The sequence below is a fragment of the Acartia tonsa genome, chromosome 1, assembly GCF_053477335.1.
Source record: "Acartia tonsa isolate MP-2025a chromosome 1, ASM5347733v1, whole genome shotgun sequence".
Lineage (NCBI taxonomy): Eukaryota > Metazoa > Arthropoda > Copepoda > Calanoida > Acartiidae > Acartia > Acartia tonsa.
In genome coordinates, this window is record NC_137260.1 from 13,895,259 (window position 1) to 14,011,570 (window position 116,312).

General features: G+C 32.3%; 5 protein-coding genes across 8 annotated transcripts; 2 read left to right on the forward strand and 3 right to left on the reverse strand.

Annotated features, from left to right (window-relative positions):
- Positions 1-1,470: 1,470 nt before the first annotated feature.
- On the reverse strand, positions 1,471-11,882 carry bor (ATPase family AAA domain containing bor). Its single transcript, XM_080172466.1, has 13 exons — positions 11,762-11,882; positions 11,055-11,137; positions 10,353-10,491; positions 9,857-9,946; positions 9,338-9,433; positions 8,156-8,334; positions 7,881-7,983; positions 7,025-7,091; positions 6,336-6,415; positions 5,971-6,101; positions 4,967-5,570; positions 4,472-4,599; positions 1,471-2,180 (listed from the first exon to the last, which is right to left on the reverse strand). The coding sequence occupies exons 1-13, from the start codon at positions 11,813-11,815 to the stop codon at positions 2,069-2,071; spliced, it is 1,866 nt and encodes a 621-aa protein (XP_080028592.1). The 5' UTR covers positions 11,816-11,882; the 3' UTR covers positions 1,471-2,068.
- A 1,837-nt stretch (positions 11,883-13,719) lies between these two features.
- On the reverse strand, positions 13,720-25,929 carry LOC145328665 (solute carrier family 53 member 1). 2 transcript variants are annotated; one of them, XM_080172458.1, is made up of 18 exons: positions 25,776-25,929; positions 24,899-24,978; positions 24,106-24,256; positions 23,361-23,515; positions 22,877-22,968; positions 22,390-22,478; positions 22,066-22,199; positions 21,089-21,245; positions 20,689-20,858; positions 19,789-19,941; positions 19,234-19,326; positions 18,458-18,580; positions 17,079-17,237; positions 16,607-16,759; positions 15,777-15,932; positions 14,887-14,950; positions 14,199-14,306; positions 13,800-13,938 (listed from the first exon to the last, which is right to left on the reverse strand). In XM_080172458.1, the coding sequence occupies exons 1-17, from the start codon at positions 25,851-25,853 to the stop codon at positions 14,232-14,234; spliced, it is 2,082 nt and encodes a 693-aa protein (XP_080028584.1). In that variant the 5' UTR covers positions 25,854-25,929; the 3' UTR covers positions 13,800-13,938; positions 14,199-14,231. The 2 variants fall into 2 exon arrangements, with proteins under 2 accessions (XP_080028576.1, XP_080028584.1); XM_080172450.1 differs by having other exon boundaries at positions 13,720-14,306.
- On the reverse strand, positions 25,873-33,852 carry mEFTu1 (mitochondrial translation elongation factor Tu 1). The gene is made up of 2 exons (XM_080172479.1): positions 32,541-33,852; positions 25,873-27,071 (listed from the first exon to the last, which is right to left on the reverse strand). Exons 1-2 carry the CDS (start codon positions 33,814-33,816, stop codon positions 26,968-26,970), a joined length of 1,380 nt encoding a protein of 459 aa, XP_080028605.1. The 5' UTR covers positions 33,817-33,852; the 3' UTR covers positions 25,873-26,967.
- Positions 33,853-36,118: 2,266 nt separating this feature from the next.
- On the forward strand, positions 36,119-58,761 carry LOC145328694 (uncharacterized). Of its 3 annotated transcripts, none has more exons than XM_080172492.1 (26): positions 36,119-36,400; positions 36,636-36,718; positions 37,160-37,246; positions 37,543-37,823; positions 38,099-38,198; positions 38,365-38,473; positions 39,430-39,528; positions 40,614-40,750; positions 41,844-42,579; positions 42,767-42,989; positions 44,030-44,089; positions 44,477-44,872; positions 45,272-45,434; positions 45,628-46,090; positions 46,288-46,592; positions 49,008-49,088; positions 49,831-49,955; positions 50,303-50,428; positions 50,737-50,873; positions 51,301-51,446; positions 51,994-52,122; positions 52,456-53,010; positions 53,727-57,030; positions 57,346-57,540; positions 57,930-58,047; positions 58,539-58,761. In XM_080172492.1, the coding sequence occupies exons 2-26, from the start codon at positions 36,638-36,640 to the stop codon at positions 58,618-58,620; spliced, it is 8,238 nt and encodes a 2,745-aa protein (XP_080028618.1). In that variant the 5' UTR covers positions 36,119-36,400; positions 36,636-36,637; the 3' UTR covers positions 58,621-58,761. The 3 variants fall into 3 exon arrangements, with proteins under 3 accessions (XP_080028618.1, XP_080028627.1, XP_080028634.1); XM_080172501.1 differs by having other exon boundaries at positions 50,737-50,867; XM_080172508.1 differs by having other exon boundaries at positions 45,281-45,434.
- Positions 58,762-70,299: 11,538 nt separating this feature from the next.
- On the forward strand, positions 70,300-102,001 carry LOC145328714 (trehalose transporter 1-like protein). The gene is made up of 16 exons (XM_080172516.1): positions 70,300-70,381; positions 81,532-81,664; positions 82,268-82,387; positions 85,732-85,867; positions 87,009-87,120; positions 87,528-87,634; positions 91,247-91,351; positions 93,760-93,838; positions 94,201-94,296; positions 94,614-94,656; positions 97,656-97,762; positions 98,193-98,248; positions 98,421-98,528; positions 98,980-99,055; positions 100,691-100,864; positions 101,257-102,001. Exons 1-16 carry the CDS (start codon positions 70,328-70,330, stop codon positions 101,359-101,361), a joined length of 1,611 nt encoding a protein of 536 aa, XP_080028642.1. The 5' UTR covers positions 70,300-70,327; the 3' UTR covers positions 101,362-102,001.
- Positions 102,002-116,312: the final 14,311 nt, after the last annotated feature.

Below are 116,312 nucleotides of genomic sequence, written 5' to 3' on the forward strand. Positions count from 1 at the left end.
TATATAGTGCCCAAGTGGTTTTAGGCTATTTTGCTCCCAGCAAACTAGATTATAGGGGAGCAGCAACTAGTAAAATGTAATAATTATAAAAACATGTAGGCTTTATCCAAAATCAAAATAAAATGAAGTTAAAAACAAGTCGCAATAACCTTTTATAGACCTTTCAAACCTTAAATTTAAATTAAATACCAATTCTTAGGAAATAACAATATAACCTTTAAATAAGTTTATATGCTATCCAATATCTAGATAAAAACTAGCAAACTCTCCAAGATTTGTTCCACAAGAAACAAAAACAAATATATATATATAGACAAAACTAGCTCAAGGCTAAGTAAACCCCAATACTACTGTTAGATAATTGAATTTGAAATTTGTGCAAAAACCAGAACATTTAATGGAAAATCCTGGAAGGGGGGGGGGGGGGGGAATACGAAGAGTGAAGGCAGGATATATCCAGCCGTCCTCTTTTCTCTCACTCTCTCAATCTCAAGGAGACTTTTTACTTCCTGGTATTCTGCTAAAAGTTTCTTACACACTTTGTTTACTCTTGCAGATGAAAGCCGCTGTTTGGTATATAGAGAGGGTCTGCTTGTTGTGTATATAAGAGGCAAATCATATGTTAATCACGCAACCTCGAGATAGATTTTTTTAATACAAAGGCGCCTCTGTAAGTTTCTAAATTCGTCCCAAACCGACTGACTAAATGCCTATACAATACTTCTTTCTAGATTTAAAGGGATAGTTTCACGAAATGCATTAGAACTTAATTTAGTGAACCGCATATTTTTTCCTAGTTAATGGGTTTAACTACATTTATATACCATATATTTGAAATAAATTCAATTTTAAAAACTTCGTGGTAGAAAATTTAAATTCTTTCAAATGTATGCCATATAAATGTAGTTTTACCATTTGACCAGGATAAGATATGCGGTTCACTAAATTAAGTTCAAATGCATTTCGTGAAACTACCCCTTTCTAGTAATAATGTTAATTTTATTTCAATGGATATTCCCTCAAATAACTATCAAGCACTGAACCCACCCTCCCCCTCCCAACTTAAAAAGGTTGAAAACTAGGGGAAAATGGTAGATTTTTCGCTATGTTCAGTGGGCCTCAAAGAGAAAAAAAAACCTTTTCCCTTGTGGTGGGCCTACGACTGCGCTACCTTAATCCTGAGGCCCGTGGGGCTACTCAATGCCCAATATAGCCTAACTAAAGTATCAAAAATCCGAAAAGTCCAACCCCCCATGTTATTTCCAATTTATTTTAAATTATGGAGGGTTTCTGTGCTCCACTTGGTACTTACAGGAAACCACAGTTAACATAAATTAATTTGCTTTTAAAACTGAAGCTTAAACTAGTTCCTCTCCTTTTGAATACAGAGCCACTAGAAACTAAGGGTGCAGTCACTAGCATATTTAAAAATTAACGGTAGATTAAAAACTGAATGATTATAAAACAAAATTTATTTTCAACAATTTATTGAAATTTTTGTTCTTTCACAATCCCGTATGAAAATATATGAACCGACGAGGTGTCCAATACAGAGAAATCATGACAAATTCCTCAAATAAATTCAATTATTTTCATTAACCGGACAGTGAAAGATTTAAGGAATAAACAGAATGCCGTAACAGAAAATAAAAATTTAACAGCCTTCGTTCTTATACTCTTATGGTTTTTTGGGTGGTAAAAGTTATAAATTTCAAAGAAGTTTCATAAAAATGCACTAAAATGTAGAAAATTTGTAGTAATATGGCAGCTTTCCCACCCCCCAAAGAACCATAAAAATATTGTGTATACAAGTAAATTGAATAATGAGAAATGCTCAGGGAGTCCGTAACAACAAATCTGGATGAATGATAACAAACAAAATGACCCTGATGACATATTAATATCAGGTCAAGCTCTCTATATACTATGATTTGTACCCAGGTAGTAACAATCACCACTTTGATTTTGTGTGTCAGCTAATAATCAGCAGCATCAACAGCTTATGGAAGAAAATCCGCGAAAAACAGAGACTAGAGATGAATTATTGAGGATTGGTGGTGGTTTTTTATTACATTGTAAACTTGGAAAAGTCTCTTGCCGTGAATCCTAACTCTTTGATGGCGGTGCTGGGTTTAGTTCCCGGGGGGATTATCACGCCAGGTTTATGGTACGTTGCTTGTCTGAAATAATAGATACGAATATTATAAATGGAATATTTATAACAAGCGGCTGCGCCCCTAGCATCTAGAGGCTCTATTCTAAAGGATAAATAAGGGCAGAAAAATAGCTTAACACCATACCCAGACTTTATCTGTAAAATAAAATAGCCTAAAACTACCTCAGGACCTATAGGAAGCTTCAATGTAAAGGAGAACCATATCGGGTCAGTGATTAGCAAGATCCTTCGCTACAGACAAAAAAAACTTATTACCTTATATAAAACTAGCGGCTTCGCCCCTAGCCTCTAGGGGCTTTGCCCCAAGAGGTGATAAAAAAAATAATATTTATTGTTTTTAGTGAGAGAATGGTGGTATTCTTTCATTCAAAATAAATGCTGGAATAAAAAATAAGGGGGTGATTGTTTTGTTTTTGGGGGGGTTAGGGGTGTCCCACCCCCCAAGAAAATAGCTTAAAACCACCACAGGACCAATAGGTATATACCCTCAAGAGTAGAATCCGATCGGTTCAGTGGTTACCGAGATCTTAAGCTTCAGACGGACGGACGGACGGACGGACGGACAGACACACAGTGAGCCCAGGAATCTAACTTTGTGGAAAAAATTATTTATGCCCAAAATCTAACTTTAGAAAATCAATTATTTTAAAAGTCCATGTTAAAATTCATCATATTAGAGGAGGTTTGCCATTTTAAATTAATGAAAAATTAAAAAAACTAAAGTTTTTATGGCCTTCTGAAGTTGTTACCCTGGAATTCACGAAATTTAGATACAAAAATCTCCCAAAAAAAATATTTTTAAATTTTTTTTTGTTTTACTTGCCATTTAATCAAATATTAACTTAGGACGTAATGTAATAACATTTTAGAAAGGTTGTGCAATTATCTAACGCTGGATAACAAGAAACTAAATAGTTTTGTATAAAAAAACCTCTTGAATCCATATTAAAGAAAGTTGGTGAAAATGCAAAAAAAAGCACGTTGAATATTTTTTTAAGCTCTGATTCAAATACCTTGATCTTTTTAGCAACGAGGTGAAAATTTTTAGGATGAAGTTCTAGCATTAATTAGGCAATATATAAGAGGATCCCATTGGTCTTATCAACTTTCACTTAGTTGCTTAACCTCTATAGATATTTTGTAAAGGTCGTTTTAAGCTATTTTTAGTGTATAATCCTTATATAATTTGTTGCCGGATTTCATTATAGAGAAAAATCCTTTTACAGGGTAAAAATCTGGCAAAATGCCTTTCCGAAAAATCATGGCATAAAATTCTCCCACCAGTGGTGGAAAAGTTAGTGCACCTCAAAATAAAATTTTACTATGCCCTTGTGTATTGGACCCTAAGGGCCTCCTGGAGGGGCTACCAGAAATATAAAGGTATCTTTAGAACCACAATGGCCGGCTCTAACTGCACTCAGAAGAAGTCAGAGATAATTGCCGGCCGCCTTCCGTCCTTTAATTGGCGGCAAAGTTAGCACACCAAAAAAATGACAATTTTTTGTTGTGTTTTTTGCACACAGGGCAGCGTGTGTTTGTGACGCAGCCACGTGTATTACCACTTTTTTGTAGGTCATTCCAAGCCAGATTGGCGGGTGTGCGGCCAGAGGTGGTCTGACCGGCCGTTTGGCCAACAGCCGCAGTTAAAGGTCACAAAAATTGTCAAAAATTGAAGTTTTTGAGGATTTTTGGCATGCCAGTGCAGCCAGACTGCTTTGCTGACAGGCCTGGGACACATGTCACCTGACACACTGGGCCATTGCCCATCTTTGCTATTTTGCACAATTTTTTTCCCATCACTTCCCTGGCCGTGATGGCCATTCATAGTGGCCTGGGTCAAAATCGACCAAAAACCAATTTTTGGGGGTGATATTTTGACCCCCCAATCATCTAGAGAGGGAGGAAGGGATAATCTTGTTAATTCTGTAAAAGGTACTATAAAAACCTTTTAATTAAAAAAAAATTGTTTGATTTGGTTGAAAAATAAGAAAGTTATTAATTTTTTCCACAAAATTGGATTCCTGGGCTCACTGTGAGACAGACAGACAGACATCGTACTACTTTGTATTATTGAAGATAAAAACAAAAATATAGGTAAATGTCAAACACTTCCAGACGGGAGAAAAAAATTAGGAAATTATAACAGGGGAAATATTTCGTCAATTTAGCTTGCTAGTATGGACCTCGTTTATTGGTATTTGATTTTATTAGAAAACATAAAAATCTGGCATAAGATCCAAGTATATATCCTTTAGGTACTAGTCTTTAGTTAATACAAATGCGCAAAAAGGACACCTGTTTTCTCTATTTTCTTCATCAGACAACCAGGTCATTTTCTTGTTGTGTTGTTTGACCGCATCCTCCACCTTCTCCATGATCATGGCACGTGTGATGGTACCGTCCTCGCTGGCGTAACCAGCAGCCTACATAATTAAGGAACATTATAATCTCTAATACTTTTTAGTTTTCTAATAGTTCCAACTTAAGCCCTTGGGGGAGGTTTCTTTCACAATTTAATTTTATTAAAATAAAAAAGGTTGCGAATTAAAACCTTTTTTTGTATTTTTTAAATAACAACATATTTTTAGCGTATGATAACTAATCTGCAGAAAATTTTTAATTTGACACTTAAAAATAACTTTCTACTCAGCATGCCTTTATTTTTAAAAGAAATTTTTACATTTATGCAATAGGTAAAGTTTTTGCTTTGATAAAATATTATATATCTATATTGATTTTAATATTTATGTATTCTGTTTGCAAAACGAGAAAAAGCTAAAATAGTCTAACCTGCCAAGAGACACCAAGCTTAGCAATTTCTCTACCAGACATACCATCAGTCTCGCCAGCAATCTCGCTACACAATGATCCATAATCCATCTCTTCAATCTTCAACCGTCTGCCCTTGCTACCCTCGACTGTGGGCAATAGGACGTACTTTTCAAAGTATAATCTCACCAGTCGTTCTCGTTCATCCTTGCCGGGCAGTGCAAACTCAACAACTTCGTCCAATCTGTCATTGATGGCCCAATCAAGCTGTTCGGGTGTGTTAGAGGCGAGCACCATCATAAACTTGTCGCTCTGGTCACCTGTCCTGTACAGGAAGGCGTTCAGTGTGGCACGGAGATCCTCAGAAATAGTTTCGCTGCTACGCTTACGCAGGAAAGCGTCGGCCTCGTCGACAAACAGTATCAAGCCCTTCTTGGAGGTCTGTGCCCAGTCGAAAAGTTTGTGTACGGCGGTGACACCGTCTCTGCCCATGGGCGCCACGTCACCGCCGGTCAGGATAGCGTAGTCCATCTCGCTGTGCATGGCGAGCTTCTTGGCGAACATGGTTTTACCGGTACCGGGTGGCCCGTAGAATAACAAGTTTCTGTACATACCACGGTTAAGCCTAAAATATTTAGGTTGTTAAAAATTTTTCCTGTTTGACATTTCAAACACGAAAGCATTATTATTATTATTCTGTATTGATAATAATTATAGTATGTTATTTACAGGGGCTGCTATTCAGCCAATTAATTCCATTTGAAATTGCCGAAAATTAAATATTTCGTTGGCGCAAAAATTGTTTTTTGATGTAACTGAAGGGAGTTGGGAAGAAGGGGGGGGGGGATAAGGGAAGGGTATTGTGGAAAAATTTTCACTTATAATTGTTTGTCGGAATCACATCTTTTTTCCCTGGTTATTTATTATTTATAGAAAACAACATTTGGATCAAATAAGTTTTCTTCAAGTTTATTTTTGATAACAAGTTTATTTGGTATTTATTGTTAATTTTCTACACAACTTACTTTGTATTTTTAGTTGCCAAGGCAACGTCTCTTAGCCTGGCCTCCAGAGCAGGATCCAGAACAATACCTGACAGGGCATTTTGGGGCTTGGCTAACATTTTCTTCACGCTTTCCACAGGGTGCTTAGCAACCTAATATAAAGGATCTTACTTATAAGTTTTACAACGAGTATTAGATAACAAAACAGAAAAAAGTCAACAAAAATTATTTAGATTTTTTTATTATTATTTTCAGAGAAAGTTTTTCAATCTTTAAAATGGCTTAAGGCTATTTTCACGATACTTTTCAACCCCTTCCTTTGAGGCTAAAGGTGAGTATCTAGAGGTTTAGAAGGACATTTGATCTGTAATTTTGAGATTTTTAACCTGGAAAACTGTGAGTCTGGATGTATCTCTGACTAGCGAAGGTTTTCCTAATCTAGCTTGTATATAGTTTGCAGTTACACCTTAAAATATTAAATCTATGTTACTTAATATCACTAACTGTAAACAGGACTGGTTAATGGATATAGTAACACCTCCAATAAATTAATATTTATCAATAAAAACGGGTTAAGTGCAGTTCACAGTAAAATGTTCCTGGTGACGATTATTTACAAAAATCTATGAATAGGCTTCTAACGGCAAAACGGTAAAACCGGAACGTATAGATTATGCTCGCTAAAAATGTTTACCGACATAAGATGGCCTACAAATAATCTGGAATAGTTATTAATCAATAATTCACGAATCACAGTTATGTCGCAGTGCACAAAATGGGAAAAAAATAACTTATTTTACACGTATTTTCATCAGTGAGGCTTTCCCTGTGCACCATTACACTGCCTTCTTATGCCGCTTAAAACGGTGTGCGGGCATGATATGTTCGTTCATCCGTTTGGAAGCTAGCAGCGTTAAAAATTTAAAGATTTTTGGAGATAATCGTTACCAGGAATATTTTACCGTGAACTGCACTTTGTATAATGTATATCCATAAAATCTTAGTTTTTACTACCAAGAATTTGTTAGTAAACAACTAGAAATTATTTTGACAAACAAATGTAATATTTAGTAACCTGTTGCCCGCTTTGCAGAGAAGTATCCAAGGTACAAAAGAGAAGCACCAGCGGCTGCAGCCACAACCTACATGCAAATATAATTTTCATTGAAATAAGGATGATGTGATTATTACCATGGATCTAAAGGGATAAGATAATGACCGATAAATTGATATACATCCAGGGATGTATATTCTGAACAAGATTCATTGTTTTCCTTTGATGCAAATTTTTTTATTTCATTTCCAGCAAGGAAGGGGAAAATGGAAAAATATTTTTGGAACTCTATATTTATTCATTTTATCTTCTCTCGAATATTTTTTTTTTCACCAAGGAGGGGGGGGGGAAATAAAAAAATGTTTTCAGTTCTCTTAATTTTTAACTCCCCCCCCCCCCCCCAACCACATATTTTTTATTCTCCCCCCTTTAGCAGGGTCAATTTTGCAAAATATACACCCCTGTATACTGTCATTTATTTATTATGTGTTTTATTAATGATAATTTGTTTGTTTTAGTTATGTGTGCCTTGAAGAAGATTATTTATTTATATATTTATCATGCTAATAAATACTATTGAATGTTGTTATGTTTTGTATTTATTCGCTATCGTTTAATATGAGCTTAGACGTCCTTTATTACTTACAGATTATCATCTCTAGTGTAGAACCATTCAGGGTTAAGATTATTTGCTTTAATATTGTTCTGTTTATTTACAGATTCATAATGATTAGCTGAGGTTAGACAAGGTGTCAGATTAATTATATGTCAAGGTAATTACATGTCAATATCATATACATCCCCAATGAGTGTAAACCAAATCCCCCCCACTCCCTTCATCTTTCCCTGAGAAAACCTACAAAAATGTAATTGTTACCTGATCCCAGTTGTTAAGGAAGGCCTGTACACCGGAGCCAATAACACCGCCAGCGGTTGAAATACCTTCCATCACGGTTCCTCTGTGTTCCTTGGCCTTCAACCTTGATAGATAATACTTGATTATTTTTTTAAGTGAAGCTACTCTGTAAGGGATCATCATCATGTCTGCCCTACCTTTTGTCTGCCAGTCTATCGTTCATTCTCCCCCCCCCCCCCCCAACATCACCCTCCATATTCATATTAATAGTAAAGCTTCTTTATAATTAATGTTACCTAATCTGTTCGAGGTACAAGTCTTGGTTCTCTCTCTCGACCTTGGCCCTAGCAGCTGTCTCGGCCTCGATACGCTTCATGTCAGCCTTGGCTCTCAACTCCATCTCGTGTTCTAGAGTAGCTTTGCGCATAGCCTCCTGCTTTGCAACACTCTCTTCTTGTTTCCGCAAGTTGTCTTCCTGGATTTAAGAAAAAATCTTTGAAACTTGTTTCTTAATGTTTAAAAGAGAAAAAATTCGCAGTTATCAGAAATACACGAAACGTTGTGAATATTTGTCAATGTCATTTTAAATGAAAAAGGATAGGTATCATAATTTTATTAACTTTTTTACTTTGAAAAGGAAGGGGGCGAAAGTAACACTTTTTGAAACCAAAACTAAAAGTCAAAGGAACTAAACCTAATAAAGAGTTACAGCTCTTATATTTAGCATGGCAGTTGCTTTAAAGAGGTACAATATGGAACTATGAAGAATCGGCGGCGAAACTGCCGCTCCCGCCAAAAACCGCCCTTTCCTGCCAAACTTTTTTTGCCTTTCTCGCCAAATTAGCCAATTTTTAACCATCGGAGATAAATTTTTTTTCATAAAAATTTCCCTTATATTTTCACACTTGCAATATTTCAAATATGTCATTGTCAATATTTAAAAAATCGCAAGTGTCAAGTGCAAATATATTAAACGGCATCATACTTCTAGTAAAACCATACTGGCTGGAAACGGTGGTTTTCGGCGGGAGCTGCGATTCCGTCTCCATTTCTTCATAGTTCCATATTGTTACATTGTACCTCTTTAAAGCAACTGCCATGTCAAATATTAGAGCTGTAACTCTTTATTCAGTTGAGTTCCTTTGACTTTCAGTTTTGGTTTTAAAAAGTGTCACTTCCGCCCCCCCCCCCCTTTTTCTGTAATGTGAGTAAATATGCATAAAAACATAACATAAAAATTATCAGGGATAAAACAATCGACGCAATTTTTTATGCATATCTCTAATTATGGAAAAATAACTATCCTGTAGACTTAAATTGTTACAAAGCTATTTTTTTCTCTCAAAACAATCAAGATTTAATACCCAACAGATTTATCCTTGTCAAAAAATGAGATTATTTGTTATAAAAATTTAGGCCCCCGTGAAATTTATTGTCCATAGTCCCTTCCCTATCTTAGAAATATTGAGGTAGCATACCTGCATTCTTTGTTGCTGTACCAGCTGATCTTCATACCTCCGCCTGGCCAACTGATCCTGGTATTCACTTTTTAACTTAGCCTGCTTTCCCTCTTCCTAATTGATAAGAATGGTTATATTTGATTATTTTAATAGCATTAAAAACAGGTAGAGTAAAACCTTGATAAAACTCTTTTTGTTTATTTGTGAAAATAGATTAAAACCTGATAAGGACCTATAATCTTCCCCCAAAAAAACAGAGAAACCAATCGATTCAATCGTAAGCTAGATCTTAACTTTAAATAAAAGGATTGTAATGTACATTTACGAAAGAAAAAAAAGGTCTGCATAATTTAAAATTTTTTTAAAGCAGAATTGAATTATTGAAATGTGAACCAATATAGGTATTAGGTATTGCTTCCTATGAAGAGATATTGGGATGCTTTATTGATATACATGTCGGAATTTTATTTATGATCCTTGAATTGCCACAATCAGTCTTTAGAAACAACTGAATTTTGTAGATTAAAATAAACTTACTTCCAGATACTTTCTTCTTTGATCTCCTTCAACTTTTTTCTGTTCTATTTTCATATTCTCAATTGTTGCCTCGTACTCCTTGATCTTAACCTACAGGAAAAAAAAATATAAAGTAATAGCTCACCGTTGCGAAGGTATGGGTTCGAATCTCGGCCAAAACAGTGTCATAACTAAGGGCGTTAAAAGTTTCACCTACTAAGTCTGCTATGTCAGATACGAGACATTAATAGTAAGAGTATGGAGAGATGCAGGTGCAACTCATCACCATGCATAAAGGCAAAGGTCGTGCAATCAAAGTGTTGGTTGTCTGTAATAGTTTGGATGTTAGTGCTTTCGAACCTACTATGTAAAAGGAGCTTGATTTTAAAATTCTTAAAATGTTCCCTTGTTTATTTTCATTTTGTTAATATACATAATTTTGTGTTTTACTTTTAAGTGCATAAAAGCTACAATCCAAACCCCAACTGATTCATTTGCAGTGGTTTATTGACAATACCTGCTGTTCATTCTGTCTGGTGATCTCCTGTTGTTGGGACAGAGCCAGCGCCTCCTTGGCAAACTTTGACTTCTCAAGATCCTTAGCGGCTTTAGCAGCGCGTTCCAGGGCAGTAGAGTCAAAGCTGTAGGCTTCTGATCTATAAATAATAAATATATATATGATATATACGTGGATATATTGACAGGGGAAAATGTGTCATCAATATAGCTTGCTAATATAGAACTCATTTATTGGCCAGATCGTTCATCCAGAAGGAAGGGTAAAGGATGTTATTTTATTGGGAGTATTACTTTATCAAAAAAACATAAAATGCTGGTGCAACATCCATGTAATAATATATTGATTGATCTGTCAATAATATTGTTGGTATTCAATTATGAGATTTCTCTCTCTCATAAATTTAAACTAATTAGAAAAATACAAACTTTTGGACATTTTTTTTTGAAATCTTTGATATATGAATTAACAAAAATCCATTAGAAACATTAATGATTTGCCTAGAGATAACAAAAAAAATAAAAGTTAGTAAGAAAATTAATTTGATATGTTATCTAACACAACCAAGAAACAAATAAGGTTTTAACTGGTTTATTTATCAAATCCAAGTTAGGGTTACAAATTCATTTAATGTATCTCACGAATATTGTCCTACAGAACTTTACATCTGCCACCACTGTCTATGTTAAAAAAAAACTGTACCTGTAACCATCTGCTCCCACATCCCCAACAGGTTGAACACCACCCTCGCCACCTTCTCCCCCTTCACCACCCATGACGGGCACCTAGTAAATACAAATAATATCATTTAGATGATATTTGAACAAATTGTGGATTAACTCATGGAATAAAAATATATCGAACTTTTTGACATTTATTGATTGTGTAATAGCACTTTATAAACAAAATTAATCAAAAGACTACCTAACTAATGTTGAATTAGTTAGCGAGCTTAATTATTACCTACACATTTTTTTTACATTGTATTTCTGCTTAAATTAAATCCTTATTAAATGACTAATCGATTTATTTCCTTACGCAACTAAGACATAAACATTCTTAAGGATCAACAAAAATATCTTGTCAAATTGAAAATAATGGTGCCGTAAGTTTTTCTTTTATTTTATTATTTCATTGAGGTCAGGCTATGTTATATTGGGTAAGGTGTATGTACACCCGCAGGAGTTATGCATTCCTAAAACCTCCTTATTCATAATCTTTTTTAAAAATAAGGTGGGTGGCTCAGTGCTCGATAGGAACTATATGAGGAAAGCACCACAACTTGGTGTGCCTAAAATTCCTACATCTAATGGCATGAGAAAATTAGCTGTGTCTAATTAACTTTAAAGGTCCTAAGAAAAAGAGGTTTACTTTATGTTGCAAAACTATTCTACAACTGGGGGCTCTACCTGAGGGGCATCAGGCAACGGCTGATTCTTGTTCATTCCAAACAACCAAGACATATTGCTGTGATTTTAGTTCTTTCAATATACTCAATAGGTTGACATTCAAGTTTCTGAAAATATATTTATTTGTATAGAATTAGATTTTATGATAGACGAGCATTTGTTTAGAAGTGTAAATTTTGTTAATATACAATGTAATTTTAATAATGGCTTTTAATAGAGAAAGTTAAATGCATTAATAGATATAATAATGGTCATAATAAAATTAAGTTTCAAAATATTTTAACTAAAAATTAATTTATAAGGGTTATTTTAATCACATTTGTATTATGATTTGTTAGTAAGTATTACAATAAGACTGACAAATATTTACACTAGAACTAAGTTTTTTTATTCGACAGTGGATTTGATTTATTTCTACAAATAATTTAAGGACATGTAACACCTTAAATAAACTATTTCCGCCAATTTTTTATAACAAAAATTTGATTAATACCTAAAACTATTTGCAAAAACATTTTTGGTCTCAAGATTTTTTTCGTTGTTTATTTGGCAAAAAAAATAATTGGAAGCAAAATCGTTTAGTTTTAACTTTTTAAGTGTCATATGCCTTTTATTTTATATACAGCATTTCTTTGAATTTTAAGTTCGATGGGTTTATTGGATATATATTTTAGAGAAATTTTAAGATTCTAAGCTCATTTGAGTTAATCATATTGTAAGCTCAATTATTTTTTGGATAGTTTATTATGAAAATGAGTCTTAATGTTTATCTATGTTTTTTTATTTTACATTTTGTGGCAAGTTTAATATTAGTTACTTTACATTATTGTTTATTTTTTTAAGGTTCTGAATCTGCACAATAATCATTTAATCTCATACTGATTTTAATTCTTCACAGCTGAAAAATCGTTTAATCACTCTACATCCTATTATTATGAGCTACTAAAGGCAGAATTGGATGGGGGAGGGGATGTTAAATGTAGACAATTGTTTTCTCCTCTTTAGGTTTATATTGGTTAAAGTTAAAACAGGGGTGTATAGTCTGCAAAATTGACCCTGCTGAGGGGGAGGGTAAAAAAAGGAGGGTAAACATGTTGTTGGGGGGAAAAAATTAAGAGAAATAAAAACATTTTTCTCTTATCCTTGGTAAAAAAAATTAAATAATGTGTGAGAGGGGGAATAATATAAATAAAATAAAGAGTTTTGATTTTTTTTTCAATTTTAGGAGGGAAAAAATAAAAAATTTTGCAGCAGGGGAAAAAATGAATCTTGCGAAGAATAACACACCTGTTTTAAAATGAAATTATTATTATAATTAAAACGACATTAAAATGCAATTACATTAACATTCAAATGGCACAATTTACTATTTAATTTAAATATGTTTTTATTTACTATAAAATAGACGACTATTAGTTCATGTTTTTCTTCTAACTACAAAAGATAAATCACATTCTGGTAGAATATTTTGTAAGGTCACGTGTTTACAAGGGCGTCTGTAAGGGGTTCAATTAAGCTTAGGAATTTCATTAAGGAGGGGAGAAAAAGGGTAGTTTATTTCACTAGTCCCCAAAGTTTTAGATCCTAGGATTTTATTTGTATATATATTTGGGCAATCTACAATCCTGGTTATTATTAAACAATACACAATAACAAAAATTAAAAAAATATAATTAGATTCTGTAACTCTGTTTCGAAAATAAAACAGTCAAATATTTCATTATTAAGGTCAAATTGTAATTATAATATAAACATTTTAATTAAAGATACAGAAAATACATATTATGTTATGTTCAGCTAAGGGAATGTATAGATTAATAAACATTTCAAAATCAATGATTTCTTTACTGAAACTTTTAACAAGTAATCTACTTATTTACGTTTAGAGTTAAAGAGCAGCTACGAATTTTTTCTATTGGATCAGTGATTATTAATATTTAAAATATATAAATCTGAACATTCCCTTATACTAAATACGTGTCACAACAAATTATGTTATATTAGTATAAAATAAATCATTTTATATAAGAATTAAGTTTTAGGAAACTAGGATTATAACAAATAATCGAATATATTTTTGTGTAAATTTCAGATCATTTTGAATATACAATTTGAGTATGTATTGGAATGGATATGTAGTGGACAAATGTTTATTACAGGAATATTTTTCATGTAGGGGATGTTCCATTAATACGCTCATGACTTAAAAATTCTATTAAAGGCTAAAAATACAGGGTTAGATATTTTTTCTCTCTCAGATAAATCGGATGAAAATAGCAAATTTCGAAGTACAATAAAAAAATGGCGGATTAATCCGAAAAGGATTTTGATTGGAAACCCTAATTTGAAAATCCTATTCCCTGGTGTTTTGATTTTTTTCAACAAATATACAGATTTTTTTAAAGATAATTTACATAAGCTTATTATTGGAACAACCCCTAAGTGTTATTTACAACAAACCATGGACTAACTATTTTTTCTTTCCCTTCCCTGAAGGAGAAAAGTTGATGGTCAAAGGTTCATTTAACTCCTGGTCATCAGTATCCTGAACAAAATAGTCATTTACTTCCAGCAGGAATCTTAAGGGATAAGACAATGGACGAAAAATTGACATAAATCTCCAATGATGACGGAAAAAACCTCTTTTATATATATAAAAAAAAATATGGATTAAAAAGATCAGACATGCCAGTTTGGAACTAACCAACAAAAATTCAATAAAAGTACCCAAAGTTTTAAGATAACGAATAATATAATGTGGCTATAAAACTTTGGGTACTAGAATCTAGATATTTGGGGGAGGGGATTAATGTGGAGATGTAAGTAAGGTAACACCCAACAGAACTAAACTCTTTAAATTCACGACCTTTGTTTAGAAGTCCTGTGCAGCATGGTAAAGAGTTGCGCCTGTTTTTGGGCCCAGGCATTCCCCATGCTCTAAATATTAATGTCTCGCATCTGACATAGCATCAGTAGGAACCATTTTTAACGTCTAAAGTTTTGATCCGAGGCTCGATCCCATCACCTACCCGACGACGAGCGGATGCGCTATGTGTTAGGCCACATATGTGGGTCAAACCCTACTTATATAATATGCTATCTGTACTAGTAGAAAATATTCTCACCTCTAATAGAGGAGATTCCACTATTTTCTTATAACTTGGCTTTTTTCCAACCTTCTTTCTGTTTCTATACAAAAAGTGTCACATATGAGTAATGGCGTAAAATGAATTTGCATTTAAATATGTAGATATTGATAAATACTCCAAGAAACAAGGATGACAACATCCATAAGCAGCGAAGGTAAAAAAATATGGATGGATGGATATCCGGAAAAAATATACTGTAGAGCAGGTTCATAAAAAATCGATCTAGCACTCCAATTAATTGACGAATCTTACTGAAACTTAATGAAAATAGGATGAATGTTAACATATTTTATTCTTAAAATTTCAGCCCTCTATCTTTTATATGAGACGAGAAAATTAAAATTTCAGCCCTCTATCTTTTATAGGAGACGAGAAAATCACGTTTCCCTCATTTCGTCTCTAACAGACGGGCTGACATTTCGAATAATAGAGTAGCTTCGCTACTAAAAATAACAGTATTTGTATTCTAATGATTATTTGCACGATTGGGTAGTAGTTTTTCTTGACAAGTTAAATATTAAAGGCGCCGTTACTATCATGCATTTTGCCTTTTTTATGCAATTTTTTTTTATAATGAGGGTCGGTTCTTGAAATAATTCAAATACTTCAGTAGGTAGTACTCTTTAAATCATTTATTTTACTCAAAAAATGGATGTAGATTGTAGAATATATGTGGATTTTATGATAGTAGAAAAATTTTCGTCAATTTAGGTTACTAACATGGACATCATTTATTGGTCAGTTCGTTCATCTTGTATGGGGGAAGGAGTAAAGGGGGTTTATTGGAGGAGATCGTTATTTTTGCCAGCTTCAAGTACATGATAATCTGGTGTGAGATTCAAGTAATAATAAATCCATTACTCTACCTGAACAAATCCCTTGGGTTGGGATCATCCATGAGTTTAATAATCTGAGCCTGGTCGGAGGCATCTATGGGAGCCACAGAAATATCTCTGACGGCTCGGAATTTACCACAGTTGTTCAGGTGCTCGTTCTCAAGACGGAAAAAGTTCCAGATAAACCTAAAATAATGGATTTAGAAAATACTTGGATAAGAAAAAAAAATTGTCAATTTAGATTGCAATTTCCTTTGTCATTATGATTTATGGTCAGTTAGTTCAACCAGTTGGAGGGGAGGATATGGGGTAAATTGGGTGGGAGGGAAGAATCTTTATTTTTACCAGCTTCGTGTTTTACTTTTTTCAGAAAACATGAAAATCTGGTTAAAAAACAAAGTAATAATATATCCATTCATAAAATAGTCATTTTTTATATTCTCTTATATAAAGAAGCAAGGTTTTTATGTGTCCTAAGACCTCGCAAAGAGAACCGATTGAGTTCTTCTGCATTTTTGGTAAGCTTCATAAAGGTCCTTGAATGTGCATCCTTTCTCTCCCCTAAGGCCCCTAATTGCTAGGGACGCAACAGCTATTTAATAGCATAAAAAGCTTTTTAAGTACCTGTTAAATAAAACTAAATATTTTCTATTTTATTTCACTTTTATTAAATCTGTTTTAAATCCTACTAGCCAACTAATAAAATATAAAAATTCTTACTTAGTCGATCATGTAGCCCAAATGTATTAGTACATAAGTAAAACTTGCTAGATTTTTTTTTTAAATACATTTAGCTAGGTATGCTATTTTCCTATGGTTAATCTGCATATTTGTTCATTGATTTATGTAATCTATCTTACCTTCTCATGACTTCCAGGCAGGCGAAGAAAGTAACAATAATCTCTATAGGTATATGATATTCGTATTCGTCAAGGTAGGATCTGATAACTAGCAGGTACACCCAGGAGAACCGGATCACTAGGTCCTCCACAATGGCAAAATAATAGTAATTCCTGGAAATAGAACAATTTCAAGTCTTTCTAACAGGTATCCCTATATACATATGCATGTATCCCTAAATATTATAATATATGATTCAGTTTTAAGAATCCTTCGGATAAATAAACTAGATTAGATCACAGAGATCTTATAAAACATACTTTTTTTTTCATCATTGTTGAGCGGAAATGAATATGATTTCCCCAAATAGAATATTAAGGGGAGGGGCCACTTTTTGGAGGAATTCAACCAATATAACAATGGGTTATGGCATGGCAGTTGCTGTCAAGAGGTACAATGTGGAACTGTAAAGAATTAATGACAAACACTTACTTGGAAGAGTAAACCACTTCCTCTCTGAGAAACCTATTTTCTCCCGCATTTTTAGCGAAGAATCCCCAATCCATCTTGATGTCCCAGATGTAGCCGTAGATAGACGACGTAGTTTGAGCTATCAGGTACAGGTAGTAGAACACGTTTTCGTCTGAGTCACTAAAAAGAAACATTTGATATCTAATTTGTTTTATAAGCTTCTAGAGGCAAAATGTGTTACTGTTACACTTCATCATTATAATACCTAATGATTATATTAAGACAAGTATAGGAAATTTTAACTGTCTGTGTTTAAAAGAAACGAAACTATTTTTAGTAGCGATGCTTCTCTATAATTCGAAATGTCCGTCCGTCCGTCTGAGACAGAATAAGGGAAACGTGTTTTCCTCGGTTCCTATAAAAGATAGAATGTTGAAATTTTTTGACAACATTCCCAATAGAAAGTAGCACAATTAACTATAAAACATCAATGGCGGTCGGACCGCTTTATAGCAGGTTTTAGGCTATATTTGTATTTTTCACATTTTTCTCCATATATTTGGTGTTTATGGTCAGATTTCCAAAAATTTTTCAGTTAGGTATAGATATCAAAATTAAATTTCCTGTCGTTTAAAGAAAACACCCATGACGGTCAGACTGCCTTTTGGCAGGTTTTTGGCTATTTTTAAATTTTTCTCTTATTTTTCTATATCTCAGACTCTGATGTATATAGTTGAAATTTCCAAATTTTTTAAGTTAAGGATATAAAAATTAAATTTCCTGTCGTTTTAAGGATACAACCATGGCAGTCAGACTGCCTTTTCACAGGTTTTTGGCTATTTTTATATGTTTTAATAAAATATTTCCCCATATCTTTGGTGTTTTCGGTCCAATTTTAAAACTTTTTTTTGTTATGAGCATCTTTTATGTAAATTGCTTTGACCGTCATCATTATACAAAATATGCGTTTATTTTCATCAATAAATCTATTCTTGATTTTAATAAATACACTTTAAATCCTCTTGTACGTATTCGTATCCATATTTTTTGTGCTTCTCTATTTATGGATGTTGTCATCCTTGTTTCATACCAATATAGTTTTAATCGCAGAAAATATATTCTATTTAAAGTGTAGCTGAGCTCTGAGAGGAAGGGAATAATGGACTGAAAAAAAACAAGAGTTCCCAAAGTTTTAAAAAATGTTATCAAATTCGTTGGCCCAAAATATTGAATTTTGATTGGTTGTTTCCAAACTAGTATTATCAACCATTAGTTTCAATATATAGAATGAGTTTATTTTGTTTATCATCATTGGGGATGTTGCAGTGCATTAATTTATCGTAGATTGTCTTGATCGTCTTTTCCCTTAAGATCCTGATCTGCAGTACAAAAATACTCACTCATAATTGTGTCGCAAGCAGGAGAAAGTGCCAGCTATAATGGTGGTTGAATATTTGCCCATGTTGGCCACATGGGGAAATGCTTCCCTTGTATCGCGGTATCTTCTTACGCATTGGGCAAATCTAAACATATTAAATATATGGATTTGATTACTTCAGAAAGAAATAAATAAAAGATCAATGGATACTATAACAATATTTTCCTTTCATCAAACGGTTAATACTAATATCTACACATGTGAAACAAAATTCAACTGTTTGTTGTTCAGAAATGAACTTTATACTGGTCAGGTAGTCCATGGAACTTTTAAATATAAAATATATGTACTTTGTAACCTTGAATACAATACTTTAAGCGGCGTAAGGGGGGGGGGGGGGGGGTGGATAAAAAATATGAGGGGAAAAATAAAGAGTACTAAAAACATTTTTTTGCGGAAAAAATATTATGCAGCAGGGGAAAAAGAAGACATGAATAGATTTCTGGTAGAATCCGTAAGTGTGTGTTTTAAGGCTAAAAATTGTAGTAAAACAATAATATTCACTAAAGTAAATATGTGTATTTCTTATTGAAAATAACTATAGACAATTTTTTTTTAAGTTAACATAAATTTTTATCGTTCTACTACTGTTTTTAACTTATAGCACATAACATTTACGGATTTTACCAGAAATCTACCCCTCTCTATAATCTAGTGCAGAATATAATTATACACATCAGTATACATCTTCATAAAAATGACAAAACATGTTTATAAAATCTAAAAATACTAATTTACCTAAACCAGGCAGGTAGCATACCAACAACGGCCACAAGCCAGAACCCAGAAAATGAGCAGGTCTCTGCGGTACTTCCAGAAAATACTCCATCACTGTAATAAAAATAAAATTATGTTCCCTCAGCCAAAAATGTTAAAATAAGTTCAGTGATTTTTTTTTTATTTTAATCGGTACTGACATTCTGGAAAGGTAGCAACATTCCTTAAAATACCGACTATCACCTGAATTGAATTTTTAATGGGAAATATAACCTTCTTGCCTTCAGTTTCCTGTTAAATACGTGATTTTCTGCATGTAATTATGTATGATATTATCATTTTATTGTCAATAAGATGTCCTAATAGTATATAGAGTAGCTTCGCTACTAAAAAAAGTATAAATTCTTTATTGGTAGATGGAATATTAATAAAACATACTAATTCAATGATGTAAATTTTAAAAGAAGTCCTGATTATACATATTTCCAAAAAAAAGAACCGACAATTTTTGAACTAAATACAATTTTAAACCTTAACTTCATACAGATTTTTTTCTACTTGTGCAAATATACTTACTATAAATATGAGATGTAGTAGCAAATCAAGAACTGGAAATCCTTCATGGCCTGTGCCAACGAGTTCATCTGATCCGCCAGCCAAAAGTCAGCGAAGCCGACATAGAAGAATGGGGCCAGAAATATTCTTGTGATAACTTTTAAACTCCAAAACCTAAATATATTATATAACAAGTTGGATAAAAAAGGAAGTTTCATTTTGAGGGAATGGGAATGGTTGTTATTTAAGAGATAGGATAAAACAACCAATGAATATAGAGTATACGTGGATATTATGACAGGGAAAGAATCGTCGTCGTCATTAGTTTACTAACATGGACATCATTTATTTTCTAGTTCGTTCATCAAGTAGGCGGGGAGTTGATGGGATAAAGGGGGTGGATGAAGAAGATCGTTATTTTAGCAAGATATAAGTTTCACTTTGTTAAGAGTACATGATAAGATCCAAGTAATAATAAATCCATTGAACTACCCTATCACAACTTTAACTATGACCACTCAAAAAATAAATAATAAAAATTGCCTAGAAACACAAAGTACTATTTTGATACAAAAAAATACTTTAATTATGCACACACACATTTTTCTATAAAGTATTGTTGGCTTAGGACAAAGAATACCTATTGACCTTTCCAAATAATTTTGGGTTCAAAATTATGTAATAAATATCGAAATATTTCTTTCCAGATGGCTTCGAAACCGATTGATATCCGCTGGATTAGAAACAGTTCTCAGCCATACTGAAAAATTATGTATAGGATCTTATTAGAGACAATTTTACAAGAATGTTAAAATAAAAATAAAATTAAAACCAGTTTTGCTATCCCGGGCCTTCGGCTAAAACCAAAACTGGTTTACACTTTATAATTTTTCATATCAAAATTTGCTTTGGATAACATACCTGGCATCATGTTTCAGCGTCCTAGTTGGATTCAGCATGAAAAGCAGCATAATTCCCACCAGAAAGACCGGCATCACAAAAGGTTCCACACCCAGGTCTTTAGCGTACAGGAAGCACAATATGGACATGGTCCATAGCACACCAAAGATGGTGGCTAACTCAAACAGATCCTGTAATATTTAGAGATGTCACTTTAAAGTAAAGCAATTTAATAATGATTTTTGACTAATGGAAATGTTGAAGAGTAACAAAATTCCTAAATCTATTCCATAGTAAGACAATTTTTAAGGGAAAAAAATAATACCATCCTCTCTTCAATTTCAAAATAAGAAGTGGGGTTCTGTGGTTGAAAAGGCACTTCGCGGGGAAAGGTCGATCTTACTGAACAAATACCACTTACCTGTTCAGATAAATGATTTCTAGGATCCAGTTCAAAGATGAGAACATGATTGACACCGGATGACCGCCAGCCATACACGTTGATGCCCAGCAGAAACAGGAAGAGTATGAACAGCAGGGGACCTCGGTACAGCTTTACTATCACATTGAATTCATCACTAAAATTGTAAAGAAAAGTTATATAATTGCAGAATATTTTATTTATAATACAGGGGTGTATATTCTGCACAAGATTCATTTTTTTCCCTGCTGCAAAATTTTTTTTTTCCCTCCTAGTTTTTTCCAGCAAGGAAGGAAATAAAATGGAAAAATATTTTCAAAACTCTTTATATTATTCATAGGTATTCTTTTAGTTTTTTTCACCAAAAAGGTGAGAAAAATGGAAAAAGTTCTCTTAATTTTTACATTTTTTTCCCTCCAACCACATACTTTTTATTTTTTTAACCCCCCCCCCCCCCTAAGCCGGGTCAAATTTGAAAATATACACCCTTTTTAAAATATGGTCAATATGCTAATATAATATGATACCTATAAATGTTAAATATGAGCTTTGATAAAATATTTTATATGAAAAAAAACATTGAAATGTTAGGCATTTTTTGGCTAAATATCAAATGTATTGTTGAGTTCAAATTGTTGTGATATAAAAGTAAACTTTTTTAATGAAAAATGTTAATTTAGAAAAAAAAAGGATGGTAACTTGTAATATTGTAAACTGTTTTATTAGTATACTTTCGTAATTTACAGAATTTGATTATATTTTGGCGTGTTATTTTATTTGAACCTTTGAACTCAACAAAATATTTGATGACATTTGATATTAAAAAATGCTCAACATTTGAAAGTTATATTCATATAAAACCATGGTTAAACTTATTTGTCAAATTGCTTTACAGATATTAAACATAACCCTAAAATATTCACCAATAAAAATTCTCAACTATGAAATTACATCTATAAAAGTTAAACTAAACTTACGCATTAATTGTATCTGCTAGACTATTTGTATTTGCTGGACTATTAATTGTATTTTCTGGGCGTTGTTTATGGAACACAGCTGATAAAATGACAGCAATAAACAGGACTAAAAATGCACCAGCAAACAAACCAACCTGAAAAAAAAGCAAATATCATAATGAGTTTGGGTCAGGTCATACAATTTTTTTTAGATGAACTTTCCATTTCGTTGAAAAACAAGTTACATTTTCTCGATATTAATATTCAGACTTGCTAAAAAGATGTAGCAATATTTTTCTTTCTTAAATGACAAAAACTCTGTTACAATAAAAAAACTATACTTACTTTAAAAGTTGTCCACGGGGAGTGTTTGTCCCCCAAAGGTGGTACTCTCAGTCTTTTCATGGCTTTCTGCCTGTCACCTCCCTCCAAATCTTTTCAGATTTATATTCATACAATACTGCTAAATAATATTTGTTCGCCAATCAAAGCAGCGGCTTTGTTCAAATAATTCAATTCACCTAGAAATTACCCAAAAATTGAATGTAAACTTGGCTTTTGGGTGATATATATTAATAAAAAAAATAATGAAGTACTATTACGTGTCGATAAGAGTAGGAGAATGCCTTGCCATACAAACAGGTGCAACTTACTTTCAAATCTTAGACATTAGTTCATCTTTGGCCTTAGTAAATCGCATCAAAAATACTATTCCTTTCCTTTATCCTAAACAGGCGAAGACGGTCATTTAAATATAGACAATGCATGGACGGGCATTTAACCCAAGTTTGGAGTAGATTTACTATTTGTTTGAGCAGTGCGGTATGAATTCCTGTGGTGACAGTAGCTTCAGTGTCTGATATAAGCTTGTCAATATCCTTGTTTGTATGGAAATGTGAGCTCTCCACAAATTCTTCCCTCCATCTAAAAAAGCAAAAAAATTATGTCTTGTAATAAGAATAATTTTGTTTCCAGTATGACTTCGAAACCGATTAATATCCGTTGGATTAGAACCAGTTCTCAGACATACTGAAAAATACGATGCTATAAATAAACATAGTTTCCATTTATGATTAATCTAATAAAAAAATACAAGTCAAAGAGGAAATATTTATTTGCATGGGTTAGTGCACTTGGAATGAAGCCATTTCTTTCTTCTAAATCATTTATATAGAGTAGAGAGGAATTAAAATGAAAAGAAACACATACCCTAATTGAAATCAAAGTAACAAATATGTTAGTTAATTATTTTCAATTATCTTGTATTATGTTTGCATACTAAATAATGAAGCTTGTGCCAAATTAAATTTGCCTACCTGGCACCAGTATTATTTCTTAACAATTTGTCATGTTTCTTCAAAATTTTTCTAAATCCAGTAAAGTTTAGGTTCTGATAGTTCTGTAGGAGGATTAAGCTGAGATAGAACTCTGAGAAGGCCAGCTTCAGATCCATCAACTTCCGTCTGTGCACCTGATACAAATATGTAGTTATTAAGATTTTCCCTGCTTTCCTCTAGAATGCCTTTTGAACATTGACCCCCCCCCCCTCATTTTTTTCTGAGGGTAGTTTTATCCCTATGCCTTGCCTTACCCATTCGAAGGGAGGGGCTAACCTACTGAACATGGATTTTAAAGGGAGGAGGGGTCAGGGGATTGGTTCGTAATTTAAAAATCACAGCCACTTTCACCTACTGCAAAGATATTCATTTTTAAACCCATTGTATATTGTTTACCAATAACAACTTTTTTCAATTCAGGAATATTTAAGCTCTTGAATCCCTATTATGTTTTCTTTTTTTATGCATTCCCTTTCCAAGGAATCTTTTCGTCTATTAAATTATTTTTTCTGCAACTTGGCTTTATTAATATTCCAGACACTATTGGTTGATTTAAAAATATCCAATTGAGAGTCGGCACAAGGTCCTTGGGATGGGGGACATACAGTTATTTAACCCCTTCCTCATCTAGTTTTTTACTCTAAAGCATTAATAATCAAAAATTCCACAGGATAAAAGGCCTTCTTCGTGGTTTATTTAACTCAACTAAAATTGCAATACTAACTTTTTTCTTGGCTACCGAACTTTTTTCCGATTCTTCCATTTCGCTTTTCAGGGTAGCAAACTTCCTGGTTGCCTCAGCAAGCTTTTCAGCGTAGAATGTGTTTATCTTGGTCAACTCTTTATCACAGAAGGTGAAAAATTTCTCATCAAAGCTGAAAAAATAGTACAATCAAATAAGATTTTTAACTATTTTCCGTTCCAAGCTACACCTGAGAAGTAGAATATCAAAGATATCTAAAAAGCTAAGACAATGGCCGATATTCAATGAACTATGCAATGAAATTTCAATAAAAATTCCCCTAGGTTCTTTAGTCAACGAATTAGAGAACTTTGGGGTATGTCCAATATTCCCCTCCCCCCTTTCTCCCTGGGCACATCCTATAATAGTTATTTCTCGCATCGTATTATAAACGGCTTTCCGCGGATATAGAAAGTACAATTATGAGATTAAAACTAGTTTTTTTAACCCCGAGGTGCCGAAGGCACCAGCTAAAAAAACTGGTTTTAATCTTATGATAGTATATTTCTATATTCGTAGAAAGCTGGATATAATACGATGCTAGACATAGTTTTTTCGTATGGATGAGAACCGATTCCTATCCACCGGATTCGAATGAATACGAGAAAATGGTTTAAATTTATTTTTACATGTAAACAAAGGTCTTTATTTCTTCTCTTTCATAAATAAATGGATCTTTTTAGGGTTTATATTTTATCATTTTGTTAGTAAAACTTTAAGATATGCGACGATGGCACAAAAAGTACATTACAGCCATGAAGACGGACAAACTTACCTTGCAAAATATCTTTGAGAGACTTCCTCTTCTACAACTTCTTGCGACGGAGCTTGTTCCATTGCCGCATAAAGCATGGCCTAGAAAAAAAACGAACTTATTTTGATTTAATTTTATAAATAACTATGAAAAACCTTAAGTTTGAAGGGTAAAAAATATAAACTCATGGCTACAATTTGCATAATTAAGCCATTTTAACATATTTAGATAAACAATCAAAGTACTGATCTTTATCTATAAATTACTTATTTAAATCTAGCTAATTAATAAACATAAATGGTATCTAAAAGGCGTACACTGCAATGATGTATGTATAACAGACATTAAAAATATATCAAGAATAACAAAAAAAAGCTATATAAACAGATTTCAAGATTACTTAATGAAATTAGTTTGAGAAAAACAAGGTTTGAATCACGGACTGTTTAAATGTTAAATTGTAAGTGTAGGAGTATGTCAACTTTTTATGTAGACTTTTATAAACCTGTTTTACAATGAATAATGATAATTAAATTAAAATATTAAAAACATTGGAACTAAATGATGATACTAGCTGCTTTGCCCCTAAAGCCCTTCAGGGGCACTTCAGAATGGGGAAAAGTAAGGTGCCCTCCACCCCCATGGTTATAATTTTAATTTTAAAACGAAAAAAAATATTATGGGCATTTATTCTAAAGGCTATTTCTCTTTGGAGGGTTGTTTTAAACCCTTTTCCAAAATAGTTATAAACCTTGCCATGGCCTATGAGAAGCTATATTGTAAAGGAGAACCATTTCAGTTCAGTGTTAAGCAAGATTCTTCGGTACAGAAAAACACACACATGCATCCTGTTACTTTTGTATATAGCAGACGAAATTAATTCAAAACTAAAAGTGACCTTCATATCCTCGTATTGAATGTATTGTTTCCTCCATTCCGGGGTGATGTGAGCCCCCAGGTGCTCTGCAAATTTCATTTTCAAATCTTCAATTCACCTGAAATTTTCATAAATATTCAACATTGTGTAATAATATGTTATTGTTATAAATTCATGCTTCTTAAACATTGACCTTTTTTACGAGTGAGGGATATTTATTTCGACAAAAAAAACTTAGAATAAAACTTTTCTACTAGGAAAATTCAACTAGACTTTAAAATTGCTAACGTTTCTTTGTAGATCACAAAATGCAGAAAAATACTTTGTCTTAAATATTCTCTTTTCACTAGCGGAAAAGTTAAAGGTTAAGCAGTTTTTTCTGTTATAATATACCTTCCTATCTTCTCATTTGCGTGTAGATGTAGACTAACCACCTATTTTCTCATTATGTTAATATATTCAGATACTCAAATGGATTACAATGTTTTAGTGGCACTTATAAAGTATTAACAAATATGTATATGTTTAACATAACTGCAAAATTAAAACAAGATCCTTGCCTTAACATTGCTTAAAACTGAAATCTTTCAATGGCTTTGGTAAATTAGCCCACCAATACAACGTCATCCATTCGTGAACCCAACTAATAGGGTAATTATAGATAAAAGCAAATGACAAGTTTGACAAGAATAGAAATGTCTTGTTTTTATAAATTGTGAAATCTTTTATATATAAAAATACATTGGTTAGTTGTTTTTGCGATGTAACAAAAATATTTCTTTATATATAATAATTTAATATTAAACTTATATGTTCAACATTTAAAAAAACATATAAGGATTTTTGGTGTATTTAAGATTTGCTTTTACAGAACTTATTTTTACAGTTTCGAAGAAACACTTTTATACTTGAACTATTAGGGAGTCCAATAAAAAGTTATGTACATACAAAACTGTACAAAAATGATGTATGTAATATTATGGATTGATTCTAGATTCATACAAAGGTAACAACAACAACAAAAAGCATGAATTCATAACAAAATAAATAAAATAACCAGCTTAATTCATCTTGTTTTTTAATAAGGACAAACGATCAAAAGTCCTTAATATTGTAAGTTCAGAGACTCAAAACAAATTCACTGCAGTAAAGTTTCACCGTGCTTTATAGAGCAAATGTTTGTATTTTTGGTTGGTTGACTGTTAATATGGCTTTAGTTTTCCTGTTTTGCCAGCCTCTTGGCCCTCTTGTCTTTGCCCAACAACATCCACTCTTTCTCTTCACTTGTCATGTTAGGGTTAACCTTCGTTACTTTGCCTGAAAAATATTATTAAATATCAAAACATTGTCTACAGAGACGAAAATAAAACGTGTACCTAGAGGCTTAATGTCGCTTTTTAGTATATACAGAAACAAACAGGGATTTAACTTAAAATATTTCATTATCATATCAGCGGATAACTTTCTATAAACTCAGAAAATGAAAGGTTCAGCATCTACATTCTACATTTAAATTTTGATATAAAAAAGAAGATATATAGGCTAAAACCTTAAACTTTCCCAAAAATTGTGGAATAAACAGTCCAGTCGTTTACAAGATCTTAGCTAACATACATATTACATACAGATATCCTGTTATTTATTATACAAGTTTGTGTTTCTTGCTGAATAGTCAGAACATTATCTTTCCATTCCAACTTTGAATAACATTTTTTGCTGTGGAATAATTTTCGTGGCTTAAAGGGAAGGGGTGAAAGTGACACTTTTATAAACCAAAACTTAAAGTCAATGGAATTCAACTCAATAAACGAGTTACAGCTCTTAGAGGGGGAGGGGGGCGGATGTGTCACTCTTGGAAACCAAAAGTAAAACGTGCATGATCTCAGCCCATAAAAGAGTTACAACTCTAAAATTCGGCACAGCAGTTGCTTTTGTGGAAAAACTGAAGAAACGGCGGCGGAACCGTTTTCTGCCGAATTTTTCTTTTGCATTTTCTCGCCATGACTCGTGCCACGACATACCGTCAATTTTATTTTGAGTGCTACTCCCTTAGTTTTAGAGATAATTGGGTAAAATCTTTTGGGCTGGGTCACTAGTTACCCCAAGTTTTGGTATCGTTTTAAAAAAATGGTGGTAGGCCGCCGCTCCCGCCGTTCACCGCCATTTTCCGCCGCCGCTAAAAGAAAATTTTATATTGCATTTCTCGCCGAATTAGGCAATTTGGAATCATTTGAGACCATGTTATTTTTTCAAAAAATTTTCCCCTTATAACCAACCCTGCGGGGGGACTTTTTGAACGAGAATTTGAAAAAAATGACTAAGTTCTCCAGGGTTGGTTTGAAAGATATTGAAACAAAATCTTTTGATGTAGGTCTGTTAAAAATATTTGAATAAAAAATGGCGGCGGTACCGCCGCTACCGCCTTCTACACACGATTTCCGCCGCCGCCAAAAAAAATTTTTTATTGCATTTCTCGCCGAATTAGGCAATTGAATTTGGAATCATTTGAGACCATGTTATTTTTTTTTTAATTTTCCCCTTATAACCAACCCTGGGGGAACTTTTTCAAATTCTCGTTTATCCAGATATATCTTAAATTCAGTGCTTCTCCTGTGCTTTTAAAGATATTGAAACAAAATCTTTTGAGGTAGATCAGTAAAAAATGTTTGAATAAAAAATAGCGGCGGTACCGCCGCTCCCGCCATCCACCGCCGTTTGGCTTGTAAGGGGAAAAAAAGAAGTCCCCCCGCAGGGTTGGTTATAAGGGGAAAAATTTTTGAAAAAAATAACATGGTCTCAAATGATTCCAAATTGTATAATTCGGCGAGAAATGCAATAAAAAAAATTTTTTGCGGCGGCGGAAAATGCCGGTGAACGGCGGGAGCGGCGGTCCCGCCACCGTTTTTTTAAAAAGATACCAAAACTTGGGGTAATTAGTGACCCAGCCCAAAAGATTTTACCCAATTATCTCTAAAACTAAGGGAGTATCACTCAAAATAAAATTGGCAGATAAACTTTTTTTCATAAAAATTTCCCTAAAATTTTTTACAAAAAGGATAACGCCGAAAATTGTCTAATTTGGCGAGAAAAGGCAAAAAATACCTAAATTCGTCGGGAAACGGCGGTTTTTGTCGGGAGCGGCGGTTCCGCCGCCGTTTCTCACTGTTCCATATTGTACCTCTTTATCGCAACTGCCATGCCAAATATCAGAGCTGTAACTCTTTATTTAGTTGAGTTCCTTTGACTTATAGTTTTGGTTTCAAAAAGTGTCACTTCTGCCCCTCCCTTTGTAATCAAGACATTTACAAACTTATTTATAATATTAAAATTAAAAATTATAAAATTAAAACCGGTTTAGTTGCTAGCCCTGAGGGGCAGAAGTCCACAAAGCTGGAATTTTATAATTTTTATTTTACTCTTCGTGAAAAATTTTCTGTAATACGATGTCACACATGATTTTCAGTAATGCTGATGACCGGTTCTAATCCAGCGGATATTAATTGATTTGAAGCCCTACTGAAAATATCTTTCCTTGCATGGGGACATATCATAAAATACTAATATTTAAAATAATAAAACAATAGAAAATAATAAATAAACTAAATCTAACCAGTATTCCTTGTGTATAAAAAATTGTGGGAAAAATAATGTTTCAAAGACATGCGAACACAAACAATGTCTGCACCTTACTGAACTTATAATAGATATATATATATAGATTATACGTGGATATAATAACAGGGGAATAATTTCGTCAATTTAGATTGCTAACATGGAACTCATTTATTGGTCAGTTTGTTCATCAAGTAGGAGGGGAGGGTGTCGTTATTTTAGCAAGTTTAACTTTATTAGAGAGCTTGAAAATCTGGTGTAAGATCCATGTGATAATATATCCATTGAACTAATATTGAAGCATAACAGAAAATAATGTGTTAAACGCCAAAAGGATAAATTTTTGTGGTGAAAGACATAGTACATTGCAAGTTTAATATGTTAAATGCAGCTAAGCAGTAGTTTTTCTTATCTAGCAGCAGTTTGCAATAATGTTTTTAATAGGGGGGGGGGGGGGGGATGTGGTGAAGCGTAACACGACTCACCAGCAATTTTATTTTGGGTGCTACTCCCTTAGTTTTAGAAATGAGTATAATCTTTTAGGTTGAGTTTTTGGTATCTTTCATAAAAAGCAGCGGCGGAACCATCACCGCCATCGTCCAATTATTTTGAGACCATGTTTTTTTTTAAACTAAGGGAGTAGCACCTAAATTACAATTGCTTGTATGTCGTGATAAGAGACGCTTCAAATCCCCTCCCCCCCTTTAACAAACTTAATACTGATATAAATAACATTAATGCTCTTGTAACGGATAACTCCAAATAAATTAAGTCATCTATCAAAGAATAGACGGGCGGACATTTAGTCATTGGATTTAAAGAGTAGATTTGTAACAATTTTTTTTTAAAACATTGACAGCTTATGTCTGAAAACATCCATTTAAAATAAAAAAGAAACAGCAAAAGTTTAGCAAGTTAATGTATCATGGAACAGCAAATTAACGAGAATCATGGAAAAAATCGTGTCTCTAATTTTCTGATAATTTATTATTGACAAGAGGGGGAGGGAAAGTTTTGACACATTTGCGTTAACAGTGTGTATAGGCTTTATCTTTTTAAACTAAGAGGATAGGTTATTATGGATATTTTTATTCTTAAAGGGTGTTTAAAAAAAAACCAATCGCTTCACTCTTTTCAATATAAACCCTACAGTTTTGGTCAAAAACTATCAAAAAATGATACAAATCATGTCCAAGCAATGACAATGAGATAACACTATTGAATTTTGATTTCTACTCACCTCTCCTGAGCACTACAGCTCGAGTCCTAGCCCTTGTGAAAAACTTTTCCCTACGTGGAGAGTGCATATTTTATTACAAATTAAGACAGTTTTGTCCTTTTTTAAAAAGAATAAACTGTCTAAAGTACTTGAAATCTTGTAGATAGACCCCATAATGTTTAGAGTTTTTGATGGGGCCTATAAACATCTTTCTATAGACGCCTTAATCAGATTTCTGACCCAATCCTAGCCAATTTGGCATCCAAAAGACAGACCCATCAAACATTGAGACCTGACTGCTCTGTCTTAAAAAAAAGAACAAACCGTGTAAAAAACTTAAAATCTTGTAGATAGACCCCATAATGTTTAAAATTTTTGATGGGGCATGTCAATATCTTTCTATAGACACCTTAATCAGGTTTCTAACACAATCTTAGCCATTTTGGCATCAAAAAGAAAGATCTGTCAAACATCAAGAACTGGAGAGACCCGTCATGTCTAAATGTTTGATGGGTCTGTCTTTTTAATGCCAAATTGGCTAGGATTGAGTTAGAAACCTGGTTAAGATGTCTATAGAAAGGTCTTTACATGCTCAATCAAAAATTCTAAACATTATGGGGTCTATCTACAAGATTTTAAGTACTTAAGACGATTTGTTGATTTTTAATATCCATGTAAGGAAAAATTCTACACAAGGGCTAGGACTCGAGCTATAGTGCTCAGGACAGGTGAGTAAAAATCCAAATTCAATAGCGCTTTCTCATTGTCATTGCTTGGACATGATTTGCGTCATTTTTTGTTAGTTTTTGACCAAAACTGTAGGGTTTATATTGAAAAGAGTGAAGCGATTGGTTTTTTTTTAAACACCCTTTATATGAAAAATTTTCACAAGTTTTAGGATTTTTTGGATAAGCCTCCAGGTTCAGGAGCTGCAGGCCTCCATGTTCAGGGGCTTCAGGCCTCCAGGTGGTCTCTGGACACAGGCAAAAATATTTTTTTTTGATAAGTTTAAGGTCAACTTATAAAACAAAATATGCATATTTTTAAATGTTATTTACATATTTGAGGAAAAAGATGCATATTTTGTTTTATAAATCGATCTCTACCCCTTCAACAACAAAAAATTATTTTTACCTGTCCAGAGACCACCTAGATGCCTGTAGCTCCTGAACTTGGGAGGCATATCCAAAAAATCTTTGAACTTGGGAAAATTTATCATATAAAAATGATTTATTCCTAATAACCTATCCCCTCACTCCAAAAATAAAGCCTATGCACACTGTTTCCGCAAATGTCTCAAAACTTATATCATTCTATTGCCTGTAAATGTGAAGAAAATAAATAATGTGTCAAAACTCCCCCCCCCCCCCTTCAATACACAACGATCACTTTTTATGTCAAATTTAAATTTTGAATATGAAATGAAAAAAATAATTGTGATTGTCAAGAAAACTCAGTCAAAATTGACCTAATATGAAAATAAAAACAAAATATTTGAAAGTAAAATAATGAAATTCAGGTTTTGGTATCCGAAGAAATTATTATTACACACGCTTGTAGCCTATTTGCAATTCCTTTTTATATAACAATAACATGTTTATAACCAAAAAAGCAAAAAACAAAATCATGGAATGGATAATCTGACAACGTGAGTTATAGAGCAGATGTTCAGTTGTCATAACAAAGAAAAGAAGGAGGGTAAATATAAAAAAACTCAAAGAAAATAATGAAACCTTTCAAATATAAGGTTTCTGTCCGATAGACAGGCGGACAAAGAAATGCATAGACTACATACGCATATATGTCATTTGAATCTTCACCCAAAATATTAGCTATATATCTTCAAAGGTAGCGGCTAAAATATATATTTCACTTAGTGTTAATGACTGACTGACGATCAGACAACGTGAATTAAAGAGTAGCTTCGCTACTAAAAAGAAAACATCTTGACTAACCTGTTCCAATGGTGCCAGAAGAATCTCTGATTGTGAAATGCTGTCCCTCTTCCAGAACCATGGGTTTCACAAGTTTCAGGTTAAATGTAGCATCCTCTCCTGGCATAGCCATGTCCTTGCCGACCATTTCAACAAAGGCAGCTGAATCCCAGGTCTTTGAGAAGCACATGAGCTGCATATTGGAAGTGCAGGGCTTCTTTCTGCCGCCCTCCTCAGAGGTCATCAGATATACCTGGGCCTGAAAGTTATCACACTGCTGGATAGATCCTGGCTTGACAATGCACATACCTCTCCTAGCATCATCCTTCTTGATACCTCTGACAAGAACACCCATTTGGTCACCAGCATTTGCCTCCTCCAAAATCTTGTGGAACATTTCAATGCCAGTAACTTTGCCTTTGACCATTCTGTTGTACCCAATAACCTCAACTTCATTGCCAACCTTAAGCTTTCCTCTCTCTAGGCGGCCAGTCAAGACACAGCCTCTACCCTGGATGTTGTGAGTATGCTCAATGGGGAGAAGGAAAGGAACATCAAGTTGACGCTCAGGTGTTGGAATACATTCATCAACAACTCTCATAAGTTCTTCAATAGCTTTAGTACCAATTTCAGGTTTGGTGCCTTCAAGAGCACACAAGGCAGAGCCTTTGACAATTGGTGATCTGTCCTCATCAAATCCCATTTCGTCCAACAGTTCTCTGATTTCCATTTCCACAAGTTCAATCATTTCCTCGTCGGCGGCGTCACATTTGTTAATAAAAACAACCAAATGCTTGACGCCCAACTGTTTGGTTAGAGTAAGATGTTCTCTGGTCTGGGGCATACAACCGTCGGTGGCACCAACTACGAGAATGGCACCATCAAGCTGGCTAGCGCCTGTGATCATGTTCTTGATAAAATCAGCGTGACCTGGGCAATCCGTGTGGGCATAATGTCTATTTTCTGTGGCATACTCAATGTGGGCAATGTTGATAGTAATACCACGATTCTTCTCCTCAGGGGCATTGTCAATTTGATTATAATCTCTAAACTTGGCCAGCTTCTTATCGGCCAAAACCTTTGTAATAGCAGCAGTAAGGGTAGTTTTTCCATGATCAACATGGCCGATGGTACCAATGTTGCAGTGGGGCTTGTCGCGCTTGAAAACCTCCTTCTGTTGCAGTGTAAATGATGTTGAAAGGAATCTATTCGCCGACTGGGTCAGGCTGAAAATTTGTTTGTATTGTTTGGAGCCGCCAAGGCAAACATCGGCGATCTTAAACGCGAATAAACTCATTTTGGTGAGTCTGAAATGAAGAAAATAATTTTAAAGTCAACACTAACATAGCCTTATTTATAGAGTAAGGGGGGGGGTTTTAATGCAACCATCTCGTAATCAGTGAGCAAATGGCACTTAGAATTCGAATTTCCATCTATAATTTTGCATGAGTAATCCTTGGTAGGTCTATTTTCCCTAAATCGAACAAAAAGTTGGAAAAGTAACGGCTAACGGCTGGCGGCTCAGCTATTTTGCCATTTTTTGATATTTATATTGCAAACTAGTCACGAAACCTCTCTCAACATAATACTCTTTTCTACTTCAAAACGCTATCAAACGGTTCTAGACGGTAGCTGTTGGTACTAGAAGTTTTAAAATTGGTTATTGCTATCATTTAACATGAATTAAACCAAAAATATATTTTAAAAAGTCGATTCCTACGTAATTGATGATGGATTTACCCTGAAAATAGGCAAAAAACGGCTGAACGGCTGAGCCGCTAGCCGTTACTTTTCCAACTTTTTGTTCGATTTAGGGAAAATAGACCTACCAAGGATTACTCATGCAACAGTTCAGATCGAAATTCGAATTCTAAGTGTCATTTGCTCACTGATTACGAGATGGTTGCATTAAAACCCCCCCCCTTACCATCTGCAAGAAAGTAATTAATAAGAGAAAAATTATTTTATAATGCATGCGTATTAAAGTAGATTTTGAACCTATATATTACCTATTATAATTAGTAGTAGTATTTAAAAACTCTAGCGTTAAATTAAAATTAGGAATACAAGTAATAAACTACGTAAAATATTAAATAAAAAAAATCTTTGCTTGACATTTACTTTGAAAGACATGAAACAGAATGCCTACTCAAGCGTAAAACCGTAAAATTATCAAGATTTCTTACAAAAATGAGAAAAGGGGAAAGGAGTAGTTTTTTTTCTTCTTATTTTCGGACCAAAAAGTAATTTTGATACAAGAAGCTACAATAATATATATAATTAAATTATTTCGCCTAAAAATCTTAATTAGAAATACATAAATTGAAAAATAAAGGGCCGGGTACCCCTAATTGAAAATTACTTTAAAAAACAATAATACCTATATATTTAGCCAAACTAACAATAAGTCCATTTAAATTATCAAAAAATCATTGTTTTATAGAAGGAACAAAGCTTTAAGCAGAATCAAATTAATTAAATAATTAACAATAAAAGAAAGCCAATTAATATAAGACTTAAAATTTATATGGAATGAATACAATTAAAAGATTAAACAATGCGCTCAAGACAAGAGTAAATAAATCACAGGTGTAACATATACATAATATACTTGTAGGTCACGCAATTTAAGGGATTTATACAAACATTTCATTAACATCTAATCTATTTTATCTATTTCTTATCTAAAAACTGGAATTACTTAGCAAAGTTTATGGAGCTCCCAGCAACATGCTGCAGACGGATAATTGATTGATTAGGCTTTTAGTAAATAATGTAAATTGTTTTAATTCTTGTTTTCTAATGAATAGATATAGTAGTTCTAGATCCCTACTCAGTAAATCGGACCAAAAAGGAACACAGAGATAGAACAATTTTAATATTTTATTATTAAGAATGTGTAAATATTTTCGTTAGAATTGTCATTTTTTTAAATTTCATCTGCACAAGTCAGCTATAGCTATATAGTTGATTTTTTAAGTATATAGCTAGCTTACAAAAAAATTATAAAGTCGAAAATTTTTGTCGCTGTTAAAGTATTGAAATAAAAATGACTAAACAAACAAAAAAGTTCATGTTTCAGGAATTCCTTTTTATGTTAGACGGATTAGTCTGTCTGACAGCCCATCTAAAGTTATAGTTCTATTGTAAAAAAGTTTCTATTTTACTAAAAGCCATTATTTATGGAGGATTGCGCATTTGCCGCGACTCATATTTAAGCAATGTCTCCAGATTTTTCTCAACATATGGCTAATTTCATTTTTAGTTCGGTTTATTTAAAAAAGTAAAGCCCCTAAAAATATTCGTTTTGCGTGAAAACACCAGGGACCTTAAGGGATAAGACAATGGACGATAAATTGGTGTTTTTCCCTAATGACGCAAAACAAAATTTCACTTATGCAGTATACAATTCTTATGAAAGTATAATCTATACTAAAATGCCTTTTTCTTTAATTCTGTCTGAGGGAGGTTTATGGCTATTTTATTGATATCTCGGCCCTGCCCTGGAGACTAGAAACAAAGCCGCTAGTTTTGCATATAAAGCGGTGAAAATAATTTTAAATGATCCTTTTTAATTCAGCAAAAACGTTTTTAATTCGGAAAGTTCTGGCAACATGTCTATTATTTTCATACTTGATTTGGTGGCTTCCTACTTCACACTACTACTATATAATACTACATCCGTGTTTACTAAAACTGCTTGAAATACTTGACCTTTCTAATTTTTAGAGTGTTGGCATGCTATCAGTAATTCCAAAACAAGATTAAAATATTGAAAAATGAAACTATATTATGTGATATTTTGACTAATTTTAATAAAAATAGCAAAATTTGAAAACAAACATGAGTATGAGATAAAATAGTGATTTTAAATTTTCACGGTAATTATATTTTAAAATTTACCAACAACTTTTATTTTATAAAATTTTAAATCTTGAACAATTTTTAAATATATTATGGTATTATTTTGACTTAAAAGTTAATTTTTCTTAATAAAAATATTTTGTATAAACGTACATTTGCTTTGAAATAATAAGAAGTTAATTTAATTAGATCCTAGACATAATCCAAATATTTATTAGTTATTTTTGTCAAACGTTTTGTCTCATTTTCTAGGGATGTCTGTGTTCTACAAATTTGGGGTGGAGGCCCAAGAGGGCTCCACTGTTCCCCTTGATGGAATGGAAATTAGTTTAAAGGTAATTCATTTAACTCATAGGTTAGAAAAAATTGTTTAAACTCAGTGAAATCATATTTTTTTTGAAAATTAGGCATCATCTTTCTTTAATTAATTTTCCATCTAGCTTTTTGATTTTTATCAATATTAAGATGTAAGATAAGTTTAATTTGTTTAAAGTTACCTAATTTGTTTTTAATTTTGTTCTATACATTATTCTGGAACCCAATTTTTTATAAAAATTTGGCTCAAAATCATCAAATCTTGATTGATCTCTAAACCATTTAATTAATCTAGAGGATGGGTAAATTCTCCATAACTATTGGAGATGTATATTAATTTATCGTCCTTTGCCATTTCTCATAAGATCCCCACTGAAATGAACTTTATAGTCAAATAGTTTAAGACAATTTCTTATCATTTAAGTACTTAGGTTTAGATTAGGTAATATTTTTTAATTTAGGACCTGAAATTGGCCATTGTTGATCAGAAGAAAATCAGGAATGAAACTGATTTTGATCTCTCTGTTACAAACTCCCAAACTAAACAGGTAATCATTGGTCACTTAATACAGTTGTTTTCACCAAGACATCTGAAAAAGTTTTGTAGTACGATTGTCATGTTTATAAAGTTGTCTAAAAATGAGTATTTATATTGTAATGGTATTTATTGATGACTTGTCATTATTCTAAAATGAACCAATTCCAAATGGCGTTTATCTAAATATATTACCTCATTTTATATCTGTAAAACAGATTCATTCTGAACATGTTTCAGAATAAGGTTTTACAATTAAAGTATCTAAACCTATTCAGCAACAATAGATCATTTATAAATTTTTTTAAGGTTTATAAAGAAGACTCTGAAATGATCTCGCGTGGCACAACAGTTTCAGTTGGCAGAATACCTTTGCCCAGAGGGGAGAAGAAAATCTGGCGCGAGGACAGAGTGGCCAAGGCTGACCTGCCTGTTCTGACTGGGACGGCTGACAGCTTGTTTTCTGTTGCTAGTGGCGGCGGAGCCGTTGGCAGTGATGGTCAACCTGTAAAGACTGAAGAAGAACGGCTGCAACAGATTGTTGATATTTCTGGAAATGAATATGGAGCTAGTAATTGGGAGAGAATAAGGTATAGCTATTTTTTTCATAGAAACAAGACGGCTAAAGCTCTTTTAATTTGCATGTACAAAGCTACAATTTATATATGAAGTTAAACTAAACATTTACACATAACCACAGACAGAGTACACTTGGCATGTACAATCATTTACCAGGGGTATGTAAGCCATGAGGGAGAGAAACACAGGGTAAGCAGAACTTTTCAATGTTGTTGACTCACGCCCCTGCAGAGTATCTGCTTCATAAACTAAAATAGAATGATTATCATCATTTCATTTGTTTTAGAACACAAAGAGGACCAAAGCCCTTGGCTGGAGAGAAATCTAGAATTGAAAAGAAATATACGGGCATTCCCAAGAATATGATTGTCAACACTGATAGCACGGTAATTAAGTCTGTTTTTTTTTAACAAGAATATATGTTCAAGCGCAGCAATAAAGCCGTATTGTAAATATATGTATATAAATGGATAATTTTTTGGCGTATGAAACAATGAAAATATCTCATTAATAGCTTTTCAAACTCAATAATTTTAAAATTTTAATATTTAGATGGATGCAACAAGTGGTTTAAAATACCTGACACAAGTTGAGTTGGAGGGATATTCCAAAGAAAAGAAAGAAAGTCACGAATGGCTCAAAGAAAATGAAAAAGGAAAAGGTATGTTTTTTTTAAGCCTCAAATTCTCTTGTACTTACCTAGTACTAATTGAAATTAGTACAAGTAAACATAATTGTAGTATGAACTTATATTTTAATTAAAATACCACTTTTATTGTTTTGCTGTCAGTGTCATATTTCACATAACTTATTATTGTTTTTGTCAAGATTAGTAAATGATTAATATCTTAGTTAAAGGGATAGTTTCATGAAGTATATGATTACAGAACGTTTTGAATTTAAGTGATATTACCAGTGTTTCGGAGCCGTTTAATTTTGTTGCGGCTCCGGCTCCGACCTAAAATCAAGAAAAACTCGACATATTTCCCCCCCCCCCCCCCATAAAAAATATTTTTTTTTTGACTTTTGAAGGTTTTAAAGTTCAATATTTGATGAAAATGGACTTTAAAACTTAAAAAGGGCATTTGCATATGACAAAACAGAGTTACCAAATTATAATTTATAAAAAATCTCTTTATTTATCTAGTCCGGAGCCGGAGCCGTTTTTAACGAAAATTACGGTTCCGGCTCCAGCAAAATATGGCGGCTCCGGCTCCGAAACACTGGATATTACCTAACTTCTGTACAAATAAAAGTAGAATATTCTTATGTTGCACAAATCATACCAAACTAAGGTTAACCTTATCCCTTTTATCAAAGATATATTGTGAATATTAAGATATTGAATATCCCTTTCAAATCCTTTGTGTTTTGATTTTTGTAATTTATGTTCTTTTTAAAATACGTTATTTTATTCCGGTGTCCGAACTCCTGCGAGTGAATCTATAACCTAAAATAATAAAAATAATCGAGAAACTACCCTCCCGCTAATTTATTTCATTCCAAAAATACGGGGGGGAGGGGGGTACTCCACAAGGAACATTGTTTAAAAAGGCGCAAATATTTCTTTCAAATGTGTAGATTTAAAAGGGTATTATTAATGTTAATTTTGTTTAGACGATAAGAAAAAGAGTGACGTAGCTCCAGAGTTATTATGTCCAATATGTTTTGATGTTATGAATTCTGCTGTTATGATGCCTTGCTGTACTGACTCAGGTGAGATTTAATACCCATTAATCTATATACTACAGTATCAGGATCTTTCTGTGTTCTCCTTAATAATGTCTCATAGGTCCTGGGAAGGGTTTATAACTATTTGGAGGGAAGTATATAGGCCTTTAGGCGAATATCCGCTAGTCCTTGATAAGAGGAAGTTGATTAATCCACCCTTACATTTTATCCTTGTTTATTGAAATTATTTTCTTCCATCGACAACTTCCTTTCTAAATTTTATTCCTTTTTTCCACCAATTTTCAAAAAAAAATGTTGATCTCGTGTAATTTGATGCCCTTGGAAACTCCAAAACAGTGGTCTCCAAAATAGTTTTCTTGTGTATATTGATTGATTGATTGATTGATTGATTAGCCATAGTTTCTTAGGGTTTGAACCTAAGTAGTCATGGAGTCAGGGTGGGCATACAAAAAAACCACCCAGGGTTTTTTAAAAAAAAAACCCAATAAAAACCCTTAAAACCATGGGTTTTTAAGGGTTTTTGGGTTGGGTTGGGCTGGGCTTTTTAAAAAAACCTTGGGTTTTTCCCCACCCTGCATGGAGTAGGCTGAGACACTTTTGTATAGCCACTAGGGCTATCAACTCCACGTTTAAGCACATTATGACTTGACCCGCTTCTCATGAGAGCTACTCATTATTACCTTACCCTCGCCGAGTATGGCAGGTGTCCCAAATTAAGTCACCGTAATGAATGATGCTCTCCGCAGAGGGGTCTTGGGATAAGGGTAGCGCTGATATTATGTACGTGACTATTGAGCATCCAAACTTACTTAATAATCCCCTTCTTACACAACCAGGGGAAGTTGCGTGATCATTATTGCGAATGAGAAATTCGAGTCAACTCGAACTCTCACCTCCGTAGCTCAGTGTGCTACCACTGATTCACGACGTGTATATTGTATAACACCTTTAAGTTTGCCAAAACTCGGCAAATTTTCAACGGATATTATTTTTTTTGTTTTGGCATTGAAAATGATTTATTTTCCTATCAAGTATTTTTATTTTATGTTTTACACTTAACTTATTTCAAACAGAATAAGATTTAATGAAACAAATGTTGTATTTGATAGCCTGTGACGAGTGTGCCCGCACGAAGCTTGTGGAGAATGACCTGAAGTGTCCCTTGTGTGGAGAGGATGACACATCACCAGAAGAACTTATACCTGACATGCAGACCAGAAAACAAGTGGCCACAGTGCTCGGACAGGTGAATTCAGCTGTTTCAAGCGAATGAAATATAAAAATAAAAAAGTTTTTTAACAAATAATTTTATGAAGAATATTATTTTTGTATGATGGGGTAGGTTATTCATAGCTTTAGTTCATCTTCTTAGATGATTATTTTAAGTTTGAGGGTACAAGAATATGTTTAACTGGGGGGGTGGGGGGTTATTGACATCTGTTTGTTAAAGTTCCTTGTCTAAATAACAAAATTATTTTCATAAAAAAAGATTAATATCTGTTGGATTAATACCGGTTATTATCCATACTGAAAAATCAAATATAGTATCATATTACAGACAATTTCCCACGAATATTAAAATAAAACTAGGTTTCATCTTAAAAGGGAGAGGTCATTTTCTAGTAAATCCCGTAAAGGTGTGTGTTATAAGGCCTAAAAATAGTAGTAGAACGATAAGGTGCTCTAGATATATGTATTCCCTATTGAATAGAACAATAGGGAAATTTTTTTTTTTTTTTTTGATAACCGTACCTGGATTATCTAAAAAAAATACGAAATTTCTATCAAACGCTTTGTTTGGCTCAAACTGACAAAAATTAAAAAAAAATATAATTATAATAATAATGTTTTCTATAGGTACAAGGTAAAGGTTAAGAACAATCTATACCATTAAACAAAGGAAGAAGTCATTCTTTACAGGTTGATTTATTATAATTATATTTTTTTTTATTTGTGTCAGTTTGAGCCAAACAAAGCATTTGATAGAAATTTCAGATATTCCAGGTACAGTTATCAAAAAAAAAAAAAAAAATTTCTTCCCTATTGTTCTATTCAATAGGAAATACAAATATATAGAGCACCTTATCGTTCTACTACTATTTTTAGGCCTTATAACACACACCTTTACGGGATTTACTAGAAAATGACCTCTCCCTTTATCATTTTAACATCCTCGGAAAGCTGTCAATATTATGCAATAAATAACTAGGTAACTAGGTATTGGTTTTTCCAATTTGATTTATGTAAGTAAAGTATATGAAATATAATAATATAAAACATATAATATATTCTATAAATAGTTTTGATATATGTTCGTTTATCATTGTTATAACTTTTAGAGAGAGAGACGACCCGCACCTGTACAAGAAGCACCAGTTCTCACACCTGTATCCATACCAACTGCCACATCAACCACCGTAACCACCTCCCCCCAAGATGATGACAAGCCCAAGGAGACCACGGACAAACTAACCGAGGCTCTGCTAGCCAAGCTCAACAGGTCCCCCATGTCGCCAGACAATGAGCCTGTAGCTGACCAACCAACAGACTTCATGAAAGAGATTTATGAGAAGGATGATAACATTGACATACATTCTATGGAAAATGACGATGTTGGTAGCCTAGAGTCTACTAGTCGGCCAGGGACAAGTCAAGGCGGGACTCGGCCAAGCTCTAGAATTGGAGGAAGTATGGGAGGTCAGGGACAAGTGTCTACCCCGCCTATAACACCCAGAGACTTATCAACACCATTAGCTGATGAAAGATCAGATAGAGCATCCCCGGAGAGATCAAGTGAGCTTGACTCAACTATTGGCAGCACTGCCAGTGCTGCCGCCGACGGTGGCAGCAGCCAACCAACTGCTGATGAAATCGGCCAACCAATCCAAAGTTTGGGTACTACTGCTGCTACAAATGTCCACATTGAAGCCTATGGCGGACCTGGATTTTTAGCAGCTGCGCCTGTAGCCGGCTATCCTTACCCTCACCCTCACCAACAGATGTACTACGTTCCTCATGTCTACAACTTCCCACCACCGCCTGCCAACCTTCACCATCCACCGCCGTCTTCGAGAGGTACCTTCAATATATGTAATACAACCGCCTTACGTGCGATTCTGCACGTTCGGTGTTCTTCTGTTCATGTTTTATCACCGTACGTTTGCGGAGTGGCCTTTTTTAAATAAAAAGGTTGCATCGTGTTTCAGTGTGTTAAGTGTACGTTGACGTACGGTTTTATGACGTGTCTTATCCCTTATTCCAGGACAAACCTACCGGTATGATGACGAGAGAGATCGGTACAGCGATGAAAGCAGGGATCGTGACCGTAGGCAACGACGGGATGGCGGAATAGATAACCATCGTTACGGCGGACGGGGCGAAGGAGCCGGAGGTAAAGAGCATGCCCGGGATGGATATGATGGTCGGTCCAGGCGGTTCAGCGGTGAGGCCGGTAGTGTTAGAATCAGAGATGAACGAAGATCAAGGTATAGCAAAGTTTATTTATTTTTTTCTCCCATAACAAAATAATAGATAAATAGTTGTATGTTTGTTCTATTTGTTATTTGAAATCAAATTCAATTTAATTTATTTTGTTCTTTTGTTTTATATCTAAAGTAGTGTATGAAGAAATTTGGTAATTAAATCTAGATAACAATTAAACATATTAAATTTTCTCTAAGCAAGTTTCTAAACTTTTAAACTGCAATTATTTTTACTAGAAGTTAAACTCGACAAAAAACAGTAGGTAGGTATTATTTTTTTTTATAGAAAACAAATTGTTTATAAGGCATTTTAGAGAACTGTTTCTCTTGGGGGGTTAAACCTACCCGCCTTACGAATTATCATTCGTAAAAGGATCAAATCAACGCTTAATTCTAGGCTGTTTTAGTGATTATAAGGAACAGATTGGCCTCTTATTTCCAATTAGGGGAAAAAATATGCATACTTTTTTCCTGAAAATGTACTATCACACGTAAGTGTGAATTGAAGTTAGCTTGTTACGAGATAAGAAAACAAAATACCTGGTATTTTTACCAACTTTTTTCTTTTATTGGGATATCAGGTAAGTACAGGGCCATGTCAATGGCAGATTATTTAACAAGTCCAATGATATGGAAGGGTGGGAAATAATTTTATCTTCATGTAAACATTGATAAGGACTTGGATTGATCGATCAACCTTTAGTTAGTTTTCTTTATATTTTACGAAAATTTTATTCAACACAAACCTTTTTGTATTCAGTAATGTTTCCTTAAAAGGGAATTATTGTAAGATAATAAATATTTTTTTTTCACGGATCACTAGAAAGATTAGCATTAACATGATTGGATGTCTTCATTGGAGGTTTTTTTTTCTCAATGTTTTTCAGTTTCCGATATTTTTACCCTGGGATTTATCATTTTTAATAATCATTTATTAAGAATTAGATTTAAAAATTATCGTAATATATACTTTAACTCTTTATAAATATTCTACATTTCATTTTAATCTGAAAGTTCAATAGATAATATTTGTAAATATTTAGAGATCGCCGTTATTCACCACATGGGGATGATGGCAGGAGGTCTAGAGAGGAGAGATACAGGTAGGTGTCTTATTTGTAGAGAAGCTACTCTATTGCTTACTTTGTTGCACGTGCATTTGCTCGGATTTCTCTGATTGTTCTAATTACCAAAGTGTAAAAAGTGTTTAATCACGACTAATTCAGTAGTTCAATTGCTATGCTACCTATGGAGGTTTTTATCCTTAATATCGGTTAATAATTCTCCCTTATTGCCTTTATATGACACGTATTGCTTCGCCACTAGTCTCTAGGAGAAGCCAGGAAAATTTTCTTAAGATTATCCCAATATATTAAAAATAAAACTTCCTTGATGTGTATCATTTAGACTAGCAATTTCCGAAGTTTTAAGCTTCAGCCTAAAACACTATGCTACTTTATATTATAGGATAAAAGTGTTCTTGTATTTAGGGAACTACCTGAATCTGACCACCCAGACAGAATTGACAGGGAAAAGAGACGTGATAGCGCCGCAGAGGACAGACAGATGGATCCTGATTCCAGGAGGTCGGAGACTAGAGGCCGTGATGATTCAAGAAGGCTTGAGGCTAGAGGTCATGAGGACTCGAGGAGGTCAGAGGGCAGACGCAATGATGTCAGAGATCGTGATGATATTAGGAGGTCAGAGGACTCTAGGAGGTCAGAGCCCAGAGGTCGTGAAGAGTCCAGGAAATCTGAGGGTAGAGTTCATCGTGGTGAAGGCAGAGGTCATGAAGATTCCAAGCGGTCAGAAGCTGGCAGCAGCAGGGGTCAACAGGACAGGAGTAGCAGGCATAATGATTCCCCGTCCAGTAAGAACAAAGACAGGTATGTTGCATTTTAAAATTCTTTGGTGCTTTCCCCTAAAGCACTGAACCACCCCTCCTAGTTATAATGTAATTGAAAATAATCATATAATGGGGAGAGCGGGAGTGAGTAGATATTTCATTTATGCCTAAATCCTGCGAGGCTACCCAGTATCCAATAGGGCCGAACCTAAACTGACCTCAAGTAATAAACAAACAAATGAAAAATTCCCCTCCACTTATTTCCAATTTATTTATAAAACAAGACACTTTGACTGATTTTAATTGATTTACTTACTATTTCTGTTAATATGTTTTTCCATTAATTAGACCTATGTTATTGTTTAATGTTTTTGTTATAACTATCATTCTAGGTACACAAAAAAAGATCTGATTATATATCCATCTCATTTAATCTCAGGTATTCCAGACATTCCCAAGACCTGGAGCCAGATGATTCCAGGTCTGGTCGTGGCAGTCATGACAGGACCAAAGATAGGGACTCAACCAGACAAGACAAGAGGGATAAAAGAAGTCCTAGTCCAACAGAAGCTAAGAAACCAGTTAATCTTAGTGTAGAAGAGGTATATTTTCTTTTCACTACTTATATAACAATAACCTATCAACTTCAACTTAAAAATAAAATAAACAAATCTATATTCGGTTGAGGATGGAGTATTTGATTATCTCGGGAGGATAACGGAAACTAACCTTGAAATAAGTCTAAACCTTTTCCGTAAAATCCATCATGTATTGATATCATCACTTAATTTTAAGGTACCAGATTTACGAGAGTTACTACGTGCCAGGCGCGGTTCTCCCGCCACCGCCTCCGCAAGCAGCCAATCTCCTGCCAGAAGCAGCCCGGCCAGGAGGAAAGACATTGTCACTCTTGATGACAACGATAAGAGAATGATACAAGATGCCCTCAGAAATACGCCTGAGAAGAGAAATCAGCGCAGGGATTCCAGGGATAGACGCCCAGTTAATCAAGATCACCAGCGGTCAAAACAACGTTCGGACAGAAATGCAGATAACCAAACGGATGACCGTCGATCGCGGTCTCCGGAACCTGAACGGTCAAATTCGTTTGACCGGGAGATTAGACGTAATCGGTCACCGAGCTATGACCGGGTTAGGTCGAGGTCAGGACCGTATCAGCGCAGCAGGTCCGGGTCAAAAGTTTGTGATGATAGTGATGAGAAAGAAAGGGGCCGGTTGCCAGACAGTCTATATTCAGGTAAAACAGGTTTTTCGTCTAAAGCACCAGTCCAAGGACAATAAATAAGAAGTTAATAATAGATATATGAGAAACAACTAAAAGTTTAAATTAGAAAAGCCAACTTCTTAGTTTATTATTTAAAGCAATTCCTTGAAAACTAATATGTGACCTATTTTAAATATTTTAGAGATAAATATTACCTAAACGTTTTTAAGATGAAGAGTTAACAAGGGATTCAAGAAATCCATCCAGAAGTAGAGAACCATCCATTAGTGCCGCCAACAGTCGCAGGAACTCAACAGATTATGGGTCACGTGACAGATCAGCTGATCGAGACAGGTCACGTAGCAGATCAGCTGATAGGAACAGGTCACGTGAACGATCAGCTGATAGGAACAGGTCACCTGATGGATCATATGATGATGATAGATCAGCTGATGGGTCGGATCCAAGGTCACGTGACTTCAGAAGGACAGATTCAAATATTTCTCTTAATACAGATAGAACTGATAGCAGACAGGTAAATAATATTCATTATTTTATTATGTACAGTAGTAAGGTTTTTGGTCGGTAGTTTTAGGCTAGTTATTAGCCCATCTTTTCCCCTTCGAATCCTAAGACACTAAATGCTTGGGGTGCAGCAACTAGTCTTTAATTTAAAGTACTTGGATGTATGTCTTGTACTAGAAATCTTTGTAATAGTGAGACAGATTCGATTATACTTTTATTCATTTTAAAGGTTTATAACATTTTTCATTTTGTACCAAGGACCTCAAAATCTTTGGTCTCCATATGTTTGTTTGTGTGTGCGTCCTTTAATCTTTTTGAAGTGTCCTGCTCCTTCTATTGTTTATTTATAGAGTTTGGGTATGTCTGTACTCATATGTATAATACTTACCTAATCTTTTTTATTTCAAAAATACTTAAGTTTTCCTGAAAACTAATCTTGTTAAAAATATTCCTTATTATTTGAATTTTGTCTAGATAGGTATAATTTTTGACGAATTCATGTCGGTAATTGTTGACAAGAAAAGTGTTAATCACCTTATCTTTTTCGTGTGTATAACATTTATTGATTTAAGCAGGGATAAGGGATGGGAAACGTAGGAAAATATTATTTCAGGCCTATTTCAAGCCGAGGCCTATTTCTAGCCTAATAAACCAGTTTTGGGATGGCGCAGTGGTTCGTTTAAAACGCTAATGAAAAAGCTGTGTGTGTGTGTAGATAAAGTATAGAATCAAATTCAGGTAGCTAGTTTAAAGTAAAAAACATAACTTTTTATAAACCTATATATTAATGGCTTTTGTTAAAATGAAGTTTTTTCTCTCCCAAAATTTTTTTATCTTTTACTTTGGTAATTTGAACTGTCAGAAAGCTATCGTTGGGTTTCCCTCAGACAGATTTTAGTTTGTATTATTTGCATTTTTATTAATGAGTAAAAATTTTATTTGAAAATTTCATTGCTAATTAAAATTCAAAATAAATAAATTAATATGCACTTGGGTAACATTCTATCAAGTTCTTTGGATACTATTATGTAGTGATAGATTTGTACTGTGTTGTATTGTACATTAAGATATATAAGTTTTCTGGAATTTTAAAGTTAGGGGGAGATTTTAAGGATTTTTATAAAATTTGTTTTTTCTATAATTCTTTATCTAAAAGCAGCAATGCAATTTAAGTTAATTAATTTTGGCATCTGTGATTGGTGGATTTAAGAAATCTGCGCTCTGATTGGATGGCGTACATCATTTAACCAATTAGAGCGCAGGTAGTTTAAAATCCACCTATCCTATTGGTCAAAATTATTTAACTTAAAATGCATTTCCGCTTTTAGATAAAGAATTATACAAAAAACGAATTTTATAAAAAATCCTTAAAATTTGATGCAGATTTCAAATCTCCCCCTAACATTAAAATTCCGGAAAACTTATATATCTTATTGTACATATATTAGGGTTAAGGTGTTGTATCAATTCCGTATTAAATTTTTAAAATTCAAAATACAACATCTAATTTATAAACTACCAAATGAAAATTCGTAGCTACCTTCTTTCCAAAAAATAATCCCGTTATTTTTGTTTTTTCTATATGGCCCTTTTTTAATGTTTAACTCTAAGCAGATTTAAAAATTAAGCTAATGTGATCTAACACCATTTATATTTATTTTTTAGTAGCAGACGAAATCATTATTTTTTCTAGAATTGTCTGCTTCTAAAATTTCCGCCAATTGGTGATTGGTTGTTAAAAACAGGCCGATTCTTATTGGTTTAGAGCAATAGCTACTTGGGAGCGTCCGCCAGTTTGATAGGAATTTGTAATAGTTGCTATATCCCTTTAGAATCTAGGCCGGGACCTAATTAATGGCCAGGTTTCCTATCCCTTATCCCTGGATTTAAGTAACTTACATAATTGTTATCTTTTTGTTAAATTTGTAATATATTTTTTTTCTTACAGATTTTTATGGAGAAATTTTACATTGTAAGAAATTTTTTTGCCATTTTAATTTATAGTATCGAATTTTCCTTGGTTGACCAACTTACAGAGCAGTATTTGACACTTAGTACAGAAAACAACACTTTTTGTCTTAATTATAAATAGACTCGACTAAATTTTTTTGGAGGGTGAAAAATACCTATCCCTGATTTAATTGTACTATGAAGTTGTCTTTTTGTTGATGTTTTGGCGCTTTTACATAAAGTTCCTTGTTAGGAATTTAACCCCCCTTCCTATTTTTATAAATTCATTTGAAAATAAGTGGGGAGGAGGGGTAGCAAGTTTTTGTTTGTTTCTTTAGAATTTTAGGTCAAGCTACATTATTTCAAAAACAAAGAGAAGGGAGTTTTGTTAGTGATCAACAAGCACTTTGTGTGAAAGCACCATGTTATTTAAGTTTTTACTGTTTTTTTCTTCTTCTAAATTTACCTTTTCTAGGGTGTATCAACTCCACAAGATGACCTGCCAGAGGACAATGAAGATGGAAAGTATAGGCGTCCTGCTGCTGGCTCTTTACAGGCAGGCTAAAGAATTTGTAAATGGACAAAAAATATTTTAATAAGGAAAAAACAACAATGTATGGTAAATTATTGTAGGGTTTATTACTTTTCAAAAATTTACGGGCTTTTTTTGAAAGGCAGGTAGACCATAAAATAACCTAAGGCTCAATTTTAATCACTAAGGTTTTGAAAGTAAATTATATTTTACCAGAGTGAGAAAAATATCTAAAAATATATCTTAATACTGTAAAACAACCCACAAATAGTTGATCTTCTCTGATAATTTTTCAAATGGAAGTTTATTAAGGGGGGGGGGGGGAGTTTAGACACATTTGCGTAAACCTGGCACCTAGGCTTTATCTTTGGACTGAGAGGATAGATTATTAATGATAAAATCATTCTTATATTATGAATTTCACGAAGTTTTAAGATTTTTTGGATAGGCCTCCAGGTTTCGGAGCTCCAGGCCTCCAGGTGGTCTCTGTACAGGTAAAATAAGTTGACCTGTAACTTAAAAAAAAAAAAAAAATTTCATTTTTTACCTGTACAGAGACCACCTGGAAGCCTGGAGCTCCGGAACCTGGAGGCCTATCCAAAAAATCTAAAAACTTCGTGAAATTCATCATATAAGAATGATTTTATCACTAATAACCTATCCTCTCAGTCCAAAGATAAAGCCTAGGTGCCAGGTTTACGCAAATGTGTCAAAACTCCCCCCCCCCCCCTTTTTTTGTTCATTTACTCATCTACAATTATATTAGGAGGGAGATATATTACTTCAAGAGGCTGACGTGCATATGCATAGTGATGACAATGACTCAGAAGCCGAGACTGATATTTCTCTGTCTATTAGCAACACCAGCAGATCTCAATCTTCTTTCTCTAGGTAAATTTTGTTAGTATCTTATCCCCATACATAAGAAATATATTAGCTTTGTGTTCATCTTTTTTTTTCTTCCCTTGTTTTATTTTTCTTTCAATTTCAGATTATAGATTTCATTGAAACATACCTAACATTATGTTGTCAAAATTTTATGTTTTAAAAAGATCCTTTGAAATGTAAAAAAAGAAAATATCAAGTGTTTACCTAGATAATTTAAATAAATGTAACACATTTTTTATCTCTTTTTATCTAGTTAGACGAATAAGGTTTTTCTCATAAAATTTTGTCCTAGGTTCTTATCTGTTTATAGGCATTTGAAAACATGTTGTAATTATTTTTTTCTATTTTAGGCCAATAAGTCGGAGCAATGTAACCAGCTATCTTGATGACATACCAGACGACAATAACATGGGGGGATCTCCCCTGCAAAGCATAAACAGCATCCAGGCTCAAGACTATGATCAAGATGGGTCTGAAAAGGAATGAAAATAATATGGATGATATTTATAATATGAAAACTACATGATAGAAAATGTTGATTGTTACAAAAAAAATTGTTAGGGTAATTAGAGATAGAACTGTTGCTTATAAATAGTTCAAAAGAGTTGAGGGAGTGGGGGATTGATTCTCGTTTTCTTCCATCTTTAAAAACCTATATATACCTTTCTTTAAAATAGGAATACAAATCTATCATTATTATAAGGCAATCTTTTTCTTAGTTTAATGCATTTATTAATATAATAATCAAATGCTTTTACTATCCATACTTATTTATTGTCATTTCAAAGGACAAGCGTGACGAAGGTGATAGTGAGAGAAGAGATAATAAAAGAGACAATAGTGAGGACAAAGATGCATCAGATAATGAGAATAGTGATGGGGACAATCATTCGGATAACTCGGACAATGATCAAGGTTCAGGCAAATTAAAACTAGCATAAAACATGTCTTTAAAGTTTAAAGTATTAAGGAAATAAAAGTAGGTAGAGAGGAATGCCAAACTACATATTTGTTTTTCTTTAACATCTAGCAAAAGATTGCTTATTTAAAATCTACCCGAATGCCTACTTTTTTTTATCTTTTTTACATTAAAACCTTTTGGTTTTTTCTCTACTTTTTTTGCTTTCCCCCATTTTTTCTCTTCTTTTTTCTCCCTTTTTCTCTTTTTTCCCCCTTTTTTTCCTTTCTTTTTCCACTTTTTTCTCTTCTTCCCCCTTTTTTTCCTTTCTTTTTCCACTTTTTTCTCCTTCTTTTTCCCCTTCTTTTTTTTTCTTCTTTTTCCCCTGCTTTTTTTCTTATATATTTTCCTTTTTTCCCTTGAATTTTATGCTAGATTTTGTCTGCAAAGGTTCAGGAGATGATGAAAAAGATGACAATGATAATAGAAACGAGGACAACTCTTCTGATAGAAGTGACTCTCCTCTCTCTGATAAAGAAGAAAATGAATCAGAAAAATTAGAGGATGTTGAAAAAGATGAAGAAGCATCTAAAAAGGTTTTCAATTGCTTCCGCTAAAAGATATGTACTTTTACATCATTGACACAGCTATTAGAATCAAGTAGAGAGGGAGGGGACATTGGACTGTAAATTACACTAATACCCATAGTTTTATGCCCATGTTTTCCTATTCGCTGGCCAAAAAACTTTAGGTACTTTCAATAAATTTTGGATTGGTTGGTTCCAAACTGAAAGTGTCTTCAAACTTTTCATCATTGGGTACGTACATCAAATTATTGTCCATTGTTTGACCCCTTACGATCCCTGGGTTTAGAAACATGCAAAGAAAAACATGATGATAAATATAACAGAAATATTTCAATTTTTGCATCGAAGCTGCTTTATAAGTATTATTCAACCTATTTGAATTTATTTTTCCCAGCTACTAATATAAAGTAAATATACGGAATAATTCCTTATTTGGAGTTTATGATATAATTGAAGATAAACTCCACTTTCTATTTGTCCTAGTTGCTAGACGCATAGGTATAGTACTTGCGGATATTTTTTTTTCTCGGATGCAATTGAACATTTGAAAAATAAGGAGAGTGGAGGAGATCTGATGGATGATTTTGATCTGACATTTGATATCTGTGATGAGGACAGACTTGATTTTGAGGCTAATTCTTTTGAAGCTGATGAAATCGAGGATAGCCTGAAACCTAAATCAAAGGTAATAAAGATTGATTTTTATGTCTTTTTAAAAAAATTCATTTAACTTTAGGGCTTTCTCGTCATTTCTATGGCCTTGTTTAAAAATGTTTTTAAAAAGGTAGATGATGATTTTAGCTTTGTAATTTCAGTAGGTAAATTCCTTAATTTTTTAAAACAAAAAAATATATATTAATCTTTTATATGCCCTATTACCCTTTAAATGTTAACATTGCAAAGCTACTATGTGAGTTTTGTTAATTTGCTAGTATGTCCAAAATTATCTTATTAAAAGTTTCTTGACAGATGTGTAAAACATTTTTGATTCTACTAAGCTCAATATTTCATTCTTTAGGTTGAAAAGAAAGTGCCCAAACCAGTCAAACCTGCCGCAGAAAAGCCCAAACCTGCTCCAGCTGCCGTCCCTGATATTACCACTACCACATCCGCCGCCCCACTAGAAGATAAGCCGCCAGTTATGTCTGTACGGCGCAAAATGATGAGCAAGTTACCTGAGGAAATGGCCAGTGTATCCGCAGAAACAGATGCTGCGCCTAAAAAGATTGTCATTAAACCCCTTGCAGACGAGGAGGAAAGAAAATCCGAAGAGAAAATAAGTTTCAAAGTTGAGGCAATCAAAAAACGTGCTTATCGCAAGGGAAGCGGCGAAGCTGATTCGCCAGAATCCAAGAAACAAAAGCCAGATCATTCAAAGTCTGATAGAATTAAAGATAAAGATAAAACTGAAAGGAAATCTCAAACCAAGACAAGTGAGTCCAAATCTAAAGCTATGTCCAAGAAGATTGTTATTGATGAAGATGCTGCCCTGACAAGCACAGAGGCCAAGCGAAGGGAGGAAAGGCTTGCAAGCATGCAACAACAAGAGAGACAGAGAGAGGAGGCTAGAAAGGTATTGTTAATCTTTTTTATAAATCAACTCTGTTTAAAACAAAATTTAAAATCGTTCAGTTGTCGTTCAGATAGGTATAAAAAGTCTTAGGTAAAAGTTTATTAAAAACTTTGTGGATTAAAAAAAATAAGACAGTTTTTCACTATGCACGAACGAGAGCAAGTTATTCTAAATATTTTTACGTGAATTGAAAATACTAGGGTTATATTCGATATAGTTATACCAAGTAAAACATAAGTTTCACCATGGTTTTGTATGAATAAAACTTTGGAATGTTGAACATTTTTTGATGAAATATCATCAAATGTTTGGTTGAGTTTAATGGTTCAAATAAAATAACACGTCAAAACATAATCAAATACCTACTGTAATTCACAAATTAGGTAGATAATAAATTTTTTCATTGAAAAAGTTTACTTTTGTGTCACAGCAGTTTGAACTCAACAAAACATTTGATGATATATAGCTAAAAAATGCCTAACATTTAAAAAAAAGCATATAAAACCATATTGAAAATTATCTTTTAAACTTGATATAACGATAATAAACGTAACCCTAGTATATTCACAAAAACATGAAGAATCACTGCTGGATGGTGCTTAGAATCACTTGCGCACGTTCGTGCATACTCCTCTTATAATAAAAACTTTTCTAGTTTAGGCGTTAAAAATTCCTTTCTAAAAATACCTATTTATTATTAACCTTTTTTCTTTTAGGAAGAAGAGTTGAGAAAGCAAAAGAGAGAAAGAGAAATGCACAAAAGAAGGCGGGAGCAAGCTGACCTCAAGGATGAAGTAGAGCGCACAAAACGTCAACGAAACGACCGACAAAGCAGCAGGGACAATGATAAACGAGGTGACCGTCACAGCAGGGATGATGTTAAACAAAGTGACCGTCACAGCAGGGATGATGTTAAACAAAGTGACCGTCACAGCAGGGATGATGTTAAACAAAGTGACCGTCACAGCAGGGATGATGTTAAACAAAGTGACCGTCACAGCAGGGATGATGTTAAACAAAGTGACCGTCACAACAGGGATGAAGTTAAACAAAGTGACCGTCACAGCAGGGATGATGTTAAACAAAGTGACCGTCACAACAGGGATGAAGTTAAACAAAGTGACCGTCACAGCAGGGATGATGTTAAACGAAGTGACCGACATAGTAAGGATGAAGATAAACGAAGTGACCGACACAGTAGGGATGATAACAGGAGGCATGAAGCTGATAGGAAAAGCAAATCAAGTGACAGGAAAGATAGGGATGATCGCAGAAGATCTGATGCAAGAAGAGATGACCATCAAAGAAAAAGATCACACGAAGATGACAGAAAGAGAAGTCCTGATCATGATAGAAGGGATAGAAAGTCCCAGCAAAAAGAAAAGTCAGTCAGTAAAATTGTCCCAGAGAAAAAATCTAAGACTGAGGACTTGTTAAAGAAAACTGAAATTGCTGTAAAAAGTGCTAATATAAAATCAGATCTATCAAGAGACAAATCTACATCCAAATCAAATGACAAGACCCACCAAGATAAACTAGATGGTGATAAATCTGCAAAGAAAAGTGATGAAAAATCTGCAAGCAGAAAATATGATACTGTTCAGGTCACACCTTCCAAAGAAAAGACTGAAAAAGAGGCTTCTCCTAAGAAGAAAATTTCATCTAAACCTGCTGATAGAAAATCAGATGCCAAACCCAGGGATATGGAAGAAAAGAGTGACAAAGATTCTTTTACAAGAAAGAGATCACTGAAGTCAAGTAATAGCAAGTCAGACATAAGTGATGCAAAGTCTCCAAGAGGCACAAAAGAATCACACAGAGATGTTAAAGATAAAGAAGAAATACCTCCCAAAAAATCTGCTGTAGATGAGTCACCTTCTAAAAGAAAAGATGACATTAGAGACAGAGTTGACAAAAGCCATAGAAAGGAAAAATCTACATTGAATATATCTAAAGAAAGTAATGATATTCAGATTACTGTTAACACATCTAGTTCTATTGGCAAAGAAGTAAGAAAAGTCTTGAATCGCTCATCTGATATGGAAGATTTACTAAGCCCCAGAAAATCAGAACATTCCAGGGACAAGAAAGAAGATTTGAGAGATCGGAGTCCTAGAAAACCTTCCAAAATAGAAAGGGAAACAAAGGCAGACTCTAAATCATCTAGACATGATAAGGAACCCTTAAGCTCAAAAGTCAAGCGATCAATGGATATTGCAGTTAGAGATAAAAGATCTCAATCTCCAAACTTCAGAAGAATTATTGAAAAATCTCCAGAACAAGATAAAAGAGATAAACTTGAGGATAGAAAAGTTGATGAACGAAGAGACAGGGAAAGAGATCGTTTGCATGATAAGGATAGCCACTCTGATAAATCAAGAGGAAGAGAAAGGGACAGAGAAAGGTCTCTTGACAGACATGATGCCAGAGATAGTCAAAGAAGAGTCCAAACTTCACCTAACAGAAATAAACCTGTTGACAACCGGTCAAGAGATAACAGAGATGACATCAGAAGAGACCGTGATCCAATTCGTAACAGAGATAGATCACCTGACAGAAATCTGCTCAAGCCAAGAAATAATGACAGAAATAGATCAAGGTCTCTTGATCGAAATCGCCCTCTTGACAAGTCTAATATTGACAGATCAAGGGATAGAAATGATCTGGATAAAAGCAGGGATAGGCGTCTTGATGGTCCTAGAGACACAGATAGATCAGTCAAGGAAAGAGATGTCACAAAGCCACGAGATAAAGATGAGAGGCCTAGGGATAATATCCGTGATAGACAAAGAGATGGTGATCGTCAAAGAGACAAGAATCTTGACTCCTCCAAGGATACAGATCTTGATTTGTCAACAGAAAGTGAGTTGGATAGATCACGGGACAGAAACCAAGATAGATCAAAAGAAAGAAATATCATTGATAAATCAAGAGACAGAAATATTCATGACAGATTAAAAGATCCCCTACCATCCAAGAGTGACAGGTCTAGAAATAAAGACCATGAGCTATCCAGAGATAGAGACAGAAGAAATAAAAATGTTGTTAGTCCTGACAGACGCAAAGTCAATGAGTTTGATAGGCCTCGTAACCCTGACAGATCTCAAGATAAACCTCGTGAACGCTCAAGAGAAAGGGATGATAGAGCTTCCAGAACTGACAAGTCATCTGACAGAAGAAAAACAAGTAGAGATAATAGGAAAATTATCAGAGATGAAAGAATCAGTGATAGAAATATTAAAGAAACTAGCCGTGACAAAGACAGGATAGAGAAAACAGTTGATAGAAGTATCAAAGATCGTGTTGGTGATAAGAAAAGAGATAGTTCTATCTCAAAAGATGCTAAAGATATTGAGCCTCCTGCCAAACGTAACATCAAAGACAGACTGGGTCTCTCAAGAGACAGTGAACGAACCAGCTCATCTGACAGAGAAAGAGTATCTGTCAAGGATAGAATTGGGTCTCGTGGCGTCAGAAAATCTGACTTGGACAGTTCTGTTGATGATATTAAAGTTCCTGAACCCAAAAGGTCTGAAAACACCAACAGATCTAAGGATAGATCACCTAAAGTTACCAAGGAACGGAGGTCAAGTAAACAAGATGACTTTGATTCAAAATCATTAAAAGAAGCACCTTGGAAAGAAGACACTAGAGTAATTGTTGAAATTGAAAATGACAGAAAAGTTAAAAAGTCCTCTGTCATCGAACCAGTCAAAAAATCTTCCAATTCAGAAAAAGCTAAAAAATCATCTAAAGAAAGTGTACAAGACCAATTAGATAGCGCCAATGTTCAATATGCTGAAATGAAAAAGAAAAGCAAACCAGCATCAAAATCAGAATCTGATATTTACAACACGGAAGAATACGAGGTGAAAAAGAAAATTGAGGATCTAAAGCGACAGATAAATAATATTAATGAAAGCACTAAAAAGGTTAAAAAGAAGGCTGTGAAGAAACCTGTCCAAGCTCCGTCAAAAGTTAAGAAGAAAAAGAAAAAACAAGAAGAAAGCTCAGAATCATCAGGAAAAAATCTTATTATTTACAAATCTAATTTCCATAAATATTTTTTTACATGTTAAAAAAAGTAATCCTATTATTGTCCTACACAACAAACAATACTGTTTGTCTCATTAATGATTCATTTTGAATGCTTATTGTTGATAACAAAAAATTTTTGATTTCATTTGAAACATTCTTCAATTAAAAGTTGAATTGAGGAAATAAAATTTTTTATAAGAATTAAACTAGACTTATTAAACTTTTGATTTAATTAAGTGAACAAATTTTTTTTCTCATTGAAAGTTTCAAAAAGTAATATAATGATTGCTATGTCTGCAGAGGACTCAGGTTCTAGTACCGAAGGTTCTTCCGGCTCCGACAGCGACTCTGATTCCTCCCTGGATGAAGAAACTATAAAAGCTCTGATGGAAAAACTTAAGAAAAAGAAGGGGAAAAAGGGCAAGAAAAAGGTTGTCAAGGAAAAGAAGACAAAGAAGAAAACTGACAGCAGCAGGTCTTCTTCAATGGCAGGTAAAATATTATTTTTAATTTAAAACATGATTACTTGTAATCTCGAGACAACGGGACTTGGATGGATATATTGAGAAGGATAAATTGTCGTCAATTTAGGTTGCTATTATGGACCTTATTTATTGGTCAGTTCGTTTAGTGGAAAGGGAGCAAATGGAGTAAAGGGGTTGGATGGGAGGTTTCGTTATTTTAGCCAGCTTTAAGCATCACTTTATAAAGAGTTCATAAAAATCTAATATGAAAATATCCATTCAAAGGGAATGTAGGATAAAAGTATTTTTTTTTGCAAAAATAATCATAATTTTATCGCCAAAGCCCCGTGGGCCGCTGGTTAATGATAATTATGCAAAATTTTTAAAAAAATAAACTAATGTTTAATGTTTTTTTAGGCAAAAAGAGGAAAAGCGATGCTGTTGAAGTAAAGTCCAAGAAGTCCAAAGTTGTGGATGAAAAGATTGAGTTATCTGACGACGACTATGATAGGAGACAACATGAAAAATCAATCAGGTTGGTATTAGGGACGCTTTTTAAAGTAGGACATTTTTTTCTCGCCAATTTAGGCATGTTAGACTTGTCCTATCAATTTCAAACTTGGCATGTTCATTTCTTTAACAGTAAGGTACAATTTAGAAAGCGTAACAACTCTAAATCAATATCAGAAAGTCTGTATGTCCATTTTATATGATGTAATAATCCTACTTACTTGGTTTTTGAAAAATTGGTTCCTTTGATCATTAGGTATAATGTTACAAGCGAAGCATTTCTTGAATAAAGTTTTAAAATATATACCTACCACAATGCAGTCAAGAAATTTAAATGTATATGTACAAAACTTTAAATGTTGATCATTAAATACGTTGCTACTCTATATTTGTAGAAAAAATTTGTCTGACATTCTGATTAGTTTAGCTTCACCTTTCAGAGGTTTTGTACAACTATTCTTTAGTTCCTTACTATTAACTTGTAGAAAACTTTGCTCATGCTTATTCTTATTTTAGAGCTGCCATAGATTCCCGAAGGGATGGCAAACACTCCAGACATGTTTCTGAAGAATTAGAAGAGGGGGAATGCTCGGACTAAATCAAAGAATAAAAATCAACATCCTATGGTTCGTGATTCCCGAGAAAAAAAGAATTATGTGTAATATTTTCTCTGAAAAAATACAATATTTTGTTATACAAAGCTTCACTAAAAATAAAAATATATTTTGATAATAACAAAGCTTTTAAAGCTTCTAAAGAAAATATTTGGCTATTATTTTTTTTTATAAATTCTTGTTGATCAAAGGGAGTAAAATAACCTTATTTTGATATAAAAAATGCATTTTGTTATTTATTAAAAATTTATTATTAAGTTATTTAAGTTTTGTTTAAAAACCTAACACATTTAATATTTTTGGGGTATTTTTGCTCCCTTTTCTGTATTTTTTTAAGTGATAGTTATTGTAAATAATGTGTTATTTTACATACTGGTTATTGAAAGTGATACACTTAACTAGCTTCCAAGAAACCTTAATACTAATAAACCTAATTTTTGTACATATTTTACAAAAAAAAAATTAGTATTTTTCTTAGTAAATAAATAGGGTGAGGGTTTAATTAGAGCTGTAATAAACATTTATAAAATACACCTAAAAACATTACAGGAAGCTAAAATTTGTAAAATTAGTATCTAATTATATTTAATTATGGACCGTCCAAAAAAATCATTTTTTGGCATTTGATCTAAAAGATTTAGCTTTCAGTTGTGTTTCTAAGCGTTCTTGATTTGATTTCTGTTTATGAAATCTGTACAATGATTACCAAATCTATTTGTTTCTAAGGTTTCTGATGGTGTAGTTGAGACATGGGCATAAAAAATTCTAGTATTTATCTTTTTTAATTGTTCATATTATTTATTTACATATATAAACTATTCTACATTTATATGAGAAGTGAATTATTGTTTTTTAATGCATAATAAAATAAATGAAAAAAGGATTGTTAATTTATACTTTATAGTTATTCCATCTCCAGGGGTGTATATTCGGCAAATTTGACAATGCTTGGGGGGGAAATATGTGGTTGGGGGGAAAAAATGTAAAAATTAAGAAAACTAAAACATTTTTTTTCCATTTTTCTTCCCTCCTTGGTTAAAAAAAAACTAAAAGAATATGTGAGAGGGGGGTATAATATGAATTGATTAAAGATTTCTGAAAACATTTCCCCTTCCTTGCCGGTATAAACTAGGAGGGGGAAAAAATATAAAAAATTGCAGCAGGGAAAAAAAGAACTTGTCTATCTCTGAATAGTAGTTTAGATATTATATTATTATCTTATTATTATAATATACTTGATTTATATACTGAAAATTCTACCCTCGCATAAACCAGGGGGGGGGGGATACACTCCATCTCTAAGACAATGTCGGGATTTATCTTAATAGAAAGTGGTATCTTTAGTTTTTTCTCAGGTTCTTTATTAAAATGTAAGACAAATTGTGCGGAATTTTAACCCTCCGGGCTCTCATAAACTGTTCTTAATCCCAATACTGGGATAATATTACGTTTGAAAAACTGCAGTGAAATGATCAGTGTTTAATTTCTATAGTATTTCATAGGAGAATATAAGATAAGATGTTGCCAAAATGAAAAATAAACTTTCAATATAATATAAAACTATTATCAACAATATACCTATATTCAATAATTTTTATTTTCAGAAGTAAAAAAAATTGCATTAATTTAGAAAGTTTAGAGATGTTGCCACATGAGTTCATGTGTTTAAAACATAAAAAATAAGGTAAAATTGTTTAATTAAAGAAGCGTTAAGCCTGTAATCTGAATAGTATCCAAGAAAAAAAAAGTTTTTCCCTAAACGTAGCTGATTGACTTAAGGACCATTATTATAGAGTAGGTTCACTACTTAAAAGTTGCATTCATTTACATTCCACCACAGAAAAGGAATGAAATTCAAACTAGTTTGGAATAAGTTGAACCCAGGTGAGAATTTTATGTGCTTGAGCAGACGCTTTGAAGGAAACCGCCCAATTCCATTAAAATGTAGCAAGTTTAATCTTATTTTGAATGAAAGTGTTAGTGAATTTAACCATTTAGGGAAGCTTTTTATTTGAATTTCTCCAGTTTAATCTAATCTTATACAAGAGAAAGGTACTATTTAAGGGAGAAGGTTATTATTCCACCTTTCGTTTACTAATTTTTTTTGTTTATTTATGTTTTTTCCTAATACTTATCTCATAAAAGAACCACATCACTGTGGGCTACAATTGAATCAAGACAAAAGTAAGTGCCGAGCCCTGGGACCTATGTAGGGTGAAAATAGACATAAATCCTTGATGATTCCAGGTGGAGACAAAATATTTCAGCGGGGTCTTTTGGTTTTTTTTCAATTTAAAGTTCTGAAAAAACATTGAAGAAAATATGCAAATCTTTAATAAAAAACAAACAAAAAATTATTTTTAATATTTTTTTTTATTTAAAGATACAAACAACTTATATAAATACTATAAGCTTTGAAAAAATCACAATTTTCAAATTTAGACTTTCAATATAAAGATTTGTAGAAAAAACCTAACAACAAATTCTAACATATTTCTGATCAACATAGCAATAAAACGTCTTTTGCAAAATCTTTATCATCAAAAATAAATAGCACTTACTAAAGACTTTTTTTCATTTAAACTTATACTTTTCACATTAATTAACTTTAAAGATTGATTTTTTTAAAAAGAAAGGTTGCGTGATTTTTTTATTCATAATTAATTGCCTAATTTTGAGATTCAGATAAAAAACCTTACTGCTTTATATCATTGGATACTCTACTAGCAGTGGCTACGCCTCTAGAGGCATATAGGGACCCTTAGGTTGGGGGGGAAGTCGAACCCCCCCTTACAATTACTCTTTTTTTTAATGAAAAAGTTAAAAACATTTATTTTGGAGAGTTGATTCTCTTGGGATAGTGATGGTACCCTTCCCTAAAAAAGTAATAAACCTTACCAGGACATATGAAAAGCTACCATTTAAATGAGAACCATATTGGTTCAGTGGTTAGTGAGATCCCTTGGTGCACAAAGACTCACATAGAACGTGTTACTTTATTATAAAGATACATATATACACAGAAACTCTACAATCAGAGTATGTCTGTTTGTTCATCCGTCTGTATAAAAACATTACAGAATATATTTATTTGGTACTAGTGGCTACGCCCCTAGAGGCCTTTAGGGGCACTTGAGAGGGGAAGAAGTGGTTGAATTCTACAACTAGATTTTTATTTTAGACTTAAAAAGAAAAATTTATTTTTTGTGTGTGAAATGGGGTCCTTTTTTAGGGGTTGATTTCTCCTAGGATGGTGGAGGTACCCTCCCAAAATAAGTTATAAACCTTCCAAGAACCAATGAGAAGCTACATAGAAAAAAAAGAAACATTGATCATTGTTAATTACTATTCAGGGATCTAAAGGGATAAGACAATGACCGCTAAATTGATTTACATTCCCAAATATGATACATGGATAACCCTTCTGTATGTTTCAGTTAATGATTGACATGTTGGGCACTTAATTTAATAATCCAACCAAACAAAAATCGCAACAAGTCCCATAAGTAGTTAAGTCAACGAATAACAAATTCCTATATTAAACTATGGGGACTAGTCTAATAAACAGCCCATTGTCCCATCTCGCTCTGATTAATATATTTTTGTATCTGTATGTTACACTTGCTATTTTCTTTATTTGTATTCTTTTAAACTTAAGATCTTCACTAATTATGGATGTTGTCTTTTTTTTTCCTTGTTAAATCCAATTACCTAATTCTGGATATTCTTTGAGGTTGATAATTACAATTATATTTTATTAAATGGAAAAAGAACAATTTAATCATAATTCAAGATAAAAATTATTTTATCACTAGCGGTTTTGCCCCTAGAGGCATCTAGGGGCCCTTGATAAGTGGGGGGAAGTTGACCCCTCCCCTACTTTCAGTTTTAGTATGTAAAAGAAAAAGTTTTTTTTAAATGTTGGGTAGGAACTAATTTTTTCTAAACTCAAAACTTCTCAGGACCATGAAAAACTTGAACCAAGAAGAACTATATCAGTTAAGCGGTTACAAAGAATCTTCGGTACCGACAGACACCCTCACACACACACACACACACAAACAGACAGACACAGAAACTGTTACTTTTATATAAGGATTAATAGACACTAAACTACTCCTTAATATGTTGATCCTATATCAGTCTAAAAGATAGGTCAATAAAGAAGAACCAAATTGGTCCAGTGCAGCGGTTAGCAAGAACTTCAGGCACAGACAGAAAAAAAACACGGACATCCTATCTTTTTTATACAGGGATATAACTTTTAAACGATAGGAAAATTTTTTTTTCCAGATGATATTTCTCTCCCTGCTTTAAAGCACTATTTATGATACAAAATAGATTGATGTCTGTTTGTCCATCTTTCAGTTTCTGATGCTTAAGAACTGATATGGTTCTTTTTTTACTTTACTATGTAGCTTCTCATTGGTCCTTGGAAGGTTTATAACTTTTTTTAAGAAAGAGAAGAGAAATCGCCCCTTAAAAAAGAACCACAACACACAAAAAAACCTTTTTCTTTTTAAGCCTAAAATAAAAATATAGTTGTTGAATTCAACCTCTTCTTCACCTCTTAAGTTCCCCTAAAGGCCTCTAAGGGCGTAGCCGCTATAGCAAAATAAATATATTCTGTATTGTTTTTATACAGACGGATGAACAAACAGACATACTCTGATTGTAGAGTTTCTGTGTATATATGTATCTTTATAATAAAGTAACAGGTTCTATGTGAGTCTTTGTGAACTATGGTTCTCCTTTACATGGTAGCTTTTCATATGTCCTGGTAAGGTTTATAACTATTTTAGGAAAGGGTACCACCACTATCCCAAGAGAATTAACTCTCCAAAATAAATGTTTTTGACTTATTCATTAAAAAAAACTGTAATTGTAAGGAGGGTTCGACTCCCCCCCCCCTACCCAAGGGCCTCATATGCCTCTAGAGGCGTAGCTGCTGCTAGAAGATTATCCATTAATATAAAGTAGTAAAGTTTTTTATCTGAATCTCAAAATTAGGCAATTAATTATGAATAAAAAAATCACGCAACCTTTCTTTTTAAAAAAATCAATCTTTAAAGTTAAATAATGTGAAAAGTATAAGTTTAAATGAAAAAAAGTCTTTAGTAAATGCTATTTATTTTTGATGATAAAGATTTTGCAAAAGACGTTTTATTGCTATGTTGATCAGAAATATGTTAGAATTTGTTGTTAGGTTTTTTCTACAAATCTTTATATTGAAAGTCTAAATTTGAAAATTGTGATTTTTTTTAAGCTTATAGTATTTATATAAGTTGTTTGTATCTTTAAATAAAAAAAAATATTACAAATCAATTTTTGTTTGTTTTTTATTCAAGATTTTCATATTTTTTTCAATTTTTTTTCAGAACTTTAAATTGGAAAAAAACCAAAAGACCCCGCTAAAATATTTTGTCTCCACCTGGAATCATCAAGGATTTATGTCTATTTTCACCCTACATAGGTCCCAGGGCTCGGCACTTACTTTTGTCTTGATTCAATTGTAGCCCACAGTGACATATTTTATATTCATAATATATCAGGAATAATGAACAATAAATTTTTCTCCCCCCCCCAAAAAAAAAAAAGTTACTATAAAGTGATTTTGCCTTTGGTATAATTTAATTTTGAAACAGAGAGGTAAGATTGGTATATAGGTTAATAAATCTGTCATTATCCTCTCCCTCCTCCTGTAATTTATTATACATTGAAATTGCAATGTTTACAATTCTGTGGTGAGAAAGGTAAGGGGGAGTAACACAATGAAAAAAAAACATTGATTTTATGGAAGTTAGAAAATACATATACCTAAATATGATAAAAAAAATGGTAAAATTAATAATAAAACACGATGTTTTTGCATTTTAGATTAACAGAAATAAATTTTTTTTTATAAAAATTCTATGAATATTTCACTGTGCGGGTGGGATGGAAGTGATATTCAGGCAGGTAGATTAGCCATGCAGTTTCTTCAGGCAGTTATTATAGTAGTACACTTATGTAGTAGTAGAAGGCACTTCAATTCAATAGTACTTATAAAATTTAAATGTGTGATTTTGAATAAAAACATGTCCCAGAAGTGAAATCTTGTTTATTTCTTGTTTTAAATACGTGTTTTAATATACTTGCGTGAAATTTTTATTTTAAGTGAAATTAAAAAGGTAATTTCTGATATTTTGTTGGTTTATTATTATGACTCATATCTTTGAGTGTGAAGAGAAATTTAAGCCACAATATTCTTATTTTGGTAACACGATATATTATTATATCATTCATCATATTTTCATTTATTATTATGATTAATTTAGTTAAGTTAGATGAGTTTCTTAGAATATAAAGAAGATGATTTATAAAGACTTAAAGATATTATATATCGTTCTCTAATTAGTATTTTTTCAATAAAAAGGTTTGTTGTTGGTTCTTGAAGGTATAGCTAACATTAACTGAACCGATATGGTTCTCAGATGGTTTAAGGCTATATTATATTTAAATCTTTGGATGGCTTTCGTCCATTTCTCCATCCCACCCCATTCGATTACAGAGCCTTTAGATGTCGAGGGCTCTGTCATTTAAATTAAAGTGGTAAGGTTTTTTATTTGCCCGTTAAATCTCGCTAATGAACCGGTTTAATTCTCTGTGATAGAGATCATTACCTTTTGGTTTTAGTTTTTTTTTTTTAAGCCCACTCCCTCTCAATTACGAGATGTATACAATAATACCACCCCTGCTATAGCTGCATTTTATAGACAATCTAAAGTAATTTAGACTATCGGCAATAAAGATAGGTATAATGTATCTTATCACAGCATTTTAGAAAGCGTACACAATATTTGGGCAAAAGCTGAGTTTTTATAGTTTTTCGCATCGTATTATAGACATCTTTCCGTGGATATTAAAATGAAAAATTATAAGATTAAACCAATTTTGTTATTTTTATTTTAATATTCGTGGAAAAATTTCTGTAATACGTTGCTATACATGATTTTTCAGTATTGCTGAGAACCGGGTCTAATCCAGCGGATATTAATCGGTTCCGAAACCATACTGTAAAATATTTAACAGATTTTATGGTTACACTTAAAAGTTTATTAAATCGCTTAACCAAATCTACGATTTCAATATTGTACCAAATAGTCTTAGACATTTTTTAGACGTTTTGATTTGTAAAAACATTATTCGTTTAATAGTAGCCTTATTAGTTCTGAATTAATTTAATTCTTGCTGCGTTTTTTTGTTAAAAATGAAATGTCCCAACAATACATGTAAAAAAGCTGAAAGTTGAAAATATTAAAATGCAACGTTTTCACTTTTATATTTTTCAATAATCCTCTTGCATTTAAACAGTTGGGATGTTGAGATTTATTTGTCCCATTAAAATGATATGATTACCATTTTTTCTATCTTGAACTAGTACTGGATAATAGAAGAGAAGGTGCTTTCCCTTAAAGTGCCTATTGAGCACTGAAACCTCTACTTGAGAAGGGAAAGGGAATACTTTTCTTTGGACGGTTTCCCTCAAAGTGCCTAGCCGAGCACTTCCTCCATATTCTTTTATCTAAAAGGGTAGTTTCCAAAATGCATTTGAACTTAATATAGTGAACTGCATATTTTATCCTGGTTAAATGGCTAAACTACATTTATATGGCATATATTTGAAAGAATTTCAATTTTCTACCATGTAGTTTTTAAAATATCAAGACTTGAAAATCGTATTTTTAAATTGCATATGTCACAAAAAGACAATTTTCAAGTCTTGATATTTTAAAAACTACGTGGTAGAAAATTGAATTTATTTCAAATATAATGCTATATAAATGTACTTTAACCCATTAACTAGGAAAAAATATGCGGTTCACTAAATTAAGTTCAAATGCATTTCGTGAAACTACCCCTTTATTTTAAAAATACAGGGCGGGGGGGGGGGGATCACCATCCGTTGTAATCAGGACAAAAATTAATTCTTTTATATGAAGGCTAGTTTCTGTATACTCTTAATTTTGTATTCTTTAACAAATCAAGTTCAGTATTTACAAAGGCCATTATGATTTTTGTTTAAATCAGTAAATACTAATCCTATAATACAACGTAATAAGAATTTTATGTCTGAAGCTTAAGATCTCGGAAATTACTGGTTCAAAAGGGGAGTACTGTTCAAAGAAGCTTTATAAATATCTTACGTGGTTTTAGGCTACTTTCCCCGCCATACCCTAGAGGCAAGTCGCGAAGCAACTCGGCTTAAATATTTTACGAGAGACAAAACCTATCCACCCTCCTAGCTGGTGTAAAGGCAAGGCTTGTATAAAATCAATTTTCTCTTGAGAAAGACAATGAATCAAGACACGCAACACAAACAATTTGTTTCTATTTTTGTTTTTTTCTTCAAACTTTTCAAAATACTAGCGGCTGCGCCCCTTGCATATAGAGGCTGTGCATTCTAATTGATAAGAAACGGCAGACAAGTAGCCTTAAACCATCTCAAGGCTTTGATATAAAGTAATTAGCCTAATACCATCTCGGGACCTATTTGAAGCTTCCCTAACAAGAAGAACTCAATCAGTTCAGTAGTTATTGATAAAAGAGAACCAGTATTTTTTTTATTTTGTGTAATAAGTAAAAATATATTTTAACTGGTTCTTTAAAGCTTAGAATCTCTCACTCCCGTTTGTCTGTCTGTCTGTCTGTACGTAACGCATATTTAATTATTGAAAAAAATGTATATATGTACAAATATTAATATTTTGTTATCTTACAATAACAGAGTATTTTATCATTTCCCTGTTCTGGTTTTTATCTAGATTTGTGTTTGGAACTAGTAATGCAATACTTTAAAGATATCAATTTTTCAATGGAGACATGCACAGCATATTTAGAAAAATAGTTTTGACTCCAGCTTTTGTTTAAGTCAGAATAATCATATTATAAATAATGCTTAATCTATTTTTAATAATATTTTACAATTTCTTTTTAAATTTTAACTGACGCAACTATAAAGGCGTATTGCTAGTATTACGTACAATGTCTTATTAATAAACCACTTTTACTTTCATAAAATTTTACTTCTCTACATATCCTTAATAGCAGCTTAGTTTGATGATGACTTGATTGTAAGAAAAAAGGTCGACAGGCTAGATAAGACATCTTTAAAAAAGATAGTCGGCTGCTTGTCTTAGTCTTGAAATCTAGCATAAACATGTGAGCTGAATCTTGATTTTCATCAAACAGCTGATTTGTGTTGCTGCAGTTTACTTAAAAGTAGGACGACCGGCTTGTTATTGTGGTGTAGAAATTAAAATTACGACAGCGAAATGGATATAGAAAAAACGTGGATATTATGACTGAGGAACAATTGTCGCCAATTTATGTTTCTATTTCCCCTGTCATTTATTGGTTAGTTACTTCATCCAGTAGGATGGGGGGAACGTTATTTTAGCTCGCTACAAGTTTCACTGTATTTGAGTTATTAAAAATGTGATGTAACATCCAAGTGATAATAAATCCATTGTAGTAGACTGCTATGTATTTATCAAACTCTGCAACCATATTAATATTTTCTTGTCTTCTGGCATTTCAGAATTTATTATTCAAGTCTTAAGTTGGATTCTTTTGTATATTTCAAGTGGCTTTGCCTTTAGTCTCTATTTATAGTGCCACTGCCTTCAATTTTATTTAATACATTTGGAAATTAAAACATTTCAAGTATGGCTTCAAAGCCGATTAATATTTGGTGAATTAGAACCTAATCTCAACCATACAAAAATCATGTGTAGCTTCGAATTATAGAAATATTTCAACGAATATTAAAATACAAATCGTAAGATTAATACCAGTTTTGTAAGACCCGGCCTTAACACCACCGGGGCTAAAAAATGGATTCAATCTTAAAATTTTTCTTTTTAATATCCACAAAAAGCTGTTTATAATGCGATGCCATAAATAACTATTATTTGGGTATCGTCTCTTATATCATACTATTTTGGTTTTACCCCTACCATAATTCTATAATAAAGACAAAAACCTGATCCAGAACTAATTCCAGCTTATTTGTACATTTGAACAATATCATCTTAATGGATAAAGATAATATCTTATTTAGATGAGCAGGTAGACAGCCTTCCTCTTTTATGTTTTTGTTAGATTTTAAGAAATTTTGTTATCAAGGTTTCAAAGTTCAGATAAGTCCTTCTTATCTTAAAAATCTGTGAATTGTGTCTCTTTTAGAAGCAAGGCTTTTATGTAACTAAGGTTGACTGTTTTTCATTAGTCAGTCAGTATTGCATATATGTAGAATGATGTCAATCCTAGGTGTTAAATAGCTATTTATCGCATCGTATTATAGACTGATATTGAAATGAAAAATTTTAAGATTTAATGTTATGCTTATTTCAATAATCGTGGAAAATTTATATAGTAAATTACGATGCTAAACATGATTTTTCAGTATGGCTAAAAACTGGTTCTAATCCAGCGGATATTAAGGAGTTTTGAGGCCATACATATATCTATCTATATCTACTTATATAACATATCTTATTAGTTGTTTTTTATATGTCAACATCATTTTCTGGCGTTTTCCTTGCCTGAAATTTTTTTTCAATTTTGAAAATTTGAGTATACCTCCCCCCCCCCCCCCCCCGACAACGAACAACTATTTTAGTTTAGGTTAGGTTAGGTTATAGGCTAGGGAGCAGAGCGCTGCGGCTAGGCAGGCAAGGGGGCCGAGCAATGCGGCTAGGCAGGCAAAAGGGCCGAGTACTGCAGCTAGGGGGGGGGGGGTACTCAATTTTTCAAAATTGAAAAAAAAATTTCTAAGAGGATATTACCCATTTTTTTCTATGCTTCATTGCTAGGTAATGTATATTGTTATCCTTTTATAGTTTACAGAACGGGATTATGCATTTTTTGGAAGAAACATTTAATTAATTCTGTTTCAAGATGTGAAACAAACATATGTTTAAAAATATTTTTGTTATTTTGTTGAAAATTGTTAGGATTTAGTTTGTATTATACAACTTTTAAATTACATAGGGTAAGGCGGGGGAAGTTTCGGTAAGGGGCTATTTTCGGTAATTTCGACCTACCTTCATTAAATGACCTTTTTCTCCATGTTCCTTTCAAATGACAGAAAAAACATAAAATCAAATTTGTTCCTTATTAAATTGCCTACAAAAATTTTCGGTAACTTTTTTGCGGTCAATTTCGGCAAACTTCTAAAAGTCCTAGGATAACGTCCTTTTAGGACCTGATAGTCCTTTCCATAAGCTTTCTACCGGTCTTGGTTTCATTTGAAAATATTAATATTTACCCTATTTTTTTCAAAAAAAACGAAAAAATACCGAAATTTCCCCCCCCCCCTTACCCTAGTGAAATTGTTATAAGAATACAATCCTAAAAAAGATTTTCTTTGCTTAGTACTATGTATATGGATTTATTTTACCTGGATCTTACACCAGATTATTATGTACTCAAATAAAGTAAATCTTTTAGCCGACTAAAATAATGATCCCTCCAATAAAAATAATTCTTTATAGAGAAGCCTTTATCTATGTTTTAGACTGCTTAGATATTTTTTAGCATTGACCGCTAAGTGTATTTTAGTAAGGATTATTAAAAAGATGTTCAAACGCATTATTTACACTTTTGGATAAAAATGGTCCTTGCTTTCAGATCTGAAATAAAATCACAATGGAGGAGGGAGAAAGGCATACAGACACATCTGACACAGCTAATTTTACACAAGTAAGTACGTACATCCCACATGACAGAGCATTACCAATTACCGACAAACTCGTAGGAGTGTAAAGCAAAACCGCAACAGCTTTCGATTGTGGGGATGTAAAATAAGTTTTTACTCTTCTTTTAACAATTAAAGCTAATATATGAATAGACCAAGTCCAAACGTCCTTCTGCTATTTTTGGTAGACCAATAACACAGTCTCATTAGGCTGTTTCTTTACACTAGCTAGTCCCAAAAGTTGTATAATACGTTATCTCGTTGGCTTAGCAACTTTGGGGACTTTTATAGAATTTTGATTGGTTAATTAATTTAGTTGAGTGTCAAAACATTTCAAACACTAATTGTAATCTCCAGAAGGGGTAATTTTGTGTATCGTTATTGGGGATGTGCATCAATTTATCTGCCATTGTCTTATTTCTTTAGATCGCTGCTTGCAAACACTCTTGGAAAAGAATTATGATAATTGACAACTGTTACAATAGACGCATTTTAGACTCTCTAGAACACGTTTTGCGTGTACAACAAAATGAATTTGTACAATGTATTTCAACACTTGCGCAATCAATTAATCAATCAATGATAAGATTATTATCTCTTATACATTTAATGACTCAATTGATATATATCTGATAATAGATAATAGGAATATTGCTTAAATATTGTATAACATGCTTAAAGCTACTCTATAATTTACAATGTTTGTTCGTCCGTCAATAATGCTATTGAATATGTGATTTATAAAGCTCCTATCTTAAAAATCAAATAGTAAGGTTTTAAGCAGATGATCCTAGAAATTGCTTATCTGATAAGGTTGTGTCTTGGGATGATTTTAGACTACACCACCCTCTCTCAAGAAAAGTCTCTAGTTGGTTGAAGTTCACCTACTTGTTTACAGAATTAAGAACATCTTTCTTAGACTATTGCTAATCTACTCTATAACTACCATTGTTCTCAAGCCGTTCTTAAATTTTTATGTTAAAATGTAATCATATTGTCCTGGCTGCTATGTAATATACAGACTGGCTAGAGTGTACGTTTTGTACATTACGCATCGAATCTGTGTACGTTCTGGACGTTATTTTGATATGTGTACGTTACGTATTTTGAAATTTGTACGTTTTACGTTTTTTTTAAAAATAATAAGAATCAAATATTAGCAGAAAATTAATTTGTATGTATTGTACGAAAATTTTAACAAAAACTATAGGTGTATTATATTAAATAAATTCAATATTATCTTAAATTTTCATAGAACAAAAATATGTAGGTAAATTATGCAAATACATATGTTACTATAACTTACCTATAGTTTAAATTTATGGATTTTACATTATTTTTTTTCAAAATTCTTTATATTTAAATATTCCGAGATATCATACGGTGTTCAGTTCAGGATTTAGAAGTCATATTTTTTGGCAACTTGGCTCTGTATTCTAAGAGGGAAAAGAACCATTTCAAGGCCTTAAAACTCATCATGCTGCAGTGTATTTGAAGCTTTCCTACAATTAAGACTTTGACCTATGAAGTAGTTAGTGAGATCTTAATAGACAGAAGAAAAAACTTACTTCTTTTTAAACATTTAGATTAATGAGTGTATTTTCAAAGTATTATTTAAATATATCTTAAAATGGTTATTTTTAGTTTCACGCTCTATGTATTTAATTTTTTACTCTTATTTAGATTTGAAACTTGGAGATGCATTTTCAGACTTTAATTTTAACCTCTAAACATGTCAGATGACGAAGAGGACATTAGAATGAAAATTTTAGTAAATTACTTTTAAAAAATCTTTTTGCTATACTGTTTTTGTAATAATATCCTTGTGTAATCTCATCAAAAGTTCTGTAATATGATATTATTTATTTGATTTTCGTTAATTTTTCGATCTTTCTTAAAATTCTAACTAGAGCTTATCACTTCTTGTCAGAAAATTTTAGTATATTACTTTGGACCAAATCGTTTAGCTACACTTGTTTTTGTAATAACATGTTTGAAAATTCATTTGTTATTTTTTTCAGATGGAAATATTAGATAATCTATAAATTTTATTATAATTCAAAAATGATTTAGAAAATCAGTTGAAGTTTGTTAAGGTAGTTGTAAGTGTTACACCTTAAATTCTGTATTATACTAACTTTTATTATTAAAATTATAATAAGAGTGTACCTATTGTTTATTTACTTAACATCTCACTTAACATACCTTTAGTACACAACATATAGATATTAATGTATTAATATAGACAACTATATGAAAATATACATTATGTGTTTTTATTATGTACGTTTTTTGTACATTTTTTATGTACGTAACGTATTTTTTTGTGTACGTTATGTACGTTTTTTATTTTCAAAATTGACTGGCCAGTCTGAATATAGTAATGATACATGTTTATCAACAACTACTAAGAAGCTTAGCCACTCTATAATTTATTGTGTCTGTTTCTAATATCTTTTGTGTATCTCTAATCTGATTATTATATAATTGTCCCCGCTTTTTTGTTGTTGTTCGGGATAGCGTTAAGTATCACAGTGCCTGTTAAATTGATAGATGGATACCTAATTTTTAAAAGATAGGTTTTCTTTGAACAAAATAATTCTTTTTTTTCTCTTTCCTATTTCTTACTTTTAAATAAAATCTAACAATGTTATCTATAAAATCTAAAATCTAAATTTGATTTCAACATAAACGTGTAGGCTTTGATTTCATCACATGAATAAAATATTTCAAGCTAATTCATTATTAATGTAACATTGATTCATTCTGCTGAAGTGACATTTATCTTTTTTTCTGTGGTTGTATAGTTTTTAAACAAAAACATCCATTATTGAAAAACTACAATAGGTACAAAAGGTACTAAAAGGTTTTGCAATACTAAAATTTCTAGATTAGCCATGGGAAGGAAAATTTGATAAAAATTTTGTACTTTTTTAATCTACAAGTGTCTTTGTCCCCCTATAAATCCGTTTCATAGATTTTTCTGGACACATAATGGCAATTTGATTATTTGCATAAATTTTCACTTTTAAGTGACAATATTTTTAAGACAGTTTTTTTTAATTGAAGTGAAGATCATTTCGTATATTTTCTCAATGGTTTAAGTGATAAAATTTTTTTCTCTAGTAATACCCTGCCAATTTCTTTTTTATCTGATAAATATGGAGCTTAGTTGACAAGAATTTGATCTTATTTCTTTTTAGTAGCGAAGCTACTCTATAATTCACTATGTCCGTCCGTCCGTCAGTCAGTCAGTCCTTCTGTAACGCTATGGGGGAAACGTGATTTTCTCGGCTCCTATTCAAGATAGACAGCTGAAATTTTAGTGAAGATTCATATGACATATGCCCATCTAATCTATACATTGTTTTGTCCGTCTGTCTGTTAATTGGGGTGCTAGATCGATTCCTAGATTTTTACGTTTTTGTAATTTTCTCGATTCCTGTTCAAGATAAATGGCTGGAATTTTCAGGGATTGAATAAATTTATATTTTACATATTTCGATTAAGTTTTATTTAGATGCCTTTATTGGTTGGGGTGCTAGATCGATTCCTAGATTTTTAAGTTTTCATGATTTTTTCAATCCCTATACAAGATAGACAGTTGAAATTTTCAGGGATTGAACAAGATTACTTTATACATAATTCCACCTATTTTTATTAAGATACCTTTATTGGATAGGGGGCTAGATCGATTCCTAGTTTTTCAAGTTTTTGTGATTTTCTCAACTCCTGTTCAAGATAAACGGTTGGATTTTTTAGTGATTAATTAAGTCAACATTCTTCATATTTTGACCAAGTTTTTTAAAGACTTACTTTTTTTGGGGTGCTAAATCGAATTTTAGATTTTAACGTTTTTTCTTATTAGCTTAACAGGGGCGTCCAAGCTTTTTTTTTGGGGGGGGGTAAAAAATTTTAGGGGGGGGGTAATTCGTGTTTGGGGGGGGTAAAATGGCGCGCGAAGCGCGCCGAAATTTTTTTTTACCTCCCCCAAAATTTTTACCCCGGGGGTAAAATTTGATTGGGGGGGGTAATTACCCCCCCTAAAGTCTGTTGGTGGGGGTAAATACTCCCCCAAATCTGTTGGGGGGGGGTAATTACCCCCCCAAACTAATTTACCCCGGGGGTAAAATTTTTGGGGGGGGTAATTTAATTATGTAAAAAAAGCACCTACCTAATCTATTAAGTTAATAAGTACTATCCTATAACATAAGGAAGTAGTAAGTAAGGTTTATTTGACTATAGCTTCAGATTTCATTACTTTTAATACTGAGTTCTCCTTTTTAGGAAAGCTTCACATAGATCCCATGATGGTTCCACACTATTATAGGTCAATCCTTTGAGTGGTTTTAGGCTATTTTTCTCCTCCCTTTTTACCCTTTAGAAAACACGAGTTCTTAGATGCTTAGGGCGCCACTTCTATCCTATTATATAAAGTAGTAAGCGTTTTTTTTGTTTGTCCCGAAGGATCTCGCTTACCGCTGAACCGATATTGTTCTCCTTTACAGTGAAGCTTCTTATAGGTCCTGGGAAGGTTTTAAACTATTTTTGAGGAGCGTGTCTTCACCCCCTACCCCCTAAAAAATCTTTTTGTTTACTCTTTTGAAACTCAAATTTAAAATGGGATGAGGTCCACTTTTCCCCCTCCTACCTTAAGTGCCCCTAGAGCTCTAGGGGCGTAGCCGCTAGTTTAAATATATAGTAGTATCTCATTCTTTAGAACATAAAAATACAATAATTAACTCACTAACCAATGAACCAATATGATTATACTTTAAAGTGAAGCGTCTTATAGGTCCTGGTAAGTTTTATAACTAGTTTACTCCCTCCCCCCCCCCAAAAAAAAAATTTCAGTAAAATTTTTTTTTTAAGAACATTTATTTTGGGGGGGGTAATTACCCCCCCGAAAAAATTTTTTTAAAGAACATTTCTTTTGGGGGGGGTAATTACCCCCCAAAAATGGTTTGGGGGGGTAAATACCCCCCCCAAAATCGTTGGGGGTGGGTAATTTTTTTTTTGGGGGGGTATTGTTCACAAAATTTTGGGGGTGCCAAATGGCCCATTACCCCCCCCCCCCCTTGGACGCCTATGTAGCTTAATGCTTCAAAAAAACATTATACAATATACATTTTAAAAGGTTTCGTGATTTTTGTTATTGAAGTTTTTTTATTACATACTCTATAGATCATTTCCAGTTGTCTATTTATAGTTTTTGAGCTTTGCTACTTATGGATGTTGTCATCCTTGTTTGTTACTATTATCAAACAATTTATTCATAGCTAAAATCTACAGTCAAAATCATTATCACAATATACTTTATTCTCTGCTTTTAAACTAATATTTACCAGAATAATTTTCCTTTCTGGTTTGATCCTTTCAAAAGTTCCTATTTAATGCGTAAAATTCTCATCATCCTTTCACCTTTTACCAATCTTTGTTATCTTTCTCGTATTCATTCGAATCCGGTGGATAGGAACCGGTTCTCATCCATACGAAAAAACTATGTCTAGCATCGTATTATATCCAGTTTCTACGAATATAGAAATGTACAATCATAAGATTAAAACTAGTTTTTTAGCCGGTGCCTTCAGTACCTCGGGGCTAAAAAACAAGTTTTAATCTTATAATTGTACATTCTATATCCGCGGAAAGCCGTTTATAACACGATTCGAGAAATAACTATTCCCGCATTTTCCCATGGAATGCGTACAATTGCGTACAGACAAATCATTGTACCATGCAGAAACAAAAATAATGATTTAACCAAATTATCTAGAAAACACCGGATCATTTGTATTTTCTCTCAGGGAGGCAGAGACAATGGCGGATAAATAAATCATTTTTTTTCAAAGCTACCACATTAGAATTTCATATATAAATTAGAGGGGAGATAAATTTATTGTCAATGATTCTATCCCTGTTTCCCTGATGTACTCTGGATAATTCTTAAGCAAATATTGCATTTCCAACTGAAAGTTAATAGAAACTTTTAGTTTGTTTAAAGGAAGCCTGCAAGAAATACCACGCTTTAACTACTGAAAGACTGCCACAAGTAGACCAAATACCCCAAATTTGAAGCCTTCAGCTTCTATAACAAAAAAGTTCTAGGCATTTTAAAATGACATTTTATGTACAATGAAAATTTTGAAAGAATTGCAATGCTCATGTTGAAAACTTTGAAATTAAACTACGTGGCCTAGAAACAAAATTATAAGCTTATTTTTGTCATAAATTTAGGTTTCCAGTAACTAATTATATTTTTACAATAAAAATACCCATTTTTATAGTCAAAATCATTAAAAAAAATTAAGTTTTACTTGCGTTGTACCGAATGTACTGTAGCCAATCAGAAGGCTGAATCAGCTTAACAACCAATCACAGCTAAGCTTGTATTAGTTTACCCCTTTGTTTCCGCTATGATTTTTGTTTAAAAATTCAATTTAAATCGAATATTTTTCATAGATTTTGACTATGAAATGTGGTGTTTTTATTGTAAAAACGTAATCAGTTACAGATAATCTAAGTTTCTGACAAAGATAAGGTTATAATTTTGTGTCTAGGCGACGTAATTTAATATTGTTTTTTCTTTTATGAGCATTGGAAATCTTTCAAAAATTCCATTGTACATAAAATGCTTTTTTGAAATGCCTAGAACTTTTTTGTTATTGAAGCTGAAGGCTTTAAATTTGGGTTATTGGGTCTTCTTGTGGCAGTCTTTCAGCAGTTAAAGCGTGTTTTTTCTTGCTGGCGTCCTTTAAGTCATTGTTCAATTAATAAAGGTACAAAGAAAGAGAGGGAATGTCTGATTGAGCCAATAGGAGAATCGCATCGGAATTTACATTGGATCTCATTGGTTGAAATTATGTACACATTTTCCTACGAAGGCATGTTTTTTTTCATTTCATACATACATAAAAGTCAGCTGTTAACAGTATATTTTCTTAGTAGAAAGCTTTGCGGAATCAGAATTAATTGCCCAAAAATTTCGTTTACAATTTGAAAGCTTGAAACAAAGTTGGATTCTTAAAAAAAAAGTTAGGCTGGCAACTCGCTGGTGAGGCAAAATTACTTTTGTGAAAAATCCTCCAAAATCGAATAAAAAAATTTACAAAAATGAAATAAAATCTTAAGAGGGTTATTAACATATGATTTTGTTTAATTTTTGTAGATTTTTAATGTGCTTTTGGATGATTTTTCACAAAAATAATTTTGCCTCACTATCGAATAGCGAGTCTATCATTTTTTAAGAATCCACATCAGCTTGAGTCGAAAGTAAACAATACTTTTGTCTGCTAGGAATGTTCTCTCTTAGATTTGACGAAAAAAGGGTTCAGAATATTCTTCTACTCTTCTATTTCTATTGTTCAATTAAAATAATTATACATTTATCCTTTGTAAGTTAAATCATGTTTAGATTTAATTCAAAAGTAAATAAAAAGATTTTAACAACTTTTAAAAAAAATATTTACTCAATTAAAAAAAAACTACGAGCAAGCTTTTGAAAAATTATGTCAGATAAGATCAAGCCTTTTAAAAGTTTTTTTTTAAGGGGGGGGGGGATATTTCCGTGGCCCACTACTTATTTCCAAAACAGCATAGGTAATCTTTTTATTTCTGACATTTAAGGATTTCTAAGATTTGCTTTTACCTGTTTTAATTCGAGCTACCTGTAAACTATCATGATTTTCTGTAATGCTTTTTTTCTACTTTCGATATTCTATGTAGTAAAATTCTCTTTTCTTCCTGAAAACTAAACAAAACTAAAAAGTTCAGGAGGATAATTTTAGGGATATATAATAATGTAATGTATCTAAGCTCCCTAAAAACACTCCTTGGAACTCTCCCTTTATAATTTTATGGTTCTTGTATTTTCTAATAACTATATTTTTTTCTTTTTGGTGCTGACTTTGCAATATTACATTTCCAATCAACCAGGGATACAAAAGACAATGCATAAACATTTCCAGTATGGCTTCCAAACCACTTAATAGCCGTTGTATTAAAACCGGTTCTCAGCAATACAGAAATATCATGTATAGTATGTTTCTGACAGATAAACAAACGGTCAATTTGAGTTATAGAGTAGATTGGCTACTAAACTATAAGGTAGTTACGTACCAAAAATGTGCCAATTCCTGTGTAAAGTAATACGAAGAAATATGAAATCATTTCCCGTTTTTCTCTTCATTTTCTTCATTAACGTTTTATCAACCTGATTTATTCATGATTAAATTTTAGTTCCGTCAAAATTATTTGTTGTATATTTTAGATTTTTGTTGACATTGATTTTTAAACGGGAGGGGGGGGGGTATAGATGTATATACAGACAACCCAAAATTTTACCCAACCCTAAAATTTTTGGATAAAACTTTTTTTTAAAGACCTATATGTTATTAATTATGGCAATTATGCGAAAAATGCCTTAAACTGTATAGAAATTGTGTATGCAAATCACACAAAGATCTCATTTGGAGACGTCATTTCAAAGAGATTGTCATCACTTATGTTTGAATAGATGCTCAGTTTTTAAAGAACTGTTATAATTTACCTCTTTTTGTTAAATGACTTGTGAAAAGAGGAATTTTGCATTGTGGCTTACAAGTTTCTCAGTGATGATTTATTTGCTATTGATATCTCCTTGCTCTTTTTACAAATGATGTATCAATAAGCACATAAATTTGAATATTTAAAACTTGTTTTGTACATCTAAAGCTCTAATTCCAAAGGACATTTTTGTTAAAACAAAACAGGCAAAAAGTTTGTCAAAAAAGTTTACTCTTTACAAAATATGAAACTCACAATTTTTCAATGATATGCTATATGTTTGGATATATTTATTGATCTTTAAAGTTTCACAGTTTCAAATCTAAGGTTAAAAAAAATAAAGAAAAAAAATTCATAGAAGAATTTAACTAATTTTTGTAGAATTGACCACTTGCTGAATAGGCAAGAAATGCATTAGGAAAGAGGTTCTTCTCAAATCTATAAGTCCATATTCTAGAAACATCTCAGTTTATAAAGTAGGAAGGAGCTTCACAAGTACTAATTCTAAAAACATCACATGATACATAGTGAGAAAATAGTTTTCTCAAATCTGTAAGACCATATTCTAAAAACATCTCAGTTTATGTAGTAGGAAGGGGTTTCATACAGTGTGCCGGAGCCGTATAATTTTGATGCGGCTCCGGCTCCGGCTCCGGCTCCGCGGAGCCGTATTTGGAAATACGGCTCCCGGCTCCAGCTCCGGCTCCGGCTCCTACCTTAAAATTAATATATCAATTTTTTTTCATTATTGAATTTGATAAAATAAAATAAATAATATGAAATATTTTGCTTTTATTTGATTAAAGCTATATAAAAGTAGAAGGATGTGTGTCTATTTGTTAAGTAACAATAGTTTTTCAGTTTATTATATGAAAATAGACCGTTGCCAAATTATAATATTACTTTAAAAAATCATTTTTAGCTAGTCCGGAGCCGGAGCCGTTTTTAACGAAAAATACGGCTCCGGATCCGGCTCCGGCTCCACCAAAAATGTTGCTGCTCCCGGCTCCCGGCTCCGGCTCCGGCTCCGGCTCCAGAACACTGGTTTCATAAGTTCATATTCAATAGATATCATATGATACATAATATGACATGGATTTAAACCTACAAGTCCTCTAGAAACAACCTGAATAGATTATGAAGAGTTCTTCTTTAAGTCCATATTCTAGAAACATCTCAGTTTATGTAGTAGGAAAGATCTTTATAAGTCCATATTCTCAAAGCATCACATGATATGATAGACATTAAATTTCTTTTCAAACCTAAAAGCCTTATTCTAGAAACATCACATGAAACATAGTTAAAAATGGGTTCTTATTCTTAAGGGTATATCTTATTAGTAATGGAGATCTTTTTATCTGCCCATCATATTTGATTTTAATTCATTTTTCTTGTTGGTTATACCTTATACCTGGTGGAAAATATAACTAAATATGCCAAAAAGATTTTCTGTAATTTCAAAACAAAAATTTGAGTAAAAATTTTGAGGCCTTTGATGAGTATGTTAATATAGATTTTGCATGGGAGTGCATTATTCCCAGAATTTCTAGGCCAATAAAATACATATTTATATATTTGGACATACACGATTTTACTCCTCATTTTAGATGATTTTCATTTGTACTGCCACTTTAGCCAGGGATCTAAAGGGATAAGACAATGGCTGATAAATTGATGAGCATCCACAATGATGATACTTAAAGGGCGAATATAGGTTGAATATAATATGGGCTCAAAAAAACCGTGCAATTCCATAGATTATAAGTAACTTTAAGATATTGACATATCCAATTGTATAAGTCTGTTATAGCTTAAAACCTGAACATTCTCAGGATAAATTTTTGTAATAAGTGTGGTTCCCTAAGAACTCCAAACACCCTAGCATCACACAAGGCTTCGGTTTAAGGTTGAATTAAAAAGCTTTCGTTAAATGATAGTCGTAATAAAAGTGGAAACCAGTTATCTATCTATTTTTTTGTATTATGGATTGTTTCTTCCTTGACAATATTCCCCAACAAAGTGTAAAGTATATGAATTTTTTTTTTAAAACCTTTACAGGAGAATTTTATTTCATGTAAGTATGAAAATTATATGGTAATTGTTATAATTAATTTAAAGAGGACAAAAATAATAGGTGAATAGTGTTTTTTTTTCTTATATTTTTTTCTGGAGAAAATCTGGCGATCGGTGCGTTTGTGTGTGTGTGTTGAAAAATGCGTACTAGGGTAATTATATCATCAAGAATTAATCATTGATCTTTATACAGAAAAAAAAACTTTAAAACGTATTATTTACCCTAGTAATTACTCCGGACGCAAACTGATGCTATGGGGGAATGTGATTTCTCTGCTGCCATTTAAGATAGAAAGATTAATATTCCTTGTGAAGATTCTCTTGACTAATGAGCATCAAGTGTGTAGTTTACTTGGTCTGTTGGCCTGTCAGTCATGATACATATATAAATCTTATAAATACGTGAAAGTTTTTGTGATTTTTTCCAATAAACTTATTCTTGATTGAAACCTGGGGTATTTAAATTACCTTTTCCATATTACCACCCTTGATTTTTGTGTTTCATTAATTATGGATATTGTCATACTCATATTTGTAGGAAGATGGGCCTAGCAGTAAAAATGTACCACGTGGTATGGAATCCACAAGATACTCGCGGAGAAAACAAATTACCGCGGCATTTTGCGCCACTCTCACATGTATACTCAATGGTTGTGTTATTGGATTTACAGGTAAGTTTTATTATGACATTCTCTTAGTTTAACTGTACATTAGTTAAGCAGAAATTACTTTTTTTTCAGATTTGTAAAATATACAACATTGGAGCCCCACTATTTATTTCAAAAAAATTTTGACTGTCATTTCAATAAATTTAACTAGCCTAGTTTATTTTTGACTATCCTAAAAATCTAAATGAGTTTTTGACAAAAAATATAAATTGAAATCTTACTTTATTGTTTTTTGTTATGAATCTACTTTTTATGTAGGTATGTTTTGTGTGTTGACGTTTATATTCTACATAAGGATCTTGGATCTTACACCAGATTATCTTGTACTCTAATAAAATGATACGTTTAGCTGGTTAAAATGCCAATCTTAACCACCCTCCATCTACCCCATTCCATCCCCCCTTACTGGATGAACGAACTGGCCATTAAATGAGTTCCAAATTAGCAACCTAAATTGACGTCTTTTTTCCCTGTCATAATCTACACGTATATTCTACCATCCATTACAATAACAGCAACTTGATTTCTTTGCATATTAAATAAAAACACCAACAAGCATACTTGCCTTAAATATTTGTCAAGTTAATATATTTATGATGTATTTAGGTCCTGCCCTGCCATCCCTATTTAAAAATGAATCCTCAACCATCTACAGTAGTCCTTTAAGAATAAACTTACAACAAGCCTCCTGGATAACCAGTATTCTTTCTATTGGATGTTTTATGGGTAAGTCACGTTTTTCTTTTATATAAAACTAGCGGCTTCGCCCCTAGCCTCTAGGGGCTTTTTTCTGAAGGTTCTGGGGAGAATTTTAAAAAAAATTTTTAAAGATATTTTTTATATTTTTTAACATTTTATAACTCTTTATAACATTTTATAACCCTTTATAACATTTTATAACTGTTTATAACTTTTTATATTTATTTATATTGATTTAGGTATATTATTTAAAACCTTTGATTTTTTTCTTTTTTTATTGTTTTTTAAAATTTCTTTGCCATTAGCCTTTTTGGGGCTTCGCCCCTACACGAAAAGGATGGTTTTACAATCTTTTTGAATTAGATAAAACAAAGTTTAAAAGAAAAAAAGAAAATTTAAAAAAAGAAAATTAATTAAAAATATATAAAAATATATAAAAACATAATAGTTATTTATCATATTTTCGTAATATTGTGAATGCTAGAAAGGATATTAAAATTATTTCAACAATTTTGGTCATGTGATCAAAATTTGAATTTTCCTTCTACTATTGCCCCCTCTGGGGGCGAAGTAGGTGGAAATTTAAATTTTTGTCACTTGACATTAATATTGGTGAAATAATTTTGAATGACCTTTCTTGTATAAGCAATATTAATAAAATATGATACTTGGTTTTGTCTCATTCTCTATCTTTTTCTTAAATTCAAAAAAGTCTATCAAAAAATTTACATCATCTAAGGGTGAACAATAAATATCTCTGTCTATTTTTCTCAATATTTCTTCCCCCTCCACCCTCCCTCACTTTTCTGTCTATTTCCTTCTCTCTCTCCTCCTCTTTTGTACGTTCATTTATACAATAGAGATAACCTAGAGACAGCACAAGGGAATTTTGCTTACATTATGTATCAGCTATAAATTGTTGAATATCTTAGGTTAAAGCTTTCTTTGGTGAAATATTTAAAGAAAATATTTCTTCCATCATATAATGTGAAGCGTATGACACAACATATGATAATGTAGTTATAAATAATTTAATTTCTTATAATAAAGTTATCTTTCTAAAAATTATATCATTGCAAAATTTAGTTGCAAATAATGTTGCCTTTAGGGCTGTATTTCATATACAACAAAAAGTGAACAAAGGTTTCTTTTTAAGAAAAAAATGGGGTCAGATTGACCATCTATGTCTAATGTTTATACCCACATCAAATATTAAATTATAACAATGTACAGTAGAGTGGATCAATTTTGGACATTCAATTTGTAATCAACATCTACAGTTTAAACTTCATATAAGAAACCTAAATATAAAAAATTGATTTTGTCCTTGAGGGGAAATGGGGGCAAGGTGTTTCCATGCATTAAAAATTTTAGAAGTTTATTCTGGAGGTGCAACTTTTTTTCTTTCAAAGTATTGCTTTATGCATCTTTTTGAATTTGTCTTGTTGATTAATGTAAGAATATTAAATTGGTTTTAAAAAATATTCATCCAAGCATGAAAAATCTTAAATTAAATGTAAAATCTCTTGGTTTTTAAATTTATTTATGGATTTTTCTTGCTAGGATCAATAGTTTTAAAAACAGATTTTTTATTCTTATTCTACTCTTCAAGACAAAATTGGGAAGGTGCATAAAGCTATACTTTGAAAGACAAAATAATTGCCCCCCCAAAAAAAAAAAAAAAAAAATTCTCCCCACAAGTGTCTTTCTAAAAGTTTACATGCATCAGCAAGCCTCCCCATTATTCAAAATATTTTCTTTTCATGTTTTGGTCTCTTATATGATGTTCAGACAGAAAGTGTATGTAGCACATTTAAAATTAGAAAATCATTGAAAATCAAGCCACTCTAATATACAGCATTTATTTCTTCAATTCCACAGTACAAAATTATTCCTGTATTTAAATTTAACATATCATATAGGAAAAAATATTCTTGTATTTAAAATTAAAAATCATGTTGGAATTTTTTTTTAAATTTTTATATTTTTTAATAATGTACAGCAAATTATTTTCTTTTTATCTCATGTTTTGAAATTGATAAGATAGTTAGAATAAATTACAGAAATAATGAAAGATTTAAAGAAGAGAGCATCAGGGGGGGGTCGAGGGGGGTTTCCCCCCTCAGGAGAGGGGGGGTTGAGGGGGGTCTCCCCCCTCAGAAAAAGCTTGGGCTTAAATCTTCAACAAATAAAGAAAACAAAATTATTTTAAAAATTTCTTTTTTATGTTAAATATTATTATTTTTGTGACACTTGATTTTGAATGACAAAAAATGTTGAAATAAATATTACCCACTGTATGAAATGTTAAATTAGAAATCAATAATGATGTTGGAAAATTTATTCTCATTTTATACTCTGAAAAAGGGAATTGACAAAAAATAATAATTTTTATTCCATTCTTTTAAAACAGCATGCCTATATCTTATTGGTTGACACTCGAATTAAAATAAAATAATGAATATTATTTCAAGACCAGAAATAAATTTGAAATAAATAATTTTCTTTCCCCTATATTTTTTATTCCAAATTGCCAAGAATTAATTTTGAAATAAAATAATTTTCTTTCCAATATTTTTATTCCTTTTTCTTATTGGACGTCATTTTGTGTCCAATGAGAGACTAGTGTTTAAATATTTTAAAGCTTATTACAGCATTTATTTTGAATATGATAATAGCAACATTCTCACATTAAATGTGATAAAAAACATTAAAATTAGAAAAAAATATGAAATTTTTTTTGGGGTAGGAAATTTTTTTTTGAGGGGATTGGGGGTGTCCCACCCGCCAAGAAAATAGCTTAAAACCACCACAGTACCAATAGGTATATACCCTGAAGAGTAGAATCCAATCGGTTCAGTGGTTACTGATTTCTTAAGCTTCAGACAGACGGACGGACAGACAGACATTTATATAAAATTTAGAATTTGTGGTTTGTCCGTTGCTGAACCAATGGCTTTTTCTCATAAAATTAATTAAATGTCTTTAAAAAAATATATTGACCCATAAAAGAAATCTGGAGCGTTTCGTCGTATTTCACAGTAGCTTTTGATAGGTTATTTTAGGTTAGGTAGGGTTAGGTATTTGCCCCGCATTGTTAGAAGCCCCCGCAGGGGCTAGAAATAGGGGAAAATCTACTGTGAAAATGCGACGAAACGCCCTTTAAGAGGCGTTTTCACGAAACGGACAATACCCGAAATCTGTTATAAATATATAAAAAAATATTGACATTGAAAGTATTTTAGACTTAAAAATCCTATTAACAATATTTTTTTATGAGAAGCAGCATTAGTCTAAAGAACTTTAGGTATGTGAAATCTACACAGGGATTTTTAAAAAAGTTTTCATCATTATTAATTTATTTTTTCTAGGGTGTTTAATAGCTGGTCCAGTGATGGAGAAAATGGGGAGAAAGAAGACCTTGGTCTGGGGCTCTTGTGTCACATATATCATTGGCTTTGCAGCCATCTTCCTTGCACCTGATACTATAGTTATTTATATTGGCAGGTAAGCTTTACTTTGGTCTGGTACAACTTGTATACCATCTTTCTAGCACATGATACTATAGTTATTTATATTGGCAGGTAAGCTTTACTTTGGTCTGGTACAACTTGTATACCATCTTTCTAGCACATGATACATACTATAGTAATTTGAAAAATTCAATTCTTTGGCTAAAAAAACTTTTTCTTGGTATAAAAATGAAGAATGTAAATTTATGGTTGTATTCGCTCTTGTTTTTGTAATAAAAACTAGTGCATTATATTGCTTACAGGCAGGGAGGAAGGGAACATTAGGCTGTTTATTAACCTAGTCCTCAAAGTTTTATAAAACGTTTTCCTATTCGTTGAATTAACAACTTTGGGGACTTTGATTGGTTGGATTAAGTTGGATGTCAAAACTTTTCAACCACTAATTGTTATTTACAAAAGAGTGATTTGTGTATCATCATTGGGGTTAGGTATACATCAATTTATTAGCCATTGTCTTATTCCTTTAGATCCCTGTGTTATAGGATTGTAATGCACTTTTTTAATAGATTCGATATTTTTAGTGTCATTTTAAAGTATAACTTGATAGCAAAATATACCTATACTTTTGTCATTGTATTTAAAAAAAAAAATGATGTCCAACTCTAGCTCATGATCTGGCTAACCGCTGGACCGATGTAAAGCCTAGTAAAGCCTGTAAAGCCCCTGTAAAAATATATCCCACTTAATTTTTTTTTCTTTTTAAAACTAAAATTGGAAGAGTAGGGTCGACTTAAAATACTGCCCCCCCCCCCTCTGCCCCAAGTTCTCGAACGGACATTGATTTAAATGCCAAACGAAAGACAAGAACAATAAGAATAGTTATTTATCACATCGTATTATAGACATCTTTCCTCAGATAATAAAATGAAATATTTGAGATTGTTAGCCCTGAGGAGTTGAAGGCCCGGGTTAACAAAACTGGTACTAATCTTATTTTTTTTTTTTTTCGTGGAAAATTGTCTGCTATACGATGCTATACATAATATTTCAGTATTGGAGTGAACTGGTTCTAATCCAGCGGATATTAATCGGTTTTGAAGCCATACTGGAAATAATCCTAAAACTTAATATACAAATTAGAATATAAAAAATTTTAATGTTTTATTTTAATTTAGGTTTTTAAATGGCCTGGCCTATGGTGTAGTATTATCTGCCGTTTCTGTATACATTGTAGAAATAGCAACAACAGATATGAGAGGATTCCTGGGATGTTTTGTTCAGTTTCAGGTATAATCATATATATCTTTAAGCCATTTAGCTAAAATCAAACGAAGGACCTGCATCCGGTTGTATTTTTCCCGCATAATTCGCAGCTATAAATTTTCAAACATTTTTTGGCGCATGTTCCTCACACAAAAGTTACTTCACCTCGATGACAATTGTCCAGGGTAGGTGTTTACACACCATCCCCCATCTAATCTTTTTCAGTGGGTATTAAAAAAGTATCAGGAGATCGTTTTTTGCCCTCTGAGTCAAAAACTAGTTCATGCTATTGGAGTTTACTAATGTTTGTATCAGTCCTACTTGTAAGCATATTTATTATATAATCCAAAACAGGCCCCTTAACAAAAATGGAAGCTCTAGAGTATTGAAATAAACAGAGGTTTTGGTTAAACTTTCAAACTTTTTTTCAGGGAAGTTTTGGAGTTCTGTTAACTTTCTGCCTTGGTGCTGTCTGTAATTGGTGGCAGCTGGCTTTGGCTCATTTCCTGGCAGCTGTTTGCATCCTTCCTGCTTTATGGTGAGTAGCAGCTTCATAAAAAAAGAGCACATTAGTGAGGTTGTAGCAGCTAAAACAGCGACAGCTGACTCTGGTTACTTTCCTGGCAGCTGTTTGCATCCTTCCTGCTTTATGGTGAGTAGCAGCCTCATAAGATAAGAGTACATTAGCTAGGTTGTAGCAGATAAAACAGTGACAGCTGGTTCTGGCTCATTTCTTTGGGAGCTGTTTGCATTCTTCCTGCTTTATGGTAAGTAGCAGCTTTATAAACTTAGAACACATTAGTAAGATTGTAGCAGATTAAACAGCGGCAGCTGGCTTTGGCTCATTTTCTGGCAGCTGTTTGCATCCTTCCTGCTTTATGGTGAGTAACAGCTTTATAAGATAACAGTACATTAGCTAGGATGTAGCAGATAAAACAGTGGCAGCTGGCTCTTGCTCATTTCTTGGCGGCTGTTTGCATTCTTACTGCTTTATGGTGAGTAGCAGCTTTATAAAATAAAAGCATATTAGTAAGGCATCAGCATTTCGATTTATCAATCGGACAAGCAAATTAGCTATGTTTTCGGAGTAACATATATTTGATTCTATATTTAAAAAAACTGAATATTATTTAGAAGGTAAAAAATTCGATATTCACATCTAGGAATCATAATCAAGATTTATATATAGTAATATATTGACAATAACCCATTATTGCTGTGCTACTGTTAGACATAAATATCCTCGTTAAATCTAAAGATAAATATAATTTACACTCCCACCTAGACAAAAAATAGATCAACAGATATTAAAAAAATACACATTGGAATTAATCACGAAACCTTTCTGTAGTTTTTTTCCTTGTCATGCATAATTATATTCTGTACAGTTGACAGTTCAGGAAATATATATTTACACATTTACGTCATACGCTATTTATGTAAATTCCCTCTTGAAGCTAGGTGGACCACTGAAAACCCCACCTCACTAATTTGCGTAATTGGTTACGTGGTCAGCTTGCTGTCATGGCGGTGTCAGGTTCGAATCTGAACCTCACCGCCTTACACTAGAGACGTAAAATACTACCTAATACTGCTATGTCGGAAATGTGATTAGTGGGAATGTCTTTACCATGCACAGTGAGGTCTTTAGAACAAAGGTCGTGCAATCAAAAGGTTGGTTGTCTTTTGGGTGTTATGTTACCTATTACCCTGAGTTTGCACAAAGATTAGGGGGAATGTCTTGGCCCATAAACAATCGCAACTCATTACCATGCACAGTGAGGTCTTCCAGACAATGGTCATGCAATCAAAGGGTTGGTTGTCTTGTGGGTGTTAAGTTAACTTAACTATTACCCTGGATGGACATGAAAGGAGAAATTGCGTTCCAAAGTGTCAAATAACACCCATTATTTAAAAATTATATGTAAGTTTACCGGCGCCCACCATCAGATGATTGGAAATTGCCTTTAATTATAATAATCATTACATGTTATTATTATAAGAATTCTTTTCCTGTAAAAATATTTCACAGTTCAAGGATAGATCAATGGAAAATTGATTGTTCTTCCCTCAAATTATATGAGTTCAATTGTGACTAAAAGAAAATCTATTCAGGGGAAAATTATGTGATGTAAATCATTTTTCCGACCGTCTGTCTGTTAAAAACTTAAATGTGATTCATTCACTTGTTCACATGCTCGCTAATTATGAATTGTGTTATCCTTGAATAATACTGGATGACATTTATTGAATATAGGAATAATTTCCTTCTGACAAAATAGAAATAATAAGAACTACGTGTTTTTACATGAAAGGAATAAGCATATTGTTTTCCTATAATTACTTTCATATATAGTTTTAACTAAAATAGTTTGGAGAATGAAACCAAATTAAAATACGTCATTTCCTTTCAAGGATAAAGGGACCTACGAGCATAACCCAATTATCGAGTATATGCATAAAATTGCTGGTTTTAATTGAAAATTCATAAATTATTGTTTGAAACTTAAATATACGTCCATATAATAAAGTAACAACTGTACCGAAGGATCGCGATGATATGGTTCTCCTTTATAGGGTAGCTTCTCATGGGTTATGGGAAATTTATGGGAAGAGAAATCGCCCCTAGAAAAAATTCCTGCACCCCCCACCTTAAAAACCTGCATGAAGTTAAGGAAAAAAGATTACAATCTTGAATTGTGTGTATTTTTGTATACAAAAGCTGACTAATGAACCTCTTTTTTCTCTTTTTGTTGTTTATTTTGTATTCTAAAAAGTTGTAACTTATTCGAATCACGTAAAACAATGGAAATAAAGTAGAGTTTTTAAAATTTAATGCTTTTTAAAATCAGTTTTTATAGCTACTTTATTAAATACTCAAATTGCCTAAAATAGTTTAATGTTTTATTGACAATGCTAGCCAAACATACAAGTTTAGATCTACTGCAATGATTGAATTTTATCTTTCAAATATCTATAAAACTGTTTTTTTTTGTAGTTTAAAAAGAGTCAATTTCCTAATTCGCTAGTTTGGACAAACATTTCCTTTTTTGATGTTAAAAAGTATGAACAACAGCAAGATAGAAAATGCAGAGATCTAAAGGGATAAGACAAAGGCCGATAAACTGAAGTCCATCCCCAATGATGATTCACAATATTACCCCTTCAATAGATTATAAATAGTGGTTGAAACGTTTAAATACTCAACTTAATGAACAAACCAATCAAAATACAATTAAAGGGAAAACATTATTCTAAAACTTTGGGGACAAGTGCAATAAATGGCCTTTAGTTCCCTGCCTCTCTGTATAAAATGAGCTTAGGAAATACACAATCTAGGAAAAGAAACAAAACTAAAACTTTGTCTATTGCACTAATGTGAGAGTGTACAGGGAGGGAGGGGACATTGAGTTGTTTATTACACCAGTCCCCAAAGTTTTATTATATCGTTTTCTTATTCATTGACCTAACAACTTTGGGGACTTTTATGGAATTTTTATTGGTTGGATTATTAAGGTGAGTTTTCAATGGTTTCTACCCCTAATTGTAATCTACAGAAGGGGTAAATTTGCGAGCATCATTGGGGATGTACACCAATTTATCGGCCATTGTCTTATCCCTTTAGATCCCTGTAGAGTGTATGTTCAAACTTTTTTTTCTTATTTAGATTTTACTTTCAGATAACTTAGTTTTCTTCTCACCTTTTATATCAGGAATATAAATACATTAATACTCTTTCTCTTTTTCATTCGAATCCGGTGGATAGGAACCGGTTCTCATCCATACAAAAAAAATATGTCTAGCATCGTATTATACCCAGCTTTCTACAAATATAAGAATGTACAATCATAAGATTAAAACCAGTTTTTTTAGCCGGTGCCAACGGCACCTCGGGGCTAAAAAAACTAGTTTTAATCTTATAATTGTACATTCTATATCCGCGGAAAGCCGTTTATAATACGATGCGAGAAATAACTATTCTGGAATGGCTGAGAAACCGTTTAATATCCGTTGGATTAGAACTGGTTCTTAGCCATTACTAGTTTTAAAAATTGTCACTAGGTGTCATTGATGTATCTTAATCTCTTATGTTAATTCTAGTTCTGAATATTGTCGCTAGGGTTCGTTTAAAAATCTCGTTTTTTTTCAGGATAATCCCCGAGTCTCCGAGATGGCTGATTATGCGTGGTAATGAATGGCAGGGAGAGGTCGCTCTAAAATGGCTCAGAGGTAGAAATCCACAATCTCTGGACAGGTAAAAATTTTAAAAATTACAGTCTGTCTTCTCATGCACTAAAATCTGTCAGTACGCCAGATCATGATAACAAATATCCAGAAGAATTACGTACGATAGGTACATAGTAGAACGATGTCTGTCTGCTGTCTGTCTGTCTAAAGCATAAGATCTCCGTAAACGATGAACAGATTGGGCTTTACTCTTCAGAAAATTTAGCTAATGGTCCTGTGGTGGTTTTAAGCAATTTTTCTGAAGGAAAAAAACACAATATTTTTTCTTTGCTAATTCCCCCCCCCCCCAAAAAAAAATAAATTAAACCAAACAAATTTATGGTCAGGTTTAGACTTACAGCTGATTTTTAAAATTGTGAAAGGTTGATTCCCCTGTTGCTTACTGGTTGCTGCCGAGCTCTGATAAAATGTTTTAGAATTAATGAACATTTTTGAGTTCAAAAAAAGCATATTTATGTGTATTAGTTATACTTAATGTACAGAAATGGTGTTAAATGCATTTTCTCTATGTGTTTTTATTAAACTTTAAAATGCTACATGGCATGCAAGCAATAAAAACTTACAACATATGAAATTCTAGGCAGGGACAATGCAGGTTTAAAAATTTCAGAATCCGTTCAACCCGAATAGTCACTTGTCTAATTCTTCGAAAATCTCTGAATTTTTTCAGAAAAGTATGCCAAAAAAAGGACCATAGTGATGTTGCACTTGAAAAAACTGTTTTGTGGATTAAATTCTTTTAATTATTACATTAATCTAACATGCAAAGAAAAAACAATACCTTGTGTTGAAATATTTTCAATTGGAAAGAAATGTGTGAGGCAAAATAGTTTACTTTAGTTAAATATCCCTCCCACCTTCTACATATTTACTTTTATGTCTTTCCTAGGTGTACTTTCAACTTTATAACATGTAAAGCAAATATAAAAGTATATTAAATATAAATATTCATCCATACCTGGAACATGCTTAGATATGTGTCAGGGGGGATGGGAGACTAGAGGTGACAGACGTTTCTTTATGATTTTTCATCCCAGGGTGGTGTTTGTACACCCCCCCCCCTTCAACTTTCTCCCGTACGACCCTGATCCTTATATAACTTAAACAAGTTACACTTTTTAAAAGATCCACCAAATGTACAATGATCCAAATGCTTTGGTATTATTTGAAAACAATTTGAAAAAAATATTTGAATTTATTGCTGTGTCCTTATATTATTTAAATTATTGTATTCTTGTTGTTGGTTCTTTCTATGTATAAATCATTTTCTTTGTTTTGGATATTTTTAAAAATTGTCAGAAATTTAAAGGGATTATATACATTCCCAATGATGATACAAAAAATTACCCCTTCTGTAGATTACAATTAGTGGTTGAAACGTTTGGACCCCCAACTAAGTGTACCAACCAATAAGTCACCAAGGTTGTTAAGCCACGAATAAGAAAACGTTGTTATAAGACTTTGGATACAAGTGTAATTAACAGCCCAATGATCCCCCACTGTCCCTAAAAAATTGTACATATTAAATGAATTTATTGTTTTGTAATATGTTTCCATTATTTAAGTGTAAATAGGTAATTAAGCAGTAGACAAAGTTTAATTTGGGTTTAACACAAAACAAATTAAACCTTATTCACAGGAAATTCATTTACATATTTGATTTATTGTTTAATTCAATTATTTGTTTAATTATCAATAAGTAGCAAATAGTAAAGGATGACGAGTGAAATAACACCATAAAATTTGGCAGAGGTAATTTCATGATGAGGTTTCATAATTAGAGTAAAACACTAGAGGGAGAAAGGGTTAACTAACTGTATTTCCTTATCACAATGACCTTGTGCTGACTCTAAATTGGGTAATCAACCAATGGTTACGGGAATATTAAAACAGCCAAGTAGCAGATAACAATTTGGTAGCAGACGAAAAAGGTCATTGAAAAAAGTGGAAAGGTAGTTATCTGAAAATACATCTCTCTATAGATTTGATGTCCTATTCACTATTTGGATGATACATGTATACTATAAAATCTGTGGTTTACCTAGTTAAAATATTAACCCATTAATTTAGTTAGGAAGATACAAATTTTTAAAACTCTTTAGTGTAAAACTTTAATTCTTATAATATTTGACATAGATAGTGTTGTCTTCGTTAAAGGGATAGTTGCATGAAGTGCATTTAACGAGTTCAAGTACTTGGAGTAAGGAACCTTTAAATGTTTTTGTATATTATCATAAATATAGGTTAGCCATGAAGATAATTAAAATAAAAATAAAACTTTAACCAGGCGGTTTTTGAGTTACGTCCAAAAATGTCTAATTGTTGTTATAGGGATAGGTCATGGATCTACCCCCTTAGCAAAATTGTCCTCATATATGCTCTTTTTGGTTTGAATTTTTTAAATTTTGATTTTAGTGAGATTGAGCAGATTAAAAGAGAGATTGCTATCCGCAAGAGAGAAAGAATTTCAATTAATCTTCTAATGAGACCAGAGGTAAATATTGTTTATAGAGCAGCTACTCTATAGTTCATGTAGAGTAATAAGATGTTTGTTTGTATATTCGCAAGAGAGAAAGAAGAGAGTATATATTCATACATTTATAGAGCAACTATGCTTTAGTTGATTTTTAAGTAGAAGTATTTCTAGTATTGCCACTTTTGAGGGTTTGTCTTTATTTATAGGTTCTCAACATTTTAATTGGCCAAAATATTGTTTTCTATCTAAATTTTAATGTCACTTTCTTCATGCTCCAATCTTAATTATTTTTTTCTAAAATTATTTCATTTGAAATCCTCTGAAACAGAAATCAAAGTTTTGGTCTTTTGAAAATTTAATTAAGTTTGTTCTTTTTTTAGACAGCCAAGCCGTTCCTAGTGTCTATGATGATGATGCTCTTCCTACAATTATCTGGGTTCAATGTTATTGTCTTCTACTGTGAAACTATCTTCAGGGTGAGTTATGAGTTAGTAAGTCAGTCAGTGAGGGAAAGGATAATTATGGAGATGCTATGCATCTTAAAACAAAAGATAATAAGAATCATGACTTATAATATCAATGTTATAAGTCTTATACTGCGAAACTTATATTTTGGGTGAGGTTTACATCAGTCAGTACATTAGGTAATCTCACATGCTATTGGTGCATTTTTTTCCCGTTGGCTTTGGGTTAAATTAAATCTGTAGTTCTAATTCAATTTATGATTATCAACCCTTGAAAATAAAGAATGAATAAATAAAATAATCCCAATTCATGATTTATTTAATTTTAGGTTGCAGGCTCCTCGTTGAATCCAAGTATAGCCAGCATGGTTGGTAAGTTTATTTATAATATATCTTAAATTTCATTCCAAAGCTGGATCTTTAAATCATTTTAGTGGTGAGCCAGATCGGGGGGAGCCAACTTTCCACTAATGAGAGCACAGCATTTTATGAAAGGCCGCGCTGTGATTGGCTAAAATTCGGCGCATCCCGATCTGGCTCAACACTAAAATGATTTAAAGATCCAGCTCAGGGTAAGATTCTAAGCTCAAATGCACTTTTAGCATCAAGAGATAGAATGCCTATAATATACATAGCTTTAAAATCACAATACCGATATTTTAAGATTAATATCTTTGAATAATTTTGGAACCTATTTTTAGAGAAGGGGGGGTTTTTAATGCAACCATCTCGTAATCAGTGAGCAAATGGCACTTACAATTCGAATTTCTTTCTGAAAGATTTTTTTTTTGCAGAAGATTTCCTTGGTCCTTTATTTTTTTTTTCAGAAGATTTCCTTCGTCCTTTTATGAATTTCGCCTAATTTTTTTTTGATCTCATCTTGGGCAAAGCCCCTAGAGGCTAGGGGCGAAGCAGCTAGTATTATAAATATAATAAACAGCATATTTATGTTGTCCAGTAACTATATTACAACTGAATGATAAGTTATTTTAGAATTATCCTACTTATTGTTAATATAACCCCCATAAAAACACGCATATTTTAAAAAGTATTTGCAACACTCAAATAAGGTTTAGTTAGGCTAATTCATGTTCAGAAAAACTTGCACTGTTATGACTTTCCAAAACAATTTTGATAGAGAGAAAATGCAATAAGAGGAGAGGGGTGTTGTGTGGTCCAAAAGTTGATTAAAGGGATATTATTAGTTTCTTTGCATAAAATAGAACAATAGAGCAAAATTAATGTAATTTATATTTGTATTACAACAAGATATTATAGGACCCAATTGTTTTGCACTCTATACGGATATCACTGCACTGTTTTGTAACTTGTACATGCATGCATGCATGCAATAGTTGCTTGTTATTTTTACAGCAAAGACTTTATACAAGTTCGTGTTACTTTCCAAGAAAGGAGGGGATATTAGACTGCAAACATGCTCATGTGCTCAAAACTGATGGTTAAAACTAACATTGTTCAAACTCAACCAGTAATAGTTAAAAACTTATTTTCTTAGGTACCAAACCATTGAAATTTTGATTTGTGAAAATATATTTTTATCTTGCATTGAATTATCCCTTTCTATTCGAGAGCCGATATTATATAGTTTCAATGTTAGAATAACTTTAACATACTTATATACAACTTAAAACAATTACAATGCTTTGCTGAATGTACAGTAAAATGCAAAATTGACATTGACTTGAAACGTTTGGTCTTATCTAAGTAGAATTTTAGCTTTTTATCCATCTTTAATAAACCTTCGACTCCCAAAAAAATCGATAAAAATTCTTCGATTGGGGTTCTAGCCAGGGATCTTAAGATATAAGACAATCGACGATAAATTAGTATACATCTCCAACGATGATTAAAAATTACCTCTTCTGTTGATTATAATTATTAGTTGAGGAGTTTGTCATAGCAATTTTGGAACAAACCAATCAAAATTGAATAAAAGTACACAACGAACATGAAAACGTGATTATAAAACTTTGAGTACCAGTGTAATTTACTGTCCAACGTGCAATTTCTAACTGGGTTTCTGGCTGTGCATTGTAACAACTAATATGTAGATGAAATAAAAAATATGATAATCAGATATTTCTACTGTTAAGACTATTCCTAACAAGATTCTATTCAGAAAGAAAGAACAAAAATACATTTTTGATTGTCCAATATAATCCTTTAATGAATGTTATTATCCTTGTTATAGTAGTTTTATTACCAAAATACAAATGTTTTTGCTATGGTAATTTCTGTTAGAAAAATTCCACATATTATGATAAAAACTGCAAAAAGACAGAAGAATATTTAGATGTACAAGGGCGTATTTGTTAATATGTAGCACAGCAGCTAAGTGCTAAAAGTTTTTTAGATTAAAGTAAGCATTAAACTTTGTACAGTAATAACATAGATAATAACAAATAACTCTTCCGCTCAGACTGCGGAGAGACTATACAATGAATTCTAGACTTTATAGAAACTATACATATAATTAAGTCTTTGTTGACATTATTGAGTGTAAACTGCGTAGAAACTGTAGAAAATAATCTGCATAGAAATAATAGATAACAGCCTAGCTATAGAGTATTTACGCTACAAAAAATATTTAGAATAAGAATAGGAAGAAAAGAGAATACTTACATAATTATCAGAAAACCAGGAAATTTTCATACAATTTAACCAGCTTAATTTCATATTTATTCCATATTTAGTGACTGTAATTGGTTTTTTATCCTGAGCTGGATCTTTAAATCATTTCAATGGTGCGCATCCCGATTTAGCGCACCATTGAAATGATTTAAAGATCCAGCTCTGCAATGTTTTAATGTTTATGATATTATGCCCCTTATTTAAATTGTAATATTTCTTTTTCCCCTTATGATGTCTTAACTTAAGCTAAATGTGGATACATTTTTGATAAGTTATCGAAATAACTAAGGTTAAAATTATGCCTGTTTAAGGTTGTAAACTTGTATAAGAATAAAGGGGTTGTAAATCAAATAAACTGACAATATTCTCTCAATCCTTGAGGAGAAGGTCATTTGCTATGAAATAACAGAGAAAGACCCATTCCAGAGAAATTTCGCTATAAATAATGTTTGTTGTGATATGGGAAGACCTGGCAAAAAGTCTTGTCTCTTGTCCAGAATATAAATTGAGTTTGAAGTCATGTGTTATTATTCTCTTTAGTTCTAGTTATGTAACCATATTGCTATTGGGATAAAGCAATGAACAACAAAATATTTTTTCATGCAATTTTTATGTGTGATTAGCTTGTAAATATGGGGAGAATAAAGAGTCATAAACTAATTTAAATGTCATTGTACTATCCCTTTGATGCATAGATCTGTAACAAACATATTTTCTAGTTGGAGCAGTTCTGCTTGGATCCTGTTTTGTTTCCCTGGCAGTTGTGTCAAAACTACCAAGAAAACTTATGCTGGTAGTTTCAATGCTGGGCATGGCCGTTTGTCAGGTATAAGATAGTCAGATAGATAGATAATCAGATAGCTTCTATAGTTGTGTCAAAACTACCAAGAAAACTTATGCTGGTAGTTTCAATGCTGGGTATGGCCGTTTGTCAGGTAAATAGATCGACAGGCAGTTATTCTCTGACAGTGAAATAACTGAAGATTTAGCCAGATATTAAAACATTTTAATTAAAAAAAAAGATAGATAAATCTTATAATGCAAACAAAACAGATAAATATGCATAGATATAAATATAAAAATACCAATTTCTATTTACAATTGGTTGTTTTAGTTTGTTCTGGGAGGATGCCTACATATGAATACCTATCTTATTCAACTAAATATTTACAATTGTTGTTTTAGTTTGTTCTGGGAGGATGCCTACATATGAATACCTATCTTATTCAACTAAATATTTACAATTGTTGTTTTAGTTTGTTCTGGGAGGATGCCTACATATGAATACCTATCCTATTCAACTAAATAACTCACAGGAATATATTGTTATACATTATCATAATACTAGTTGCTTCGCTCCTAGATGTCTCTTGGGCACTTGCGATAGAAGTTGAACACCCTCTCCCAATTGTAAATTTTATTTTAAAAAGAAGAAAAACACAATAAATTTTCAAGAACAACAAAAGATAACAATACAAACATGAACAGAATCAAAACAGCAGTGCTGACACAGCGTTAATGAACAGCCTGGACAAATCCACAGATCCTGCTGCCAACAATCCTCTCGGATTTCTACCTGTTCTGGCCGTTGTAGGAATGGATATATTAAAATTGGAATAATTTACAATTTATGAGAATTCTCTATTGATGTTTTATTTATTATGTTTTTTAGACTTTTAAGAGTATACAAAGTAATATCATGCGCTGTTATAGTATTTTCAAGCATTTGTATGTAAGGTTACAGCTGCCAGATAACCGACGCTTTGATTACACTACCTTTGTCTGATTCATTTTACAGTGCAAGTAGTCCCTTTTTAAAAACTTTTGCACCTCAGCAAACCCCATTGATAGTACGACATTTGTCCAGAAGTCTTAACCTATGCAATTCTGTTAAAAATCAAAGTTTTAACCTTTTAATGGTTAGTGCTTTTAGTTTGAATTTCTCTGTCTCTTTAAAGGTTTAATTTCCTAATACTTTCAATTCTTAATATTTTCATTGGATGTGTATGTTTTTCATCAATTTTAATATATCCATTAACTTAAAGGGTTCCTGTTTATGGGCAATGTTGGGTATGGAACCCTTATTTGGGTTGTCACAGCTGAACTTCTTCCACCAAAGGTTAGATTATTATTGAAAATTCTCCTTCAAGTGCCTGGTCGATAGTGAATCTCCCTTATTTTTGAAAATAAGGGGGGGGGGGGGGTTAGTTTTTTTTGTTTTTGTTTTTTACTTTTGGTCAGGTGAGGTTAGGTAAGGTTATATTAGATACTGGGTGGCTCAAAAAGGATAGAGCCATCCGCTTGAGGTTAGGGGATAAAAAACGCTCATTCATTTTCAATTTATTTTATAATCTTATTTCTTATAGAAGAACTGGAATAATATTGTTGATTAGTATAATCAGGTTAAAGTAAATTGAGTGGATATAATATGGTCATTATTTAGAAACATAGGGAATGGGATAAGATAAGCGATACGAAAATGGACAATAAATTGATAACATATTCAATGATAATAAGTAAATTAAACATTCAATAAAATAATGTTTGGATAATACTAGTTTGAAACCAAGGGGGGCAGCAGTTCTGACACTTTTGCGTAAACAGTAATTATAGGCTTTGTCTTTGGAGTGAGAGGATAGATTATTTAACAAAAAAGTTTATTTTTGGGATGTTATTTTTAAAAAGAATTTGGATTTGGCCTCCAGGTTCAGGTGCTGCAGGCCTCCAGGTTGTCTCTGGACAGGTAAAGATGAAAAAAAATTCTTGAAGAGCTAGAGTTCTCTTATCTTCAAATATGTAAATAACATTCAAAAAGATTCATATTTTGTTTTATAATTTGACTTCTAAATCTTCAAAAAAAAAATTCATATTTACCTGACCAGAGACAACCAAATCCAAATTTTTTTTAAAATAAGAAAACTACATCCCAAAAGAAAATTTTTTGTGTGAAATAATCTATCCCTTCACTCCAAAGACAAAGCCTATAATCACTGTTTACGCAAAAGTGTCAGAACTGCTAACCCCCCCAATCAAAGTTTAATAAATGTACCCAAAGTATTTGAACCAATGCAACGTGACTATTAATCTTTTAACCAGTATAATTTACAGTCCAATGTCTCCTTCTTCCCTGCTAGAAGTCAAACCCAAAATCTTCATATTATCCGATTATATATCATAATATGTTACATTCATACAAACTAGTCTGTATTTTTTCAACAGACCGATGGCATATCTTCTACACGGGTAGGCTAAAAAATTCCAGGTTTTTGAAAATACCCATTTAAGCGGTTTGCACAACCTTAAAGTCAGATGTCTTGACATTTTTTGAGAAAATCCGCGAAATTTTCAAAAACCTGGAATTTTTTTTAGCCTACCCGTGATCTATAATTCTAATGTAATTTTATCTTTATGTTGAATTAGGCTTAAGGGATAAGACAATTGTCGATAAATTGATGAACATCCCCCTAATCATGAGAAACAAATTACAGAATTTGTAGAATTCTCTTGAGATGCAGTATGGACCCTCTTCTCCTAAAATAGTTCTAAACCTTCCCTGGACCTCCTAAAAGTAGCTTCACCGTAGCGGTTCAGTGGTTTGGGAGATCAGACAGACACACAGATAGACATCCTGTTACTTTTTTAGATAGTTTGCCCAATTGGCCTCTATACCTTTATTATGAGATCTCAATGCTTATAACGCCTCACTTTTTTATATTTGATATTTTAAAATGTAACATTATTTATCTTAATTTAGGTAAGATCTGTCGCCAATTCTGTGATCATATGCTTCGCCTTTGTCACGGGTTTCATTGTGGCCAAGACCTTCGTGGACCTCGCCGCTAACATTGGCTTTGACGGAACAATCTTCCTGTATGGCGGCATTTCTGTGCTTGGCGCATTTATGACGCTTATATTTGTGCCGGAGACTAGGAAAATAGAGATATTGATAAATGGATATAGACTATAAGTGGATATTATGACAGGGAAAATTGTCGTCAATTTTGGTTGCTAACGTGGACATCACCTATTGGTCAGTGCGTTCTTGCAGTAGGAGGGGGAGGGGCTCCCGGCTGGGGTATAGTTATCTTAGCCCGCTATAAGTTTCTCTTTATTAGGGTACTTAAAAATCTGGTGTAAGATCCAAGTAATGATAAATACATTAGATTATAACTGTATAACAGAAGTCATCATAAAAATAATTTAGGTTATTTTCTCGACTTTTGGACAATTTTTTCCTTGTTTAGCGTTACTACAAGAATAAAAATATCCATAATTCCTACAGCTATACTATATCCTATAATAACATCTCTATTTAATGTCAGAAATAAAAGCTTGGAAGAAATACAAATGCACTTCAGGCCCGCCAGAACAAAGGTTCCCCTGGATGAACCAAACAGGATGCAGCCATTGGATACTGTTTCATGAGAAATAGTGGACAAAAATTTATTAATTATATTTTGATTTGTATCAACTCTATTTTTCTACACTCAATATACCCAAATGATTTTAAACTCTATTAATGCATTTTAAATATAGTAAATAGTAACAAAATATTAATTAAGTATTCTATCTAGTAAGCATTGTTAATGGAATTATATATTAATCTTCTATAATTCTATGGTCAGTTGTCCGCGAGTATGAAAATTAGTTTTTAATATTCTACTGTTTGATTTAAAAAGTTACTAGTAGATCGTATACCCAAAGTTGACAATGTTATTTTCTTGTATTTAAATATGATATTTTATACTTTTATACCTATTTTATTAATGTATATAATATGACCTAAAACTTGTTTTAAATCAGTTTTGACCTTAGTCTTTAGTAAATGATATTTAAACAGAGATATTTTATTTTAAGAGAAACTTTTTTGTCTCTTGTTTTTTTCAGAAAACAATTACACCGTTATGCACAAAACAAAAGATTTATAACCAACCATGAGAAAACTTTGAAGCGAAATATTTTTTCCTGTGATAAAATATCTCTACTTTAATTTATGTTAATAATCTATAATATTAATGACGAATTTATGAAAATGAGAAAGAAAATAAATATTGTTAATATTATATGTAGTTATTTGGTTTCTAAATCAACCAATAATTTCCAAATAAAAATATAGTTGAGTTTTATTAAAAGATAGAGGCCCTTTAAATAGGGGCTCTGTAATTGTATTCGAAGGTGAAGAAAAGAAAGGAGAGAAAAGAAGCCTAAAACCACTTTATATTAGAACAAAAATCATAAAATTAAAACCAGTTTTGTTAGCCCTAGCCTTTGGCGTCCTCGGGTCTAACAAAACTTGTTTTAATCTTGTAACTTTTCGTTTTAATATCCACAGTAAGCTGTTTATAATACGATGCAAAAAAATAATCATCTTTCACATCCTTTTCTATTTTAAAAATTCTTATACAAAACAATTTTACCTGTCCCTATTTATTATTGATTGTTTTTGTAGAACAACTAAGTAATTGTTTTATTATATGCATACAAAATACAAAAACAAAGGCATTAAACAGTAAACACGGTTTCTACTTGATGGCTTATTTTTTTATAGTGTCGTATTTTAGTATTTTAATTAAGGGATAAGGTATAACCTAACCACAGAAAGGCTGTGCATATTTAGGCATGAGCTTTCAATATCAAAAAAGCATTATTAAATTAAACTATTTCCTTTTGACTTTGGAAAGTGGGTTACCACTGCGACTCTGATAGGAAATTGACAACATATTCATATGTGCTGTACTAAATCAATCATTACTTGGACTAATTTAACCAAATTAGTTTTTTTTAGGTTTTTGATAATTCATACAACACCCTTAAGTTATTCATTACAATAAAATACAATTTTAAAATTTATTTACTGTGTAAATATGCATAAATATGACGTTTTTACTGACAATTAGGTTGATTTTTACTCAACGCATATTTCTTGTAGACAATAAAATGATTATAACTTTCGTTCTATTTAAGATAAATTGATGAAATAAAAAGTATATTAATTTTATTATGCTGAGAAGTCACTTATTGATTTTAAGAAATAATAAACCCCTTTGAGTGGGGGAGGGGGGGGGGGCGTTGAGTATCGAAAAAAGAAACTAATGTAAATTTCTTTTCTATTGTGGGTTTTAATGATTCATATAGCAGCCAAACTGTTTTTAGGCAATACCCATTTGTCTGTCTGCCTGTCTGTCCCTCTGTCTGTCTGTCCTTTTGTCTGTCTGTCCCACCACTTGTCTGTCTATCTGTCTAACTGCCTCTCTTTTGGATTTCAATGAATCATCTAGCATAGCCTAATTGTAATTTGTTAATGCCTCAAAGACTGTCTATTACTATTTACCTGTCCCTCTGTCTGTCCGTCTGTCTATCCCTCCGTCTGTCTGATCTTTCACAGGTTCCTATTGGATTTTATCTAATTAATTGTCTATTATAGTCAAACTTTGATAATTCTTCTTGCCTGTCTGTCTGTCTATCTGCTGAGTTTCTACCTTTGGTCTAACAGACTTATTCACTTAATTTATAAAAAATTAGATTTAACTAATAATATGGTGGTATCTTGTACCAAGAGATACACAAATAACCTTGTGTTGAAAAAAAACAAATAAAAAATAATTCAATTTCTTCTATTAAAAAAGTGTAATACATGTTCCTTAAATCTCTTTGTACATCAAAAATATGTTTCAAATTTATAACATCAGGTTATATTCCATTAATTTATTAACAACTAAATTTTTTGACACATCACTTATGACTTTTAACAGTCCCCTTAAACTAAAATCAAGGGTTATTTTATTAAGGTCTTACCAAAACTACTTTACATAAGAAATTTATTACATTTCAAAATTTTTTTTTATAAAAATAGGATTGGAATATATCTCCCTCCCAACATTAACTTTGAGCACTATTGTAAAATATATTAAAAGTTATAAACATATATCTATCAAGATCATTAAAGGAATTAATTCAAGTTTAAGGGGGGGGGGGGGGGGGTTAATGCAACCATCTCGTAATCAATGCGCAAATTGCACTTAGAATTCGAATTTTGTTACAAAACTTGGCATGAGTAATCCTTGGTATATCTATTTTCCCAAAATGAAACAAAAAGTTGGAAAAGTGACGGCTAACAGCTGGCGGCTTAGTCGTTTAGCCGTTTTTGGGCTATATTCAGGGCAAAACTATCATTAATTACATAGGAATCAACTTTTTAAAACATATTTTTGCTTTAAATATCCATTTTTAAAATTTCTTGTACCAGCTGCTAAATGGCTAGAACTGGCTGAAAATGGCTGGGAGCGGCTAAGAGTATGAAGAGTAGATAGGGCTTGTGACATGTCTAGGGGTAGGTTTTTATTGGTACCGAGCTCAAAAATACTACTATAAATAGTGGGGGTCCATCCATTTGGCAGCTGGGGCTGTTACACAGACTGTTAAAAACCTACCTAGAGACACGTCACAAGCCCTATCTACTCATTCTACTCTTGGCCGCTCTCAGCTGAGCTGCGGCCGTTAGCAAGCTGCCATATGGATGTTGTGTGGTATTTTTGAGCTCATCACCCATAAAAACCTACCCCTAGACACATCAAAAGCCCTATCTACTCATCATACTCTTGACCACTCCCAGCTGTTTCCAGCCAGTTCTAGCTGTTAAGTGGGTGGTATATGGTTATTGGTATAATTTAACATACATTAAATCAAAAGTATGTTTTTAAAAAAAACCTTCCCTAGACATGTCACATCTTCCAAAGTCAAAATTGCATACATATATAATACAATTTTTGAGGTCATAATTTACTATAAATACTAACACTATCTGTGTAAAAACTTTGAGGGAAACCCCCCAAAAATTAATGGTCTTCTTATCAATAAAGGGGGGGGGGGGGGTTTAGAACTGGAAGGTGAGCAAAATTGATTGAATTTTGAGCTAAAATTTTGAAACTGCCTGGTCCAGTAGTTACTGCATCTAAATGAAAAACAAAATTAAAATTTTTATTTTTAAGTTATGTAAGAAAAACTCTGCAAAAATGAAATTTGACTTTGCAGATTACTTGCTACACCTTCATATGTTATAATTGAGACTGCTCCAATTTTTTTGGTAAATTTCAGGTTTATATTGACATACTAGAATCAAAATTTTGTAAAAATCTTTAAAATTGAGATCACACAAAAGAACTAAAATAACATTTTTTTTGCAGATTTCAAAAACTTTGCAGTGCTCATGAGGTCACAATTATTGCATCACAGAAAAAATATTTAGCATGGGTCATTTTTTTGCTTAAATCAACCAATTTTTACTGGGGGCAAAACTTTTATCAAAATTTTTCCAGGGCGGGATGATTTAATCTACAATATATACTTTTGGCTGTTCTCAGCCATTTTTAGCAGTTTTTAGCTGTTATGACAGCGAAATCTAGAAATTAAAAAAAGTTCTTTTAGTAATATGTCAATGAGTTATAATGTTAATTAAGAAAAGTTTAATTCCATGGAAATATTCAATTTTTTTATATCCTTATAAGCCATTACCCAGCTGCCACTATTTTTGGTAGTATTTTTCAGCTCAGCACCCATTAAAACCTATCCCTAATGGATGATTCCTACATGATTATTGATGGATTTGCCCTGAAAATAGCCCAAAAACGGCTAAACAGCTGAGCAAACAGCCATTAGCCATTACTTTTCCAACTTTTTGTTCCATTTTGGGAAAATTGGATTACTCATGCCAAGTTTTGTAATGAAATTTGAATTCTAAGTGCCATTTGTGCATTGATTACGTGATGGTTGCCTTCCCCCCCCCCCCCTTAAGCTTAACTTTTTGTTAAATTTTGAAAAACAGACCTACCAAGGATTACACATGACAATTTTCATAACAAAATTTGGATTAATTGATTATGGGATGGTTGCATTAACTCCCCCCCCCCTACATATATATGAGAGCTTCCTCATGTATCAATTTACTAATTAAAAGTTGTACAGTACAGTTGTACAGAATATTGCAAGATTATTTTAGTAAAGTCTGGTAATTAATTTATCTAAAAATAGATAGCATATAATTATCTGAATCTGTGACTTGCTTATATACACCCTCCTTAAACAACCCCAACCCCACTTTATTTTAAGGGGTGTAAATTTATTTCCTTTACACCCCCTTGGAATTTATAGGGGGTGTATCTGAGGGTGTAGGCTCTTGTCAAGAGGGTGGACATGGGTGGACACCTAAGGAGGTGTATCCATCCCCCTTAATTTTACAAGGGTGGTGTAAACAACCCCTATACCAACCTTTTGCACGCCTTTGATCTTAACTATACTTTCAGAGTCCATAAAGTTGAAAATTCTGTAATTATTCTACAAAAATTATCTTCCTAAATTAATGTATAATTTTCGGGGTGACGTGGGGTGGACTAAACATTAAAATTTTATGGAAAAAAAGATATTTTTAGAACATTCATGACTTGAAATTATCCCCCCTTTGTACTCAATACGCATTTTTTATTCTAAGTGCGTCAATTTTGCGTCTAAAGATACCCTTAGTTTAAGCATTAATTTCTCCAAAAAATGATGAAAAAAGAAAAATTTTTTTTTGATAAAATGATAAAAGTATATGTAAAATAAAATAAACAGCAAAAAAAATTTTAAAATTACGTTAAATAGAACGAAAATTAGAGCGTTTTGTATGCCTTATAAAATGCGTTTTTCTCATGAAAATTGTTACAATTTCGTGTGTTGAGTAAAACTTTAATAAGTTTCCTTTTTCTATAAGTGAGCGAGCCGCAGTGTTACTTAAGTTTATTCAACTAAATTAATGGGCATTTTTTTTATTGTTGTATATTGTAAAAATTTTAAAATGAAAACAAAAAGATACTTAAATCTGTTTCGTGTGGCTTCATTATTTCTCTAATCTACTGTTTTTATGAGATAGACATTTTTTGGGTATAGTCATAATTTTTGTTACATATAGAAAACACCTCTATATTGATATTGTTTTCTCCTACTTTTGTTTCATATGATAAATATCTTTTTATGTCAGGATTAATGGATTTTTTTTCACGTGAAAAGTACGGATAGTCTGAGATGGGTTTTTGAAGGATGAATGCCGCGTATCTTGATTGATTGATTGACTAGACAGAGTATACAACTATTTATTCAATTATTTCGCTTTTGTTGGTACGGCCTTCATAGAAGAAAAACAAATTATCTTCAATCCATTTTTGCTGCATATTAATTAGTGCACCTTTTTAGAGCTGTATTAGACATTATACAAATGGCTAAAATAATAATTTTAAAAGTTTGAATTCTTAAGTTGTATACTCTGTATAACAATATCGTCTTCGTACAATCAATCAATGTCGAAAAAACGCGGCATTCTTTTTTAAGAACCCATCTCTGTAGTTCTCTGATAAACATCTCATTTGAATTTTACTTTGATCCAGGAATAAGGTATAACCATCAAGGGAAATAAAACTAAAATAATATTTGGTGGGGGGCATATGAAAAGGTCATCGATTCTACTAAGTTTGGGAAAAGCTGCATAAACATATTACTCCAAAGTGCAGTTTTTATTAGAAGGTGGTGATACAATCTAAATATTTAAAATATATAGTTAACGTAAATTTAATTTCATAGAAGTTTATTTTTAAAAGCGAAGCTTTTCTATAATTAGGGTCGGTCCGTCCGTCCGTAACGGATAGCTTTTTTCGTTTATTTAGGCATGTTAGGATTGTCCTATCGATTTCAAATTTTGCATGGTGATTCCTTTAATAGTTAGGTACGGTTTAGAAAGCGTAGCAACTCTATAATCTGTACCAAAATGTCCGTACGTCCGTTTTAAACATGTTGATTTTTCTACTTTTTTAACAACAAATTTTTATGTGATCAAATCATCCGATTGATCGGATTTTTGGTATATTGATTCCTGGGAGAACAAAGTATAATGTTATAAGCGAAGCAACTCTATAATCAAGTCCTAAAAATGTAGGTATGTCCATAAACATTATCCTGTATAAAGCATTTTTTTAAACAAATTTACTTAGAATTTTGCTTCGACTCTTATATATTTATATTCTGATTATTTAGTTCTGACAATATATAAGTGTTAATGTCCGTTTGTCCTACCGTTTCAGTGCTTCGCTTTTATGGATATTGTCATCCTTGTTGATTAAAGGGTTAGTTGCACGAAATGCCTTTAAACTTGAATTTTCTGAAACGAATATTTTTTACTATTCAATGGATTAAAGTAAGAAATAATCTTAAATTTCTACCATGTAGTATTAAAATATTAAATAAAAGATCTCAAATCTGATTATAAATCAATGGTTGCTGATCAACTGAGCAATAACAAATATTTTAACTTCTACCTTGAGGTGCATTGTTTTTTTCCCAATATTTGTAGCACCATCTAAATATTAATGATATTACTTTACCATATTCCAATCTATATGAATGGTAATAGTATTTGACTAGATCAATCTTATCAGAGTATAAGTATCATATTTTAAAAAAGTAATATATTTATAAACACAATTTTTTTTTTAACATTTTATTAATGGAATAAAGTAGTACGGTACTTTGTCTGTATCTTATGTTCTTACTAACCACTGTACCGATTGGGTTCTCCATTTTATAGAACCTTCACATGGTTGTAGGATGGTCTAAGGCATTTTTTTTCGATTGAAGTCTTTGGATGGTTTTAGGCTGTGTTTCTGCTCCTTTCAATCCTTTCAAATACAAACTCTCTAGGGTCTAGGGGCGAAACCGCTAGTAATAAAATAAAGAAGAAAATAATTTGAAAATGTAGTTTAGAAAGTTAAAATAATATATTTATAAGGGGCCGAAGGCAATCACGGCTGGTTTTTTATTAAATGAATAAGTTAGGGTACAATGTTTGGCACTTTTGATATAAGTAAATGATAATAACAAAGCCACAGAATACGATAATGCCTTCAGAAAAATCGATGAAAATAGTTTTCATACTAAATTTTGGTTTTTTATATTTTTTCTAAAATGTCATGACAGAAGATGCAAAATGTCGTCTTAGTTTTTTGAAAGGATTAATCTTCTCTGAAATCAAAATTATCAAAATATTTTTTTTGGTAAATGATTATACAATATATGTCAAACATTTTATCAGAAAGAAATATTTAAAATTGTGAAGTAGAAACCTGAATAATTTTTCTTGTGGAAATAGTTTTCTGCAAATGTTGATAAACATATGTCTGCTAGCATTAAGATGTTTGTACTGCCAATACACGTTGGGTTTTATTTAAAGAATTTCTTTAAAATGTTTTTTTTTTACATTGTATACCAATAACGCAATATTTGCTATCAGAAAACCCCCGACTAAGACTCGCCTACGACCCGTTCTTTTAGGATTGCTTTCTAATTTACATTTTTGAAAGTCTTTCAACAGTAAACACAGCAAATTCTCTCTTTTTTAACTAACTTTCCGAATTATATACCTAAAGCATTTGAATTGACAAAGGCTATGCTAATATTTTTACAATTCAAGTTTATTTAATATTCTAATAAATAGCGCAACCCTCCAAGTTTATGACTACTTTTCATGAACATATGATCTAAAGAATAAGCTCTGACGCAATGTCATATAAGGATATTATAATATTCATTAAAAAAATTGTTATTTTTGCATATATGTTACATTTTACAGTGTTTTGTGGCTCAAAAGAAAGACAATTAAAAATTATTTCATATTATATAATTTAAATTACATAAGATAACCTAGAAATAGTAAAAAATTCCCTTTCTTTTTTTGTCGCAAAAGAGAATTCAACAAAGATTATCATTAAAAAACACCTTAGTGTAAAAATTAAAAAGTTTAAACATGGTCACAAAAAGATTCAATTAGTTTATTAAATGTTTCATTTTCAGCAAATGACGATTAATCTCTATTACTAAGAATAAAGTGTAAAATGATATTCTTGTTTTAATTTTAAGCAACTTAAAATGCATTTTAATACCTTTCAATGATTTTTTTTTTAAAACATCATTTTATAAAATGTTATTGATTTTTAAAGTTATATATTAAAATGTTTTTAAATTGTGTTAACATTTTGTTTTAAATGTAGAAAATTGGTAATTCTAAACATTCAAAAAATGATTTTATTAAATTTTCATCACTTAAATTGCATGTTTGATGAAATTTTCAACTGATAATTCAAGAAAAATCGTTTAAGTTTTATTATATTTTACTTTGAAATGTTAAAAAAATATATTATTGTCAAAAATGTGAAAGTTATACTTTCCTCAAAAAAAAGACCTAAAACATGCAAATTAACACGTGTAATGAGATTTTTTTTTCTTTCAGGTTTAATTTGAAGTAATTATTGATATTTTTTGTAAAAAGGATTTTATATAAAAAGTTTTAAAACTCGAGTTATGTAGTGGTTCTAAAAAAGGTTGCGAATTTATGCAATTTTCTTGCAAAAAAAATTTTCTAGGATTTTAAAAATAGCAAAGGGTGTTATTAGACGTACTTACAGATACAATTGCTAAGTCATTTTGGCCAAACACTAAAATAAAGTTTTGACATCTGAGGGTCCAGCCGTGCAATGTTTAACAATAGAGATTAATATAACGATTATCATTTAAATTTTTGTGGACATTTAATATAAAATCATATTCAAAATCGAACACATTGCTTATGTCCAAAATACATTTATTTAACTCCAAAGCTTTTGACCAAAATACTAGATCTTAAATTGGTCACCGTGCTTACAAAACTCCTTTTCCTTCGAAGTGCCTGAACTCCACTCCTCCTTAATCATGAAAAAAATTAAATATGAAAGGGGTTTTTAGTTTTTTTATTCTAAATATGCTTACCACTGCGTGGCCTATACCTACGACTTCCTAACCGTGCAGTATCCTGAACTAAAGTAATAAACAAATAAATGAAAAACTAACCCTGCATTCTTTTTTAAAAAGGGGTATTCTCCTCGCTCTTGAGAAGAAACCACCAGATCATATCCCAAACATAGTTAATTCTTTTTTTGTATGTTTTATATTTATCACACAATCCCTCCTTTTCCAATTTCCTTTTTCACAAAAGTATTATATCTGCGCAGACATTGGACTTTAATTTATACTTTATCGCCAAAAATTAATGAACACGTTCTCCTAATATTCCTTGGCTAGATGCTAGGGGCGCATCCGAAAAAAATTTTCTGACAACTTATTCCGTCTATCTGAATAATTACTTCATCTTAAGAAAAAAACTATTTTTCCTATATTAATATTGTTTTTCTTTACCACCCCCTTTCAAAATGTTTAACCCAGGTAAAATTTTCATTGGAGTTGTCTGTAATTACAACTCCCAAATGTTCGACAAAAAAGTTTTGTAGGGGTATCACCCATTTACTTCCTCATTGAACTTCCCTAAATCCTTATTTTCTAAAAAAATACCACAATTTTGTAGATAATGATATAAAGGAAAGTTCTTGTTCTCTATGAGTAAAAAAGTTTTGTTCTATCTATATATGTGTAATTTGTATTTATTTTAGTTTTTGTCTGATGTGAGGGTGGAGTTCCAAGGTGCTTCATAATGTACTATCACAATAGCTGTAAACAGCTCAGCTGCTTTATAATAAACTAGCGGCTTCGCCCTTTGCCTCTAGGGGCTATGTCCCAAGAGGTTTAGTCAACCTATTTTTGTATTATTTAGATTTTAAAAGAAAAAGTTAAAAAAAATATTTTGGGGGAGGGAATTTTTTTTTTAGGTGAGCAGGGTATTTTTCATTTTTTGGGGGCGGGGGTTTTTGGGGGTGTCCAACCCCCCAAGAAAATAGCTTAAAATCATCCCAGGACCAGCAGGTATATTCCCTGAAGAGTAGAGCCTTATCGGTTCAGTGGTTACTAAGATATTAAGCTTCAGACAGACAAACAGACATGTACTTAATGAGTATTTTATTTGAAATCTATAAATTGCATTATCTACCTACATAATAATTAAATCATCATAATTTAAACATTACATTTACTAAATATATCATAATTCTTTTACTATTTCTACTGTATAGAAGTGTGCTGTTCTTTGACATAATGTTGATGATGTCATGTCACAGAGAGAGAGGGGGCAATGGGCTGTTTATTACACTAGTCCCCAAAGTTTTACGATAATATTTTCTTATTCTTTGGCTTAACAACTCTGTGCAGACTTTGGGGAATTTTGATTGGTTGGCTCATTATCCAAGTTAAGTGTTCAAACGTTTCAACCACTAATTTTAATCTACAGAAGGGATAATTTTGTTTATCATCATTGGGGATGTACATAAATTCAACGGCTATTGTCTTATCCCTTTAGATCCCTGGTCATGTTACTATGAAGAATGTGTTGTCTTTAGAACCTGCGGATAAAGTTTTTTGTTTGTGTCTTCTCCACCTGATATAGGTAATCTATCTCAATTAACTTTCCAGCCAAGAGAGAGAGAGAGAGAGAGAGAAAGTGTGGGGGGGAGGGAGTAGGAGAGAGATAGAGAGTGATAAGCCAGCGATATTTATATTTATAGGAGTATGGGATCTCTATATTTCAGGAAACATTAGGGATACGACAAGGGACAATAAATTGATGTTCACCTCCGGGCCCCGATAATAAAATAATTGGTGGAAAAGTTTGTACAGAAAGAAAGAAAGGGTTCAACAGTATATTTTACATTTCAATGTCTGCACCCCTCCTTAGTATACTGAATAACAAATTTTTTTCTTATTAATTTTAAAAATAACAAACAGTCAAATTTTGTGTTTTCATTGTGAGAATATTTTTTATTTTATATTGACTTATCTCTGAAATAAGTATAGTTGTAAATCTGGTTAAATTTATCTGTCAAGTTTAAACTTCTTGCTAATGTCTAGACTTAATACATCTGATAATGTTTCTTTACTACAACTGAATAAAATGTAGAGTAAAATATAAAGAAAATCGTATTATGCCATTGGTAGCTTGTAAAAGTTAGGGGAAAACTTAGTATTAAGATTAATTCATATGCCATTGTCCTATCCCTTGCTTCTTTGCTATACATTACATACTTAAGCAGATATTATTATCTATATATAATATTACATCTATGAACAGAAAATATACAATGTATGTGAAATTGGATTTAGAATATACGTGGATATTATGACAGGGGAAAATCATTGTCAATTAAGGTTGCTAACATGGACATCGGTCAGTTCGTTTATCCAGTGAGAGGAGAGAGTATGTGGTAAAGGGGGTGGATCGTTATTTCTGCCAGCTAAAAATTGCACTATTTATATTATAGTCCATGATAATCTAGTGTAAGATCCAAGTTATAATAAATCCATACTTGTTTACTAAAAGTGCTGCTTCTCCTTAGGTCTTTAGTATTGAGTGTTAATTATAACGTTATCGATTATCAAACAGGGATCTTAAGGGATGAAACAATGAATGATAAATCGGTGTTTGATTTCAATGTACATTTAAGTTAATAAATTTTGACCAATAGGATAGGTGGATTGGAAACTACCTGCGCTCTAATTGGTTGAATGATGTACGTCACTTAAGCTTCTCCAATCAGGGCGCAGATAGTTTTCAATCCACCAATCACAGATGTCAAAATTATTTAACTTAATTTGTATTTGCGCTTATAGATAAAGAATTATACAAAAAACGAATTTTATAAAAATTCCTTAAAATTTTATGCAGATTCATTAAAATTCTTTCCAATTTTTATAGCTTAATCAGTATATATAGATCCAAACGCTGGGTCGAAAATAAATATGAATTTCAATGGTCCATCTCTAGGTAAAAGTGAAAGCACCGCTTGTTTTGAAGAAACTTAATTTATGCCTTTATAACATACCAAACCCAATTTCAAAATACAATACATATATATATCATTCTATTTATATTCTAATAATTAATTATGTGTTTTGTATGTATATAATTCAAGGAGAAGGTAGAAAGTACGATTTACCAGAGAAAGAGGGAACATTCTATGATACTTTAAATCGAATTTTTTTTATAAAGATTTGTTTATCGTCCAATACCTGATTTTTATCCCAATAATACTGATACTTTGATTGCATGACCTTTGTCTTGGAGTCCTGGCTGTGCATGGTGATATGTTGTGCCTGTTTTGAGCAAAAAATTCCCCAACCCTAATCTTACTATAAATTCTGTAGTAGTTATCAATTTTCACCTTTTAAGTCATCACGTGGCTTGGGCCGTTATTCCAGCCCATTACCTTTCCAGTGACGAGCGGATGCGCTAAGTGTTACGCTACAGTCCATGGTAATATCCCTGACAATTTAAATCTGCTATGTATTTGCTTGTTATTGCATTAATTGCTTATCTACATATCATGTACATATTGTTATTATGATTAAAGCCAGTGGCTTTGTCCCTAACCTCTCTCTGTATGGTACAACATGAGCTACTAGATCATTTCCCAATTTTTTTGAGGGGTTTTAAACCATCAAAGAATCACAGTATAGACTTTGTTGGGTTAGATGTATATGAAGATATTAGTTGCTATACAGTTAATTGTATTTTATAAACAGCCCACAAATATAAAAGGAAGTTTTCTTTCAATAGACCAATATTAAAATCTAAAATTTTATAGTTGGTTGACCCAAGGTTGACTATGACCAAAGTATGAATTAGCAGGGAGGGAGGAGACTGTATACACTAGTCCCCAAAGTCTTATTATAACGTATTTTCATTTGTTGGCTTTACAATCTTGGGGACTTTTATTGAATTTTCTTTAGTTGGTTTATTTAGATGAATGTCCAAACGGTTTAACAACTAACTGTAATCTACTTAGGGGTAATTTTGTGTATCATCATTAGAGATGTACAATACATCAATTTATCAGTCATTGTCTTATCTATCCCCTTAGATCCCTGATTAATTGGCATATTTTTTGTCGACTTTTACATAAATATTATCAATGAACTAAAATAACAACAATTGGTAGCGTAAGCAAATTTGTATTCGTCTGAATGAATTTAAAGCTTTTAAAAATAGATCTATTATCCTATATGGTCATTCAGACACAGAAATGGTAAACCTTTTGGACGATATAAAGGGTGTTGACACAGTTCTATTCTAACAAATCAACTATTTATGCCTGAGTTATTGAATGGATGAAAAAAAAGCTCTTTCTTTCTAAATTAGTAGACGAGCTTACAGAGCTAAAATTATTTAAATATTGAACCCCAGGAAGAAATAGGACACTGAGCTGTTTATTACACTATTTCACAAAGTTTGTTTTCTTATTCGTTGGCTTAACAACTTTGGGAACTTATATCAAATTTTGATCGTTTGGTTAATTAGGTTGAGTGTCCAAACGTTTCAAGTTTCAACCACAAATTTTAATTTTGTTTATCATCATTGGGGTGGTACATCAATTGATCGGCCATTGTATTATCCCTTTAGATCCCTTATTGAGCCTACCCATTTCCCTATTATGCAAATCTCCACTTGAATATATGACCACACTCAATAGTACTAGTTCTAATTTTCTACAAGAGTGGCTAAATTGGAAGCAAATATTCGGAATTACAATATACTATACATATGTACTTTTGTAGTCCTATATTCCATCCTGCTAGCATCTAGGGGTAAGCATTGAAAAGGGAATAGAGGGGGCAGAAAAATAACCAAAAAATTAAAGACCCTAAAACCATCCCGGGACATATTTTGAAGCTTCCCTACAATCAGTTCATTAAAAGTCACAAGGCTCAAAAATGATTATATTTGTTCAATACAATATCTAATGGCATATTACCATAATAGTCATTTATGGCATCGTGTTATAGACATTTTCGCAGATATTAAAATAAAAAAAATGTATGATTAAACCCAGTTTTGTTTGCCCTGACAAAACTGGCATTAATTTTATGATTTTTATTTTAATATTTGTGCAAAATTGTCTATAACACGATGCTATACATGATTTTTTAAATTTTAGTATGGCTGAGAACCAGTGCTAATCCAATAGATATTAATCTAAACTGGAATATTTCTGTACCCTTTCTTTTCTACTCAGTACGTCATACTATAGGAAATAATTAGTAGGAGAAGGAAAGGGGTTCAGAGAAACAATTAATGTTTATTTTTTAGTCAGAATTAAGTAATCAGAGGTTTTTTTGATGAATTAACTCGTTACGTTAGGTTTACCATCAACATTTATAAGCATGTGACTACAAATTTTTTTGCTCGATTCCTTCTATTGTTTAATGTTCGTTTAATTGTTGATTGACTTTAAAATTTACACTTCTCAGTAGATTTTAAATGGGTTGAAAAGTTTGGACATTTTTATTTTAAACCAACTAATCAAATTTAATTAACTACCAAACGTTTTTAGGTTAACGAATGAGAAGTCTAATGTCCCCTTCCTCAATGATGAAAAAAGAAA

Coding starts and splice junctions, on each gene's coding strand:
- LOC145328694 (XM_080172492.1), top strand. CDS start 36,638: ATGTCTGTGTTCTACAAATTTGGGGTGGAGGCCCAAGAGGGCTCCACT. Junction 39,529..40,613: donor GCCTTGCTGTACTGACTCAG/GTGAGATTTAAT, acceptor TGTATTTGATAG/CCTGTGACGAGTGTGCCCGC. Junction 58,048..58,538: donor CAACATGAAAAATCAATCAG/GTTGGTATTAGG, acceptor TTCTTATTTTAG/AGCTGCCATAGATTCCCGAA.
- LOC145328714 (XM_080172516.1), top strand. CDS start 70,328: ATGGAGGAGGGAGAAAGGCATACAGACACATCTGACACAGCTAATTTT. Junction 93,839..94,200: donor ATCTTCTAATGAGACCAGAG/GTAAATATTGTT, acceptor TTCTTTTTTTAG/ACAGCCAAGCCGTTCCTAGT. Junction 94,297..94,613: donor ACTGTGAAACTATCTTCAGG/GTGAGTTATGAG, acceptor ATTTAATTTTAG/GTTGCAGGCTCCTCGTTGAA.
- LOC145328665 (XM_080172450.1), bottom strand. CDS start 25,853: ATGAAATTTGCAGAGCACCTGGGGGCTCACATCACCCCGGAATGGAGG. Junction 24,257..24,898: donor TCTCAAAGATATTTTGCAAG/GTAAGTTTGTCC, acceptor CTATTTTTTCAG/CTTTGATGAGAAATTTTTCA. Junction 14,951..15,776: donor AACCCAAGGGATTTGTTCAG/GTAGAGTAATGG, acceptor CTTTTTGTATAG/AAACAGAAAGAAGGTTGGAA.
- bor (XM_080172466.1), bottom strand. CDS start 11,815: ATGTCTTGGTTGTTTGGAATGAACAAGAATCAGCCGTTGCCTGATGCC. Junction 6,102..6,335: donor CCAGACTCACAGTTTTCCAG/GTTAAAAATCTC, acceptor CCTTTATATTAG/GTTGCTAAGCACCCTGTGGA. Junction 2,181..4,471: donor GAAGAAAATAGAGAAAACAG/GTGTCCTTTTTG, acceptor CTATTATTTCAG/ACAAGCAACGTACCATAAAC.
- mEFTu1 (XM_080172479.1), bottom strand. CDS start 33,816: ATGAGTTTATTCGCGTTTAAGATCGCCGATGTTTGCCTTGGCGGCTCC. Junction 27,072..32,540: donor TTCTGGCACCATTGGAACAG/GTTAGTCAAGAT, acceptor AATATTTTTCAG/GCAAAGTAACGAAGGTTAAC.